The sequence below is a fragment of the Ascaphus truei genome, chromosome 5, assembly GCF_040206685.1.
Source record: "Ascaphus truei isolate aAscTru1 chromosome 5, aAscTru1.hap1, whole genome shotgun sequence".
In the NCBI taxonomy this organism is placed as follows: domain Eukaryota; kingdom Metazoa; phylum Chordata; class Amphibia; order Anura; family Ascaphidae; genus Ascaphus; species Ascaphus truei.
Window position 1 is genome coordinate 143,023,127 of NC_134487.1, and position 144,179 is coordinate 143,167,305.

Consider the following 144,179-nt stretch of genomic DNA (forward strand, 5'->3'; position numbering starts at 1 on the left):
GATCCTCTTTTGCTTATTTCAAATTACATGTAACACCTCTATCCCGCCCAGCAATTAGAGATATGGTGAAAATAAACTCTTACAGTCCCAGATCTTTCCTGACATGGTTTAGACCTGTTCTTCTAGAGTGTTAGCTCGGTGGATTACCTTTGATCTCAGGGTCTCCTCTTTTCATGGGTTCAGGCCAAGGCTGTAGTGGAGTGGAGGTGCAAAAATAGAAAACCGGTGCCAGGAACTTTTAAACTTCAGTCTTTATTCATCAGTAGAGAAGTTTAGCATCAGCTGTAGAGCAGGTCTTTCAGTGTGTGTATATATATATATATATATATATATATATATATATATATATATATATATATATATATATATATATATATATATATATATATATCTAGCAGCGGCAACAGGACAGATTTTCAGTGTAACAACACATCCCACATCTTCCTCTAGACAGGAGTTCCATGTAGGCAATGTAGAACTAGAACCTCGCGCCTTTCATTGCACGTGGGGTATGGATTCACCACCTCCCACGGGAGAGTAGCCTCTCTTGGTCACCTAGTTCAAGGACCCTACACTAAGGAAACTCATCCCTGCCTGGGAACTCAAGAAGAGGGAAGCCGTCTTTTAGGCCATAGGCTGCTTTATGTGCATTCCCTGGAGTCCATCTAGATCAGGCCTGCACAACTTGTCAAGTGAGAAGGGCCGAACTGCTCCAAGGAATACAGATTCGGGCCGCACGGGTAAAATCATCATTATCATCATCATCTCTCCCCCAGCACCTCATAGTCATCCTCATATCTCCAGCACCCCTCAATCTCCCCCTGCACCCCTCATCATCAATGTTTGTGACTCCCCATCTCTCACACTCCCATCTCTCCCCCTCACCCATACACAATACTCACCCTCCACATCACACAATACTCACCCTCCACATCACACACAATACTCACCCTCCACATCACACACAATACTCACCCTCCACATCACACACAATACTCACCCTCCACATCACACACAATACTCACCCTCCACATAACACACAATACCCCCCGCATACCGCACACATTCCACCCCCCCTGCACCTCACCCCCTTGCACCTCACCCCCTGCACCTCACATCACCCCCCTGCACCTCACTCCACTGCACCTCACATCACTCCCCTGCACCTCACCCCCCTGCACCTCACCTCACCCCCCTGCACCTCAAATCACCCCTCTGCACCTCACATCACCCCCCTGCACCTCACCCCCCGCACCTCACATCACTCCCCTGCACCTCACCCCCTTGCACCTCACATCACCCCTCCTGCACATCACCCCCCTGCAATTCACCCCCCCCTGCACATCTCCCCCCTCCGGCACATCACCCCTCCTGCACATCACCCCCCCCTGCACATCACCCCCCCTGCACATCACCCCCCTCCGGCACATCACCCCTCCTGCACATCACCCCTCCTGCACATCACCCCCCCCTGCACATCACCCCCCCTGCACATCACCCCCCTCCCTGCACCTCACATATCCCCCTGCACATCACATATCCCCCTGCACCTCCTCACCTCACATTACCACCTGCACCTCCCCTCACCCCCCTGCACCTCAGATCACGGCGGAGAGCAGGCAGGACTGCGCGCGCTCGCAAGCAGCGGGCACCGGAAGTGCCGCACTGCTAGAGCGTGCAGTCTTGAGAGCGTGCTGGGCTGGGCTTGGTTCGGGGGGGGGGGAGCGGGCTCGGCTCGGGGGGAGAGCGGGCTCGGCTCGGGGAGAGAGCGGACTCGGGGGAGGGAGAGCGGACTCGAGGGAGGCAGAGCGGACTCGGGAAGGGAGAGCGGACTCGGGGGAGGGAGGAGGGGGAAAGCCGCCGCGGGCCGCACAGTGAATGTGCGGACCGTGGGCCGCGTGTTGTGCAGGCCTGCTCTAGATGAATGGAATCTCCTGATACAGGGAACTCCTTTGGGGTCCCTCTCCCCCTGGAAGTGTATCTCTTAGACTCTGGACAGAACATAACTCTAAAAGGCTGGATCTCCACCTTTCATATTAAAAGGATTAATCAATAATCTCTCCCAGGATACTGGGTAGAGCTAACATAGCACATGTCAATCATAGACATGTGACCTCCCCAGCATCTTCCAAAGCATCACCAGACAGAACATGTGCCTGGAAGTGCAACATTGTAACTGAGTATGGAGACTGACTCATGTACAACCTTTTGCTAGCTGTTAACTCTGGCACTGCTAACAACTGCAAGCTGACATGGGGGACAGGGGTATAATTTAGAAAGGGTGCTAAATATAGGGCTCACATTCTCCTGGTTCCTGTCTATGTTCACCATCTAGCGCTGTCTCCTCTCATGGATAGTCCCTTACCTGGATGTGTTGTCCCCTCGCATACCCTCCCATGAACCCCTGTGAGAATATGTCCCTGAGTATGTTTTTGTCTGTCTTGTTACATTGCTGATCCGCGAATATCTCTGAACCAATATGGGGATTTTTCTCTTATCAATCAAGAGGCTAGTGTTATGTAAGCTGTGTATGACACAGTTGATAGACAAAATGAATTCTTGGTCTATTTAATTTTTATTTTGCTCATTGGGTTTATTTGATACCTCTTATTCATATATCATTAGACTCTTGTCTTTACCTAGTAAATGTCTTTACCGAGTAATACTTGTGTAACGGGTGTTCCCTCTGGCCTGACCCACCCAATCTCATATTGGCCCGTGTAGTCTAACCAGTCTCCCATTACAAGGCGTGTGTGGTGGTGCACCTGCAAGTAACAGGACTCTTGAGTCTCCCGCTTGATGTTATTAGGGGATGTCATCAGGACAGGTAGCTGAGGTAGTGGGTGCGAGTCCAACTTACTTCATGTGCAGCGCCTCCACCTCATCAGGATCTGTGCTTCCGCAGGGAGATGGTCCTGGTGAGGAACTCCTTCTTGGTGCCATCCACTGTTGAGTAATCTCACACTCACACAGTGGGGTTCTTTTTCTCAAGGACATCTTTATTGAATACAGGGATGTAGCAGACTGCCCCATGCAGCTGCCGGCTCTAGCCGCACATCTCTCCGTGATGTCCCTTTGCCAGGTACGCCCTCCCGTATTGAAGTGGGATTCCCTCTCTCCTAGGGAGATCACCACTGCGCCAGGTCCCTGGACACAGTATGGCGTAGACACACTTGATCTATCACTCTGCTCCCGCTAGTTACTGCACTAGGGTCACAAAAGTGGTTCTTCCTCTTTGTACCTTCTGGTTACTATTTCTCCACCAACAACAACACTAACTGTCAGTGTTGTGCCCTTTATACTCCAGGGGGCAGGCGCATCTCTGAGGTCACTATCCAGGGACTCAGAGCATACAGCCACTCCCTTCCTTACACAGGGCACCACACTAGGGTATGAGGGAAAACCTCCATAACTACTGCTGGCAGGCCTGTATTTACCAGGACTTACTGCCAACAGGGAAGATGTATGCAGTCATTATTATGCATGGCTACACTTGTATTTTTTCATATCATAATATTGGTTTTTTTAAAAGCTGTTGGTTTTACCTCATCCAGCATCTAGCCTTTGAGTCAGTTTGAATAGCACTTACATGCATTCTGTTGTACATACACATAGTTATACACTTTGTGCTATTTTAGGTAGCGTATCCCTCCTATATGTTCCTCATGGGATGATAGTAGTAACAATAGAGGATATTTTGAAAATAAATTATTGTAATATTCCTCATTAGGAAACCAAAAGTGTTTAAATATGTTAGTTGTATAGAGCAGGTGGAGGGCTGTGCTTTTAGTATAGGCCCTATACACACAGCCCTCCACCTGCTCTATACAACTAACATATATAAACACGTTTGGTTTCCTAATGAGGAATATTACAATAATTTATTTTCCAAAATATTCTCTATTGCTACTACTATCATCCCATGAGGAACATATAGGAGGGATACTATAGGGGTTTTGAATGATCATTGTATACATATTGTTCAGGTGAAAACTACAGCTTCAGACAGTGTGAGTGCGTTTAGCTTCTCTGACTGTAAGCTCCTCTGACTGTAAGCTCCTGTAAGGTACATTGTGATAGTCCTCGCATTTGTTAGAAGGGCTGCTGCAGAAGTTGTTTCATTTTGTTTATTATACAATATATATATATATATTACACGCTGTGATGCTGTGGCCAGGGATCGATTGGTCCGGTCTGCCACCATTCTTGATTCACATGAGAGGTCTGGTCTGTGTGATTTCTCTGCGTTCCACAGAGCATTCCATGCACAGGAAGTGCAGGAGAACTAATGAAAGTCTGATTGCGGAACTGAAAGTACTTGCAGGGACTATAGAAACCCAATGGGATGTGGACTATGATTAAGCTTGAAGAAGGGGCAGTGGGATAACAGTGTTTGTCTGCAGACTAATCCCCAATGGATTTCTGTATTTTTCTGTACATTAAAGAAGAAACCTAGTTGTTACCAAATGGAACATGCGAGTGTGTTTCTGTCTCTATTCTTTATCCTTTACGCTATTACGTTACTGAGTGCTGATCCAACCAGGTATTTGGTAAATTATTTAAGTTTTCAGGTGTTATAGTGTTTTGTGACGTTCGTTAAACCACTATGTCAGCGCTGGTTTTACCCTTGTCAGCAAGGAAACATGGCTCACATTTTTAACTTGCCTCCCCCCCCCCCCCATATATTATCTCACACCCTCGTAAAACAAAAGAATACATATTAAGTTATAGCCAATGTGTCATATTATACATGATGCATAGACCCTTTCCTGCAGACATATACGACATTTTAATCTTTTAAAGATTGTTTTCCGCCTTCCATAGTATGGAATTGACTGTCAAGAGCTACACCAAGGTAAATACATTCATATTCTAGCAGTGTTCCTCATATACAGCCAGTAGGCGGCGTTGGTATTTAAGGAATTGTGGCCACAATGCTAATCCGTTCCCAGTCTGTTGTACAGTATTTTGCTCTGTTGCAATTCCTATTCAACAGCAGGTGGTGCCAGTCGGTAGGTGGATGGAGAAGGAGCTCCAGCCCAACTGCAGGAACTGTGTGCTGCAATCTGTGCCCTGCTCCCCTTCAGTAGATATTGGTAGCCGCCGTCTGCAGGAGCACTGTCCGCTTCAGCACCACGAACAGCTCCAGTCTATCTCTCTTCAAATCGTCTGAACCCAGCCTGCCCATTGAGAAAAGGCACCTGACAGTGAGTACGTTGAAATACTTCTGTCCCTTCCCCTCAACAAATATACTGCTATTCAAGAGTCTCTCCCTTATTCAACACCGGTCGGGTGACTGGTAAATAATAATGTATGTTGTATGCACATATTTCAAAATGTAGGCTTGTGCTTTATAACATAATGTTTTACAGTAGTTGTATACTCCTTTTTATCCCTCACCTTCCATAGTGTCCTGCCCTTTTCCCCAAACAAAAGCGCAGCTACATTAGTAGGTATGTCATTCAAACAAATTGGCACTGGAATAAGAGGAAATAAACAAGGTAGACAACAGGCTGTCAACAAACTAATTAAATAGATATGTTTTTTGTTTTTATTATTGAATGGCTGAGTGAATGGGTCTGATGATCCTCCCTTTCCTTTTTTTTTTTTTTTTAACATGGGATATCTTGATCATTTTTGAGGTCTGGAAAGTGAGGAATAAGAATGGTGAAGCTGGGGAGTAATTTGAGTGACAAGACCAGCAAAGAACCTTCTGTTGAGGATGGGTTTCAGACGGTCCCTTTGATCACACCCTTGGATGTAAATCATCTGCAATTCCCTGCCCCCGAAAAGGTAAATGTATAGATGGATGTTATAAGAGTCAAGGTCTAGACAGTTTTTATTCCTCGCAAATTGATCCCAAATCCATCAATCTGTCATCTTTTCTTTGTGTCCTATGCATGAGACATTGATCCAGAGTCAATGGCATTGATGCATGTCTGTTGTATTCAAAACCACATGATGTTCTACAAACATACACAAAAGCAACATTGTGCATACCCAATGTATTTGCATTATTGTTTAAGAGACACACGAATTAGATGGGAATTAAGTTATTTACAGTATATGTTCTATGCAGGTGGGGCACTTGGCATGTGACTTGTGCTATTGTTTATGGCAATGAAAACAAACCTGGATATTTATTTTAAGTACATTGTTGGCATTAGGCTGTAGGCATTTAAGGCTAGTGCTCACAAACAAGAACAATATATGAACATTTACATTTTTTAAATATCATCCTTAAAAATAACTAAATACGACTTTTCATTGTAAAGTGAATTCTGTAGGTAGGCAATATTAAAATATGATAGCCCACCTACAGGTATGTATATGTGTGTATATATATATATATGTTGTATGTATATATGTATATATGTATATGTGTATATCACTAAACGACAAAGGTTTGATTTTAAAGGATAAAAACATAACAATTATGACTGGATACAGATGTTACACTTTTTTACTAGGTAAGCCTATAAGAAAATAAATAAAAAACAGCTGTCCTGGCAAAAATAATAAATGTTCTTTATATCATTCTCTCTATCCATAGGCCTTTGAGAAGAACAATCTATCAATTATTTATAATCCTGGGCAGTAGTATTTCCATTTTTTATGACCCATGTTTTCACCTAGACTTAGAAATGTTAACGGCTTGGTATACTGTACCTATTAAATAGAGTTTAGTCAGTCATATAATGTTGTTTTATTGTTAACATTCCTTCATGAATATTAAAGACATTGAAATAAGATGTTAAGCAAATAACATGCAGCTGAATTATAATATATTTGTATGTTCCCAAAATTGCATGAAATAATATAGCACCTTCAACAATTACACTATTTGTTTTTTTTTCTCAGTGTTATGGCGGGGTCTTGACAGAAAATTGTATGTGTTTTGAAATATGTTTTTTTTTTTTATAAAACGATGACATATTTTAAATAAGGGTTCAAAGAATTTGTAATTGACTATTTATCCATCTTAATTTGCTTGTACCTTTGGAAAATTGAAACAACCACTGGACATTTAAGTGGGTAATTGTTTGGAGTACTGTGTCTATTTGCATAAGAGGTTTTTGTTCTGTGAAAACTTCCTAAAGAAATACCACAACATTCATTGGTCATTTTCTTTAAATAGGTCCAACATTTTTGTGTGGCTGTTGCTATCATACATTTTTCTTTCTTTTACCATACAACTATTTTACTTCTTTTCCATCCAGTCAGCCATTTGCAGTAATGGCTGTTACTGAATCTGTTCTTGAAGCCGAAGACCTTATTTTAGAGCCAAGGTCTGTTAATTTTTAACTTTGCATCATTTAAGAGCTGGAATTGTGCCAGAATTCGCCGTACTTCCATGCACACAACCTCACTACAGTATATGAAAATAAATGATCAATATTAATGTCTAAAGCCATGAAGACACCATTTCCAATGTATAAAACATCAGTTAATCCCATGTGTTACGAGTATTGTTTACTTAAATACAAATTATTCCACACAGAAACATACAACTAAGGATCTAATTACCAGTAGAATACATGTTTGTGTTATTTAATTCCATTTATTTTTATCTATTTTTTCAAAGCCTTTTGGGCCATAATTACTAAGTAGTGCTACATCACAAGACACCTTCTGGTGCCAGAAGACACCTTCTGGCCAATTTACGTACTGTCATTATCTTCCCATTCTATTTGATATTATATTCCCATTGTATTCTCATCTTTTCTTTAAATCATAATTGATGTGTGATTCTTTGTTATGCTCTCATATTTTCTTCTCTTTCTTGCCAGTTAATTTATCCTCTGCTTTCATTGCCATTTTCTCTGTGAGTAATGAACAATGTAAAAGTAGAAAGCATGTGATTGTACTGAATTCTTTTGACTCAATGTAACTTTACCATTTAAGCTTTATTCTTGAAAAGTTTCCCAAATTAGATCAGATTTGATGTATGATGCATTTATAGCAAACTAAATCTGAAAACATAACATTAATTCAGGGGAAAATGACAAGCATAGATAATAGGAACACAAATAGAATTTGAGAGATATAGTGCTTCAGATACAAATAGGGATTCCTTTAATATGGTTTATAGAAGATTATGTCAAGCTGTGTAAACATGTCAAGGGTAGCAACCTTGCTTTGCACTGAGGAACAAAAGAGTACTTAACAGTAAATGTAATGTCCAGAACAATATTTACATCTGGGTCTGTATAAGAAAGACTTGCCAAAATACAGTAGCTCATCGCAAATCTTAGCATGGTCTATCTACATGCATACAGTATAGAAAGAAATCTAATTTACACAATCTGGAATTGGAATTGCATTGTATTTTTGGAATTTGAAATCAACACTAATATTGCACATCACCAGGGGGAATTAAGTTAGAAATACTGTTAGAAAACAAGGTTAACTGACCTGATATTGATAAGATTCTGATGACTTTTTCTGTGGAGTGGTGATCAGAGCTAATATGCTAAGATCACAGGTTATAATTGTACTGCTAATCTTTCAACTGCTAGAGCTCACGAAGCAACAATGAACTTGCATTTGCTCATACTATCCCCAGGTACACAAAATTCATGTGTGTAGCAATGGTGTTTAGGCCAAGCCTGACATTCAAATCTGCTAATCTCTAGCAATGCTAACCTTTGGAAAAACCCTCAAAATAATTTCAATGTTTCAGGTGGTTGTTAAAACAAGGACAGAGTACCAGTCAGATCAAAAGAACAAGGGGAAAATCAGGGTGCCAAAAATCGCTGAGTTTACTGTCAGCTTTACGGATGGCGTGACAGAAAGGTTAAAGGTAAGCGATAGATATTCTTGTCTTTGAGATCTGTTATTTCATCTGTTATATCAAATTGAGTGGTTGACATTTCTATATGCTACATCTCAACACCCTTTACAGAGTATGAAGATGGGATAACTGAAGTGTGTAGTTCTAGTTAGCAACATACATTGTACTTGACTTGAAATATAGTGAGGAAGCTCAGCTAAATAGTTGAGTAATAGTTTTACATATTTAAGCCATATTTAAGTGTGTTCTAATCGCAATTTGTGGTCTTAAAGAAATATAGGTGTATCATACATTATTAATTCTTGCATTGTCACATACATTTCCATCTATTTTAAATTTAAACGACAGTTACTTATCCTATATTTGTATTTATACTATTTTAATCCGGAGGAATGCAAGCATTGTTCAATGATGTCTCATAAGGAGGAAATTAAATTCCTTCCTGACTCCAAATATTGGCAATCAGATTTCTCCCTGGATCAACATCCTTCCTATGTGTATGTAACCCATATCCCCCCCCCCCAGACACAGATGCTATATCTAGGGTGTGTGAGGGCTGTTTACACGTGCTTGAGTGGTACATACCTGCTGGTAACAGGAGGGCCTGAGCTTCCCGCGATGATGTTGGGGACACAGGACCAGGCTTCTGGGGTAGTTGCCTCATTCTTTAGTGGTGGCGCAGCGCCTCCATCCTCTATACCTTCCCAGGGGTATGGGGTAGGACCCGTATAGAAGAAATGACCCTGGTCCCAGGGTGGACGCTCCAGAATCACACACAGTCTCTTTGGTAAAATCAGCAATGTCTCTTTATTGTCTCTAGCTCGCACACAGCAGCCTTGGCAGCACACAGCAGCAGCAGCACACAAGGCACTGCAAATGTGTACAGGCCTTCTCCTCTCCTCTCCTTTCCTCCAAGATGCATGCCGACAGGATGGTCTGTGAGGGGCCTCAATACCCCAATGCCCACCTTAGAGGGCATCCTCTGGGTGGGGATAGATCTTCCCCATCACCCCCTCATCAGGGTGAGGGGCATTGGTCCACCGGAGCTCTGCCCACTCTACAAATGTATAGGCCAGAGTTCTCTCTCTCTCTCCCCTGCTCCCAGGAGAGAGCTTGACCTACTCCTCTCCTCCAACTCCCAGGACAGACTCCAACTAGACCTCGAACTCTACTGTCACTCACAGGAACTAGCTCCTAAATAGAGTCAGCCCCACCTCTCATGATGTCAGCAGGACCTCCCCTCTGTCTCATGCCTGCAGCAGAGTCAGGGGCCTGCATCTATCACTCAAGGCAGGGCGTGAGGGGGGAAAACCCATGATTACTACTGGTGCCTGCCCTTAACAGGACTTACCACAGTAGGAGAAAGATATGTATAGCCCGTGCTGTTTACAGGGGGCTACACTCCACCTCTGGTGGAATCCAATGGTCCCCACTTGGACCTAACTTTAGCAGTACCATCCTGCGGTGAACAACCTGGGAAACAAAACACATATCATGCAGTTTGGTAGTCATAACATATGCTCCCATGAGGTAGTAATACAAAACCGGTTACTCCCAATGTGGAGAACCCTAATGGTAATGCTTCGGATCAGGTTTCCTTACTTTTCTGCAATTGTGATCCGTAATGGTCACAAAGGACTGCACCGACCCATGCTCTGGCCGATATATTATGCTGTGCATGTATATGCACCGTCCTATACTCCAGATCCGGATCAACTCACTGATCCTGTCCTCATTATGGTAACCGGCCTTACCAAACTTTGTTCGCAGATATTCTCGTACGGCTTCTCGGAGCCAACTATCTCTGCTCTCCTCTATTTCCCTCATTATGGGCTCAGGCACATAAGGGTATTCGTATCCATGGGACTGCCTATACCTAGCCACTATGGCTCTGTCGGCTCGGCTCAACTTAGTGAGCTTACGGTGACCCGCCCTGCTTGGCAGTACCCAAAACTCTGGTTCTTCAAGAGCAATCTCGTCATACAATATACTGGGGCCCTTGGGCTGAATGAGTTTCTGCTCTATCTCCTGGTACCTATGATCTATCTCGTCCTCCACCTCCTGGGGAGTAAAGGCACCTGCCACCCACCAATGATCAACTATGTTGTTCTTAATGAGAAGGAACCGCGTACGGTCCATACCTTCGTGGTACCCAGTGAACAGGGGTGCCCACCACTTGTCACGGTGCTCGTACTCTGTGGAATGGCTACTGTTCTCTACCTCTGACTCTGCTTGGGACGAGACACCGGACGTCCCCGCCTCTGTAGAGCGCGAGCAATCTCTCCTCCCTTTGGCGTTGAAATACCTTGTTGGTTTCATCTTGTGAACCACCGTATTGACAGACCCAGCCTCTGCTGGAGTGTGGGACCCTCAGGCTCTCCCTCTAGCTGTAGGAGAAAACGGCACAGGGTTAGGCACACGTATCACAATGGCATATGGTATTTCCCCATCAGACCCCTCATCGCTCAATTCCCAGTCCCGCCAATCTCTGGAATATTTGGGGTACTTGCTCAATTTATCCCCGCTAGGTCCCGGTGACAACACTCGTGACGGGGCAGGGGCAGTGGCCGGGGCGATGGAGCTAGGGGTTGGGGCAGGGGCAATGTTCAAGTCAGTGTCCAGCAAGCAGGTAATACTGCGACCAAGGGACGCTTTCTTGGGTGCTTTCTCCGCCATACTTCGCGCTTCTCTTGATGGGCCTCGGCTCTTCAGAGTGGCCATTGCAGTGGCCATGGCTACTCTCAGTGGGGAGAACAGCGTTCCCGGGCCTCTCTTCCCGTCGGGCCCGGAAGTGACGTCATCGCCGGTGCCCGCGGAATCTCCATCTGCTCCGTGGTCACGCACCGGAAGTACGTCGAGGACTGGACAGGGCGGTAGTGGAGCATCCGGTTCGCGGGCGGACAAGTAGGCCGCAAGCCTCTCCTCATCCTCCGCGGTTGCTGTCTTCACCTGGCGGGAGTAAGGGGGTGGTTGAGTCTCCTTACCGCTCCGCTGCTGTTTGGTGATCTTGGGGTCCTCCGGAGTCATCTCGGATGCCATCTCCGCCGCACTGGGAGTTACCACGGCCGTGGGACTTCTACGGGCCTCAGGCCGCACCAGCGCTCGCCGTCGGAAGGTGTCCGGACTCGTCTGCTCCTCTTTGTTACCGCTGGGGTGGTTTGCCGGTAGGCGCATCGCCATGATGGTACGCCAACCTCTTCCTCCGAGGATATCACTATCGGATCCTCCGCAAGGAGTCACCGGGTTCTTCTGCGATACAACCAGTGGGTATTGGTACGAAACGGGCCCGCTCCGGTACCTCCACTGCGGTCGCGCTCTTCTCCGCCGACGGTTCTCTCGGCTCCGTAGCTGGCTGGGCCTTGGTTCTTCCCGCATGGTTGAAACGGGGAACTAGGACAGCCTTGTCTTTCGTATCCGCCACCTCCGTTAGTGTTCCTGGAGAGGCACCCCGCGGGGTCTCGATCAGTGGCCATGGCTCATTAGGCCACAGGTAACACGTGCCACATTGAGGGCATCGTGCCTTAGTGCTTGGGACCGCTCCAGGTATCCCGCAGTGGGCGCACAGGCACCAGTGGTACTCGTGGCCCTCCACCTCCACTACAAGTAAGCCTCCTGGTAGCTGGTAGATCGTGGTGCTCATTTTGGACATTTTTAGCTCAGAGGTGGAACAGTTCAGTGTTTCAGCTCCTTGCTCCTCGAATGCCAGACAGAAGTGACGCTCTTCGCTCTCTCTTCCTGTCCCTCCCTTTGCTGGGGAGGACGCTTCTGATTGGCTCTCCTTGTGCCCCCTCCCTCTGGTGGAATACAGAGGCGAGGCCCTCCTTCTTTCAGTGTGACTTGGCCTGGTTTGTGGGCCAGTCACAGCACAGGTGGGTGGGCTTTCGGCTTTCGCGCTGCTCCGCTCCTCTTGCAGGGAATCTGGGTTTGGCGCAAAACCCCTGCACATTTCCCGCCACATTTCTCGTACAGTCTCTTTGCACGATTCACGTGCGCGCTCCAGGATTGGCGGGAATCACCATTTTAGGTCGGATGCTATCTGCTGGGCCGTGGATGGCGCACTTGTCGCCATTTTGGGTTCTTCTTTGCTCCGCGGAGCACATGTAGTGACGGCCACCATCTTCGATGAGCCCACCACATGTAAATGTGCACTACGCTCAGTGGCTACGGTGTAGCACGAACCTAGACACTGGCTGTACCCACTGACACTTTCTGATACTCTCTGCATGCTTCCTCTGTTGCCCACTAGTATGAGGTGGCATACCCCAGGCTAGGCAGAACTCCTTCCCTGTGCACTGTACTTGGTGACAGTTCCGGCAAGTGCTCTGTGGTACATTTTATGTGGATGCTAGCTAGTGTACCGGGCATCTCTTTAAGTACGGGCGTCCCTACTTTTGGCCACTCATAGTGCGGGCCCTGGGCCATGGTCCCTGGACATGTTAGCAGGCTAACCCCCCCAGTTGACTCACACTATCTGCCTCAAGGGACTAGGACAGCTATAGCTATGCACCCATCTTACGCCACCCTCTTAGGGCACCCAGGGCGTACTGTGCGGGACCGGAGGTCCACGCTCCCCTGACTACCCCCGGTATGGCATGCCCTACTTTCTTTAGCACTAGCCCGGAGAGTGCACATCACTCTTCCCACTCTGCTTCGCTGTAAGCCTGTCCTGCTCTGGATCTCAGCAGCTCGCCTCCAAATGTAACCCATATTCCCCCCCCTCCCCAGACACAGATGCTATATCTAGGGTGTGTGAGGGCTGGCTACATGTGCTTGAGTGGTGCGTACCTGCCGGTAACAGGAGGGCCTGAGCTTCCCGCGATGATGTTGGGGACACAGGACCAGGCTTCTGGGGTAGTTGCCTCATTCTTTAGTGGTGGTGCAGCGCCTCCATCCTCTATACCTTCCCAGGGATATGGGGTAGGACCCGTATAGAAGAAATGACCCTGGTCCCAGGGTGGATGCTCCTGAATCACACACAGTCTCTTTGGTAAAATCAGCAATGTCTCTTTATTGTCTCTAGCTTGCACACAGCAGCCTTGGCAGCACACAGCAGCAGCAGCACACAAGGCACTCCAAATGTGTACAGGCCTTCTCCTCTCCTCTCCTTTCCTCCAAGATGTACGCCGAAAGGATGGTCTGTGAGGGGCCTCAATACCCCAATGCCCACATCAGAGGGTATCCTCTGGGTGGGGACAGATCTTCCCCATCACCCCCTCATCAGGGTGAGGGGCATTGGTCCACCGGAGCTCTGCTCACTCTACAAATGTATAGGCCAGAGTTCTCTCTCTCTCTCCTGCTCCCAGGAGAGAGCTTGACCTACTCCTCTCCTCCAACTCCCAGGACAGACTCCAACTAGACCTCGAACTCTACTGTCACTCACAGGAACTGGCTCCTATATAGAGACAGCCCCACCTCTCATGATGTCAGCAGGACCTCCCCTCGGTCTCGTGCCTGCAGCTGAGTCAGGGGCCTGCATCTATCACTCAAGGCAGGGCGTGAGGGGGGAAAACCCATGATTACTACTGGCGCCTGCCCTTAACAGAACTTACCACAGTAGGAGAAAGATATGTATAGCCCATGCTGTTGACAGGGGGCTACATGTACTTATTTGGTATATCCCTATTTACCTTTCCTTTCTAAAAAGATGTCCAACCTATTGTATCTGCCATCACCGTCTCCATGGGTAATGTAACTGCCCTTACTGTAATAAACTCTTTCTTTTGTTGCTGGTGAGATCTCTTTTCCTACAAACTTAAGGGGTGACCCTGTGTCGTTTGTACTTGCCTTGGGATGAATAGTTCTTTTGAAAGCTCCTTCTGTTGCCCCTGAATATATTTGTATATAGTTATCATGTCCCCTCTTTGACACCTCTTTTTTAATGTAAACCAATCTAATTTAGCTAGCCTCTCCTCATCAGTTAAATTTTGAATCCCCTACATTAATTTGGTGGCTATTCTCTGAACTTTTTCTAGTTTAATAATGTATTTTTTATGAAGCGGTGCCCAAAACTGTACCCCATATTCAAGGTGTGGCTTTACTAATGTTTTATACAGTGACATAATTATGCTTATTTCCCTTCCAGCCATACCCCATTTAATGCAAGATAAGATATTATTTGCCTTTGTAGCTACTGTCTGACATTGGACACTATTGCTAAGCCTGCTGTCGACAAGCACTCCTAAATCCTTCTCCATCAAGGACTGACTTCCTTTTGCCCCATTTCATTTGTAAGTCGAGAGAAATGTCATCCTGCTCTGATTTTACTACCTTACACAATTTAGTATCAACAGCAACGATGACGATTTTGCTCTCAAAGCCAACCTCAATGTCATTAATTAACAGGTTAAAGTCTTGAGACACGTTAAAAGTTTGTGTACATTTATAACAAATACAAATATAACTTGTGAGCACATTCACGTCTCAGACAGGTCCACAAAACTGCCTTTCCCCATAATTACTCAGCATACAGTGCTTCCACTGCCACCAGGTATTCTGTGTAATGACATGCAAACGAAAACTTATGGTTTATCAGTTTTTACTTCTTACTAGCTGAGAGACCCGGCGTTGCCCGGGATGTAAATGCGTAATAGGTAGTATTATTTATAACTCGTGGAACAATAGGTGAGTATTTGTTGTAAAGGTTTCGGGGGGGGAGAAAGGGGAGCGGGGGGGGAGAAAGGGGAGCGGGGGGGGAGAAAGGGGAGCGGGGGGGGGAGAAAGGGGAGCGGGGGGGGGGGAGAAAGGGGAGCGGGGGGGGGGGAGAAAGGGGAGCGGGGGGGGGAGAAAGGTGAGCGGGGGGGGAAAAGGGGAGCGGGGGGGGAGAAAGGGGAGCGGGGGGGGGAGAAAGGGGAGGGGGGGTAGAAAGGGGAGCGGGGGTGGGGAGAATGAGGGGGAGAAAGGGGAGCGGGGGGGGGAGAAAGGGGAGCGGGGGGGGGGAGAAAGGGGAGCGGGGGGGGAGAAAGGGGAGCGGGGGGGAGAAAGGGGAGCGGGGGGGGAGAAAGGGGAGCGGGGGGGAGAAAGGGGAGCGGGGGGGGGAGAAAGGGGAGCGGGGGGGGAGAAAGGGGAGCGGGGGGGGGAGAAAGGGGAGCGGGGGGTGGAGAGCAGTGGGCATATGTATTGTCATAATTTATGTATGGGCATTTCCCCCCCCTCCTCCGTGCGTCCGTCCCCCTGCTGGTCCGGCTGGTGGCCCCCCCCGTTCCCCGTGACTCCCCCCCCCGTTCCCCGTGACTCCCCCCCCCGTTCCCTGTGACTCGCGCTCCCCCCCACCCCCGGCGCCCGCTCGATGTGGCGTCTGGCTGAGCGGCGGTAGGAAGCGCCCTGTGTGTGTGGGCCTGAGGCTGAGGCGGGACGCGCAGTGGGCCTGTGGCTGAGGCGGCATGCGCAGTGGGCCTGAGGCTGAGGCGGGACGCGCAGTGGGCCTGAGGCTGAGGCGGGACGCACAGTGACTTACCTGAGCGGGTGGTAGCGCCGGGGAGGTAAGGGAGCGGCTGGGGTAGGAGGGCCGCGCTTCCCGTCCGGAGCCAGTGCAGGACGGCGCACGTGAGGGGGGGGGAGGGGGGCGGACAGAGGGTGTGTGTGTGTGTGTATAGAGCTGCTGTGTTGTGTGTGTGTGTGTATAGAGCTGCTGTGTTGTGTGTGTGTGTATAGAGCTGCTGTGTTGTGTGTGTGTGTGTATAGAGCTGCTGTGTTGGGTGTGTGTGTGTGTGTGTGTGTGTGTATAGAGCTGCTGTGTTGTGTGTGTGTGTAGAGCTGCTGTGTTGTGTGTGTGTGTGTGTGTGTGTATATAGAGCTGCTGTGTTGTGTGTGTGTGTGTGTGTGTGTGTGTATAGAGCTGCTGTGTTGTGTGTGTGTGTGTGTGTGTGGGCCGTCACTCCGCCTCAGGCCAATGAGAGGTGTGCGGGGGCGGGCGACCCAAGGGACCAATGAGATTTCCCCTAGGGACACCGGACATCCAGGCAGGCAAACATACAGTGCTTTCACTAATATAGTATAAGATTCATTTTAATATGGATTACTATACCCTTATGCCTGCCGTATTACACAGCTTTTATAGCAAAGCCTGGCTTTAAGAATTTTACATTTATATGGAATGTTCATGTTAGCCCATTGGCGTCACAACTGGCATTAAATTTGTACATTTAGGTCTGAAATAGTTCTTTGTTTATGGGTTACATTTAACGTTGAAAAAGGCTTCAGAAATTCCAGAGTTGCAGTGATCAGGATAACTGTATACAGGATAGGAGTTTGAAAAGGGCTCCCTATGTTTGCCATTTTTGAAAACGACGTGTTTGTGCGTACAAGAGGCTTGGCTCCGTTTTAATTATCTAGTAATAAGATAGAGCAATCTGTTGCCATAACCGCATGAACCGAACAGTTTGTTGTCTCCCGGGTACTCGGGTTCGGCACATTGCGGATCGGGTAGACAGATTGTTGGGGGGGAGGACGGGGCTGGGATTGACCCGGCGGTCTTGGTACACGTTGGCACCAATGACAAAGTTATAGAAAGATGGAGGGTCCTAAAAAATGATTACAGGGATCTAGGCAAAAAGCTTTAGGCAAGGATCTCCAAGGTAGTATTTTCTGACATACTACCAGTGCCATGCGCTACCTCAGGGAGACAGTCAGAGATCAGGGAGGTTAATGCATGGCTAAGAAAGTGGTGCAGGAAGGTGGGTTTTGGGTTTTTAGAGCACTGGGACTCCTTTTCTGAGAGGTGCCATCTATATTCTTGGGACGGATTGCACCTCAATGAAGAGGGGTCTTCTGTGCTAGGGGGGGTGAATGCTAAAAAGGTTGGAGGAGATTTTAAATTAGGATGGTGGGGGGAGGGAAATGAAACAGATAATGAACTAAATGGAATAGATGAGGATACAAGGTGGTATGGCGGTAGAAAGGGGCAAGTGCGAGTTTGACAAGCAGTGAGACACCCATAGTAAATACAGATAATACTAGAAAACGTCTAAAGACTAAACCAAGTGGGCACAGAAAGGAAGGAGAAGATAAGATAATAGTACAGGCTGAAAAAAACTTAAATGCATGCTTGCTAATGCAAGAAGTCTGACAGATAAAATGGGGGAGCTTAAATTAATAGCTGCAAGGGAGCAGCATGATATCATAGGCATTACTGAAACATGGTGGGATGAAACTCATGACTGGACAGTTAATTTAGAGGGTTATTCCCTTTTTCGGAACGATCGAACAAATAGAAGGGGAGGTGGAGTATGTTTATATGTTAAACTGGATCTAAAACCTATCATAAGGGATGATGTCTATGAAGGGAATGATGAAAATGTAGAGACTTTGTGGATAGAAATTAGCAGTGGAGGTAAAAGTATAAAGAAAATGTTTGTGGGAATATGCTATAAACCACCAAATATCTGTGAGATTGAGGAAGCTAAAATACTTTTGCAAATGGAGAAGGCATCAAAACGGGGTCATGTTTGCATAATGGGGGATTTTAATTATCCAGACATAGACTGGGGCAATGAGATTAGCATTACAACAAAAGGAGACAGGTTTTTGGAGGTGCTTAAAGACATTTATATGACCCAAATTATTGAGGAACCAACCAGGAGAGGGGCAGTACTGGATTTAGTCATATCAAACAATGTAGAAGTAATAACAAATGTTCAAGTCCTGGAACATTTGGGTAACAGTGATCATAACATTGTCTCATTTGAAATAAATTATCAAAAAACAGATTACTTGGGTTCAACAAAGACCTTCAACTTTGGAAAGGCAGATTTTAATAAACTGAAGTCTAATCTACAAGTAATACACTGGGATGATGTTTTTGCATGGAAAAATGTAGAAGATAAATGGGCAGTCTTTAAAACATTGTTAGAAAAGCACACTTATCAGTGTATACCCGTGGGTAATAAGTATAAAAGAAATAAGTCAAAACCAATGTGGCTAAATAAACAGGTAGTTGAGGAAATGGACAAGAAGATGAAGACATTTAGATTCTTTAAGTCAGAAGGGACAGAGACATCGTATCAGAATTATAAGGAATGTAACAAAAATTGCAAAAGGGCAATCAAATTAGCAAAAATGGGTAATGAAAAAAGGATTGCAATAAAAAGTAAGGTCAACCCTAAAACGTTCTTTAAGTACCTTAATAACAAAAAAATGAGAAAATAAAATATAGGACCCTTTCAGTGTGAGATGGGTAGGCAGATTATTGGAGATAAGGAAAAAGCAGAGGTATTAAACAAATTATTTGGCTCTGTGTTTACCAGGGAAGAATCAAGTTCAATAGTAGTGCCGCAGGAGGAAGCCACAACCTCCATATTAATGAACAATTGGTTAACTGAGGAAGAAGTTCATAAGCGACTTGAAAAAATTAAAGTAAATAAGGCACCTGGCCCCGATGGCATACATCCAAGAGTTCTCAAGGAGTTAAGCTCAGTAATAGCCAAACCATTATATTTAATATTCAAGGACTCCATTTCCACAGGCTCAGTACCACAAGATTGGCGTAAAGCAGATGTGGTGCCTATATTTAAAAAGGGAGCTACATCACAACCGGGAAATTACAGACCTGTAAGCCTGACTTCAACAGTGGGGAAACTACTTGAAGGTTTAATACGGGATAATATTTAGGAATACCTAATGGAAAACAAAATTATTAGTAATAGTCAGCATGGATTTATAAAGGATAGATCATGCCAAACTAACCTTATTTGTTTCTTTGAGGAGGTAAGTAGGAATTTAGACCAGGGTAATGCAGTTGATGTGGTCTACTTAGATTTTGCAAAGGCTTTTGATACGGTTTCACACAAGAGGTTGGTATACAAAATAAAGAAAATTGGACTCAGTAATAATATGTGCACCTGGATTGAAAACTGGTTAAAGGACAGACAACAGAGGATTGTCATAAATGGAAAGAACATACATATGATGATTTCCAAAAAATACCAAATCACCTCATGGTATTAATATAGAGTGGAATCTCAGACATTTTTTGGTAGAATAAAATGGTTATTGTTATTTCCATATCTGTTATTACTACTTACGAACACACCTTCTCAAAGTGCCTCAATAAAATTAAAGGATTTATTTTGAATATGAACATGAAAAATTCTTAAGGATTTAAAAACCAAAAAGGGACCTTTTGCATATTTGGCATATTTTGCACATTTGGCATATTTTGCATATCTTGCATATATTGATTTATAATCTAGACTAATATGTCTGTTGTAATGGTTTATGAATAAAACTAATAACTAATCCTTTATGTATCTGAAAGTTAAATGGCATCTTCCATTCTACTCTCTACCTTCTATACTCAAGAAAAGTAAAAGATTATGTCAACATTTGTATATTATATGATATTTCTATGTATAATGTTTTTATGTTTAACCAATCTTTTCTCTCTATGGTATATATATTTTTTGGAAATCATCATATGTATGTTTATACTATATTATACTATGTTCTTTCTCCTAACAACAAGGACATAGTGGTTGATTGGATTCTGTAAGAGATATTATAATGAAACAAATAATGAATACACAAGTAATGGATAAAGGATATATTTCTTTTATTATATGAAATAAATGCATTTACTAACCAGTTTCTATGGAGATTTAGGTATGTCTGTTGACAGTTTTAATTAATATCATATATGATCAACAATGTGATTAATGATAATAGGAGATATTTTAATAATATAATAAAATGTGTGGTTTAGATCATATTATGTATACCAGGTTTTCTACCCAGCAACAAGTGATGACGTGGGGGCGTGCTTGCCCCTTGTGGCGTGTTCCCATTGGCTCTTGGGTCCTTATGTGGGAGTTCACTTTCCCCATGACTCACTGAGTCCCAATGCAGGAGGAGGTCTAGTCTGATGCCTGCCAGGGAGTTACCTATGGCGATGACGCGGCGAACGGAATCTTCCGTCTCCGCGCTCGCCATGGGATTAACTGGCAGACCACAGACAATGTAGTGCTCCCTCCATGAGCATTGCAGGCGCAGGGGAGGATGGGGATCCTGGTCTCCGGGTACATGACGCTACCAGGCTGGTGACGTCATCACGCATTGTGGGCGTGTCTACGTCATCACCTTTTGGCACGAAAACGGGGATTAAGATTTTTGTATATAAGGTAGTAATGTTTGTCACAGTACATGCTCCTTGATAAAGTGTTTTCTACACGAAACGCGTAGGAGGGTGTTCACCTCCATTTTTAAGATGGCTCAATAAAGAAGATTTTTATTCATACATTTGGGACCCATTCTTGGCTGTGCGCCAGCTTTTTTCCTGTTTGTCTTTGAAGATTTGTCTTATCTCATCCCACTTGGCTGCACGCCTATCAGGATTTTGAACTAAAGGGGCATCTGTGAGTATCATTTATTATTCTCTTCAATACTCATTGTGAGACCAGGATCCATCCGAACGAGGGTTTGACTGGGTTTCACAGCCCTTATCTTACCCTTCAGGGATCATTGGTCTATCTGGGGACTTTACTACAAGTATCAATCAGAATATCCCCCTGTCCTATCCTGTTTATTTGTATATCACATATACCATCATATTGAAAGGATCCAGCGTTGGAGCGCCTTTGTCACTTTTATCTTTGGATTCTTTACAGTAAGGGCAGTTAAAATGTGGAATTCATTACCCATGGAGACAGAGATGGCAGATACAATAGATTTGTTCAAAAAAGGTTGGACATCTTTTTAGATGGGAAAGATATACAGGGATATACCAAATAAGTATACATGGGAAGGGAAGGGATTAATCCGATTGCCAATTCTTGGAGTCAGGAAGGAATTTATTTTTCCCCTTATGAGATATCATTGGATGATATGACACTGGTTTTTTTTGTTTGCCTTCCTCTGGATCAATAAGTAAGTATAGATATAGGATAAAGTATCTGTTGTCTAAATTTAGCATAGGTTGAACTTGATGGACCTACGTCTTTTTTCAACCTCATCTACTATGTAACTATGTAGTGACCAAATGATCTTCATTTGTAAAGCTATTCCATGCCTTCAATAGTCTAGAGACACAGATAGTACCCAAGTGCTATAGTAGCTACAGCGAAATTGAGATGAGTGAGGTGCTCACTAGGTAGGACTAATATAGATACACAAGAACAGGAAACCTAAGATCGATATATAAACACTATATGAGTGCTCTCGATCATGCACTAGTGGATGTACAAAGACTATTATGTCTTTGTGAAGACACTAGTAGTTCCTCCACCTGTTCTCCTCAACAGTGGTAGGGGACTACAGGACCATATATAGGGTACTAGAGAGTAGTACATCCAGTTCCTGTCTCCCAGCCCGACCAAGGCTATCCTATATATTTCTATAGATCTTCACTAAGACATAGTAGTCTTTGCATATCCACTAGTGCATGATCGAGAGCACTCATATAGTGTTTATATATCAATCTTAGTCACTATACTATGTTGTTCTATTTTTAAAGCCCTTTATTTTATATTCATTTTGGACATTAAAATTATTTTAAATATCTCTTTTACCATTTTCAGTGACAGAGTGCTTGGAAACTAGGTTTCCTATTCTTGTGTATCTTCAATAATCTAACAAATTCCATCATGTGGTGCATGCCTGGTAGAGATGGGCGAATTCGCCCAGATCCGTTTCCTAGAACTTCGCTGATGTTACGCCCAAAATCTGCATCGCGGTATACAATCCACAAAATGGATTTGGGCAGTTTCAATCCGCGTGGATTCATCAAAAACCACCATTGGATACAACCCATGGATGGATTTGTAGAATCCTATCTGCGGATTCAGCAATCCATTGGCGGGTTCTCAAAAATCCAAAAGAACTGGCCGATCCACTGCAGATCCAAATTTGCTAAGAAAATTTGCCCATCTCTAATCCCTGCTCTTGTATGTCTGATCTTGGCAAAAGAACCCCAAATTAAAGAAATAAGGCCACATTGAATCATAGTATGAACATGTATTTTTAAGCACAATAGATAGATATCAATAAACTCCATAGGCTACAGAAACAAAGACTTGAAACTCTATTTAGGATTTCTAACTCAACAAATAGTGGGCAAGGCTTGTCACGTGGATGCAAGTCGCATGATAATGAGCTGCAGAAGATGAAGTAACACATCATGGTATTATTTCACAATAATGTTCCTTAAGCACCAACTTTTACCCTAATTATTTTTCTAACAAACATTTTTTTGAACACACAACCATCTGACTACAAGCTTGTAATGTTTTTTTTCTAGTGTTTGTTCTCTCTTTCTCTCTGTCACATTCTCCCTCCCCCACCTCTCAACTTGTTGATTAAAATAGGGAATATTTTTAGATACTGTTTCCTAGGAAGATAGAAAAGACTGATGTTTCTTATACTGGAAGTAATAGGAATGTGGGCTTCAATACCTGCATGATTAAGTTTGTCTTTTCTTATCTCTAGGGGAAAAACCCCCTGAATATTTAATATTTTGTTTTTTCTCTGATTATTTTGATGACACTGTGCTTTATTTTCAGTTGTTTCTTACTATGCAATAGCAGAGTTCTCTCAAACTAGGTCCCTACAATAGCTATCACAGTTCGTGATCATTTACATGAAATAGATAGGATTTTTTGCATACTCCCCTTTTTCGCCGGCAAAACATGTACAGGCATACCCCGCATTAACGTACGCAATGGGACCGGAGCATGTATGTAAAGCGAAAATGTACTTAAAGTGAAGCACTCCCTTTTCCCCACTTATCGATGCACGTACTGTACTGCAATCGTCACATACGCGTATAACTGATGTAAATAACGCATTTGTAACAGGCTCTATAGTCTCCCCGCTTGCGCACAGCTTCAGTACAGGTAGGGAGCTGGTATTGCTGTTCAGGACGTGATGACAGGCGCATGCGTGAGCTGCCGTTTGCCTATTGGGCGATATGTCCTTACTCGCGAGTGTACTTAAAGTGAGTGTCCTTAAAGCGGGGTATGCCTGTACTGTATATTTTGTGAAAATTGTGACATTTACAAAAAAAAAAAAATCTATCCTTTTCTCTCTTAACAGCCCTGACTCATTTTTGCAAATGTTGCTATTTTTACAAAAGTTTAATATGTGTATGTTTCGCAAACTTGTGCGGAAATCTTGCACATCTCTAATCCTGAAACGTCTGCCATTAACTCATTATAATTGTTAGATGATTTCCGTTGGCATCTTGCGGCATGTTAGACCCCATAGAATTTGAATGAAGGCAATGATTTGTGGTACAATAGGAAGACTCATCTAGTATGGGCAGCATGAAATACAATTACTGCACACAGGAAATTATTAACCAAACAGAACAAAAAATCACTAAATACAAAAATAGTACATTTAAACCAGGGGTAGCCAACTCCAGTCCTCAAGGGCCACCAACAGGTCTGATTTTCATGATATTCCTGCTTCAGTCTTCAGTCTTCAATCAAAGACATAGCCATCTGTGCTGAAGCAGGGATATCCTTAAAACCTGACAAGTTAGTGGCCCTTGAGGACTGGAGTTGGACACGCCTGATTTAAACCTAACCCACAGCTGTCATCATGGCAAAAGTTGACATATAATCAGTTGTGCACTGCGATTGTTTTTTTCTCCAACTCTGTGTCCACGCCTAAAAAATACCATTCGGAGCTTCACTTTCCCCCATCAATGTGAAAAATTATGATTTATGCTTTTTTTCCCTGTTGCCATAAATCATGTCTTTCTGTGTAATCGCATTTAATCTGGAATGGGAGTAGTATATGAAAGGCAGACAAGCTGGGTAATTCCTCTGCCTCACATTGGCTATTTAACCGCCTGTCAGCCTTTTATTCCATCAAATACTTTTCCCTACACATCCCTTATCAGTTTTTGCAATAATATACGAAGGGCGAGTCATTATTAATAACCGTGCTTGGATTCTGTGTTTGTGATGTTAACTTCCTCCGTCCCACGCACTGCTTCATAGTCTTGTTCTGTCTCCTACGGTGTTATCACAACTGCATGCTCCCACCTCTGTAGAGCAACACCTTCAATCTTATCCCATTACCCACCTTGGGATACTTTGTTTAACCCCATTACTGCCACGTGGGCTTGTAATTCATTGCAGAGTAGTAAGCAGGTTTTCATTCTTCCCATGGAAGTAAAATAAAAATTAAATGAAACATGGACATGTTTATTTTTTTTTTATATAGGAAGCTTCTCGTGACAAAGCTGCACTGCAAAGCAATTTATTTCTTACTTTAGCAGGTCTGTGGATGTTTTGTTTAGGTATTAAGTAGAGCAGCCTCTGTGTACTCTAGGGAAATTTGTACATTGCAACGTTCGCCAGATGGAGAATCTGATAAAGCTGCAACTTTCACAATCCTCTAACTGCTGGAGAGTGCTGGTACTGTACTTCACCCATTGAAGACCTCTCCAGTATTAAAGGGACTGCAGCTCATAACTGGTGCTATTCCATAGGACATCTTCCAGCTCTGCAAGATCTGCAATAGCACTGCTTAGTAAATAATGGCCTGAAAGAGGATCTGCCTGATGCTGGCTGTTCTCATAATTTGTAAAAACAGTCCCTAGCAAATTGAGGTGGCGCTTCCTTATAATGACTCTGATTTAAGGCGGCATAATTTACCCAAAATATCCTGTTGTTCCTAAAATTATATGGTTATGATTTTCACTGCTATTGTAAATTGCAATCCGGAGGGTGCCGATAGAAGCAGGTTTACTTTTTGCTCAGTAGAGCTGATTGAACAGAAAATACTACGGTGTATTTAGGGGTTTTTTTCACCATGAATTGTTTAGCAAACAGGAAATAATTTCACCTATTTGTGAACGTCTTTGCCTGAAAACTTGCATTTAGGTCACTCATTAGTAGAGATGTGCAAAAATTTTACGAGGTCATGAAACATGAAAAATGTTCCCTTTTTGAGTGGCGAAAAAAGCAGCAGCTTAGAGAGTTTGCAAAGGATTCGCCAAGTGATAAGTCCGTGTGCATTGCAATTTCATTTAATATGCTACTTTGCGAAATTCTCTAAAATCACTAGATGCACTTATTGTTGTGACTTTATATAGGGCTCACACACCATGTTTCACTCACTTTCTGGAGATCTTTCGCTGAAAGCTTGCTAGTTTGGCGACATTAGTAGCCCTTTGAGGCTTGGTGAAATGTTTCACAGGGCATTGAATTTGGGAAAATAATGCGAATGCATTCACACATCTCCATTCATTAGCACTGCTGTCAGTGTCTCTTTTACATTTCCACACTTAATAAATCCGAGTGTCACATATGAAGGATATTTCAAGCCTCAAAAGCTTCTAAGCAACACCTATGTATAATTTACATTTTGATTCATGATCTGCAAAATATACTTGCTTTAAATATGTACTCACAATTTATATCTAGAAACAAAAAGGTAGGATTTGTCTATATTTCCATAATCTTGTTATTTTAAAATATATCTGTTTCATTCAAAATGTTAACAAATATTGTAAAGCTTTTAATAGTATTTCCATGTGCTGAAGTGTGAAGATAATTGTGCGTTTATTAGTTTTTTTTAACATAACATTCTATTGTGATGTACAGTATGTATATATGTAGTGTTTCTGTGTGTGATTTAAGCCTTTTTTTAGGACTTTTAAGGAAAGGGAGTTAATAACAGAATGCTACTTAGTTTTTTTAAAGTGATTTGATTTCCTTTGTATTTCTGTTCTTTTGTATTTGCTTCTTCTACCATCCCTTTTAAAATTTGGTATATCAGACATTTTGAAGTTCTTTTGACTTTGAGTTTAAATATCATGATTTGAGATTTATATTACCCTTATTTATCATCTTTAATTATTGCAGACATGGTCCATTTCAATGTGTAACTTTGGATGTTCTTGAATTCAAAATGTATGTAAGCCCTGTCCCAGTGGCGAATTTCCCACTGAACCCGGGTCTAAGGTGTCAAAATTTGGGGTGGCAGAATTTGGGGGGGGGGGGGGGATGGCAGAATTTTGGGGGGGGGGGGGGGTGAGGGGCGGGCATGCGCGACTGGCAATTGCCAGCCGATTGTGCACATGTGCAGGTGGCAAGCGCTGATCTCACATGCGCGGCCAGCAAGCGCCAATTGCGCATGCGCGGCCATCAAGCACTGATCGCACATGTGCGGTTGGCAACATGACATCACACGGCGTCACGCTCCCATGGCAATGGGACGGCGTGGCGCTGGATGATGAGGGAGGCACCAGGTAAGTGCCTAAGTGCGACATTTTTTTTCAAATCCGCCACTGCCTGTCACAAAAGTATACACGCTGTGGACAGTGCAGGATCAGAGCACCTGTGCACACAGTAATGCAGCAGGACTACAATTCAATCACATGACAGGAGGGATTGTATTGTATGGAATGTTGGAGCAGGCTGTCAGTTTTGAAAGACACAGAGAGAGTTCAACTTCCATTTCCGAGAGAGAGACACACAGAGACACAGTTAAGAATAGTCTGAGAGACAGCTAGTGACAGTCTGAGACCAGATACAGATATAGGGAGTGCCAGACTGAGAGGAACACAGACAGACACCCCAGGTGGATGTGAAAGAGCTGCAGAAACATATCTCCTACACACAAAGAAAAGTGTGTTATAAGGAGAAAATCTCCCAGTAAAAAGAGCGATGAGATAACAGACATGGAGGAGGCCTTTCCTGCAACTATTTGGTATCCCTTTGTGTATTATACACACACATCACAAAATGTGTCACCCTTAACAGGCCTGTTAACAGGCAATGACACAGCATTTTCAAGAGCTACAACACAATGCTGGCAATAAAATTAGCCTAAGGCTAAGTCCCCGGTGGCGCTGAGCACGCTCATGTTTGGAGAGAGCTCCAAGCACGCACACGTGCGCGGAGGGGAGGGGGGGTCATTGCGAGTAGTTCAGCGCGCAGGTAAGTATAGATTTTTTTTTTACCTACGCTCCGATCGCGGCTGAGCGTGTGTGCACGCGCACGAGCGCCGCGGGGACTTACATATATCTATAAATGTAAGTCTCCTCCACAAGTGCCTCCCGCTCAACCCGATCAGCGCTAGCGGGGATCTAGCCTCAGGGACATTGCACCCTGGGAATAGTATCAAGGAAAATAGTGTAGCGTCCTAATTTATTTTTCATGGTTTTTTTTGTTATCTTTAAGAGTAAAGGCTACCCCCCAGGGGTCGTAAAGTACTGGTTTATAAATATACAAGTCTCGTTTATTTTTATACAAGGTGTCCAATTACGGTGTACTAAGAGAGGAAGGACTTTTCCCTTAGTACACAGCACATATAGGCTGTGGAAATAGAGGGATTACACGTAAAAAAGGGGAAGCATGGAAAGTTTAGACAAAAATGATGCAACTACAGTAGGTTTCCATTATATTGCCTGATAAATTAAATCTTTAATATCTTTTTACATTGTAATAGTTAATTTGTGAATATATAATAGCTAGTTCATAGATTTGTGTAACACAGTTGGGCTGCAAGGAATTGCTGACTGAAATGAAATTCCCAGTGTTTAAAACAAAGGAATGAAACCTTCCCCTTGAATTTGAACAGAGGAGAGAGAATATAGGGGCTTATGCACAAAGTTCCAATAGAAAAAATTGCCAGGGTTTTTGTATCGCCGTTTTTGACAGCGCTGCTATCACAGTATGCAGAAAGCCCCGAATACCAGTGATAGCAACATTTGCAAAAATGGCGAGTAGCCGGCGGCGTGAAGATCGCCCCTCTGAAAAGAACTCACCTGGCGAGTTCTATCTATTGCAGAGAGAGAGAGAGATGCCTCTCCCTGTGCAAATCTCGCCCAATTTTTTTGTTTTAAATTTACATTTTATTACTAGTGTACATGAGCAGGGGGTCTCCGCAGCAGAACCGTATTGATTTCAGGTCCGGGGACACCCTGCTTCCCGAGATACAGGCCCCGTTATGGGGTGTTGGGATCTCCTATGAATTTGATTCCCACGGTCACTTGACGCGGGCCATTTCAATGCATAGGAGATACCGGCACCCCATAACGGGGCCTGTGTCTCTCGAATCAGGGGGTCCCCGGACCTCAAATCAACAAGGTTCTGCTCCGGAGACCCCCTGCTACAATACACTAGTAATAAAACCATAATAAAAATGTAACACATTTGTTACCGTAGCGGCTATCTGCAATGGTAATGAAGCTCCTTTAATGTAATCTTTATTAATATACAGTGGCGACACAGTTTATCGCACTGCGGCCAGATCCGCAAGCCGGGAGATTTCCCGGCTTGCTAGTGGCCGCCCCTCGGCGTGCCGCGCGTCATAGACGCGCGGTCACGCTTCTTCGGGAGCGTGCGCCCCCTGCACGCGCGTCCAGGGCTCCCCGAGGGAGCCCTGGTGTCCCGCGATTGCGGGACGGCGGCAGGGGGTTCCGGGGGACCCGGCGGACCCGGCAGCGGTAGGGAGAGCGCCCCGATCGGAGGGCGCTCTTCCGCTGCTTCGGCGCGCGCCCGTCACTCTCGGGCGCGCGCCAGGCTACTGCTGCGGCCAAGAACGGGCAAATGCTCGAATAAACTCGGCCGCAGCAGTAAATAAAGTGTGCGGGAGCAGGGTGTCTCCTGAGCTGAAGCTCTTTGATTTCAGCCTCAGCGACCCCCTGCTTCCCGAGTTACAGGCCCTAGTATGGGGCATTGGGTGCCTGTACCGCCACCATTTTTAAATCATCCGCGTCACGAGACCGGGGGATTTAAATAATGAAGGCGATACCGGCACCCCATATCTGGCCTGTAACTCGGGAAGCAGGGGGTCCATGAGGCTGAAATCAATGCGGTTCAGCTCAGGAGACCCCTTGCTCCCACACACTATGAATAAAAATTACTTTAAAGCAGCTTCATTACCTTAGCGGATAGCCGCTAAGGCAACGAAGTGGTTAAGGCACAATAGCTGCTTTATTGAGGGCAGAGGGGTGAGTGAAACGGGTACTTGGCCCTTCATTCACTCCCTCTGCCCCCAATAAACATTACAATATGTACTAAACACCAATACACAATGCACCCCATTTGCCCCCACATAAAACCAGAATTCTATTTTTTATACACATGATTGATACCAGAGGCCGGCAGGTGTCCCCAGGTGATCCCTGTGGGTCTCCGAGCGCACCAACAGGGTCACTGGGTGATCCCCGATGATGTCTGGGGGTACTCAGGTGGTCCCCGCGGGTGACTATGGGCCTCCAGGTGGTCCTCACGGGTGTCCTGGCATCTCAAAGGGGTCCCTGGGTGGTTCTCGCGGTTGTCTGGGTGTCCTCGGGTGTTCCCCATGGGTGTCTGGGGACCTTGGATGATTCCCACAGGGGTCCTCGGGTGGTCCCCGTGGAACTCCGCTGGCCTGCGGTACAAATCCCTTAAGTGACGTCACATCCATTTGAACTAAGGTAACCTATCACATGGTACAGCAACAAATGGGATTTTCTTTAATCCCTTTGGCTCTAATACCATGTGATATGGCCATGGGGTTTGAAGGATTTGACTTACCTCCCTCCTTCACAAAAAAAAAAGAGGCGGGCACATGATACAGCGTCCAATCGGATTGGAGCTGTACCATCTGACTAAAAAATGTGACATCATAGGCCATATTTAAGGCCTCGACGCCTAATTTGAGCTCAAGAAGCCGACGAGTCAACATTGTGTTGTGGATTTACCATTGGGTTTTTGGATTAACAGATGAAGAAAGAAGATGAAGAAAAGAAATAAATAATTACAGATCAAGAAAGAAGGTGTTAGAAAATCAAAAAAAGAAGAATTTGGCTACCTGGTCCGGATCTTCAAGGTGGATGGCGTTGGATTGAGTTGGATGACGTCGCGGTTTTGAGATCTTCCTGATACCCCTGGATTTGGAGGTCCAACAGTTCTAAAAGTAAGTTAAATATTGAATGTATGTAAATTAATTTTTTTCAGGTCTTTGGATTGTATATTGTTTATTTTATGTTTTTCATTGCCCTTTAACTGATAATGTATTAATCTGTGCCCTAAGGGGACAGGTAACTACAGTATTAGCTAATGCATTTTTTGGCAAATGGTTGCTTTCTATTGAGTGTTACTTTTTCTATTTCCGTTTATTTTTTTGATTTAATTGTTTGTCATTTTGCTGGCTTGTTAATATTTTTGTATCCGATTGATTAACATTTTTAATTAATTATTTCTTGTGTTGGCTCCTGCTTTTAATTGATGTGTTGGATAGTGATTTTATTAATTAACTGATTTGTTGTCTACTGGTTAACATTAATTAATTTGTTTTTTTGGGGGGGGGTTAGTGCTTTTATTTATTTCATTGGTTGGCTAGTGCTTGTATTTCTTTCATTTGTTGACTAGTGTTTTTATTGATTGAATTGTGGTGTTAATGTGCTTGTGTATATGTTTGATTATTGTTAAATGTTGGCCTTCATGTATTTTTATTAGGGTGACCATTGAGTGCTATAGTGGCTTATCATGCCCATATTATATGAGTATGGGTACAGGGTGGGTATAGTGGTTCCAGGGTGGTGGTTAGGCCTCCTGGGTGGATAGTGGGGGAGGGTGGGTTAACCCCTTAATTAATATAGCGGTTATTAACCGCTAAGGTGATTAAGGGGTTAGGGGCCATTAGATTTTTTTTATTTCATGTATTCTTTCTGGCAACGCAGGATATGGCCCTGCAGTATGCTGATGAGGACACCCTTCAAAATGGCAGGGGTAAGTAGAAAGGTTTATATTTTAGCTTTATTTATGCTGCCTGGCTAATGTGTGTTTTAATGATGGGCAAATTAGCTATTAGCCATATCTGGATAATAGTTATTTTGCCCATTACTGTACTGTATGTGTTTGGTGTGTGTGTGTGGGGGGGGGGGGGGGAGGAAATAGGTGTTTTTATTGAAATGTATGCCAATTATTTATTTTTTTACAACAGGATTGGAACCGCAGGCCAGCGGGGACCCACAGGGACCACCCGAGGACCACCGGGCACCCACGGGGACCACCCGAGGACCCCTGTGGGGCCCCGGACACCCATGGTAACCACCTGAAGGCCCCCAGACACCCGTGGGAACCACCTGAGGGCCCCCAGACACCAGTGGGGATCACCCAGGAACCCCCAAACACCTGCGGGGAACACCTGGTGACCCCGTTGGGGCCCCCAGACACCCGTGAGGACCACCTGGAGGCCCACGGACACCCGCGAGGACCCCCCAGGGACACCCGCAGGCCTCTGGTATGAATCCTGTGTATAAAAATAAATAAATTATGGTTTTATATGGGGGCACAGCGGGTGGGTTGTGTATTGGTGATTATAACATATTGTAATGTTTATTGGGGGAAGAAGGGGTGAGTGGAGGGCCAAGTACCCCCTTCACTCACCCCCTCTGCCCACAATAAAGCTGCTGTTGTCCATTAACCCCTTCATTGCCATAGCGGTTAGCCGCTAGGGTAATGCAGTTGACTGTAAATGCATTTCTATTGCATGGGATTGATGACGGGGGTCTCCGGTGCAGATATTAATGGATATCAGCTCTGGAGGCTCCCGGCATCAATCCAATGCAGGAAAAATGCATTTTTATTTTCTGTCCCGTCTCGGCGCTTCTCGGCAGCTTCTCACCACCCTCTTGCCACGTGTCCTGGTGACACGATTTTGAGAGGAAATCTGAATTCTAGAGCCGCAATTAGCCCCGATAAGCTACTAGAATACCACGCGTTTGAAAAGCTGACGATAATTGGTGATAAGTGGCTAAACGCCGTGCGTTTGGCGATTTTTTGCCGAAAGGCTCTCTTATCACCGACATATCGGAGCTTACTGAATAGCAGTAGGCTTTTTTGGTGATAAGGTGGCGATAAGTGACTTTGCGGAGGTTGGTGCATAGGCCCCATAGTCTGTTAATTCTTACATGATTTGCTGTTTGCACGTACAGTGTTCCATTGAGTACTTTGGACTGACCCACCAAAATAAATGGATAAGTGTTCATTTTTAAATCTATGAAACTGCAGATATTCTTTGATTCAACATAATCTAAATTTGCTAATTTCTTAAAACATTTGCAGGAACATTTTCAAAGTGAAGTGTCACAGTGCCACACATTTCTATTAGCAACTACAGTATCTTAGTTTTACCTACAATATTATCAAGTGATATAATTCAAGGTTGTTTGGATTGTCTATAATTAATTTTTCTGCAGCAACCAAAAGGATAAGTATCTGAGAGTGAAATGGAAGATAAGATTTCAAAACAATGCAATTTTTGCTTGTAGCCTTCTTTTAAATGTCTCTATAAACACTGAAACTGACATAATGGAACCTGTTCAATAAACGGAGATACAGTACGTTTAAGCTAATGTATGTGATCCTGGTATAGGATGAAGGCCCATATTTCCTTTGTGATTCTATTCCTAAAGATACCTTGTGGCTCATTCTGAACATATGGTAGCTCAAACTCTTCTGGTGCCCGAAGTTGTCATATGACAGGGGTTTTCAAGTCAAGTCCTCAAGACCCCCCCAACACGTCAGGTTTTCAAGATATCCCTAGTCGCACAGGTGGCTCAATCAGTCCTTGCTTCTGTACAGGTAGCTCATTCAGTGGCTGATTGAACTACCGGTGCAGAAGCAGAGATAGCCTTAAAACCTGATCTCTTGAGGGTTCTTAAGGACTGGAGTTAAGAACACCTGTTTTATGGAATAGCATCGCTTAGTGTATATATAGCCCAATGTCTGTTACATTTATTCAATTTGTACCCCATTGTAGATGAATAAAATATGCGAAAAAAACATTGTAACTTTAGAAAACACATCTACATATAGGTTTTGTGTGCAAGGATAGAACAATCATAACTATAACTCAAATCCCAAAATTCAGGGAGGTCAGTACAGTATTTAAGGGGCAGCACTACCAAATTGAATTCATAATCAGGGAGAAAAGAACAGAATGCTAAATAGTTTGACAGTGATATGTTTAATAGCTGAACAATAGATGATTGATGAATATGTATGTAGCAGTGTTTCCCCCACCCTTTCCCCCAATCAGGTGTGTAGTGCTGGTACCTGCTGGCTTACAGGATACTGAGTTGTCCATCAGTGGTAGTGAGAACATCAGGACAGGATTCTGGGGTAGATGATGATTCTTTATCTCATTGGTGTCAGTGCCTCCATCTCTTTCAGGCTCCAGGGATGTGAAGGCATCCCTGCAGGAGAACTCGCACTACTCCCCCTGATAGATTGCACTCACGAGGCAGGAGTATATTTTAACAGGAACACTTTATTCTCTCTCTGCATAGAGGATACACTGGAACACTGCACACACTAGGCCTCCAGCCTCCGGATGGTCCCTGGACTCACACCCCCGGCCATGGGCACCAAGAGCGTTCCTTGCTCTTCCCTGACTCCCTATTAGAGTCAGAGGTATCAGTCCCACTCCCCAAGGGGAGGGGATAGAAGGTGGCCAAAGCCCTGCACATACTCTTCTATGATATGTCCCTCTCAAGGGAGAGACAGACTGGCTACATTTGTATGTGCAACCCCTTAAGTACCGAGGGGGAAGGTCCAAGGTCTGAACCCCTTATTGGGCAGAACACAGACCTTATCCCACCTCCTCTCCTGTCACTCAAGGGAGCTGCTGATGATGGGGAAAACCCTGGATTGGTCCTGACACTGCCTGCCCTGTTACTAGGGCCTGTGTGTCAGGGATGGCAGATTAGTAGCCAAACTAGGCATGTCTACATGTATGTATATCTTTATTTATATAGCGCCTTTAATGTACATAGCGCTTCACAGCAGTAATACATGTGATACTCATATAGATAACAAATAATTTAAATAACACATAATGGAAAGAAGTGCTTTCAGACATAAAAGTGACATTTAGGAAAAGGAGTCCCTGCCCCGTAGAGCTTACAATCTAATTGGTAAGTAGGAGGGATGTACAGAGACAGTAGGAAGGTGTTCTAATAGTTAATAGTTATATTGTTAATACTACTTGTACTGATGTGTTATTCCTCTAACTATTACATCCCCCAGTTTGGCTTTCTGCCTTACCTGGCTGTATATTTCATCCATCATGAAATAGACGAAGAAAAAAGAAAACACAAGACCCTCATAGTGTAGTATATAAAATAAATGGATTTATAAAAAGGTAAGATATGCACGTACAGAATAAAAATTTCAAATAGGCATGTAGGTATAGTAACCAATATGAATGAGACACTCCCACTACTGCTGCACAGGATCCACACAGACTGGATGGTTGTCTGTCCTCTATCACAGGCTCTGATCTAGCTCAAGGGGTGCCCCTGGTATTCACCTCCGCATCACCGTACCTCCAGGGTAATCGGACAGTCAGATTAGGTAGAGATCAGCTGCTGTAGAATCCATTGCCTCATAAGATATAATCACAGGGATCTGTGCGTCTCCATATATGATCGCCTTTCGCTCTTCCTGTGTACTCCTCTGTTAGAGGGAGGGAGAAGGAAGCCTAACACCGATAGGCTCAATCGTGGAATGAGGTCCGAAGTGTCACAGACTGCAGCTGATCGCTGCCACAGCCGCCGAGAAAACTACAGTAGGTCCTCGGCGTCTCAGCATCTAGGTCACAATAATAGGAGGCAGCAAAAAGTAGAAACGTCACTGCATATATATTATATACAAATCCAAGAAAATCCAGGGAAAACTTGTATGAGCATAGAATGCCTAATAATTATCAGGACAGTCCAAACAACAAAAAACTCCAACCCGTTTCGTGATGCCTTAAATCAGTCTTGTAATTGGCTGATTGGTTAAAAATACATTAAACACATTTGTGCATAATTAACATACAAAATGTATACCATTACATAAAAAACATAGTAATCACATGATACATTTATAAAAAAAAAACTATTATCTAAGGAGAGAGCTACCTAAATCATAAGTTAGAAATATACAGATACATTTCTGAAGTCCGAATCATCTGGAGAGAGAAGAGAACAGCAAAAAAAAAAAAAAACATTATAAATGTATTATATGATTACTATGTTTTTTATGTAATTGTATACATTTTGTATGTTAATTATGCACATGTGTTTTATGTATTTTTTGAATATTTTATTCTGTACGTGCATATCTTCCATTTTTTTATAAATCCATTTTTTTATATACTGTACTGAGGGTCTTGCACTTTCCTTTTTCTTTATCTCTCTAGTTGGCGTTGGCTTGACATCAGCCTATCCAGTATAGCAGCAGACCCTATATTCCTAAGAGAAGTTTTTTGCACAATTTTTTGCATTGTGGTGTTTCTATATTTCACAACCTCATACACACATTTGTATAACACACTGTTTATTTGTATACAATTTACATTTAATTAATTTATTTTGATATATATATATATATATATATATATATATATATTACTAATATTACACATAATCACTTTTCACGGGTCCTATATGACCATTGTTGTATATTTTATATTATATACACGAATTGTTGCGCTTGGACACATTCTATTCTTCATGAAATAGACAAGCTGGCTATATTGTCTGCCTGTAGTAGGTCATAAACATTTTCCTGCCTGCTCTGTAATACATTGCTACTTAATGCCTTTGAAGGGTACAAATGACCATAAGATCACATCTTGAGAGGGACAAAAAGAGGAGCCATGCCATTTATTCTGGTTTTCATCTGCTCTCATGGACACTTTCGCTTCATAATCTATATTTTTTAATACCCTAAGGAAACTAATTAGATAAATGTGCTCCCTTTATCATGAAAGCATGTGTTATACATTGCTATGCTTCATGCCTTTTCTTTTGTCCGTTCTTCAAACACAGCAGAATATAAAAATCCAGACTGTTCTCATACCTATTATAAAATGGTGGCTTTATTTTTCTCTGGCGACGTCCCTAATTATACAAGGGTATATATTTTTAATTTATAAGTTATTCCTAATTACTTTCTCCCCCCAGGGCATTTATAATTTATGCAGTGGCAGCTTATATGCACTTTCTTCAATGATTCCCATTGCTTTTCAGTGGTGAAAAAAGTTACCATAGCAACATGCAGATCACATGACATTTGAGACAATAGCAAATGTCTGACATTTAAAGCTACAATGTGAACGCAGTGCAGGTCTCTCTGGCGGCAAAAGGTTAAGCAAAGACTGTCACATCCAAACAGTGAGATACTGTGGATGGTTTGTCAGAACGGAAGAATTGCTTGACTAGCTTAAACATTTATATACTGTAGCATCAATGGTTTCCCTAACATAATAGATGTCTTTATTTTACATTTTCTATATGCCATGCACAAAACACGTAACATATAACTTCCTACAGTATGTCCAATGCTCTAAATGAGTGATATTTAGAGGATCTTGGAAAAAGCAATGACATCATAGTGTAATAATTCTGATCTTATAACATGAGACTCTGTTGATATCCATATGGCCCACAGACTCTAAAATGAGTGACACCAATTGAGTGAGACTTAACAGTCTTTTTGACATCCCCAAATGCTTAGCGGTCTATGCTTGCTGTAAACTAGGCAGGCAAGATGAGTTAAAAGGCCTTTAAATGTGTGTCGGCAACCTGTTTTTCTTTGTGATAGTCTACTCACCACTCGATAATATTGGTGTCCTTTCTACCACTCATTTTTGTAATTAAGCTCTCTTTTTCTCTGGCTTTTCTGTTTGAAGTAGGGAGTGGGATCTACTGTATATAGCCTATGCACAACATCTGCATATGGGACCATATCCATACATGCAATCAGGGTCGCCGACAGGGGGGACAGATGGGACAGGTGTCCTGGGCCCAGTGTTTGCGGGAGGCCCGGCCGGCCAGCGCGGCAAATTGGGCTCAATCTCTAACCAGACCCGGCTGCCGGTCCTCTCACGGCCGGGCCCCGGCTCTCCTTCAACTGCAGGCCTCTTCCTTCTCTGTCCCACGCCGAGCTTCCAACACCGGCACTTCGCCGGGCCTCTATGACGTCAGCACGCCACGGCAGCAGACGGAGGCTCGGCGTGCGAGAGTTGCAAGAACGTGCGACAGAGTGGAAGAGGCCTGCAGCTGAAGGAGACCCGGGGTCCGGCCGCGAGAGGATCGGCAGCCGGGCCTGGCCCTCAGGCCCAACGTGCAGTGCTGGCGCTGGGCCCCCCCACAGACACCGGGCCCGGCCTGACCATCAACAAAGTAAGTCTGTTTTTTAAGTATTAGGGGGGGAGTAGTTTTTATATTCATTCATTTTTTATATGTGTTGTTTTTTTAATGTATTGCTTTTTTTTATATATATTGTTTTTTTTAATATATATATATATATATATATATATATATATATATATATATATATATATGTATATATATATATGTATTGTGGTTTTACATGTATTTGGGGTGGTGTATATGTATTTTTTTTTTATATGTATTGGCTTTTTTATATATTTTTTTTATATGTATTGGGGGGGGGGGGTTATATGTATTTGGGTGGGTTTTATATGGATTGTTTTTTTTTAAATATTTTTTTTTTATATGTATGGGGGGTTTATATATATGCTTTTTTTATATGTATTTTTTTAGATATGTATTGGGGGGTTTCAAATGTATGGGGGGGGTTATATATATATGCTTTTTTAATATGTATTTTTTATATATTGTGACAAACGCCCCTCTTTTGTAGTGCTGACGTCTGTCTGGGTTCTTCCCGACACAGTCTTCTAGGGTTAATTATACAACAAACAGGATCATGCAAAGTATTATGCTGCTTAACTCAGGCTTCTGCCTGCTTTATTTTCATCCAAGTAAGGTACTGCAGCTTTAACATGTGAAGGTTAGAGGTACTCAGATACTTTCATTCAGCAGTTCACATATTTCAGTGTTACCATATTTCCCACACTGTTATTTCAAGAAATAAAACCAAAATCATATAAGCAAAATCCTATCCCTTTCAGGGATCTAACTACACATCAGAATCAGTCTCTCTAACAGCTGCTGGCCAACTAAACTGGTTCCCCAGCTTAAAACAATGCTCTCTCATTTAGGGTCACAAGATACAGTACAGTCTTTTAGCAACAGCAGTAACCATTTGTTTTGTCTTATCTGTTCGTGGAGTCCAGGCAAATCCTCTGGTACTGTGATACGTGGAGAGGCCGTCAACCTCGATACTGGATGCAGGAGAGTAGCGACACCCCCAGCCCCCAGGCTCTAAGGAGAGAGAGAGAAATGCAAAACCTCTCTGCTCTAAATACCTGTGCATGTGATTAGAAGAGCAGGTGAGGGAGAACTAGAGCCATGGTAATCTGTGGTCTGGATTTTCCATCCAGCTGCCTGAGTTAATGGGAAGCTGTGGAACGGATCATTTGTAACTATTCCTGCACTTTCTGCTCTAAAATGGGGCAGAAAGCTGCCTAACATCTTTGGACTATGTCACATATCCCCCTCCCCAGCTCACACCTACTGGGGTGAGCGGCCATGGACCTCACTGGGGTGAGCGTCCTACCTGAAATACTTGAGCTAACTCCTCAGTACAACATTAAGTATTCACATGACACGAATATGAACTTTTTCCACGGCAATTATGGACAATAGGTTTCGTCATAAGAGACTATACTTGGCAAACATATTTTTTTTTTTTTTTTTTTTTGCTCTCTATTAGGGAACTATTTTGAAAAATAAATGTCTAGCACACATTCTTACAACCCAGGATCTGCTAAATATATTCACAAAACCAGACAATTTCTATTACCTCCCTGGGTTTTTCTACTCTAGAATATGAACCTCATTATAAATTTATCAACCGCAAAAAACAAATTTTTTTTTTTTTTTTTTTTTTCCATATTGTAAGCAACCAATATGTTTTTTTTTCTTATACTACAGCCTTGTAATCTTAAGGGCCATCAACCCTGTATATTAATTTGTAGTTTAGCTACATTTTCAACACAGAGAACCAATATAACATTGTAATATTGACAAAATGCTTATTTGCATAGTTAAGTGTCCGTGACATAGTCCACACGTGTAATAAAAAAATAAATCGGTCAGTTCCCCCAAACATTTTTTTTTTTTTTTTTTTTTTTTACTTCCAGTCTATTGCATCCTTTGACTTTATTTCATAGCCCGCTGCAACCTGCAAATGACTGGACTGTTTCTTTAGCTTCTGATGAGACCCTTGGACCGGATTCTCCTTGGCTCCACAGTGTGGTCCAGATTGGTGAGATATGGAACTATTCAGGCGCCGTGTTAACCTTCGTTGTTTTTTCTTTTCAATCTTTGATTTCCCTTTTGTGGCCATTACCAGGCCTTTGGGTTTTGGAGACCTAGTTGCCTCTGTACAAACGTAGTCCATATTAACCACGTCATCAGGATCTGTCAACAAGTTTGTGTTTTCAGGAACTGCCACCCACTTGGCTAAAACATCTTCTGTGGTGTCCTGGGTGTGTCCACTAGTTTGATAATCTTCTGGACAACGTAAATGAAATTGAGGATCTGGATTTTTGAATCCCAGATCAGGGAGAATATTCTCAGGAGGGTGCCTATCTGTTTCTGGAATAACAGCAGCACAATCAAAGTCAATTCTTTCTCCTTCCTCTTTGTCATCAGTGAGGGCATTGAGTTTACGTTCCCTGGTCTCCTTTTGTGACCGTGTCTCTTTTAGCCTTGGAATCTCTTTCTCCAACTTCATCTTTATAGCAAATCGTAATATTGCAACAGCATTGAAGATACACGTATAGGAACGTACAGCTTGCTTGGTTAGGAGGTAGGATTGATAGCCCGACTGAACCACTTTAGCCGCTTCTCCCATGTCCGTCATCTGTTTCAGAGCGAGGTTTAACTCTGTTTCATTTTCTCTATTCTTGACCTGCAGCTGCAGGTGCTCCTTCTGGGTCTTGTCCAGCTCCAGCTGCAGCCGGGCCCCCTCATTTGCCGTGTGGTCCAGCTGCTTGCAGATATCGGCCATCTCGCTTTCATAGCGCAATGTCAGGCAGACCACCTGACGGACGGAGATCTCCTCTCTCTTGGCGCACTGTATCTCGCGCTCAGCCATCTGCTTCTGCAGCTCTTCAACCTGATCGTGCCAGACCTCCCTCAGGGTCTTCACCTCTATCTGGTGCTTGCTCTGGGTTTGCATCAGCGCCTCCATTTTTTGGAGCTCTGCAGTTTGTGTCGCCTGGATCGCCGCTGATTCTGTATTCTGCAGTGCTTCCTGCATTTCTAACTTTTCCTGGATCAATTGCTTCTCCACTTTTTCTGCTTGGTGAAGCTTCTCATCACCTTCACTGATCTGGTCAGTCAAGTCTGAATTTTTCTGTGTCAGACTTACATTCTCTCTTTTTACAGTCTCTAAATTACTCAGGGTATTCTCATAGGTTTCCTTCAATGTACACAGCTCTGTGCTGCGAGCGTAGACCTCATGGCGTGAGAGTTCCAGCTCTGCTTTAAGCGCGCTAGCCTCTTGCCGAGAAACCCCTAACTCTGTGATGAAGTTTTGCACATCTTTCTGGGACATCTCATAGCATAGTTTCCAGTCAGTTCTTGTTTTCTTTGATTTGCTTGGCTCTCTGCCTATGATGGTAGCAGTAGCCTTTGTCATCTCTAGGCGTGTCGTCATTCCTGGGACGATTGCGCCAGGCCCTATGGGCTGTTGCTCATCTCGGCGCCTTTCTGACGCATGTCCTGACAGTGCAGGTTCAAGTGGCTCGTTCACTTCCCCTGTGACTTGAGGAACAGTTTTCTTTCTTTTTGCTTTATTAGCTCCAGAGATATCAGTGGTACTGGGCACACACTCACTGTTATCAGCTTCCACATCTTGCTTGCACTCACAGGGCGTTGCTTGCTTTTGCAGCTGTTTGTCTTTGAAAATTTTGGGGCACACATCTTCCATGTGACCTACTTCACGACAGGCCCCGCATACTAAATTCATCTGTGGGTACGGCTCTCCTCCAGGGTCGTGATCATAGTATGGCCTGAAGGGACACTGTTTTGTATGGTTACGTACATTACACAACAAACATTTCACGTCGGCCATTTTAGAAACCCGGCAGGGACAATTTGCTAGCTGCAATTTCACTCACTTCAGCAACTTGCATACAGCACTTGCTAGCTGCAAATTCACTCACTTCAGCAAAAGGCATTAGCTTTACAAACAGCATTTGCTAGATGCAAATTTTTTTTTTTTCAGCAAAACATTTTGGTTTTCTGTTTGGGTTCAGGGTGCTATTGCATCCACACTTCGCACATTCTCTGTGTATGCTAGAAGCACAACTGATATACACAGTGGGACAGACTTCACTCATAGCATCTGTACTTTAGTTCAGCTCGGCGGCCATTTTAAATCCCCGCATTTATTTGCAAACCCACAGACTTTTTAGTGTCTGCCCGCATTCTCCACCATATGTGACAAACGCCCCTCTTTTGTAGTGCTGACGTCTGTCTGGGTTCTTCCCGACACAGTCTTCTAGGGTTAATTATACAACAAACAGGATCATGCAAAGTATTATGCTGCTTAACTCAGGCTTCTGCCTGCTTTATTTTCATCCAAGTAAGGTACTGCAGCTTTAACATGTGAAGGTTAGAGGTACTCAGATACTTTCATTCAGCAGTTCACATATTTCAGTGTTACCATATTTCCCACACTGTTATTTCAAGAAATAAAACCAAAATCATATAAGCAAAATCCTATCCCTTTCAGGGATCTAACTACACATCAGAATCAGTCTCTCTAACAGCTGCTGGCCAACTAAACTGGTTCCCCAGCTTAAAACAATGCTCTCTCATTTAGGGTCACAAGATACAGTACAGTCTTTTAGCAACAGCAGTAACCATTTGTTTTGTCTTATCTGTTCGTGGAGTCCAGGCAAATCCTCTGGTACTGTGATACGTGGAGAGGCCGTCAACCTCGATACTGGATGCAGGAGAGTAGCGACACCCCCAGCCCCCAGGCTCTAAGGAGAGAGAGAGAAATGCAAAACCTCTCTGCTCTAAATACCTGTGCATGTGATTAGAAGAGCAGGTGAGGGAGAACTAGAGCCATGGTAATCTGTGGTCTGGATTTTCCATCCAGCTGCCTGAGTTAATGGGAAGCTGTGGAACGGATCATTTGTAACTATTCCTGCACTTTCTGCTCTAAAATGGGGCAGAAAGCTGCCTAACATCTTTGGACTATGTCACATATCCCCCTCCCCAGCTCACACCTACTGGGGTGAGCGGCCATGGACCTCACTGGGGTGAGCGTCCTACCTGAAATACTTGAGCTAACTCCTCAGTACAACATTAAGTATTCACATGACACGAATATGAACTTTTTCCACGGCAATTATGGACAATAGGTTTCGTCATAAGAGACTATACTTGGCAAACATATTTTTTTTTTTTTTTTTTTTTGCTCTCTATTAGGGAACTATTTTGAAAAATAAATGTCTAGCACACATTCTTACAACCCAGGATCTGCTAAATATATTCACAAAACCAGACAATTTCTATTACCTCCCTGGGTTTTTCTACTCTAGAATATGAACCTCATTATAAATTTATCAACCGCAAAAAACAAATTTTTTTTTTTTTTTTTTTTTTCCATATTGTAAGCAACCAATATTTTTTTTTTTCTTATACTACAGCCTTGTAATCTTAAGGGCCATCAACCCTGTATATTAATTTGTAGTTTAGCTACATTTTCAACACAGAGAACCAATATAACATTGTAATATTGACAAAATGCTTATTTGCATAGTTAAGTGTCCGTGACATAGTCCACACGTGTAATAAAAAAATAAATCGGTCAGTTCCCCCAAACATTTATTTTTTTTTTTTTTTTTTTTTTACTTCCAGTCTATTGCATCCTTTGACTTTATTTCATAGCCCGCTGCAACCTGCAAATGACTGGACTGTTTCTTTAGCTTCTGATGAGACCCTTGGACCGGATTCTCCTTGGCTCCACAGTGTGGTCCAGATTGGTGAGATATGGAACTATTCAGGCGCCGTGTTAACCTTCGTTGTTTTTTCTTTTCAATCTTTGATTTCCCTTTTGTGGCCATTACCAGGCCTTTGGGTTTTGGAGACCTAGTTGCCTCTGTACAAACGTAGTCCATATTAACCACGTCATCAGGATCTGTCAACAAGTTTGTGTTTTCAGGAACTGCCACCCACTTGGCTAAAACATCTTCTGTGGTGTCCTGGGTGTGTCCACTAGTTTGATAATCTTCTGGACAACGTAAATGAAATTGAGGATCTGGATTTTTGAATCCCAGATCAGGGAGAATATTCTCAGGAGGGTGCCTATCTGTTTCTGGAATAACAGCAGCACAATCAAAGTCAATTCTTTCTCCTTCCTCTTTGTCATCAGTGAGGGCATTGAGTTTACGTTCCCTGGTCTCCTTTTGTGACCGTGTCTCTTTTAGCCTTGGAATCTCTTTCTCCAACTTCATCTTTATAGCAAATCGTAATATTGCAACAGCATTGAAGATACGCGTATAGGAACGTACAGCTTGCTTGGTTAGGAGGTAGGATTGATAGCCCGACTGAACCACTTTAGCCGCTTCTCCCATGTCCGTCATCTGTTTCAGAGCGAGGTTTAACTCTGTTTCATTTTCTCTATTCTTGACCTGCAGCTGCAGGTGCTCCTTCTGGGTCTTGTCCAGCTCCAGCTGCAGCCGGGCCCCCTCATTTGCCGTGTGGTCCAGCTGCTTGCAGATATCGGCCATCTCGCTTTCATAGCGCAATGTCAGGCAGACCACCTGACGGACGGAGATCTCCTCTCTCTTGGCGCACTGTATCTCGCGCTCAGCCATCTGCTTCTGCAGCTCTTCAACCTGATCGTGCCAGACCTCCCTCAGGGTCTTCACCTCTATCTGGTGCTTGCTCTGGGTTTGCATCAGCGCCTCCATTTTTTGGAGCTCTGCAGTTTGTGTCGCCTGGATCGCCGCTGATTCTGTATTCTGCAGTGCTTCCTGCATTTCTAACTTTTCCTGGATCAATTGCTTCTCCACTTTTTCTGCTTGGTGAAGCTTCTCATCACCTTCACTGATCTGGTCAGTCAAGTCTGAATTTTTCTGTGTCAGACTTACATTCTCTCTTTTTACAGTCTCTAAATTACTCAGGGTATTCTCATAGGTTTCCTTCAATGTACACAGCTCTGTGCTGCGAGCGTAGACCTCATGGCGTGAGAGTTCCAGCTCTGCTTTAAGCGCGCTAGCCTCTTGCCGAGAAACCCCTAACTCTGTGATGAAGTTTTGCACATCTTTCTGGGACATCTCATAGCATAGTTTCCAGTCAGTTCTTGTTTTCTTTGATTTGCTTGGCTCTCTGCCTATGATGGTAGCAGTAGCCTTTGTCATCTCTAGGCGTGTCGTCATTCCTGGGACGATTGCGCCAGGCCCTATGGGCTGTTGCTCATCTCGGCGCCTTTCTGACGCATGTCCTGACAGTGCAGGTTCAAGTGGCTCGTTCACTTCCCCTGTGACTTGAGGAACAGTTTTCTTTCTTTTTGCTTTATTAGCTCCAGAGATATCAGTGGTACTGGGCACACACTCACTGTTATCAGCTTCCACATCTTGCTTGCACTCACAGGGCGTTGCTTGCTTTTGCAGCTGTTTGTCTTTGAAAATTTTGAGGCACACATCTTCCATGTGACCTACTTCACGACAGGCCCCGCATACTAAATTCATCTGTGGGTACGGCTCTCCTCCAGGGTCGTGATCATAGTATGGCCTGAAGGGACACTGTTTTGTATGGTTACGTACATTACACAACAAACATTTCACGTCGGCCATTTTAGAAACCCGGCAGGGACAATTTGCTAGCTGCAATTTCACTCACTTCAGCAACTTGCATACAGCACTTGCTAGCTGCAAATTCACTCACTTCAGCAAAAGGCATTAGCTTTACAAACAGCATTTGCTAGATGCAAATTTTTTTTTTTTCAGCAAAACATTTTGGTTTTCTGTTTGGGTTCAGGGTGCTATTGCATCCACACTTCGCACATTCTCTGTGTATGCTAGAAGCACAACTGATATACACAGTGGGACAGACTTCACTCATAGCATCTGTACTTTAGTTCAGCTCGGCGGCCATTTTAAATCCCCGCATTTATTTGCAAACCCACAGACTTTTTAGTGTCTGCCCGCATTCTCCACCATATGTGACAAACGCCCCTCTTTTGTAGTGCTGACGTCTGTCTGGGTTCTTCCCGACACAGTCTTCTAGGGTTAATTATACAACAAACAGGATCATGCAAAGTATTATGCTGCTTACCTCAGGCTTCTGCCTGCTTTATTTTCATCCAAGTAAGGTACTGCAGCTTTAACATGTGAAGGTTAGAGGTACTCAGATACTTTCATTCAGCAGTTCACATTTTTCAGTGTTACCATATTTCCCACACTGTTATTTCAAGAAATAAAACCAAAATCATATAAGCAAAATCCTATCCCTTTCAGGGATCTAACTACACATCAGAATCAGTCTCTCTAACAGCTGCTGGCCAACTAAACTGGTTCCCCAGCTTAAAACAATGCTCTCTCATTTAGGGTCACAAGATACAGTACAGTCTTTTAGCAACAGCAGTAACCATTTGTTTTGTCTTATCTGTTCGTGGAGTCCAGGCAAATCCTCTGGTACTGTGATACGTGGAGAGGCCGTCAACCTCGATACTGGATGCAGGAGAGTAGCGACACCCCCAGCCCCCAGGCTCTAAGGAGAGAGAGAGAAATGCAAAACCTCTCTGCTCTAAATACCTGTGCATGTGATTAGAAGAGCAGGTGAGGGAGAACTAGAGCCATGGTAATCTGTGGTCTGGATTTTCCATCCAGCTGCCTGAGTTAATGGGAAGCTGTGGAACGGATCATTTGTAACTATTCCTGCACTTTCTGCTCTAAAATGGGGCAGAAAGCTGCCTAACATCTTTGGACTATGTCACAATATGTATTGGGGTGATATGTATTGGAGGTTTCAAATGTATTGGGGAGGCATTTTTTTGTATGTATTTGGGGGTGGGAATTTTTTTTCATTGGGGGTGGGATTTTTTAGTATATATTTTGTGGGGGGAATTGTGTGGGGGGGGAGGAAATGAGCGTGAGGAGAGGAATTGAGTGAGAGTGGGGTAATTGACGCGGGGGGGAGTGTGAGAGGAGAGAGGGGGTGAGTGGGAGGGAGTAAGAGGGAGTAAAAGTGAGGGAAGAGAAATACATGTGAGGCGGGAGGCAGGGATTGAGTGAGACAGGGGTAATTGATGAAGGGAGGGAGAGTAAGAGGTGAGACAGGGTGAGAAATAAATGGGGAGAGAGGGAAATAGAGGGAGCTTGCGAGATGTAAAATGGGGCTGGCAACACTGCCGACGGTGAGGGGGGGGATGGGGCCTTAGGACTGTAGTCCTGGGCCCCGGGAAATCTGTCAGCGGCCCTGCATGCAATTTATATCCAATATGGTTCTTTACCACACATTCAAGTAGAGTGTAGGTAGCCTCATTGGCGTGTCTGATGATGGGAGGGATAGCTTGTACTTCTGTCCCGGTCCCAGTCAGTTAAGGGGCCTGGCCCCATGCTGGCTCATCTATTCTCTGCAGGGGGACCCCTGAGATGCAGGAAGCAGGCTGAGAGAAATTCCTTACTCTGCTGAGCCTCCGTCAGTGGACGGGGCCACAGTCAGTGCTCAAGGATAGCAGCATGAGGCTGAGAAAGGTTAGGGGGAAAGGCTAAATCAGGGGCAGAAAGGCAGGTATGTAAGGGAAGAAGACATATAGAACGGAAGAGAGAAAAAGAGATACATAAGAGGGAAAAGAAAGACATGAGGGAAAAAAGAGAGAAAGACATAAAGGGGAAGAAAAAGAGATGCTGGGGAGAAGATACATCTGATTGTTAAAGAGGAGGAAGACATGAAGAGGAAAATAAGAAAAAATATATGTATATATATGTATATATATATATATATATATATATATATATATATATATATATATATATATATATATGTTTATATATATATATGTATATATATATATATATACAATAAAGAATATCACTTGTGATATATATATATAGATAGCAATTGGAAATATTACTGTGTGCTCATTTGCATGTCTTAGATAGGTCTGCAACCCTGCCTTTCACCATTATCCCCAGCATACAGTGCTTCCACTGCAGCAAGGGATTCTGGGAAATTACATGCAAATGAACACAAAGTGCCACCTTTCGCTTCAAATCCATTTTGACATGGATCCCTATAAGCTTATGCTTGCTGCATTGCACAGCTTTTCAGCACAGCTTGGGTTAAGATGCATAGACAGTAAACCTAACCACAGACAGCTGTTCCGACCTTTTGGGTCTCATCAGTGGGAGGCTGGTTTATAGGTTTATATGGTTTTACGGTTATATGCTTTACGATGGAGGTTTTTTTGTCACTTTTTTTACCCACCATAACTTAAGTAATGTGTGATATATATATATATATATATATATATATATATATATATATATACAGTGTTCGACAAACCTATACATTTGCTCGCCCCGGGCGAGTGGATTAAACATTGTGGCGAGCTCCTATTGGCCCAAGCAGCACACAAGTGGTACTAGGTGGCGAGTAGATTTTTTTGTTCGGCGAGTAGATTTTTTGGTGATTTGTCGACCACTGTATATATATATATATATATATAAAAGTATACATTACCACATAGCAGCAAAAAGGGAGACAGCACTCAGGTGAATGAAAATAAATGTATTAAATACAGCACATAACTCCAACGTTTCGATCCCACAGGGGGATCTTCCTCAGGGTTGTGCACATATACATATATATATACACATATGTATGTATTTATGTATGTATGTATGTATGTATGGATATATATATATATATATATAGATATATATATATCTATATATATATATATATATATATATACACACATGAAGAGCTATCAGTACCGTGTTAGCCGAGCTTCAATAATCAAAAAATAAATAGATGATACCGTTCTGTGGTTAACGAAATGCTTTTATTTGTGCGAGCTTTCGAGATACACTGATCTCTTCTTCCGGCGATGTTACAATGAATGAAGCAAAGGGTATACTTAAAAACAGTGTCTCTTGGAATGTTATCTGTGCTTGTCCTTCCCCCGGTGTGGATGAGATTTATGGCTAGAGGTGTTAAATGGTTCCTGAAAGTAAAGGATGTAAGAGTGTGTGTGTATCTGTGTGAATATAAATGAATGGAGAACCCACAGTGTATACAGTGCTTTACAAAAGGGGTGTGTGGAGTGGGAGTTAATATAAATGGCGTGGGTAGGTGTAGACATGTGATAGGTAGTGGCATAACTCAGAAAGATTAAGGAACCATCTGATCAGCATCTGTTACAGCAACAGGAGAAAGACAAAAGAGATGATAGACTGCATCCTGGAGACAGGAGAAATACACACAGACACATGGAGAGGACTCCAAACATTCCATGAAAAACTCTTGAAGGGTCTAATTAGCAATAAGGAAAATAAACTGCACAGACTGAGGCTAAGAATGAGATACTCTGCAGCAGCCAGCACAACATCTAATAACACAAACATTGACAGTCACCAAGAACAGGACTGCACTGTTAACCTTTCAGACTAAACACCTAATCAAGCAGAGTCCTCAGTATTATCAAAGGGTCTCACATTCTGCCCTACCAAGCCTATGGACAAGATTGAGCTGTGCAGTGACCTGGAAGAATTCTTCAGAAGGCTGCGTCTTACGGAGTTCTTCCACAACAAACACAACCAAGATTATGCCAACACTGCAGAAGGAGAGCCGCTGCACATGAGCAGGGAGAAGCAAAAATCCAACTGGATCCCACAAACTGGGCACAACCCCACAATGGACCGGTACATTGAAAGCTTCAGACACAGTGCCAAAACCACCATCCTGGACAAAGTAAGGAAACAAACATATAATCTGACACTGATGGAGAGGAGAGCCATAGAATCGCTAAAGGCCAACCACAACATAATCAAACCTGTGGACAATGGAGGAGCAGTGGTCATAATGAACACCACAGACTACCTGCGGGAAGCACACAGGCAGCTCTCTGATTCAAAGTATTACACCCAACTGCAGGAGGATCCAACTAAAAAATACATGAGAGAACTCAACAGGATCATTAAAACACTCCCGATCCGCACAAGAGAACAAATTCTGGACCTGATACCAGCTAACCCAAAACCTGGCACATTCTACATGCTCCCTAAAATTCACAAAGAGGGTAACCCAGGTCGCCCTATTATCTCTGGATCTGGCACACTTACCGAGTATATTTCTGGCTGGGTGGAGGGCATTCTAAAACCAATTGTCAGGAACACACCCAGCTATATCCAGGATACCACCGACCTGCTAAACAAACTGAATGCCATTGGCCCCCTCCCAACAGGAACACTACTAGCAACCATGGATGTAGAGTCACTTTATACAAACATCCCCCACGAGGATGGGTTTTCAGCCTGCAGATACTTTCTGGGACCGCAGGAGCCACTCACAGAGACAGTGACTAAATGCATCGAATTTATTCTGACCCATAACTACTTCATATTTGGAAATGACACATACCTCCAGACAACCGGGACCACTATGGGTACTCGGATGGCGCCACAGTATGCCAATCTGTTCTGCGCAAAACTGGAAAGTGACTTTCTTTCCACCTGTCACTTGAAACCCCTTACATACCTTCGCTACATCGATTACATCCTCCTGGTTTGGACCTCTGGCGAACAGGAGCTCCTACAGTTCTATGACAACTTCAATACGTTCCACCCGACCATCAACCTCAAACTCATCCATTCCCCGGATGAAGTACATTTCCTAGACACCACCATTACTATAAATAACAACCAACTACAGACTTCTGTATAATGCAAACCTACAGACAGAGCCAGCTATTTCAGGGACAACAGCTTCCACCCGACACATACCAAACATGCAACCATCTACAGTCAAGCCATACGCTACAACCGGATATGCTCCGACACAGCAGACAGAGACCAGCGGATTAAAGCCTTGAGATCAGATTTTATAAACCGTGGATATAACCACAGAATTGTAGACCAGCAAATTCACAAAGCCACCAGAATACAAAGAAGTGATCTCCTTGAATACAAACAGAAGGAGACAAGCGACAGGGTACCTTTGGTGGTCACATATAACCCACACCTAGGAGCCCTACGCAAGATCGCCAGGGAACTACAACCCATCCTCCAGGAAGATACAAGACTGCAACAGGCCTTCCCTGAAGCACCCTTATTATCATACAGACAACCTCATAATCTCAAGAATATTATGGTGAGGTGTAAAGTATTCAGCAGTACAACTGAATGCGGGACGAAACCATGCCAGGACCCAAGATGCAAAACCTGCACAATGCTCTACACAGCGGACACAATACAAATACCACACAGGAATCGGGAATACAAAATCAGAGGAAGGTTCACCTGTTCCTCCAGCAATGTCGTGTACCTCATCATGTGCATGAAGTGCCCAGGAGGCTGCTACTACATAGATGAGACGGGGCAGGGGCTAAACAAGAGAATGAACCTGCATCGCCACAGCATCACACGCGGAACAAGAGACAGTCCTGTCGGCGAACATTTCTCTGACTCTGGCCATAAGATGAACGATCTGAGGATTGCCATACTCAAAGGTAATCTTAAAACACCGAAAGAGAGACGGTTGCATGAATACAAATTTATGCAACTGTTCGGGATACTTAACGGTGGCCTAAACAGAGATTGAAATTTTATGAGTCATTACTGACACAAGTGAACTCTCTTCCCATGAGCGCTAAAGGCCATATCTGTACATACTGTGCTATATGTATGCACACACAGCTGTCTCTTACACATACTAATACTCCTTGTTTTTCCATCTCTATACACCAATAGGGACCACATAGTATCTACACACACTTTTAGTTATGCTACAATCTCTCACATTTCCACACCTACCCACACCATTTATATTAACTCCCACTCCACACACACATTTTGTAAAGCACTGTATACACTGTGGGCTCTCCATTCATTTATATTCACACAGATACACACACACACTCTTACATCACTAACTTTCAGGAACCATTTAACACCTCTAGCCATAAATCTCATCCACACCGGGGGAAGGACAAGCACAGATAACATTCCAAGAGACACTGTTTTTAAGTATACCCTTTTGCTTGCTTCATTCATTGTAACATCGCCGGAAGAAGAGATCAGTGTATCTCGAAAGCTCGCACAAATAAAAGCATTTCGTTAGCCACAGAACGGTATCATCTATTTATTTTTTGATTATTGAAGCTCGGCTAACACGGTACTGATACCTCTACATGTATATATATATATATATATATATATATATATATATACACACACATATACTGTATACATACATACACACACACACGTATGTATTTTTTTTCTAGACAGAAAGCTTTTCACAATAAACAATTTATACCGTAGATTGTAAGCTCTACGGGGCAGGGACCTGTGCCTGCAAAATGTCTCTGTAAAGCGCTGCATATAATTAGCAGCGCTATACAAGAACATGCTATTATTATTATTATTATAAGTCAAACCTGAGAAAAAAAAAATACAAACTGAAACTGCAGGATTCAATGCCGACAGACAGATATTATAAAAGCTCTACTATCTGGCATTTGTTTTATTCATTGTATTGCAGAGAACAGCACGGCTGACTGATAAATAAGTAAAACTACGCTACATTAAGGGAACATTTGCATGCAGTGTTCACAAATATTCCAAGTAGAACAACAGCAGTTACCTGATGATAATATGTATGAGAGACAGGGAGGGGGAGAACTGACTGGAAGAATCAGGCTTTTAAAGATCTGGCCAGCTACTGACAGATTGCTTTAGGGAAGCAGGTGCTGCTTCTAACAGCCACAGTAAGATGGAAAGAGAAACTCAAATCTCTGGTCTGCTATCTAAGACGTATCCTGAAGAATGACATATTTGTCCTGTTATGTAATACAACTGAATGATGGCTGCTAAATATCTCCAATTAGGCACTATCCTCTTGGATACGGCATAGCTTTGTTAGTGCACTGCTTAAAAGGACACCGTCTCCACGCCAGCAATGAAATGTACATATAGTACGTAGACATATTTAACAAAGACAGGACACACAAAATATATCAAATATTACTACCTTGCTATTAGTATTTTTTTTAAAGAAAATAAATAGGTTTGGTCATATTAACTCTGAGAATGGGATTTGAGGACACATCATTTGAACACGTCACTCTCTGTGCCTAATCTATTAAAATTAAGTTAAGAACGAGTGTTTACTCATCTGCATTGTTATTCACTCCATTGGTATGTTATAGCACAAAAAAAACACAAAACTTTATAATTAAAAGAATAACCTTCTAGGTGACTTTCTTGAGGCATTGGGAAGTCAATAAAAACCTGGGCATCGTTTTCAGCTGTCATCTTTATTTTGTTTCAAGTTGGCAGATGAAAGCAGCTGAGAAGGATGAATTGATTCTATGCAATTAACTGGTGATGCTTGATTGTTTCCGTGAAACTGTCTCTGGGTGCAGGGAGATTGTTTTCAGAGCCACTGTGTGATTTTCATGCGGCATGCAGGACAAATGTGATAAAGAGGTATTTGAGAACAAAGGAGCATGAAACAAGACCAAAAATGGTGCTGATTTCCAGCTGGGACCTGTGAAATGTACCACATTGATTACATTACCTAGCTCTTGTTTTGCTGTGAGTCCCAGTGGGAATTTATACAAGTCCTTAAAATGAATCCTTGTTGATATGTATGCAGCCTTTATTTGTATCTAGATGTTGTCCTGAAATAGTTTGCTTGAGTGTCTCTGTGTGATAACATTCTACTTTTTCAATTGTTTGCTTTTTAATATGTATTTAAGCAGTTTCCCTTCAGGATGCAGCTTGTGACATCACACCTACTTTTATATGGGGTTATTTAGCAAAGTGTTATAGACTTTTATTGACTCTAACAGCCATATAAGGAACTGGTCTCATATAGCGGACCAAAAGTGTACAGCAATTGACATCCTTAGAAAGATTCAAGCACCCTGTCATGATCAGGCCATGAAAATATTCAGTATTTTAATAAACTGGTGCACAGTTAATTTGAGTTGCCAGTTACCTCTTAAAAATACAAGGAATTGTTTTATGCTGGTCAATGCCTGGCCTGGTTGTCTGTGTTGGTCTAGGAGTGAGGTTACCGGAGGCCAACATCTGGGTAAGGAAATTGGGGAGTCACAACTCGTTTCTGATGGTAGAAATAAACACAGAACTTTTTAATATAGCTTGAAAGAAATTTTTCCGACTTTTGGAAATACCAGAAGGTTTTGTGCCAGGAAGATATTCCACTTGACTGTGAGAATTTACTAAACACGAAATAGCATGGGTCTGATAACAATTCGCAAGAATTAAAAATACTTCTTTGAAACATTTGCGATCAGACAAATTAAATAATGCTAAACAGTTTATGATTACGAGGATGCAATGCAATGGAGAGATATCCATTTGTCTTTCATACATAGAATGAATCCCCTCAAAAATAATCTCTTTACATGCGGCACATCCCCCACCCCCTCCCCCCCAAACAATAAATTGTGTTACAATATTCTAGGAATTAAGGGTATTTCCTATATTCAAGCACCTTTTAATTCAAAAGAAAGTGCTGTTTGTTCCCTCTCAAGCCATAAAAGTGTCACTAGAGATTGATGAAGGGGGGTTAAGGACATGCCCAGTAGATGGGCTAATGCTGTTTGAATGCAAGGGAAGTTGGATATTTGGGAATATGAATTTGAAATTTAACATAGAGGGTTTGCTTGTCTATTGCACACGTAGATTTCCATATTTCTGACTTCAAACCCTCTTTAAAGGAATATGATAAATTTTATGCTGTACCATAAATGAAATAATCTATTTGACTGCGTATATTGTACCGTATGTATTTGTAATGACCTTTTTCTCTAACCTAAGCACTAAGTACTATTTTCTACAGTAAATCTAAAATATTAAAAGTATTGTCTTTGGGCTTTAATTGAACTTTGCACGTTTTGAAGAGAGCGATTAAAATTTGAGACACATTTTGCTACAATAAATTTGTGTGTGTTAATTACATATTTTACTTCGTAAACGTGGACCAAGGACCCAAGCGATGATATTTTTCTGTATTCTTGGTGGTGTTGGCAGCGTTAAAATGATATTTGTGATGGATTGAGGAGGGATATTACTCATTTGAAGGACACTGCGGGAGTGAAAAGTGAGTCAGCTGGATAGCTGTGTGTATTAACCCTTGTCACATATACCAGTCACGTGCTCACAGGTGTGCCATTCGTGGCACATCCTTATATCTTTATATAGGAGTTTCATGTGCTATGAAAAAACTCATGTTTTCCTTTTCTTTCGGGTCCTCGGAAATCATGCATATTATATATTTATGTTAATCTGTTTGTAAATTATGATGTCCTCATTTCCCCTAAACAACAAAAAAGAAAATAATTTACCAGTAGATCTGAGGACTGACTGACACACAGTCTCATTCCAACCAGTATTGTCACAAAGATAAAGAACAAAACTCTCCAAAACATTTAAGAATGGGAGGATTAAATAGGTAAAAACATATTTAAAGAAGTGTCCATATTCTTTTTTTTTTATGCTGCTGTCCCACATACAGTAGTTGTTCTTTAAACAGCTTTTGTTTTGCAGTGTAATTGCCTTCCGTACAAAAAGGTTAATATCCATGTAAAAGGGCCTTAACCCCTGTCTAAAGGGGCTTCAATAGGAAGCCTGTATTGGTCTGAGGAATCCAGCAGGGAGCTGGTTAATTGCAGCTATAGACAATTAACCAGTCTCCACCTGGCTAATCAGACAGGTAGAAAAGCCTCCTGCTAGAACTGCATTGAGATCTCTTTAGCACAGGGTACTGTGTTGAAAGAAAGAGACATTGTCATGAGCACAAGACTGTGCTGCTAGCAAGACACCAGGATCTCAACCTCTATTCCAGGACACAGCGGACCCTGGAACCTGCCAGAGGCTGGCCCCTCAACAGACACCAACTCAGACCCAGAGATTCACATAAAAGGCTCCCTGATTACAGGTACCTCTTTGGACTTTGGGTTTATAGGTTGGAAAGAGGCTTATCCTCCTAGCCCTGCAGATAGGAACTGGGAAAGTGAGTTAGCCCGTACAATGTTAGGTGTAGGATATTAATTTATTTTGTGTTTCCTGTATTGTTTAAAGTTACGAGCTGAATAAAAGCCATGGTTTCATTTCCCCAAATCTGTCTCCCTGGTTTTACCTCTGCACATGTCTCTTAAAATCCCCTTGCAGTACAAATGTCACTTATTTGCTTTACTTGCATCTTGAGTCAGTTTCTATAGTTCCTATAGCACTTGCCACTGTCATCTGTCAACTTTGGTCCTACCTGGGACTGTCTCTTTTTAATTAATGGATAAAAGCTTGCAATAATAAAAAAATGCTAACTAACCCACTAAGCTCCATTAAGTCAAGGTTGATATGTATAACATCACATACCAGTGACGGTAATTTAGCATAGAGTTAATAACCGTCACGTTACTGTAGCGTAATGTTGCATTAGCATGCAATAACATGATGTTAATTGTGTCTTAGCCTAACTCCAATCTGGGCACCGAAATAGGTGTTTAACTAAAGTTGGAAAGGAGAGGTAAATAATGTTGGACAAAAACTATGGTAGTTAAATTACTACTGTGAAGCGCTATGTACATTAATGGCGCTATATAAATAAAGACATACAATACAATACCCTAATTGTGGTGTTACAGCAATTCAGATCCTGTAAAAGTCTTATCTCAGCATCTACATGTGAGTAACGCCAGGTTTAGGTATGACCAAACTAACATAAAGTTAAGTCCCTGCATTAACCTTAAAGCGGCAATCCAAGCAACCATTTTCCCCTCCCCTTAATGTTTTTTTACATTGAATTGAAGCAAGGGGTCTCCTGAGCTGAATCCATTAATTTAAGCTCTGGGGACCCCCTGCTTCCCGAGATACTTGCCTCCATAGGGGATACCGGTCTCCATCTCGCTGGGTTCATGTAATAGCGGATATTCAAAACGCCCGCGTCCTGCGGGCCAATAAGAAGCCAGGACGTCACCCTGTATGGCTCCCTATTGGCCCACGTGATGTTTGAACTTTAAACTTTGCCTGCAGCCCCTTCAGAGGTAAATATATCGGGATGCAGGGGGTCTCCGGAGCTGAAATGAATGGGGTTTAACGTCATGTTAAAGGAGAAATTCAAGCGTTTTATTTATTTATTTTACATAGGATTATAGCTTCTGGAGCTCCCCGAGATACAGATCTCCAAAGGGGGTGCCAGTACCGTGGCAAAGATTAAATCTCCCGCGTCACATGGACCAATAAGGAAGCCAAACTTGATTACTTCATGGCTTGCTATTGGCTATAGGGCACGGGGGCTTTGAAACTCCGCCATTACGTGAACCCTGCTAGCCGGCGGCTAGCAGCACCCCATACAGAGGTCAGGATCTCTGGAAACCGGGGGGCGCTGGAGCTGAAATTAATGCAGTTGAGCTCCGGAGACCCTCTGCTTAATCCTATGTTTAAAAAAAGAATTCACCAAAAAAATCGCATGATTGGATGGCTTATTTAAGTTACTTAACAGTGCTTGGTAGATCTGGCCCTGAATGAGATCTTAAATCTCGCCAGCATTTACAGCTTATTTAAAATGCTAAAGCTGTTCATGATTGTTTTGTATGTCTCTTTCACACTGCTGATAAGACTGCAAGGCCCATGCTATAATCAATCATTGTATAAAGTATGTCGCTTTCCTAAACCTGTTCATTTCTACAGCATGTTAGTATTTTTCCCCAAGACTGCTCTATTTCTTATGTATTTATCTTAGATTGACATGTCATAGGTAGGTTCTGTCACCTAGATGTCAAAATAAGTGTCATTTATGTTGACTTGAGTGTTTGCCTACAACAAGGCAGCTCCATTTACAAATATACATTTAACATGCAAGGAAGTGAATGCAGTCCGTCTTGCACTGTAACAACTTATCTGGTGTTATTGGTTGCTTCATAATGTAATATTTCTTTATTAGCTGTTCAAATCTAGATCTGAAAGCTTGAATTAGCAAGGCACTTGACTGAATATGTCAATACAAAGCTAAATTCTACATTGCTCAACCTCTGTAATATGCTAATCCGGATTGTGTACACACAAGTAATTGAAAGAAACGTTGGAATTGCTATTATTTTCTTAGCTAGGTTTAAATCTGTAACCAGTCCCTCACAAAATCAATATGTATTCAATTTACTTTTCAACCCCAGACCTTACACCTGCTGTATAGACCAAAGTTTCTGAATGTCTCTTTGCTATATCATCCTGGATGGACCTCTGCCGACTTAAACTTAACGTGTAAAAAATGGAGCTCCTCATATTTCCTCCCAAACCTGGCCCTACTACCTGCTTCCACATTACTGATGGAAGTACTATCATACACCTAGTAGCACAAGCACGCCGCCTAGGGGTCACACTCGACTCGTCTCTCACATTGTCCTCTCACATTCAAAGGTAACTAAAACTTGTAGTTTTTTCCTTCGCAATATTACAAAGATACGCATTTTCCTCTGTTGCTTGACTGGTAAACTCTGAAACAGGCCCTCATTCTCTCCTGTCTCGATTACTGCAACCTCCTGCTGTCCGGCCTTCCTGCCTCTCACAGGTCTCCCCTACAATCTATCCTAAACGCGGCTGCCAGAATCACTCTACTCCTTTCTAAATCTGTCTCAGCGTCTCTTCTGCTGAAATCACTCTCCTGGCTTCTTATTAAATACCATATCATACACTCAATTTTTCTCCTCACTTTTAAAGCTTACACTCTTCTGCCCCTCTTTACATCTCAGCCCTAATTTCTCGCTATATTCCATCCCGACTCTTGTGTTCTGCTCAAGGATGTCTCCCCTCTACCCCTTTTTGTATGTTAAGCCCCATCCCACCTTTCTCACTGGCTCCCCCACACCTCCGGGATGCCCTTCCCCTTAAAATCCGACTAGCACCCTCTCTATCCACCTTTAAACACACCTGCTTAACAAAGCATATGAGTAGCTCCGTGGCTGATACTTTACACCTTATACATAAACCTTGGCCCTCTGCAGACGCACTTACCAGAGCACCTTCCTACTGTCTCTGTACATTCTTCCTACCTATCAATCAGATTGTAAGCTCTTCAGAGCAGGGAGTCCTTTTCCTAAATGTTACTTTTATGTCTGAAGCACTTTTCCCATTATGTGTTATTTGTATTAATTGTTAGTTATATGATTGTCACGTGTATTACTGCTGTGAAGCACTATGTACATTAATGGCACTATATAAATAAAGACATAAATACATACATACATGTTGCTGATAGGTCCGCACTGACTTCTTGGTCTCTTATAAGTCCATGTCTCTCCTGTAGCTTATCGCTCCTCCCGTTCAATGGGTTCAAGGCTAAAACTAAAGATAAAAAGAAAAAGCGCACAGAGAGACTGTAAATAAAAAAAATGTGATACTGTTTTAATCATAATTATGGTATTCTCTCTACTGAATTCTTTAGTGTTATACCAGCACTACTATTGACAGTTTATCAGGCTACAGGCCGTCATGCCACACACCCACATAAACCTGTGTGCGTGTGCGTGTGCAGAAAAAAGGCATAGATAGTACCATGCCACACTGTAAATATCATATAGTACCTTCCACTAGGTGAACCAACAATCAATAAATGGCAACCAAAAGATGAATTGCATTAAAAACCTTGTAAAACACCTGTAAATAACACAACTACAGAAACTTACTCACAAAAGTGGTATAACAAACTGAATAAAAACTGGACATTACAAAATACTCTGCATTGCGTAACCTGCATGAAGAAAAACATATCTGTAGACAAACATAGAAATAGTATGACATAATCATCACAGTAGAACCCTTTCTAGTTAACTTGTCCGACATGGAACATGTCTAATCTGAGCTTAGGTAACCATCCAAATTCGTACAAAATAAAGGGAGGACTCATTGGGTGGCAGGTACCCAGTGGCGTCTGTTACAGTCAATGTATAGTGTATCTAAGGCTGCGGTCCCAGTAACAGCCTGTGCGCACGGCGCGGCGTGCACTGTGCGTGTAAGCACCGCCCCTCAATGGGGCTGGGCCCAGTACGCACCGTCACGCAGAAGGGGCAGCCGCGCCGTGCTGCAAGGTTTTTCCCAACTCAATCAAATTGAGTTTAAACATTGCGACGGAGGCGTGGCCACGCCCCTACCGGCGGTTCACCCAATGAGGGCGAACCAGCCGCGTGACGTAATGGCCACGCCCCGCTAATCCCCGACCACGCCCCCTCCCGTCGCAAGCTCCCCTCTCCCTGTCAGACTGCGGTTAGCGCTGTGCACGTGCCAGCACTTGACACTCACCCTGGATGCTGCACACCTTACTTTGGCTACTGGAATATTCTGGCCCGGGCTCCACCTGAAGAAATATAAATAACACTATATTAGTGAGATCATACTCCTTATTCAGGCCCCCTGGCTGTAAAGTGTCCAATTCCCGAATCCAGAAGGCCTCCCTTTTCCTCAGTTGATGCAACCTATTTCCACCTCTCCGAGGTTTAGGTACCACCTCAATGATTTGGAAGCATAGCTGACTTACGCTATACCCAGCCTGTAGGAAATGTGCAGACATGGGTTGGTCCAGCACTTTGCATCGAATCAAGGACTTGTGCTGACTGATTCGCTCTTTGGCTTTATGTATAGTCTCCCCAACGTATGCCAACCCGCATGGACACTTTAATAGATACACCAAGAATTCCAAATTGCACGTAGCATAATCTTTGATCCAATATTTCTTACCTGTATGTGGGTGAGTAAATGTAGGACCTTTCTGGACATTTCCACACTGTGCACATGATAGGCAGGGAAAGGTCCCACAAATAGTTGCCCCTTTAAAGCGTGACCCTGTAGGTTTCCAAGAACCCAGATCTGCCTTCACAAAGACATATCTTAGTGTAGGAGCTTTCTATAGGCCATGAGCGGTGGAGCTGTGAGTATCTGGCCTAATAATGGGTAAGAATCGATAAGATTCCAGTGTTTCCTGAGTAACCGGCTTATCCTTGTACTTGCTGTACTAAATGTACTTACAAATGAAATCCTTTTGATTTTGGCTTTAGTTTGTTTAGGTGTAAGTAAGGTCTCCCTATTAAGGCAAGCAACTTTTCCAGTTCCCCACTAAGTTCTATCATGGGATATCCCCGTGCTTTGAACTTATTTGTCACCTGTAACAAGCTTTCTTCAAGCCTGTGTGGTTCACTTACACTTCTTTTTACCCTGTAAAGTTGGCTCCTTGGAAGAGAGTGAATAGTACTCATGGGATGAAAGCTACTATGGTGTAATAATGTGTTACGATCTGTACCGTTGGTGAAAAGGTCAATCTGAATCTTGTCCTTTAGCTTATACACTTTAGTGTCCAAAAAACAAACCTTCTGTTTATCGTGATGCAGAGTGAATGTAATTGTTGGCAAGGACATGTTTAAATCATCAAGGAATAGCAATAAATCACTAGGAGTACCTGACCAGACCATGAATATATCATCTGTATATCTCAGCCAAGTTGTCGCAAATACTTTATAGAGAGGATGTAGACAAACTGCTCTTCAAAAAAGTTCATGAAAATGTTCATGTAAGTCAGGGCCACATTTGATCCCATAGCTGTTCCTCTAGTCTGGTTGTAAAAATCATCTTCAAACATAAAGTAATTGTCATAGAAAACCACTTTTAGTAGTACCAATAGCAAATCCTGTTCTGGATGTGTCAAAATACCTTGCTGGGTTAAATAGAATGCAATAGCCCACACACCCTCTACATGCGTTATGGAAGTGTAGAGGCTACTGACATCCAGTGTCACCAGCAATGTATCTTGTGTGATGGTATTTATCTGTCTAAGTCTCATGAGGAACATGAACGTACTTACACGGCCATGTGTAAGTAAATGGCAGATAAAGGATTTCTTTAATTCTCCTTCTGCTCAATGCCCGTCTATGTTCCAATCCTTCCGCTTCCACTAAGGGGTTATTTCTCCCAACGGATCCCCGTCAAGTTCCCCAAGGGTTCAATCCATATAATAATACATGAGGCTTGTATTAGAAAAATGTATAGCATTTAATACATAATAAACAAGTACACTCACACTTAAAAATGAATCGTAGACTGCGTCTGTATCCGCTGCGTGGTAGGAGAAACTCAGCTACTATGTCCGGACTGCAACTCAGCTCCCCCTGGAACGCAAGTGGAACTCACAGCTACGGTGGCCTCCGTCTGCCAAAATGGTTCCCGAATAAGAGCAACGCGTTTTGCCGTACCAACGGCTTCCGCAGGCTCTTTGTCAAAATGAAAGAAAAAAGAACCAAAAGATGCACTCTGGAATACAAAGGTAGTAATCAGTTGTGAAACAATTATGTATTATTCAAGAAGAAATTTAATAAAAAATAGATTCAAAAACATCTTAAAAGCAACACATCTCCTATAACTACCCAATAATATTACATCCCTTCTAAACAGAACAGTGGAGAGCCTGTCCCTGATGGGATACTCTGATCCAAAAACAGTCTCCCACAAAGTGTAAAGTTGTGGGAGAAAGGCAATATATGAGCACAGTACAAATACAGTGTAAATCACCAGATACCGGGCCAAATAAAAGACAGCTCAGGCAAATAATTCGAAAAGTAGGAAATAAATGCAAAGACACTGTTATGCGCGGCTCATAATAAATGACAGAAGGTGACTACCAATAAAGAGACATACCGCTGAAATGAGCTGCAGATACTTATTCTGTCCATGCTTTCACACAGCACGGGATGTCATCTGGGTCAGCTGATTACGTGACCAGATTCTCCGCAGAATCAGATGCAGAATAATTGGAGCACCAGGTGTACAGTATGAAAAGCTGCTCTGATGATCATTTTGCAGGTCGCTTCTTTTGGGGGCTCCCGCTGTGTGAAAGCGCAGCCAGAATAAGTATACAATAAATGTATATTTTAATAGCATTTTGTGACTGTTCTAGAGCTTAAGTCATATATATTTTCTATGTACAGAGTGCAATCCATTTAGATATTTTGTGTCTTGGGAGGAGACTTATAGTTTCCCATTTCTTTCGTAGATCTGAAACTTAACAGTGAAAAATCACAATAGCAAATACCACATAGTATTGAATATATATTGATTTTGTGAGGGACTGGTTACAGAGTTAAAGCTAGCTAAGAAATAAATAACAATTCCAAAGTTAGTCAAAAGCATAAACCATATTTTTAAAGAAAATCATAATGCCAAAACAGTCCATCTATAAAAAAAAAAAATTGTTGTACATTAATCTTTCTCCAGAATATAAAAAGTTAAACAAGAAAGTATGCAATAAAAATAAAAAAGAGAACACAAAGACAGTTGCTAAAAATAATAATAATGTTTCTTGGTCTAGCTAAGTGGAGCTGTAAGATATGGGTGTCTGGGTAAAGAAAGACATCTTACTGCAGAGTCTCTGTGAAACAAACATTACGTTATCCTAGTTTCTATAAAGGTGTTATCCATAATCTTCTGTAGGGAAGAATGATTCTACTGTTATCCCTAAGCTTATGTCTCTAGTGCTCCTTCTTTTAACCATGAAGGAAAACAGCTTTTGTGTTGGGATATTTCACTTATTTAAAGCCCACTTATTAGCTAGCTATGTCCTTGTACAGTACTTGATGTCTATGAGTGTGTCAAATCGTTTAGTTTAAAGCTTACTCCAGATTTTGTTGCCTGCAGAGATTTAATAAGAATTTTTTTTTTATTTGTGTGTGCATTTTCCAAGACATTGATTTATTGAAGATTAAAACATATGGCCAGGGATACTAGAAGGTCTATGAAGAGGGTTGGTATCAGAGCGGAGAGGGAGGTTTGACATGCATTACATAGGCAAGGAAAAACTGAAGAGAATTATGGAGATTTATAAGCAACTTTGGGAGGAGCTGTTCCTGTCTCAAACATCACAGATGTTAGTCTGCCAAATGTTACTTTACATTAGGCCTCATATTAATTTCTATCCACAAACAGTAGGGGCAGGAAAAACAATACACAATATATGAATGAATTTAAGTTGTGACTTATTGTAAAATTTTATTACTTCTCCGAATGGGGCCGAAGTGATTAATGTATACCCTTTTTTGTATTATTATTATTACTGAGTACCATAATGCAACATTACAAATAACACAGTAAACTCCATCACAACACTCTAATTTGATCCTTGACAGATTATCAACAATCAAATCAATCACATTTCTTTTCAAACTTGACTGATTAGAATTCCAAACATACAGTAAGTGTGTTTCAGAGACTTGCCAGCACCCTCACTATCCCTTATTTTAATTATTTAGTAAGAGTGTTCTAAAACCTTCATTAAAACTTATAGACACACAATAGGGAAGAATATATTTCCAAAAATGTAATATGAGGAGCAGCAAATTAGGAACACTTTTGATTATAAAGTGAAATGGTTAAATCAGGAAATCTAAAGATGAAACAGGTGCTTGTAATGAGCGACATAAACGATGCTATCAAGTTCTCAATGAAGGAAGAACGAGCAGCTCTGCATTGAAGGGAAATCAATGAATATTAAAATACAGTATTAAAAAGGGTAAAAATGTATTGGCTCTTTATTTAATACGTGTCATTGCAATGGATAGAAGGGGCGTTATGTATGGATTAATGAGAGATCACAAAATGCTTTGATGATAGATGAGACCCAAAGAATATGTCTCCATTCAGACAGTGATTCAAGGCCGGGTCAAACAAGGTGCAGTGAAGTGTGAAATAATCACTTCTTAGATTAAAACTCACAGCACAGTGATAGAGAGAATCTTTTTTGCTTCAATGTTGAAATGGGGAGCTGTACAGTATGTCATTTTTAGTACCATAGTTATATAGTGATACGATTGTGCCATTCAAGAGGCTTTGTGGTATACAGGATAAGCTGTATTTATTGAGAATAAAATATATTTTCTGAAATGTGTGGATTTTTGACAAATTTCTCAAACAGTTTAACAAAACAATTTTTTTAGTTCTTCACTGTACCCAGTAAGTGGTGGTTAAATCACTATACAATGCATATATAACAGGGTTCTCCCCCCCCCCTCCCGGCTCCCCGGTTCCTGCTCTTACCTCGTAGATTTGGATACACATGTATATCCTGTCAGGTGCGTCAGAATAGGTAAAATAACCGTTGCATAGTGTAAGTATAGGTCTTCCTAAACCATATATGTCAGATAGCAACTGGCCCAGCTCTGGGCACCAATGGTTGCTGTGTAACTCACGGTTTGAAGAGGGTGAATAGCCTGGTGTGAAGTCCTCAGTGGCAATGATGAAACGTAGCACCGCCAACCCTTTCGTGACTGCAGCGTCACGTGGGGCGGTCAAGTGACCGGCGGTGATCTCCTCCGGTGTTGGCGAGGTGGGGAAATGCCCGATACTGCGCCTCAGCTCAGCTGCTGCATGAATGTGGCACCGCTACTCCCGGCGTGATTGCGGCATCGCGCACGGCTGTCACCTGACCAGCGGTGGTCTCTTCCGTGTGCAAGTGTTATCCGGCGTGCATAGCAGCAGTAGAAGGCAGGAAAAATCTTCCAGCAACAGCAGGGAAGGTAGCGCTGCACCGCCGTAGACAAACAGGGTATAGACGTGGGTGGTGACTACAAAAAGAATTTATTAAACAGAAATGTGTAGCTGGTGGATCCTCTGACGCGTTTCACTCAGGCCTTCGTCTTTGACGAAGGCTTGAGGGCTGAAACGCGTCAGAGGATCCACCAGCTACACATGTCTGTTTAATAAATTCTTTTTGTAGTCACCACCCACGTCTATACCCTGTTTGTCTACGGCGGTGCAGCGCTACCTTCCCTGCTGTTGCTGGAAGATTTTTCCTGCTCTTACCTCCGCTGCTGTGGGGGAACATGCAGAGTGCGTGGCAGGCGAGCGCATCACTGGAGACTACCGGCGGCTCCCTTCGCAGGGCACCGCCATTTGAATATGTCCGCGCATGCGCAGTACAGTAGTGCATGCACAGAGAGTAGCTGCAGGCGGCCAGCATACAAGACAATCCGCATAGGAAACTACAGCCCCCAGAAGGCTATGGGGCAAGGCACCACATGATCCACGGCAGCCAATAGGGTGCGCAGAATCTCCTGCAGGGAGATTGATACATTGCGCGCGCTAGGAAGCACGCCAGTCGGAGCTGGGATAAGGAAGGGGTAGGTTGTGTGTGCAGGTGTCTGTGGCACCTGCACTAGGCCAGATACCCCCTGTTATGCCCCAGCTAGGCCCCCGACTCCCCTCAGCTTTGAGTTGCTGCAGGGACAGACCCATAGATAGGGACACTGCCCCTGTAGCATGTGAGGGATACAGCCAGGACACGACTGCACCCTGGCCTACGTGATCTGGGACCATATCATTCAGCTGTTGCTGCAGAGACTATTGAAGGTGGTACATTCCACGCGGGACCCACCCAATGCGGAGGCTTGCGGGTAACATTAACGGATCCTTGGATCCCATCTTGCGACTTCAGCGTGCCCGGGTGTGGAACCACCCGGCAGGTACCTCACCTCATCAAGTGCACCAACAATACACGGGCTAGTGGGGCAGCGCTGTCTCACACACTTAGGTGGGTGTTTGACTCTATGGACACCAGGGTGTTTGGCCACCATGGGGCACCTCAGTACATTGGGGTTAACCCTACTAGGGTGTGGACACGGTGTTGGAGAGGCACGTGAGGGGTTACGGCCCTGTGAGGCCTGGGTGTTCTGTAGTGTTGTTATTGTTCTATGTGTCTAGTAAACCTGTTATATTATACGTGTGTTTTTATTATATTTTCCTGCATGGTGTTATCAAACTCAGTTGGATCCCACGCAGGTGGAGGCGCTGTTGACAGACATATCAGGTACACCCCAGGCTCCCAGTAGCAGAGGCTCAGACCTCCTGTGAGCCCCAGGTAAAACCGCACATACACACTAGCCACTATATCTCCTAGAGGGTGGGGGAAAGTGTGCTACACATACATACAGTGTCAGATTTCCCATTAGGCCCAGGTCTAAGGCGGCCGAATTTGGGGGTGGCAAAAATGGCCGCATCCATTAGCATTTGCCGCACTCGCTGGCTAACCGGACCTTATGAGAAAGCACTTACTTACCTTGCCCGCCACCCTGCTTCTGCTTCACAACAGTCACTCGCTCTGCACACCTCTAACAGGTGATCGTGCAGCTTTTATTTGAATAAAATATTATTGAAGAAGGGGGTTTCCAGAGCTGAACCACATTAATGTGCGCCTGTGTCCCCCTGCTTTCTGAGTTAGAGGCCCTCGGAATGGGGTGCCGGTATCTCCACAAAGTTTACATGCCCCGGTCACGGGACGCTGGAGAATTAAGCATGCAGGGAGATACAGGCATAAGTACGGGGTGCCAATATCTTGGGAAGCAGTGGGTCCCAGAGGCTGAAATGAATGTGGTTCAGCTCCGGAGACCCTATGCTTCAATAATATGCTATTAAAATAAATTAAAAGCCGCACAATCACCTGTTAGAGGTGTGCAGGGAGAGTGACTTATTCTGTCTACTCTCACTGCGTGTTTCAGTGGGAGTCCTATTCAGAAGCAGGGACCACCACTGTGTAAATCGGGATGGGCCATTAGTCTGGTCGCAGGTATTCCGCGAGCACGCGGATGCCAGGACCATTCCATTGGGGAGTCCGTTCTGACTATGCGACCAACAATTGCGCTACATCTGTACCATGTTCTAGTCAATCATATTTTGGGGGGGTCAAGAAGATTCCAGTTTTGCTTCAATACGATGTCGTTAAAATAAAAGCATCTTCATTACTTTAGCAGCTACTGTAGCCGCTAAGGTAATGAAGGGGTTAAACCAAAGTACCTGGTTTGTTGAAGGTAGAGGTGGTACATTTGCATTTGATAAGGACATGGGTTAATTAACGGTGTAACACCTCTTGAACCTGTAACACATCTCACTGTCTTGTTTAAAATAACCAAGATGTTGATGATGTGTGATTAGAAAATCATGCAACGCTTCAGTCCTTTGTAGTGCAAAGCATCAGTGACCTTAACAAAATGAATTAAAAAATTGGACATCTACAAACATGTTTAAATTACTATTATTATAATTTAGAAGATGCTAACATGACAGATGGAACAATACAATAGACGTGTGAAAGACTAAACGTTAATAATAAAATGAATATACACTGATACAATGGGTTCAGATAGCCCTTCCCAATGCAGTTTACAATCTAAAAAAAAAGAAAGGAATATAACACTGTACACAAGGTACTGTATAGTGACAAAAACAGCTTGCAGTGGCACAAAAGGCAACAGGCCATGAAAATAGCAGCTGGGAAAAATGTCCTTAGCATCAGATGATAAGCGGTATTGTAGCGTTTGGGGGATGAAGAGTGAGGATATCAGTATAATAGCTCATAGACTTCTTTAAAAAAAGTGACGTTTTAGGGCACAGTTAAATGTGTAAAGGGTGGGGGGCACATAATGCTAGGAAGGAAATTCCACAGGTAAAGCCCTGTTTAGATGCAAGAGTGGGAGGAGGTGAGGAAGAAATTCTACGTATAAGGTAGAGGGCATGTGGGGTATTTAGAGATAAGGTTTGAGATGTACTGTATGGGGGTACAAAATTATGGAGAGAAATAAAATCTTGAATTTGATCTTGAATTACATAGGAAGCTACTGTAGGTGGTGTATGAGATACATGCTCTCTTTTGGTTGATTTTGTTTTATGTGGCATGTCAACCTCTTCCACGGTTGACTGACGAGGTAAACGAATACACCATTATAATGTCAAGCTAATGGGACCACACAAAAAACCAACACATTCATTTATTTATTTATTTATAATTTTTTTTACCAGGAAGTAATACATTGAGAGTTACCTCTTGTTTTCAAGTATGTCCTGGGCACAGAGTAAAACAAATAATACATGGTTACAAGTACAGTTACATAAATGAACAAGGTATACATTATATACAAGACATTGCGTGCACAGTTAAAGAAAATATATATTATGAGCGTATGAAACAGTTACAGACCAGATTAAAGTGTGAGACAGCCTTAGATTTGAAAGAACTTAAGCTGGTGGTGGATATGAGAGTCTCTACTAGGTTGTTCCAGTTTTGGGGTGCACGGAAGGAGAAGGAGGAACGTCCGGATACTTTGTTGAGCCTTGGGACCATGATAGATTTGTAATAATGATAACCTTTGTTTTGTTTGCAATTAAATTGGTAGGCTTTATTTTTTTCAAAAGCTAAGTGGGACAGGTTTTTCCATATTAAATGATATCACCTTCAGAAATTGTGTACGCGCTGAGCTGGCAGGTGTGTAAATACGTTGATGACATACTAGCTGCAGGAAACGAATGTATAACATTTATTGATAATGTGTGAAGATAAAAGTATTTGTAAATTGTTTGAACATATCTGAAAACTAAAACCCGAGTATTATTTCTTCATTGTCTCGACCGTACACATACTGTATATTGTTCCTTGCCCCGCTCTCATTGGGTAGAATTTAATATAAAATGTATCCCGGAGTATCATATATTGCGTTTTATTCCAGAATAACTGGAATTGATTTATTTATCTGGCTGATACTATACATTTCATAGGCACTGACTTTGACCTCTTGCAGACGCACCTCCTCCTGTCTCTTTAAATTCTCCCCACTTACCACTTAGATTGTAAGCTCTTTGGGCATGGAATCTGTTTCCTATTGTTTTGTTTGAAGTTCTTATTCCCATTGTGTTATAATATGATGTCATGTGTATTGTAAAGCACTATGTACATGGATGGCGTTATATAAATAAATATATACATAAGTAGATACATAATAAGCACTGATCAGTGTCTCTTTTTTTCTTGGTCTCAGTTTTTGGGTTTAAATTCTTTAAATTATTTCTGTCCTATTTTATGTGATCTGCTCTATTTTTTAAAATGTGCCTTCATTTGCTGGTATACGCAAGCTGTTGATCATGTTTAATGGTATTTAATGATCCCTCCACTACTACTAGGAAGTGGTCATTATTATGTATCCTATAAATTACATGGAATTTATAACTAATATTTTTTAACCTTTTATTTTGAAAACATATTATTGTAGCAGTGAGAAGGTATTGGTAATAGAAGAAGCGCACAGGAGACTTTTTTGAGTTAAATTCACTTCTGCTGAATTAAGGCATCAGAGCAGATATATACATATAGTAACGTTTCAAGACTATCAAGTCCTTTCTTCAGACCATACACAGGAGAAAAGACTTAATAGTCTTAAAATGTTACTATATGTATACTATATTTATATACCTGCTCTGTTGCCTTAATACAGCAGAAGTTAATTTAACTCAACCAAAGTCTCCTGTGTGCTTCCTCTATTACCAATACCTTCTCATGTCCACGTGGTTCCAGGTTTGAGATGCCAAGATCAACAGAGGGTGAGAACCAAGGAAGAAAATATTGTTAACCTTTTCTTTAAAACAACTGTGCGCCATTTTTTCCCCCCCCACTTTTTCTTTTATATTATTGTAGCAGGGGGTCTCCGGAGCTGAACCACTTTGATTTCAGGTCCGGGGACCCCCTGCTTCCAGAGTTACAGGCCCTGTTTTTAACACCCAGTGCATTAGAAAAATGAGAGCAACCAGAGGTAATCAAACTTCTCCTAAGTCTCAGCTTACCATGTTTCCCGACTAACTTAAAAAAAATTAAACATATGTATATAGTATGTGTCAGATTTGGGTTAAAAAAACGCATCAATAACCAAGATGTAACCCCTTAAAATTGTCAGCGTCCGAATGAGGAAACCTCCCAGACCATTTACTTGAACTTTATGAAATGTGTCTTATGAAGTAGCAGTGTTTAATAAATATGGCCCCTAATCTTAAAACATTTAACTGCATCATCAACAAATTGTTTAGTTGGTGCATCACATGCACCAAGTTCTACACAAGATCCGGTTCTTATGAACTGAATTTCTTTCCAGTCTCAGAGTAGTACTAACGCTGATATATTATACTGTAGGTCGCTCCTGTTGTTGGGAAATAGATGATACCTTCTAGAAAGTATTGATGTGCTCAAAATGATGAATGTGAATCTCTTTAATAAATGGAAGGATACAGCAAACGTACAATTACCTACAAGCTGCAGGGAGAGATCTGCTCATACAGTATATGCTTTTTTGTATTGCCATCAAAAGCAAAAGGCTCAGCTTGAATTAATATTTAGTGTACTCTTTTTTTTTAAGGAAAAGAGAATTAATGTATTAAAAAACAGGTAGCTTTTGCAATAACAAAAACAGTATGATCACAGAATATGTGTTCACTGGTTTTGGTGGGTTAGAAATTATACCGTATCACATGATTCTTTCAATAAAATTACATTAGTTTACATCAATGTATCATGGCACTTGACTACTTTTTGCCACATGTACATACACGTGTAATTTGGGGGGGGGGGGGAAGTCAGCAGTAACAATTAGAATGGAGTAACATGACATGTTATAATGCGATGTATCATATTCTGCATCACTGTTTATCACTTTTCATAGTGGCCAAAAACGCCACCAGATTTCAGGTGGTGTAAGGTTCCCTAGGTAAAATCTGCATCGTAGGTAAGAAACTTTCTTTTCAATGCTATATACTAACGTGAGTGGCTGATCGCACTCACATAGACCCCTATGTTTTGTATTCCCTCTTTGTTAAGATCAATATTACGTCTTCTAACAACCATTTGATTTTAAGCCTAACATAACATGTCAACTTCACAAGTGTTTCCATCTTCCAAGAAGCTCTTTGATATGTATGGCTGCTTTCCTTCAAAAACTGTGAAACCCAATTGGAAAATATTTTAGAACATTAAGGCCCTGATCCACAGTGGTTAAATATGACGGTAAGCTAAGTTTAACATTGTGTTATGCCTTAATGGAGGGGTGCGCAAACTGGGGGTTGCTAGATTCTCTATGGGGTGCGCGGGGGGTTACAGAGACCCGAAGGCTTTTCAATTAAATGCCAGGGGAGTGGCGAAGGCCTCTGTAAACTTCACTTGCCTTGGCGCAGGGCAAAACGATTGCGCACCCATGCCTTAATGTGTATCGTCAAAACTGAGTAACATTATGTTCATGTTTTTGGTTGGTCATGTTTTTAGATTAAAACTGCAGTTCTTGCTTGCCCCCACCGTTCACACCCTTGTGAGCCACCTCCTCTTTTTTCCCCTCTCCACGTGTTTTTTCTCTTTCTCCCCCATCCCCCAACCTCCTTCTTCCACCCATCTCTCTGCTATTACTTAATTACCCCCCTTTCATTCAATCCTGCTCCCTCAATATTCCCCACAATAATTACCCCCACTCCCACACACATAAAATACAACACACACAAAATGCAACACACACACACACAATGAACCACACACACACATAAAAGGAAACACATGCACTCACATAAAATGCAACACACAGACACACATAAAATGCAACACACACATAAAATTCAACACACCCTTGTACCGGACATCACCTCCCCCCTTCTAACTCACCCCCACCTTGTACCTCACACCACCCCTTGTACCTCACACTCCCCCTTGTACCTCACCTCACACCCCTCTTCTACCTCCCACAAGCCCCACTTGTACCTCACCTCTCAGTACACCCCCTCCTTGTACCTCACATCACCTCCTCAGCTGCACATCGTGCACATGCCTTCTGTGCAGTGCTTACAAGCCGCCGAACTTCCGGCACGAGGGCAGGGCCTGCACAGGAGGCCCCAAAAACAGCAGAGAGAGGCGCCTGCTGCAGCAGGGGAGGAAATCTGGGACCCAGTAACCAGACACGGAATGGCGCCGGGAAAGCTGGGAAGCGGCGCCGGGAAAGCTGGGGAGTGGCGCTGGGGAGCGCGCAGGGACAGCCGGGGCCTGGCAAGAGGTCAGGTCCAACTGTCAGCGCTGGCCGGCCGGGTCCCTGCAGCCTCCGGGCCCGGGACAACTACCCTGGCTCCCCCCCCCCCCTGCGAGAGTCTCAACTTTACTCAGTACATATTTGATTTAACAACCAGAGAAAACAGAATTCAGAAGTAATAGGATGGGTACAATAGGTTTTTTAAATTACATTGTGTAGACTACGTATATACAATACATAATGGTAATTTGTGTACATTGGTTTGGGAGGTTAGAGAGTTTTTTTTAATGAACTACCTGTTTTCCTCTTTTGTTATTTTCAATTGATAATTCAGAAGTTAGGCACCACCTTACAGGGGTTTAACCTCCTGTGTGTTTTTGTCTGCATTGGATCTTTTCCATAGTTGAATGTTGTACTACAATATCATGCTTTTGTCTCTGGTTTCACTTAATGTAACAGGGAAAGCATCGAAGAGCTTCCATTTAAAGAAAACCTTGAGCATTTGCCAATTATGGGGGAATAACACCCTGCTTTCAACATTCTACTTGTGGCCGTAAATCTGCTGAGCCGATACAGTTGTGCCTGATATGACATTAAGCTACAATGCTACAATGCTGCCTTATACCCCTCCAACAACTGAACACAGCTAAAAACAGTATCTAGGGACACATTTCAGACACTGCATGGTTGATAATATGTTCTTGATTTTAAATGCCAAATGGTATGAGAAAATGTAAATGAAGAAGAAATTGCTTCCATTTGGATAGGACACACTTGGAGGAGCCTATGCTGTAGTTAAGGATACCGCTTGAATCTGCCACTCACAGCCACAACGAACGTGCACATAATTCAATCTAATTACTATATGCACAGATTGAAGGAGAAGACGTGAGGGAAAGACAAATAACCGGCGGATTATTTTGTATATCATCAATATCAATTGTTCTCCCCCTTTTTAGTTTGTGGTTGATAAGTTTATCAGTAACTAGCTGATATACCTGGCGTTGCCTGGGATTGAATTTTCCCGCTCCCCCTCTTTCTCCGCTCCCCCCTCTCTCCCCGCTCACCCCCTATCTTCACTCCCCCCTCTCTCTCCTTCTCTCTCCTTCTCTCTCTCCCCATTCCCCTCTCTCTCCCCTTCTCCTCTCTCCCTCCCTTCCTCTTTCTCCCCCCCTCTCTGTTTCTGCCCCTTTACTGCTTGGTTCCACCCCCTTCATAGGTCCCCCCCCCCCCATTCATAGCTCCGTTCCCTCCCCTCATTCATAGCTCCGTTCCCCCCGTTCACAGCTCCGTTCCCCCCCTTCACAGGTTCTGTCCCCCCCCTTCACAACTGCGCTCCCCCCTTCACATCTCCGTTCCCCCCTTTCCATTTCACAGCTCTGTTCAATAAGAAACTGGTCCGAAATTGAAACGGAACACAATACTCCTACATTTTACATATACAATGATTGTGTAGCCTCCTTTCCCTATGACTAAGGGAAACTACGCGTGCTGCTATACCTGTTGCTTGCAGGAGGCCTAAGCCTCCGCCACTGGGAGCCTGGGGTGTGCTCTTTCTCCTATAGTGCAGCCTCCAGTTCTGAAGGATCCCAGCGTTGGCGGGAAAACCCCTCACAATAACTAATCACAGTAAAGAGTAATACACACACAGGTATATAACAACTGTTTACTGACACACACATATACAATAACAATATAATCGTACCCCACAGTATGGCACAACAATAACGTGGGTGAGTACAATACTTATGGTGCTGTGGTACCAATATCTCTGGTGTCCTTCCCAGTGTCAGTCCAACCCAATGTCGGAGGTATCCCTGTGAACCGTTGGTGCACTTTATACCTGTCTGGGCACTTCTGTACCCAGGTGCAGCTGGTGAATTAGAGGATAAGTTTGGTCCCACGATCTGAGGCCTACAACAATCCCCTCTCTCCTTATGAGTCCTGATACGCTGTGTGAGTCCAGCTGGAGTGTCTCACCTAATGACCTTATTCCTTGTGACCTGGTCGCAGGGCAACGCGTGGCTGTCCGTTCACTGGTGTACCAGCACTAGCTAAATGGGAAGCGTCCCTATCTGGGGCCTTCCCTGCAACACTGCACTGTAGTGACTCAGGACCTAACTGGGGCCTAAGGGGAGTAATCCTAGGCCTAGTCCAGGGAAGCACTTCTCCCTGGACACTACCTGCTTTGTTGCCTTCTCCCTCTGGACTGCCTCTGGTCCGTTTGCACGCCAAAGCTATCCCCTGCCTCCCCGAGCCCTATTACCCATGTGGCATCCTACTGCAAAGGATCATGGGACTGGTAGTCCCGTGCGGCATCTTGCGGAGCCACCTAAAATGGCTTCCGCACTACTAACTATCGGCGCATGCGCACCATATCCTACTGTGCATGTGCAATCCTAAAATGGCCACTCCCACCTCCCACATCCGTCGTGGAGCTCCGGCGACTCCGATCGCCCCTACAGCTTCCCTCCCTGTACTGGAGGTAAGAGGGGACTCGGCTACAATTGTAAGATCTGTTTTTCTTTGTTTTATTGCTGAAATAATCCAGTCAATCATTTTCCTATGTGGGACCTTTCAGATGAGACCTTAAGATGACAAAGTTAAGAAATAGTGAGCTATATGTTAACAGAGAGAAGTATGGCGTCAGAGTTTATGGTGTAATGCTGCTTTTTAAATTTGGGCATTGTTTCATAGTCTACCCTAGAGCATTATAAATAAAGCAGTTGCATACATGCAGTTACATTTACACACATTGTTAATGACCCTTCAGTAGTTAAATATCTGCCACCCTACTAATATACAGACTACATAAAGACCTAATTACTTAAACTGATTTTTAGCATTCATACCTACATGCTGATGCAAGCTTTTTAGTTTAATAGCCTAATCACTATGCTTGTCCCTAATTTATCTTGGACATTATAAATGCAATCTTACCTTTAATCGTTTATACGAATGTGTTGTGAACACAAGCAATCTTAATTATTATGCTGTGGAGTGAATCAGTTTTAATGTAACAGAAATCGCTCTGTGCATTGTGAGTGGTCAATTAGTGTGAACATTACATTACAAAGTACCTAAAACAATATTGACAATAATAATACTTAAATTATAAATTTGTGTACAGTAGATGTCAAGGACTGAAACAATTAGTAATATAGTTTCTCTACACCGTGTTCATGAAAAAATGGTCCCTTTCATTTTTCATCATATTTAATACAGTATGTTTCTCACTCAATCCCCTTGCAAATGTGCACAATTGTAGGTCTGTTATTTAGATTAACTAGATATGTTATGTACGACACCCCTGACGAAGAGGCACACGCCTTGAAGCGCGTAGGGTGGATCTGGTTGGTCAGGACACTGTGTGGGAGTATCAGAGGCAGGCTCTGGAAGAAGGAGAACTCGAGGAGACGCTGATCGAGTAACATCATTCCCCCTGCTCTTCCTGATCTGCTCTGAGGCCAGTGACGTCATTACGTGGGAACGTAGTGACGCATTAACACAGCGACGCGGCGCCCCATGTGGTGCGGAAGCTGTCTGCACTTGGAGGAACCTACACCGGCAGGGAAGACCTGATGGACATGTCAGTGGAAGTGGACAGGAGTACACAGATGCTACTTATGCTGAGATACCCCAAGAGTGTTCAGATTCAGTGCTCTAATTGCACTGACATTTTGTAAGTGCAACTTTTTATTTTCTTGACAAATAAAACTAACATAGTACACTATGAGGTGTGCGTTTTTTTCTTGTATTTCTTTATTCTAGTACCCTTGTGGAACGTTGCGTTTGGAAAAGCAGCACCTTCTGAACAGAATTGGACTTTCTAACTCCATGGTTTTTATATACTTTTATATGTTTATATGATTTCATTTTTATTTGCATTTTGGTATATTATATATATTGTTCCTATGTCATTGGTTTGAGCGCCCCCTAGCTGAGGCTTGATTATATATATATATATTTTTTTCTATATGGTTTTATTTAATTACTATTAGATCATTCTTAGATCAGCATTTATTTTCTTCATATGTTATGTAGTGTCAAACTTTTTTAGCTGAGGGCCAGATTAATAAAAAAAAGTACCACATACTAACTATAGTATAAAAATGGAATTCGCATTGCCTGTATGCATGCACACATGCACATACGCATCCCTCTCCCCCATCTCCCCATCCTCTATCTCTCTCCTCCCTCTCCCCATCCTCTCTCTCCCTATCCTCTCTCCCTTCTTGCTCTCCCACATCCTTTCTCTCTTCTCCCTCTCCCCAACCTCTCTCTCCTCTCTGTCTCCTCCCTGTCCCCATAATATCTCCAATCTCTCCAACATACTCTCTCCTCTCGCCACTCTCTCCACACTCTCCGCCATCCTCTCTATCTCCTTCCTTTCCCCCATCCTCTCTCTTTTTCCTCTCCTCCCTCTACCCCATCCTCTCTTTCCTCCCTCTCCCCTATCTTCTCTTCTCCCCTCCCTCTCCCCCATCCTTTCTCCTTCCTATCCCCATCCTCTCTCTCCTCCCTCCCCCATCCACTCTCTCTCCAACCCACTCCTCCCTCTTCCCCATACTTTCTCTTCTCTTTGTCCCCATCCTCTCTCCTCCCATCCTCTCTCCTCTCTCTCCCTGATGCTTTTTCTCTCCTCCCTCTCCCTTATCTGTGCTCTCCTCCCTCTTCCCATCATCTCTCTCTCATCCCTCTCCCCCATCCTCTCTCTCCTCCATATCCCCATCCTATCTCTTTACACCATCTCTCCTCCATCCTCTCTCCTCCCTCTCCCCAATCCTCTCTCTATCTCTCTTTCTCCTCCCCTCCTCAATCCTCTCTCCTCCCTCTCACTCAACCTCTCTCCTCCCTCTCACCCATCCTTTCTCTTCTCCCTGTGCCCATCCTCTCTCTTCCCTCTCCCCCAATCATTTCTCTTCCCGCTCCCCCATCATTCCTCTTCCCTTCCCTTCATCCTCTCTTCTCCCTCTCACCATCCTCTCTCTCATCCTTCTCCCCATCCTCTCTCTCATCCCTCTCCCCCACCCCCTCGCTCTCTCTCTTCCTTCTCCCCCTTCCTCTCTCATCTCCATCTCCTCATCCTCTCTCGCTCTCCTCACTCTCCCCCATTCTCTCTCTCCTCCCTCCCCCTGTCCTCTTTCTCTCCCCCTCTCCCCTTCTCTCTATATCCTCCCTCTCCTCCATCCTTTCTCTTTCCTCCCTCTGTCTCCCATTCTCACTCTCTCATACCCTTCGTCCATCTCCCCTTTCCTCTCCCACCTCCCTCTCCCCATCCTCTCTCTCCCCGACCTTCCTCTCTCCTCCCTCTACCCATCTAAATATACCACATATACATGCACATAATGAATGTAACACACATATGCATTATTAATACACACACACACACACACACACACACACAAATAAACACACATACACACTTACCAGCAAACTGAAAGGAGATGGGAGATCTAGTGATGAGCTATGTTGAGCTCTGCAGCACCATCTGCTGCCTGGAAGCTGCAGTGTTGATACAGCCAGGCAGCCCTGCTCTACTCCTCCCGGCCCAAACCAGGACATTTTGAGAATGGTCCGGTGGCTTGATTAAACCAGGTGTTGGACCGTGTTTGGACATCTATGATGTAGACAATAAACTCATGTTAACTAACTTTGTCATTGTATTATGTCAACAAGTAGCAGATACACTGTAGTAGGTTCATGTTCATTAAACGAGAAATAGGAGTTTTTTCTTTGTAGCTTTTAAATGTCTTAAATTGTTGTAATCTAATCTGAAACACGAAGACCATTATAAAGTTTGAGTTCAAAATGTATGTTGAAAATGTGTGTTCAAAATGTCCTTCTGCTGAAACGCCTGCCCAAAGACAAGAATGCCACTGTCTGATTGCATAATCTATAACGCCCTAATCCAGCTGCTCCCACTCCTGAACAATATAAATGTGTTTTTTTCAGTCATCCTAGCAACCATCCTTTATCAGGAAACATTTGCACTTTATGAGGTCATCATGCCGTCCCTAATTCCAAAGAATATTTATTATATTAAAAAATAACTAGCTGTATCCGGCGTAACATACACCAATCTAGCAAATCTTAATGTTATTAATTAAACATTACTCTTTGTTTCACCTCTCCTTATAATGACTTGTTGCCTCTTGTCCCCTCTTCCCCACCAAACTCTCACCTCCATCCTACACTATCCTCTCCCCTCTTTTTGCAATTCCTGTGTTGCTGTATCGGCTCCTGCACACTACACCCACTCTTCTCCTACTCTCTTATCTGTCTCCTCATCTCCTTGCTATCTGTTTCTTCCTCATACTCACCTTGCTGTCTCTCCTCCCCTCTCTTTGCACTCCCTCCTGCCCTATGTACACACTGCTCTTCATTCCCTCCTCCTCGTCACCCATCTGTCTCCTCTCCTTGCTGTGTCTCTCTCTGACTTCTCTCCTCCTTGCTGTTTATCCTCTCCTCCTGCTGTCTCCATCTCTGTCTCCTCCTCTCCTTGCTGTTTCTCTACACGTTGAACTTATACTGTATCATTAAAATATGTTTTTGATTCTACCTGTAGCCAGGTCCCCCCCCCTCTGAGGTTGTGTCCCCTTGCTATGTTACCTCCGTTCGGTCAGGAGAGTTGTGTCCGGTTTTTGGGGCGTGCGGATGCGCGTGCACGCGTGTCGGGAGCTCAGAGGGAGGGGGCGTAGAGCGGGAGGTTGCCGGTGTGTGTGTAGAGGGCGATCGTGTCGCCGTGGGCTCGGATGATTGCAGAGGAAGCCGCCATCTGAGGGAAGCTTGCGCATGCGCAAAGGAGCGGCGGTGGCCAGTCTAGGTCGCGCATGCGCAGTGGGAAGCGCGCGAATGCTAGCCAATCAGGGAAGGCTCTGGGAAAGGACTACAAGTCCCAGGAGCCTTAGGAGTATCCCACCTGACGCCAGGGAGCGAATAGGAGCTGGAGAAGTGCTGCAGGGAGGATAAGGAAGTGTGTCACAGGAGGTAGCGTGGCAGAGTGTGACAGAGAGAGGTAGGGGACAGAGGTTCCGTGTAGAGGGCAAGTAAGCCTCTACACTAGGCCAGCATACATCCCCCTAGGCGCACGATAGGCCCTGAATCAACTCTAGCATGTGGCTGCCATAGGGACAGGCCCTAGCATAGGGAACGGACACCTGTAGTACCTAGATATATTAGAGACACAGCAGACGCTGAACTCCTTGAAGAGAGGTTTGGGATCAGGCCTCACTGAAGAGACTGCAGAGACATTGCCTTGGTGGGATCACCTTGACGATGTCGGTGCGGGAGAGAGGATCGGCGGATCCTTTGTGAAGCCTCATCAGACCGGGTGTTGCAGTGCCCGGCAGGTAAATGTCAACAAGTGCACCAATTTACCGGTCTATACCCAGGCACTGATCACGCCTATAAGGATGGGTTCTTTGGGGACACTGTGGGACTAGTGGCCAAGGGACTTAACATACTGTTGAACTCTTGGGGACTCTGTGTGAGGTACACAGTACTCTGGACACGGTGTGGGACACGGTGGTGGGTAGCATTTCAGGGGAGTAAGCCCTGCGAGGTGTGTGGTATTTGTGTATATGTATCTTACTCATAAGGTAGAGTAATCCTTTGATCTCTATAAATTGCACTACAGTAAACATTGCATTATTTTATACTGTGTGGGTGTTATTATTGTGTCCTGTGAGGGGCTGCTTCCGCTCTGCTGGGATCCCTCACAGGTGGAGGCGCTGCACCAGAGTAAGTATACACCCCAGGCTCTCTGTGGCAGAGGCTCAGGCTCCTGGAGCCAACAGGTATAAGAGCAGCACTGGTAGATTCCTGTGTTCTGGGGGGAAACAGGGCTACATACCCAAATAACATTCATAGATAGATGAGCTTTTTTAAATTGGGTTTTTAAGTAATTAAATATTGAAGTATAATATTGCATATGTTACAGGGTTAATAGATTAATAAAAGGACTTAAAAGGAATAAAGATGATTAGGTAGGTGCATGTCTATAACAGTGTAGCCACACTACAGAGTAATACAGGAAACAATAACAAGATTGAAGGTAGCACTCATCAATATAACTCCCTGTTTAGCAATCTTTACACAGAGTAAGCAGGACATTCAAATGTTGCGTAATTCTTATGCCATTTATTCCGTGGAACATGCAACAATTACATTTCTGGCTCACCTTTCGCCAGGTATGTGAGATCCTTTGTACTGTACATCAGTGCATTCACTTCAGATTATTGCTATATAGCAAACATAAAGCAAGAGATGATAATTAGAAATCTTGGCTAAACCACATAAAGAAGCAATCCCAGCGGGCGATTTTGAAGGGAGTTCCGTCAACTGGCACGACTTCCTATTTGCTCATGTGACTTGCAAAATATACCGGCACACCCTTTGGAGTTAGTATCTCTGGAAGGAGGGGATCCTTGGGTATGAAAATAATGGGGTTCAGCTCCGGAGACCCACTGCTTCAATCCTATGTTAAATTTTTTTTAAATATTCGCAAAAAAAACACACTTTGGATTTCTTCTTTAAATGGATCATCATTGTTTTAAAGTGGGAATATCTATTTGCACCGGATGTGGCCTATTTACCTGCATTGATTATGTCATTTTAGTGTTCCAGCTGCGATCACAGTGGCTGATACCCAAAAAGGATATATTTTAACACGGGAGTCTGGATAATGATTTTTAATCTTACTTGGCAAAGGGTACAGATATGCTTTTACATATTGTTAATACACATGTACTGTAATTATATCTGAAAAATGGCCAATTAAAGAGGCAGTTATAGCTTTACTATATATATGTATGTAGCTGAATCCCCACTATCCTGAAGCCAGGGTCACGTGTGATGTATGAATAGCTCCAGTTAGCTTTAACTCAGCCCTCTTTCCAAAGCACAGCAAGTCCTGCTATGTTTTCTTCACTTTATTGGAAAGGTGTCAAAATATATACAGGCACTTGTGGATGTTATGTAGTTGTGAGTTTGTAGTTAAGGGCAGGTTTTAGGATTGCACATGCACAGTAGGATATGGTGCGCATGCGCCGATAGTTAGTAGTGCGGAAGCCATTTTAGGTGGCTCCGCAAGATGCCGCATGGGACTACCAGTCCCACGATCCTTTGCAGTAGGATGCCACATAGGTCTAGACAGCCAATAGGGTTCGAGGAGGCAGGGGATGGCTTTGGCGCGCAAACGGACTGGAGACAGACCCGAGGGAGAAGGCAACAAAGCAGGTAGTGTCCAGGGTACATGTGTACAAGGTTGGGGGGTAAAGATACCGGTTGTCACCCCATTTTACCTGCAGACCGCGCCTGGTCTGCGAGTATGAATGCATGTTGTCCCCATTATATTTTCCTTTTAAAATATTGTATTTCCCATCCGCATTGTTTAGTGTAACAGTTGTATTCCCGAGCCCAGGTTAGAGTAAAAAAAGATGTATTTTTAAATTGTGTATTCATCTTTATACAGACAGTCCTGGTAATTCGATAAGCAGCCAGGATGCCTGCATACAGATGGCGGATCAAAGGGTAGGATGATAGTCGAGAGGTGTCAGATCGTTTGGTGAGCGGGGAAGGGCAGTGTACCAGGTCTGGAGAACAAAGACTCTCCGCAGGGGAGACTCTTTGTTCTCCCAGACTTGGTGGAGCCTACCCAGCGGGAGGTATGGGGCTGGCAAGGGGAAGCCGTTGCTCGTAGGCACAGTTCCTATTGACCAGTTCAAATTTCCCGCTTGCTGACTTTTTGAGCTTCCTCGACATGCCCCCTCCTCTGACATATTCAGCAAGACGAGCCAGAGCTCGGATTGGCTGTTGCAGTTATGATCTGTTCTCTGATTGGTCGCCAGCCGCTTCCCCATGTCTAACATAGGACAGCGAGGTCTATGTAAGGGGAATGCCCAATCAGAGAACCAGACGATCTTGAGACTTGGTCCTGTGAAGCGCTGGTGGGCTTTACAAAAGTGTTTTTCTCCGAATAGCAAAGCACTCGGCAAGGAGTTGCAGGAGAAGCCTAGTTTAGCTGAGGACAAGTTCTCAGATCACGACCAAGTTCTAACTTTCATCGAAGACACAGTCAGCGGGGAAATCCAGGTATCTCTTCCGAAAAGAGTACTGTGGTGTTCCTGGACGTGGAGCGGACAGGGTAAGCCTTTTGAAGCAGGCACCCTGCCCCTAGTGAGGCTAGAGACTCACCCCAGACCCCTAGTTATGTGTGTATTATCTGTATTTTGTGTTTCATTGTGTGTCAGCTGGTTTTACCAGAATAAACCCCATTGTATTCCACTACCTTGTCCTGCCTAGTGAATCGATCCCGGAAGGTGAAAAAGTGTGAAAGTACTTGTCCCCCGTGACAGATACAGTGCCCAAAAAGCTGTTAAGCTTACCCATGACAGGAAGAAAGAAGGGGGTAACTATTATGAGCAGTCTCCAAAGGGTGGACATCAGTTAACAGAAATTATATATTGTCAGAAGCCATTAGATAGTTGCGTAAACAATTAAAACTGTAGTCTGTAAAGAGGCTTGTAAAACATGTTCACCAAAGCCTAAGATCAAACCTTAATTGAATCCACATTTAGCATTTGCCATTTAGATCCTTGTCTGAATTGAGAGGGGCATTATTACTATCCTACTGTACACTAAAGATATGCAATCTGGATTTATCAAGGTTGATGTATGTTCCCATTTTGCTTTCATGCACTATAATGGGGAGAAACATAACTTGGGCTGCACAATTGCAGTCCTTAACACTGTATGTTTGCTAATACTGTATAATTCACTGTGTTTGATCCCAGGGATTGTCTTTTTGTACAGTTAGGTAACTAGGCAAAGTAGACCTGATTTTTTTTTCCAATCTTTTTTTATTGTATTTTTTGAGACAAACACATCTTTACAATGCAAGGGGAACTTCAAATTAAAGGCGGTACATATTATACCAAATATTTTCAGACAGTATTAAGATCCATAGTTATGGTTATGGATCCATGTTGTTCGGGTTGTTTCTTAGCTGTGAGCTGCTGATCCGTAGTCTCAGGTGCGAAGTCAAAGTGGATAGATAAGATAGAGAAAGGGTAGAGTTGGGAGGAGGGGGGTAAGGGAGAGAAGGGTGAGGGTGGGGATGGGGGGGGGGGGAACTTAGTAGAGTAATTGGCTCTGGACTTACTCTCCCCATGCCTACTTATCTTTGGAGCCAAGGCTCCCATGTTCGGTAGAACTGATCCGTGGTTTGGTTTAGTTGGGCAGTCAGCCTTTGTTTGTTTTTTTGTTTAGAATTTTTACCATATTTTGGAAAAAATCAAAATAAGCAAGAAAATGTGACAATAGCATAATAATGCATTCTTAAAAATAAGTATAAAATCATAAAAACAATTAGGAAACTAAAATAATACAACTGAAAAATGTAAAATGAAAATGAAACACAAGAGCGCACCAAGGGTCAAGATTTAATAAAAACAAATAAATAATAACAGTAAAAACTTACATATGGGGGTAAGTATATCCAGTAGAACAGTGCAGGGGAAACAGTCCTGGTGGTGGCCTGGGCACAGGGAAATGGTGCTGAGGCTTACGAGGTAGACCCGCGCGCTGGGGCTGCCTGGCTCGGCACCATGTTGTTCTTCCTTCCGGGTTGCGGCTTCTCGCAGGACCCGTGGATGGTTGCCCGCCTCATACGCCGGTTCACAGAATTTTTTTTTTTCCGGTTTCTTGCCTGATGAAGCACAACACCGTGTGAAACGCGTTGCGAAAGCCCTACAGTGCAATTGGAGATTAGCCGACTGGTGTACTAAGCCTCAGTAGTCCCATCAACATCCAGAGACTGTCCGTGAACCGGAAAAAATTTTTTTCTGTGAACCGGCGTATGAGGCGGGCAACCATCCACGGGTCCTGCGAGAAGCCGCAACCCGGAAGGAAGAACAACGTGGTGCCGAGCCAGGCAGCCCCAGCGCGCGGGTCTACCTCGTAAGCCTCAGCACCATTTCCCTGTGCCCAGGCCACCACCAGGACTGTTTCCCCTGCACTGTTCTACTGGATATACTTACCCCCATATGTAAGTTTTTACTGTTATTATTTATTTGTTTTTATTAAATCTTGACCCTTGGTGCGCTCTTGTGTTTCATTTTCTGCTGCTGCCCGGCGGTTGGAGCCATCCTGCGACGGGACCTGTGGAGGAGGGGTGCCTTCACACCACATCAGCTGCAAAAGGGAAGAGTTGGTCTATTCCAAGATCGTGTTAGGAAGCAAGAGCGCGGTTTGACTTTATCTTCTATGAAAAATGTAAAATACTAAACAAAAGACATGTCAAGAAACACCTAAAGATGGGCACTTGGTCTGATTTTAAATTTTATATCATTTTGGAGTTTTAGTTCTAAAAATCTTAAGGCTGTGTAATGTGATTTTGGCTGTGTAATGTGATTTTACACACCCCGTTTTTCCCATCTCTATGTATTATTATAAAATGACCAACGTCCTCACTTTGCTTTTTCATTTCAACTATTATTATTTTAAAGCACCAATCCGTCCTACTCATTTTTTTCACTGAAATATTTAAAATTTTAATTGTCAATAATCTGCTTCCGATTTGGGAATTCAAAATGGCAGTCACATCGATCCACAAGCCAATAGGAAGCCACAACGTCTTTAGGGGTTGACGACATGTTGTTAACAGAGCGGCAAGTACTGTGTGTAAGCTCCAGAGGACCTTGCGGTTTAGATTCTATACAAAAAATTAATAGAGGGATTGCTGCTTTCATGTTATCACCAGCAATGCTTCTGTTTCTCCAAACATTTACTAATATGTTCTGCTGGAAGCTGAAAGTATGAGGTACTGTAGGCAAAAGATATTTTTGTCTCAATCAAACATTTAACTTCCAACAAATGGTTATATACTGATAAAATAAAAGGCTAGAATAAGGACAAAACATTATATCATGCAAATAGGGTAGTAACACATATTATACTTCACATACTGTATCTCTGATACTACACATACTGATTGTAGGAACTGAGCTGTTATGTGTCAATGTGGTGGTTTTGTTATTTTAATGTCACGTAAAGCATTAGTTCAAACTATTTACCATGGACTGCAATGGTTTTGTTTATGCGTTGGTGAGAGCGTGGGAAGGTAGGGTGAGAGCTTCAAGTGCAAAAGTATTAAAAGCAAAAAAGTCCATTATACTGGAAGTAATTAAGGAGCCAGAATACAGGGCATCACATGGCAGTTTAATCATTATGCTGGAATTAGTTCATGGCATGAGGCAAACACAAGATGGTTTTCTACCTCAGTCAAACATTTAACAGATCATTAATGGTGACCATTGGTATTTTTGATGAAAAAACTAGATTTAATTAAAAAGCATGTTTTTTATTTTGTATAGATACCCTGCCATAATAATAACTCTTTATAAAGACACTCTGAGTTAACTATCATGGTTGTTATTGTATTACCTGTAACTGTGTGTACATCAATGGAAATCTATTCCATCCTCTTGCATCTAGTCACTTAAATCAATTGTAAGTGAGATAAACAAGGTGCATGTACAGTATCAGTTTGAAGCAAAACTGAGGCATTTTCACCAGACTCCTATGTACCAAAGCATTTTGATCTGATTTTCCCTCGTCTGCCTTAGGGCTGTTCTATACAGCGGCCGCGCGTTCCTATGCGAACGCGCGTGCATGTGCCGCATGCTTTTCATGTATTTAGAGCCGGGAGCTGCAGGTTAGTGTATATGTGTGTGGATGTGTGTATGTGTGTGTATGTGTGAGTATATGTGCGTGCATGGGTTGTGTGAGTGAAAGTAAGTCCTAGATTGAATTTTTAAAGAAAAAAAAAAAGTTTAATAAATATTTTTTTTTGTTTTACAATCCTTCACACACACACACACACACACACACACACACACACACACACACACACACACACACACACACACACACACACACACACACACACACACACACACACACACACACACACACACACACACACACACACACACACACACACACATCCATAGAAACACACACACACACACATATCCATAGAAACACACATCCATGCATACCTACACACACACACACACACACACACACACACACACACACACACACACACACACACACACACACACACACACACACACACACACACACACACACACACACACACACACACACACATCCATAGAAACACACATCCATGCATACCTACATACACACACACACACATATACATACATTTGAGCGCAGGTAGCGGCGCGAAAAGATGAATTTCTTCATCTTCGCCGCTGTCTGTCGGCTCCCCTCTCCCTGCCGTGCGCGCGCAGCCCTTCTATAGAAAGGCTGACTGACGTCAGCCAACTGAAATTCCGGCGCGCGCCCGGTGTAGCACGCGCACGGCACTATAGAACGTGCCTTAGATTGCACCTTGAGGAGTGTTAGTAAGTGTAGATGTGGCTGATTTATATGGTGCACATATTACAATGAGATGTACAGTATCACATTCTGTGTCACTTTGCACTATTCTTTTTGCTTTTAATTCTCCCCCCTCAAATCTGTCATATGTGAAGTGGTATAAGAATAAAATGCTGCACCAGATGAAAGAAACTGAGCAAAATGGAGCAGTGCATCTAACTACATTTTTCTCTGCTTTAATACATAGACCCATAAGTATTTTGATACATTGACATTATAGATACATGCTAAAAATAAAGCAGGTAGAATCAATTTGACAGCAAAATTAACTTGTTTGGTGGTTTAATAAATAAACTCCTCCTACTATATATCATTATTTAACGACTCTTGGTGTAAGCAGCATTGCCTTTTTTTGACTTCACTTAAAATGTTGGTTTAAAAGCCATACTGTTGTCATTAGGAGCTCAATAAAGTACAACTGGTATGTACTTTATTGATTAGAAACGGTTGTAAATCCAGTGCCAGCCCAAACTGTACATTGCAGGAGATAATTAGTGACAAAAATGCACTGGCCTTCAAAGTGGAAAAACTACATTTCACCATAACCTTGTGATTTTTTTATGTGCCTATTAGGCTTCTATTCAATATGCTTTGAAGTAATTTTCCACTTGTTCAGGAAGATTCAAGCCCCTTACAAATGATTGGAGCTTACATTTTCCCGAATGAGGGCAAGACAACATCATAACAGGGACATTTATTTCATGTGCTTCAGGTATCAACAATTAAACTTGGTGCTAGGGATTACTTACTGCCTGGTGCTATGCCAGTGGCAGAAGACACCTTAAGCTCCATTGTAGTAAATGGGCCCTAAGGTGTCTTCCATCACAGAAGGTGTCTTATGCCACAACGGTGCGCAAACTGGGGGGTGCAAGATTAACTGCTGGTGGTGCGTGTTTTACAGAGGCACTGCGCGCTTCCCGAATGCACTTAAATTAAGTGCCGGGGAAGCAGTGAGGGCCTCGGTAAACCTTACTTACCGTGGTTCAGCCGGCATCTGGAGACGTATCGCCATGGCAACGCGGCATCAAATGAAGCCGCGGGGTCATGTGATGTCGCGTTGCTGTGGCAACGTGACGTCATGACGCCCAGACACCGGGAACCAAGGTAAGGAAGAGGAATGGAGGGGGGCACTCGGAGAGGACAGCCGGCAGGGAGGCACAGGGGAAAAAGATTGCGCTCCCCTCTCTTATGGCATAGCACAGTTTAGTACACATGGCCTTTAGTGCATTAAAAAATAAATAAACATATTATTAACACTACTAACAGCCAGTATTCTACTTGGTAACATAGTTGCTTAGGGGTTCCAATTTTGCATAATAATATGGTTTGATAGTTTTAATCAAAACAACTTTTTAAATCCAAATACACAAAATATTTGGCTGCATACTTTCTATTCAAATGATGCTGTTATTTTTCTCAAAAACAACCAGGCCTTAAATACCAACAAAGCTGTCAAATCTGAGCATGATGTCGTTTATAAATCGAAAGTTACAAGCCTTCAAAAACAGGTTTAAAAAGAAATGGTTGCTTGACCGAAAACAATTTCAGCACAACCACGCTGACACAAGGCTGACATAACCTTTTGCTACCATAAGTCTTTCAAAAAATTATGAGCTTCTTGTCGTGTGTACCTTACTTTGCTTCTTGTTTAGGTAACTGAGATATAAGGTCATTTTATGGAACATGTAAGGAAATGGGAAAAATTTGGACTGTTATACTGATGAATAGGACCCTTTCATCATGTTGTAAATGACATTTAACTAATTTCCTATTCCTCTTAAATAAAACAAAATGGTGAAATATTTCTTCATTTCTTCCATTGGGGAATGATGCTTCAATTGTCCATCCTAATCCATGAACTCACCTATGCGCAGACCAGCAATATTTCCTGCATCCTTTGTAGCCATGCTATAAAATGGTCTGCAGTTGTCTCCCCTGCTGGCAATAAACCTGGTAAGTTACAGGGATGCCAGCAGTAATCATGGAAGTTTGCCCTCACACCCTGGTGAGGTGCTCTATGTATGGATGGGAGTGGCTGCATACTCTGAGTCCATTATTAGTGACATCAGAGCTGTGACAGTTCCTGAAGTATATAAGGCACAGCACTGCCCAAAGTTAGTGTCGTTGCTGAGTTGTTGGAGTGCGTTGGGAATGAAAGGATCCACTAGTGCAGTAACTAGTGGTCCATTTCTACATCAGACTGGATAAGAGCCACACTGTGTTCAGGGACCTGGCACAGGGGTGATCTCCCTACGGGGAGAGGGGATCCCACTCCATTGGGAGGGCGTACCTGTCAAAGGGACAGCAAATCAATATGTGAGGCTGAGACAGCTGGCTGTGAAGGGCAGCTTGCCCATACGAGATCAATAAAGATGCCCTGTTCAAAGATACCCCCACTGTGTGAGTGTGAGGTTACTCTCCAGTGGAAGGCACCACCAAGAAGGAGTTCCTCATCAGGACCCTCTCCCTGCGGACGCATAGATCCTGATGAGGTGGAGGCGCTGCACGTGATATAGGTAGGACTCGCACACACTACCTCAGCTACCTGTTTGGGTTGACAATCCCCGAATACCATCATGCGGGAGACTCAGGAGTCCTGTTGCCTACAGGTGCACCACCAGACACAACCATGTAATGGGGACTGGTTAGACCACATGGGCCCATATGAGATTGGGTGGGTCAGGCTAGAGGGAATACCCGTTACACCTACAACAATTACTGCTGCGGCCAAGTTTATTCGAGCATTTGCCCGTTCTTGGCCGCAGCAGTATCCTGGCGCGCGCCGGAGGGTGACGGGCGCGCGCCGAAGCAGCGGAAGAGCGCCCTCCGATCGGGGCGCTCTCCCTACCGCTGCCGGGTCCGCCGGGTCCCCCGGAACCCCCTGCCGCCGTCCCGCGATCGCGGGACACCAGGGCCCCCTCAGGGGGCGCTGGCACCCGATGATGCGTGACCGCGCATCGGTGATGCGCGGCACGCTGAGGGAGTGCGGCTCGCAAGCCGGGACATTTCCCGGCTTGCGGAATGAGCCGCACTCGGATAAACTGTGTCGGCAGTGTAGATTGTTTTGTATGTTTTACCATAAGAAACTGAAGGTTAATTATGTTGAACAATTTTAAGTGATTTTGGAACACCAGTAATATCAGAAGAAGGAATGTAGGAAAAAAACCTCTGTTTTGTTTAGTATCAGCTATTAGTTTCCCATAATAACAATTCATTTATTACATACACATGTGTGTACTATACTGTTGTCCAAAATACTGTAGGTGCACTCACGATACCAGGTAACACATCTGGGACTATGAGAAAGGTCATGAGTAGCAAGATGATATATATATAAAGCAGAAAATAGCCGTGTTAGTCCAGTTGCGATAGTGCAGAATAAATGAGTTCTTCAGTATTAGGTGATACCTTTTTTATTGGACTAACAATTTATGTCATAGGACAAGCTTTCGAGAGTTCTCCTCTCTTCTTCAGGTCAAGCAATACTGATATACAAAGGATTCAATGGCTAAAACAGCGTAGAGAGAGGAAGAAAAATAAAATAAAAAAACAAACAGATATTTACTGTAGATAAGGTAGGGTGTTAAGTGTTTGAAGCCAGGGGACAGTGTCAAAGAAAGGTGGGGAGGGGAAGGGATGCTGGGGGGGGGGGGGGGGAGAGAAAGTTTGGATAAGAACTGAGGCAAGCAGGATAATTACAAACAATTTTGATAGGGTGTGAGAAAACCCATGTCCGCATTAAGTCCTTTGGTTTTGGTGTCAAAGAGTCTTATCATTCTGAGTTCAAATGTTTTCCGTTCTTGGGTGCTTTTAAACATTCCATTGAGGATTTTGATTTTTAAATCATTTATGGAATGATCTGGTTGTGAGAAGTGATGTCCCACAGGTGAGCAGTATCTTCCTTCTTCGTGATGGAGTTTAGAGTGTCTGTGCATATTCATTCTTCCTTGTAGTTTTTGGCTGGTTTCCCCAATGTAGCAACCTTGGTCACATTTGTTGCACTGAATCATATACACTATATTCGTGGATGTGCAGCTGTATGATCCTTTAACGTTGAATGTTCTATGGTTGTGACTGGCTGTGGGATCTTGGCAAATGTGTTTGCAGAGTTTGCAGCGTTTGATGCTGCACGGTTTTGTGCCATTATCCATGTCTTTAAAATCGTTGTGACTAATTAGCTTGCTGGCCTTAATCTTCTTGTGGCCCTATTATGGATGACCGACAGATGCCTTGAGCAGAGGCGCGGGACATTTACATGGTGATATGACCTCTGATTTACTCTCAGCATACCCATGACTGTCTTCCGTTTTTTACGGTTTTGCTATCAGCATATCCCCTACATGTGTGGGAGGTGTCCTCTGGTCTAGGCTTCCCCTTGCCTAATTCCACCAATCCTGGTTTACTCAGCATTTTCTCATCCAACAGCATTATTTAGTTATCTATGTGGGATTCATGCTACATGTGTGTGGATTGATGTTTCTCTTATCCCTGTGTGTGGCCCTGTCTGCCCTCATTTGTTTATTATTTTTCATCTTATAATATTTTCTTTGCTTTGTACAAATTTCATTTTTTGTTGGACATTTCTTTTTTATTTAAGAATGTCTTCATATTAGGTTTTCTTTGCTGGCACATATACATTTATATTATAACATATGTTTTCCAGCTGATGTTTGAAATACCTGCTACCCTTAATGGTTAGTTTTGGGGACCGGCGGGTCATCAAATTCAGTGGGATCCTCTGATTCCCTCTGTCTTTGCTTAGATAATCCCCCTCTGCCCCCTTTTTCTTTGTCATCTGGGCATCCATTTTAGAGGTTCTGTACATTTAGCATTTGTTTGGGATTTGAGTTTCCACTGTGTCTTCCCCGTCTGGTATTGTTTTTATATGTATGTCTTTTTTACTGTGTTTCATGTGTTTTTCTGGTCCATGATTAATAAACCCTTTTGTACTAATATTCATACTTTTTCGTGTTCAGAGTGCTTTATCTGGGATTTCTGTCTTTTTTGTGTGTTCATATATTCTTTCCCATAGCACCGCCATTTGCCCGTATTTTGGAGTATTTGTGGTTAATGATCAGTATTTGTGTCCTTAGGTTTTTGATGTGGTTATATTTGTGGTTTTATATATATATATATATATATATATATATATATATATATATATATATATATATATATATAAAATCAAAAAATAAATAGATGATACCGTTCTGTGGCTAACGAAATGCTTTTATTTGTGCGAGCTTTCAGGATACACTGATCTCTTCTTCCGGCGATGTTACAATGAATGAAGCAAAAGGTATACTTAAAAACAGTGTCTCTTGGAATGTTATCTGTGCTGTTCCTTCCTAGACAGCGATATCATCTGGAAGGAACAGCACAGATAACATTCCAAGAGACACTGTTTTTAAGTATACCTTTTGCTTCATTCATTGTAACATCGCCGGAAGAAGAGATCAGTGTATCTCGAAAGCTCGCACAAATAAAAGCATTTCGTTAGCCACAGAACGGTATCATCTATTTATTTTTTGATTATTGAAGCTCGGCTAACACGGTACTGATACCTCTACATATATATATATATATATATATATATATATATATATATATATATATATATATATATATATATATATATATATATATATATATATATATATATGTGTGTAACGGGTTTTCTGGACTGGCCTGACCCACCCAATCTCATATTGGCCCCTGTGGTCTAACCAGTCCCCATTACAGTGTAGTGTCTGGTGGTGCACCCGCATGATGTTGTGTGGGGATTGCCAACCCAGACAGGCAGCTGAGGTAGTGTGCTGAGTCCTACCTATATCCAGTGCAGCGCCTCCACCTCATCAGGAGCCCTTCTGTCGCTTGGGGATGGTCCTGGTGAGGAACTCCTCCGTGGTGCCCCTCTCGGTGTAATGACTCCACACTTACACACAAGAGTATCTTTAATCAGGAACATCTTTATTGATGGTTATGGCCTAACTGCCCGTCACAGTGATCTTCTAGCCACACATAATTATTCAGCTGCTTCCCTATGAAAGGTATGTCTCTGTCTTTGATTTGGGGATTCCCTATCCCCGCAGGGATGTCTTTCCTGTGCCAGGTCCCTGGTCACAGTCTCATCACTTTGCAGTGTCTAACTACACCAACTACTTTTACTCCTTGCATAACATTGCAGAACCGAACCCCCAACAGCTTAGCAACAACTAACTTTTGCTCAGTGCTGTGCCTTATGTATCCTCTGGGGGCTGACACAACTCTGACAGCACTAATTATGGATTCAGAGCATGTGACCACTCCCATCCATACATAGGGCACCTCACCAGGGTGTGAGGGCAAACCTCCATAATTACTGCTGGCATGCCCATAACTTACCAGGCCTTAATGTCAGCAGAAGAGATGACTGCAGCCATTTTACAGCATGGCTACATATGTATATACACTGGCGACACACTTTATTCGAGCTCGGCTAGTCCCACGAATTCGGGTATACCCGGGTGTATTGAGGTTTGTGACTGTTTTCTGCCCGAGTGCATTGAGTTATTTTCCAGGCAGGGATTGAAGCATTTTATTCCCGTTGGCTGCAATACTGCACAGTACATATATATATACTGCATTACAATTCATGAATTTATGCCATCTGGGAGACACGCGAAGCATTGCAGCCTATTAAATCCTAATCATTATCATTTAACAGATCAGCCGCCCGTCAGCCAGGCATGAACCCAGGCTGGGAAGGCAAATGCAACGGGGCTTGTCAGAGGTGAGGAGCGGCGCATTCCAGGTATCTGCCAGGTACATACCAGGTATGTGCTCGAATAAAGTGTGTCGGTATATATATATACATACACTGTAGAGGTGGTCCCGCTTGCTGATGATAAATTAATCAAGGGCATGTGATTAGCAGCACCTGTCTGCAACTTAGCATCTTAATTCCTATGGGAGCAGTAAGGGTGTACTTAGTTTTTCACACATGGCTTCTCCATTTTGGCTTTATTTTTGTTAAATAAATCATGACACAGTGTAATATGTCATGTGTTGTTGTTCATCTGAGGTTGTATTTATCTAATTTTAAGACCTGCTAAGGAATAGATGATTGTTATTATGTCCTGATATGTAAAACCATAGAATTCAAAGAGGGTGTACTTTCTTTTTCACACAACTGTATATATAAGGGACAAATACCCCCTTCACCCACCCATGCAACCCAAAATAAACATTAAAAACACAATAACACTAATACCCACCTCCTCTTCCCCCAAATGATTGATACCAGAGGCTGTGGGTGTCCGGGGGCCCTCGGGTTGTCCCTGCGCGTGTCTGTGGGGCTCTCAGGTGGTCCCTGCGGGAGCCTAGGGGCCCTCAGGATGTCCCCTCGGATGTCTGGGGGCCCTCAGGTGGTCCCTGTGGCTGTCTGGGGGTCCTCAGATGATCCCCATGGGTGTCTGGGAGTCTTCAGGTGGTCTCTGTGAGTGTTCTGGGGGTCCTAAGGTGGTCCCCGGGGGTGTCTATAGCCCCTCAGGTTGTCCCCATGGGTGTCTGGGGGCCTTGGGTGGTACCCATGGGTGTCTGGGGCCCTCGGGTGGTCCCCATGGGTCCTCAGGTGGTCCCTGCGGGTGTCTGGGGTCTTCAGGTGATCCCTGCGGATGTCTGGGGGCCCTTGGGTGGTGTCCAGGGTCCCTGTTGGCCTGCGATACCAATCCTGTGGGGGAAAAAAGTGTGGAATACATTGAAATAAATACACCCCCTTCCCTCCCCCCCAACACATACAGTACAGTAATGGGCAAAATTACTATTATCCACATATGGATAATAGGTCATTTGCCCATTATAAAATCAAACATTAGCCAGTCAGCACAAATGAAATAAATAAAATGTTCAACTTACCCCTGTCATCATGAAGGGCGACCTTGTCAGTATACTGTAGGTCCATGTCCTCCAAAGCCAGCAAGAGTACCTGAAAAAATACAGTCTAATGGCCCCTAACCCCTTAATCACCATAGCGGTTAATAACCACTATAGTAATTAAGGGGTTAACCCCCATCCCTCGCTACCCACCCGGGAGGCCTAACCACCCACCCTGGACCCACTATACACACTATACCCACTCTGTACCCATTGATTGTCACAGTAGTATATTATACCCATATAATATGGGCATGATAAGCCACTATAGCAGTCAATGGTCAACCTAACACAAATAATTAAGGCCAAAAATACACAATAATCAAAGAAATACACAAGCACCTAAACACCCCAACAATAAAAGAAATAAATAGCCTAATAGTACACACCACAAATAATTATCTATCACCAAAATACTAAAATTCTTACAATTATGTATTCCAAAACAATACAATTAAATAAACACTTATCCAAGCAAAATATGAAACAAATAAAACCACTAGCTAAACAATCCATTAAATAAATAAAACCACTAGCCAACAAAATAAATAATTAATTTAAACCACTAGCCAACAAAACAATTAATTAAAAACGCTAACCGATCCTGAAATGTACTAAAAACAAGCCATCCAAATTCCAAACAATTGAATCCAAACAATAAAAACAAATAGAAAAAATTACAATCACCTTAGGACCCCCAGACACCCGATCTCTGGCGAGATTTGCGCAGGGAGAGGCGGCTCTCTCTGTGCAGCTCTCTCTGCAGCTAAAACAAATCACCGAATTTGGCCTTTTCAGAGAGGCGATCATCACGTCGCCGTCTACTCGCCTGTTTTGTGAAATTTTCTATCACAGGTAATCGAGGCTTTCTGAATACCGTGATAACAACTCTCAAAAAACTGGCGAATTAAATGGCCCAGTGATTTCTTTTTTATGAAGGCTTATGGAATAGGCCCCCTTTGTCTTCTTAATGCATTTAAAATGTAGCCAGAATCAAATGATTTTCCATAATTTATTCATCCTGAGTGGTAGATTGTATTAATAATTTCAGAAAATCACTTCTTGGATATGGTCCACGTGGATGTGGTCCACAATGTTGCATCTTCTGCGGAATTCTGCTTGTTCTCCAGACTTGGCAAGTCCAGGGTCTGTTCCAGCTGATTAGTGAGTTTTTTGATGTTGTCAAAATCTTGTACTGAGAGTGTTTGGAAGTGAACCGATTGGCCTGTAGTTCTTGCGGTCTTCTTTGTCTCCTGCCTTATGGATGAGGATAATTAGGGCATTTTCTTACATCTTCAGTTATAGGCATGCGCTGTATATTCCATTTTGGTTCATGTGTCTTGGTGTTGTTTAATTTCTTGTAATTTCCTCAGTAAATGCTTTGTCTCATCTGATATTTTTCTTATGCTGTTTTTTTGGTAGCTATTCCTCTAATTTTTTTCTGCATTTAAACTACAATCTTCATACTGTAAGTTCTTCATAATTCTTTTTAAGGTATCCCCTTGTATCCATTCGTTGATCTCTTCTTGTGTCCAAAGGTTAAGGACTGTACAGTCTCTAATCACATGTTGCCTTTTTAGCTTGGATATTGTCAATTTAATTCTTGATTGTATGTACTGTATGTATGTCTTTATATAGCGCCATTAGCGCTTCACAGTAGTAATACACACGACAATCATATAAATAAGAAATAATATAAATAACACATAATGGGAAGAAGTGCTTCAGACATAAAAGTAACATTTAGGAAAAGGAGTCCCTGCTCCGAAGAGCTTACAATCGAATTGGTAGGTAGGTAGGTAGGAAGAACATACAGAGACAGTAGGAGGGCATTCTGGTAAGTGCATCTGCAAGGGGCCAAACTTGATGTATCAGGTGTATAGTATTAGCCACAGAGCTACGCATATGCTTCGTTAAGCAAGTGTGTTTTAAGGTGGGTCTTAAAGGTGGATTGAGAGGGTGCTAATCGGGTATTGAAAAGAAGGGCATTCCAGAGGTGTGGGGCAGTCAGTGAGAAAGGTTTAAGGTGGGAGAGGGCTTTAGATACAAAGGGGGTAGGGAGAAAACATCCTTGAGCTGACGCAAGAGTCAGGATGGTGCATAGCGAGACATTAGGGCTGAGATGTAAGGAGGGGCAGAAGATTGTAAAGCTTTAAAAGTGAGGAAGAGAATTGAGTGCGAGATGCGGAATTTGATAGGAAGCCAGGAGAGTGATTTCAGCAGGGGAGACTCTGAGAGAGATTTAGGAAAGAGTAGAGTGATTCTATCAGCAGCGTTTAGGATAGATTGTAGGTATTGTATTGTATGTCTTTATTTATATAGCGCCATTAATGTACATAGCGCTTCACAGTAGTAATACATGTGGTAATCGAATAAATAACAGATAATATAAATAACAGATCATGGGAATAAGTGCTTTAGATATAAACATAACATTAAGGAAGAGGAGTCCCTTCCCCGAGGAGCTTACAATCTAACTGGTAGGTAGGGAGAACGTACAGAGACAGTAGGAGGGAGTTCTGATAATTGCGTCTGCAGGGGGCCAAGCTTTATGTATCAACTGTTCAGAATGTTCACAGTGCTATTCGTATGCTTCTTGAAGCAAGTGTGTCTTAAGGTGGGTCTTAAAGGTGTATAGAGAGGGCTTTAGATAAAAAGGGGGTAGAAAGAAGACATCCTTGAGCAGAACGCAAGAGTTGGGATGGTGCATAGCGAGAAATTAGGGCTGAGATGTAAGGAGGGGCAGAAGAGTGTAAAGCTTTAAAAGTGAGGAGAAGAATGGAGTGTGAGATGCGGGATTTGATTGGAAGCCAGGAGAGGGATTTCAGGAGGGGAGATGCTGAGACAGATCTAGGAAAGTGTAGAGTGATTCTGGCAGCAGCATTTAGGATAGATTGTAGGGGAGACAGGTGAGAGGCAGGAAGGCCGGACAGCAGGAGGTTACAGTAATCAAGACGGGAGAGTATGAGGGCCTGAGTCAGAGTTTTAGCAGTCGAGCAACAGAGGAAAGGGCGTATCTTAGTTATATTGCGGAGGAAAAAGCGACAAGTTTTAGAAATGTTTTGAATGTGAGGGGCGAATGTGAGAGAGGAGTCGAGTGTGACCCCTAGGCAGCGTGCTTGGGATACTGGGTGAATGATCGTAGTTCCAACAGTAATGTGGAAGGAGGTAGTAGGGCCAGGTTTGGGAGGAAGTATGAGGAGCTCTGTTTTAGCCATGTTGAGTTTAAGGCAACGGAGGGCCATCCAGGATGATATAGCAGAGAGACATTCAGAAACTTTGGTCTGTATAGCAGGTGTAAGGTCGGGTGTTGAAAAGTATATTTGTGTGTCGTCAGCATAGAGGTGATATTTAAACCCAAAAGATGTTATTAGGTTTGTTTGTAGGTGAGAGGCAGGAAGGCCGGACAGCAGGAGGTTTCAGTAATCAAGACGGGAGATTCCACTGGGTCTAGTCGATGTCCATTTTCTATTTGGTTTCTACTTAAAGAATACATTAATGATAAAAGTTTTCACATTCTTGAATTCTATTAATTTGTATCTATGTTCATTCCTGTTGCTGTAACCATGCTTACCAAATGCTTCACTTTGCACTGGAATCTCCCAGAATGATATCAAGGTGCCAATTTCCTTTTGTTGTTAAATTGGTTGATTTCATAGTAGAGGTTTTCCATATATTCTGTGTGATTTGATGTTGGAGCATACACTTGAATAATTTGAAGTTTGTATATCTGTCATCTAAACGATCAGCCTTTCTTATTCCTCTATGTTGTTTCTCCATTTCTTGTTAAGGATGAAGCATACACTGATTCTTCCTTTTTCTGTACCACTAAAATAATGTGTGTCCCTTTTGAGGTCTTCATCTTATCTTCTAATGTAATATTTATATAATTTTTGTGTATACGTTTAGTTTTGTCCCAAATAATGTGAGACCATCTGTTGTGAACGTGCCTTATCTGTACTGTTTAACATGGATTCATTTAATATCCAAGAACATTTTCGAGAGCTATAATGAATAATACATGGACATGGAAGGAATCACATATTTTCAAAGCTTGGGGGAGGAGGGGTAGTGTCATAAGTAAACTCTCAATGGAAGGACATGTAACAAATGCACTCTTTTTAAGAGGAGAAGGGCTAAAAACACAAAACCCTTGAAAAGCTTTTTATTCCTTTGAAAACCTTTGAGGTGCGCTGTGTAATTGAATTCACGATGAAAATGGATTATCAAAAGGCCATGCAAACAAAAATGTTATGTTAGGCTCCAAGAAGATATCAAGGACCACTCAGATCCTAATAATGCTTAGTGTCCCTACAGTATGCCTCAGCACTGCAAAATGAATCAGTCAATTCACTTATGTTGACTGCAATCCATTTAGTACCAGAGGGTCCCTGTTTTCTATTCCTGGGCTGGAACATCAACTTGAAACCAACATCTTTCCCAGTCAAATATATTTTTTTATAATTGCATTTGCCATGATGCAGTACAGACCTTTTTTGAAATGAAGATGATCATCTCTAGAGTTTTATGTCTCTCTTTCTGCCAGCACAGTTATAGCTGTATTGTTTTCTTTCCTTTCTAGGTTACAATCCTCATAAGCCTGGCCCTGGCGTTTCTCGCATGCATAGTCTTTCTTGTGGTGTACAAAGCCTTCACATATGACCACAGCTGCCCAGATGGATTTGTGTACAAGGTACAGTATGTGCCAGATGCTTCACTTTGTCACCCTGCACATGTTTAGGTAAAATTAAACCTGATGGATGGGACTTGACTGTACCATTCTTAACTTTATTTAGTGCTGGGAAAATAAAAGTTGGTACAGTGCATTGTACTTGACTTTATCAGCCTCTTTGTTGTAAGAGGTTAGCACAGTACAGTATACTGTGTTCCCACAATTCAATATAGTAAGCACCATTGTAGTTGATCTATTTATTGTTGTCTGGATTAAAGGATTAAACTTCTCAACATGTTTAGGAAGAAAGAGAAAATAATCGTTGGACAGAGTCCACTGAGAATGCTGCAAGTTCATTAGTTTAAAGCTCGAATATTATGTACTACATATCAAGTAACATATTCATGACCAGAAACTATGCTAAGAAAGTATTGTACTTCATGTTAACTGGATCTAATATTAGGAAATGGACCTCTAGATTATTGTTAGAAAACTGGTGATTATGGCACGTCATGGTGGTTTGATTGATTATGAGGCTGTTTGTTTTTTATATTTTGAATTAACCAGGAAGAAAACAGAAACATCTTGAATAGAAGATTAGAATGTTTCTGAATATTATCTAAAGCTACGTTTCTTAAAATAAACAAAATATTTATTTTGTATTTGTCATTACATGTAGACATTGTAAGCAAGTGCAAATAATGTTCTCTGTAGTGGAATGAAAACCTGGCGATGTATTCATTGAAGTGATATAGGACTATATTTACTAAGCAGTGCTATTCCATAAGACCTTTTCCAGCACTGGAAGACACCTTATGGCCCATTCAGATCGATAAGCTATAAGGTATCTTTTGACGCTGGACTATGCTTTAGGTAATAGTACCTCTTAGTAAATATGCACCTTGATTTGATCATCTCTATTCACTTGATAATGGCGTTCTCACTTTGCATTTCCTTGTTCTCATGCTTTCTGCCATCTGCTCCCTCTTCACAGCATAAGCGATGCATACCATCTTCTTTGGATGCTTACTACTCAGCGCAGGATTCCAACTCACGGGGAAGGTTCTACACTGTAATCAGCCACTACAGCATGGCCAAACAAACAAGCTCACGATCTGTGTCCCCCTGGCTCTCCTCAGGATCCACTAATCATGAAGCCAAGGCGAGTAAAACTGAAGGCCACTGAGATGTCATGCAAACAAGGGACATCCCTATTTCCAGTGCCCGGGGCGTGGCTCAGATGAGGTGCCGTGTTGAAGATGGAAAGCTAAAAAAAAACTTGCGGGATTTGTTAAAAAAACAAACAACTAATCTTTCTTTTTGTGCATTGTTATTGTTAATTTGTAACCAAGTCACAACCATGTAAAAAGGCATGTTTGATGTTAATTGTTAACTTGCAATGTTAAAATCAGCAGAAAAACTAAATAAATCCTTATTTAGTTTTTTTTTCAGTCATGGACAAATTCAACAACATGGATGTTGCTATTTACATAAGGTGCAGACAGATCCAGGTGAATAATGTTTGGCTTTGTACAAATTTACAGTAGTATTAATCATCATTCTTTGTGAATTAGCACAGCTGTAATGCATTGGGGACTGAAAAAGACTTCACTCATTAGAGCATTAAATTGATTTTTAATAGGCCAAAGAGTCACTAAAAGGCATTAAAATACAGTAGTATTTCATTGGAGACCTACAGTAGGCCAAAAAATTGCGGTGAACATACAAAGCAGAAATGCATGCTTAATATGTTGAGGGAAAAATAAAATCTCCAAATCCATACATGGATTCACAGCGTATGTGGAAACTTTGGAAGTTACATAATCTAGATTATTTTAGTTTTGCTTCAATGAGCATCGCTCCAAAAGGCTGATATGCTGTATTACAGTTGTGAAAATAAAGTGACTTTGTGGCACGGCATTAGCCTGCTTTGGGTGTATATTTGTGCTAAGATAATAGTGCAAAGCAATAGTTAAGGTGGTACATTTAAGATGTTTATGAGGAAGGGTTTGAAGTGGGACTTTATGGATCCATGCCAAGCGCACTTAGCATACAAAAAAGCAGGATGGCGGTATTTGGATCTGCACTAAAGTCAAAGGCCCGGGATCAAAATAGTTTAGGAATCATAGCATGCTATAGAGAAGCTTGCTTACTTAGTACAGTACCCACCTTGTGGTTTCTGGCATATTTTAGCATGATAGATAATTAATTTTGATAAATTATGTAATTGAAGTAGTCCTAATTTAACGTGCATTGAAGCACTGGTTAATAGTTATTCTTAGGCAACATTGATGTCCTTTTAAAATTACTTCTTGGACAACTCCCAAGGTCTACTATGTATGCTGTGTTAAAAAAGAGCCCACTTTTAATATACTGGTTGTATCTAAATACACCATACACAAGCCTGGACATCCATTTGCTTTTGTGTAACTTTCACCATGTGTCCCCACAAACCATGACTTTATGCAATAAATTGATATCTAATTGCAGTTCTCACCAACAACTCAAAGATGATAATATTAGGTATATTGAGTTACATACCTTTTGATATTGTTGGCTGACACTTCATGCATTAAGTTAAATGAAATTGAGGGAATATGACAGATACATTTCTTTGCTACCTTTAGTGAAAGCAAGAAGTGATGTTTTATTCGTGAATGTTGAATGACAATGTAAGAGCCTGTAACACAATGCTCTCCAATGCTTTGCTATTTAATCTATTTACATTTCTTGTTCGTAAGAAATGTAGAAAGTTTTCCCAAATGTGCTGTTCTGCCATGTGTATCCTCATAAACCTCAGCTGCTGGTATAATGTGTACTGCAACTTAAATATAGTGCCAAATTCAATTCTGGGTTCCTCCCTCCACTACGTCTCACCTGTAAATCCATTGTCACTGGAAATGTGCAAAATAATCCACCCACTCAGCTGTTTATAATTTTGTGGTGTATTTCTCGTTGGTAGCTAGCAGAGACTGGAGTATTCTTGGTGTAATTCTTGCACTTTTCTGACAGGAGAAAAATAAAACTGGATGTGTCTGAACAGCAGGTATGTTGTCTGATTATTTTGTGAGTTGAATTAAATGGTAGGAAACAGAGAATATGGTATTAAAATGAACTTGTAATTCAACATGAATTCCCATTTGTTGCTGTTACAAATATAATTCCCATAAGAGGATATCATGGCTTATGCAGTCAATTCTGATCCATAAAAGTATTTATGAATGGGTGATGTGGAAAAATGGATTTGAGACAAAAGGTGACACTGTGTGTTCATTTGCATGTCATTTCTCAGAATCCCTTGCTGCAGTGGAAGGTGATAATGGCGAAAAGCAGGGTTGTACACCTGTCTAAGACATGTGAATGCACTCACAAATTATATTTTTTTTATATAAACACCCCCCAAATACATATAAACCCCCTCCACCCCTAAATACCTAACCCCACACCCCCAAATAGATATTTTACCACAAACCCAAAATTCATAAATCCCTCACCACTCCCCCGAGTCGTCCTATTATTTCCAGCATTAATTCACTTACATCTAATTTATCACAGTATTTAGATTTTTATTTACAGCCACTAAGCTTGGAACTTCCATCACATCTTAAGGATACAATGGCAGTGTTGCAAACATTGCAAAATGTGAATTGGAAAACAGGCCATCGGATGGCTACTGTGGATGTTCTAGTGCTCTATACAAGCATCCCTCATGCGGAAGGCTGTCTGGCAATCAAACACTTTTTGGAATCAAACAATCGATTACCATCTAAACAGATTGAATTCTTACTAACATCTATTGAGTTATCTTAAAACACAATTACTTTTTGTTTGATTGGAATTATTTTTTACAAATCGTGGGAACAGCCATGGGTACAAAGTTTGCCCCATCATTCGCAAACTTTTACATGGGATGGTGGGAGCTTTTAACAGTGGATAGAGTACCTCCACCGCAGTTCATTCTGTGAAGGAGGTACATAGATGATATTTTAATCATCTGGGATGGCGATGAAGCATCTTTGACCAGTTTTATATCAAAGCTAAATGACAACTCATTCAACCTTAAAATTAGTGGTGAAAATAGTGAAAAGTCTGTACGTTTTTTGGATCTTGAGATTTTTGGATCTTGAGCATGATTCCATTTGTACTAAAACCTTCTTTAAGGATACTAATGTGAACTCCTATTAGTTGCCATAATAAGCAATGGCTCAATAATATTCTATTCAATCAGTTTGCAAGATTCAAAAGGAACTATACACATGAAGAACATTGCCAAACCCAAGCATCTTTTCTAAGAGATAGATTTCTTCGAAAGGATTACAATGGACAACAAATTGATCAGTCCATGGATAAAGTCCTCAGAAAGGAGCGTCAAACTCTATTGCAATATACTCATAAGTCACAGGGAAAAGTGGCTAATACTTATGCGGCCAGTTTACTGTCTAATGATACTGTCCCAAGGAGTGAAACAATACACTCAGAACATGACTCCTTAGAAGAAAGAACAGCTTTCCAATGTTTGTAACCCAATATGACGCTCATCATGCGATTTGAAAAGCAATAAATAAACATTGGAATATTTTGGCTATAGACCCCATTCTGGGAGCAACACTGGATAAGAAACCTAAGGTTATCTACAGTATAAACAGGCTCAAAATTTGAAGGGTATCTTGGCTCCAAGTCAATTGAGACAACAAACCCAGGAACCAAAATCAGTAAAAATGTATTTTGGTATTAAAGGTAATTATAGGTGTAGTAGGTGAAAAACATGTTATCATATGCTTTCTGAAAAATATGCCACATCATTTGTGACCAATTAAAGGTATGAAATAAAGAGATTTATAAACGGCCTCACTACACATGTAGTGAATCTTGTCCAGTGTGAATGCGTGTTCCAATATATATGTAAAACCAAAAGACAGCTTAAAATCAGTATATTGGAACACCTCGGAAATATTAGGAATATCCCAAAATGTATTGAAAAAAATCAGCCACTTACACATCTGTTAAAACACTTTCAGCATACCCATAATTGTGATTCCAACAAATTGAAATTTATGGGTATTGAAACCGTAGCAGCAAGTAAAAGTTTGGGAGATAGGGACCTTCAATTAATGAGAAGGGAACAGTTCTGGATTTTTACGTTTAAATTGAAACATCCTGGGGGTTTGAATGATTACATCAAACTAACCCCATTTCTCAGGGAGTAGGATTCCATCAGCGAACAGTCCATGCAGTATGTTGGTATTCTGTGTCATATTGTCACAATACAGCACTCTTCGTTGTGAGCTGTTTTATTATATTCATATACTGAATTTGGCTCATACTATAATGTTTAAGTATATGTTCATGTATTTTACGTAAGATGGTACTGTATATCAGTCTAACTAGCTTTTATTATATATTTTTTTTAATTATGTATTCAAATTATTTACAGTATATATTACATTTAATTCATTTTTAAATATATTATCTAGGATGTATTATGTACTGTATGTGTATGTATTTTGAACACTGATGCTCATCACTGACAGCTATTCAGAGCTCACTGAGTCACTTTATTATATTTATACACAAATATCTAGCTGATCACTTAGTACATTTAATTATTATTACTACAGTATTTGTACTTGAAAAGATGAATCAGACCGCTTTCCCTAGGGATAGTCCTAGTATAGTGTAGAAGACAAAATAGCAGGTGCAAGGGGGCATATAATATAGAACACAGACTTGACCCAAGCAGAGTGAAAAGATTCCCCACATAATTGCACTCAATGCTAAAATAATTTATTTCAGACAACAATTGCCCGTCAGTTAAATTTTTCGTTGGTCAGTCTTACGAAAGTCTTTAAATCTAAGTATCATACAACTTGTTACACAGCTAGTGTCAAACATATTACATCTGGCAAAATATATTACTTATCATTTCTCTGTGTTGCAGCACATGATCATTATTGAAGTATACCATGAATATATAGTCTGACATTTATTTAGAGTAACTATATGTACAGACATAATAATTGAAAATATTTGACTATCAGTGTAGAGGATTATCTGTATCTATCATACCTAAGATACATTTACTTTAAATAACACCAACACTCCACTTCCAGGAATTTGTATGGTATACTTTTAATCTTTACTGTGATTATGTTCTGATGTAAATACAATTTTATTATTTTTGTTCTAATATTACTGATCCCTAATGGTAATTAGACTGACCAACGAAAAATGTAGCTGACAGATAATTGTTGTCTGAAATAAATTATTTTAGCATTGAGTACAATTATGTGGGGAATCTTTTGACCCTGCTTTGGTCAAGTCTGTGTTTCTACTATTTGTACTTATTAGTATTATCTCAATTAAACACACACACACACACACACACACACACACACACTCAGTATCACTCATTTCAAACACGTATTTATATTGAACTATTCACTATCACCCAACACTAAGGGTCACATTTTTTTTTATTATATGCACTGCAAGGATAGGTGCTCAAAGGCACTGTGCCTTGTAATTTGTGCTGACAGCTGTGTGCATTGGGAGTTACCCTATGATCTAATTGTATTGGTCGCTCTGCACAATTTAAATTCACCGACAGCCCCCATACGTGACTCCTGACGAAGTACGTTGTACGAAACGTGTAGAGGTCACGAGGGGCTGTTGTGTGAACTCTCATTGGTGAGGAGACTGACCGGAGGGAGGAAGGAGCTGTCTGCAGATGGAAGAACGGGTCCGGACCTGATCATCATCTGCTCCCACTGCTGAGTCTCCTGATTCTCCGGTCAACTTACTCTTACACTTCTAACCAGTTGTAAGTTTACCAATACAACAATAATAAAACAAAATGAATACAGTTTTATCACTGTACATTATTCAGTCCCATTGTGGGACAGTTCATATTTTATCCATAAATATACTGTTTCTCATACGCACCCTCTCTGCTCTGTTTTTGCGCGATATATAAAACACCCCCCAAATACATATATAAAAAAACTCCCCAAATACATATAAATCCCCTCCATACCCAAGTACCTAAAAAAAGACACCCCCCAAACAGATATAAAAAAAACCTACAAATACATATTACCCTCGCCCCACCCACCAAATACATATAAAAAAGCCCACAACTAAATGCATATAACCCCTCCACCCTTAAATATATAAAAAACACCCCCAAATACACATAAAAAAACCCCACCCCCAAATACATATAAAACAAATCCCCCTCATCCCCCAAATATATATATTAAAAAAACACCCCCAAATACATACAAAAAAAAACCCACGCTCCCAAATACATACAAAATACAGCTGGTGGCTACGGGGGTCTGGCTGCCGGTCCTCTAGTTGCCGCTGGGCCCCCGGCACTCCCCAGCTGAAGACCTCCTGAACTAACTGTCCCACGCCGAGCTTCTGATGCCACTGGGCCTCCCTCTCATGCCGGTGCGCGCCAGTAGCTGAGTCCAGCTTGCTTCCGGCACGCACCGACGTTAGAGAGTCGGGTGCACGCCAGCATCAGAAGCTCTGTGTGGGACAGTCAGTGAGGAAGGCCTGCAGCTGGGAAGAGCTGGGGGCCCATCGGCAACTAGGGGACTAGCAGACGAGCCCCCTGCAGCCACGGGGCCTTCGACACATCCTGGCTCTCCTCCCCCTGTTGGCGGCCCTGTAAGTAAGAAAGCAATGTCTAAAAAATACTTTAAGCTAAGTCCATATTATGATGTTGCCTTGCTTACCACTAGTATATTTTTTTAATTTTGAAAATAAAAACAAATAAAATAGTTATTGATATTTTACATTTCTTATTAATTTGACTTTGCTGAATTCTATACTGTAGCAATCCACAGTGGCCAATTAATTCTGTTTTCAAAGCTTAGTATCCCAGAATGACATGAACATGCCTAAGTTTTTCAAAGACAGTTGAATCAGTAATTATAAATGGTACCCAAAGAAAAACATATTTTGAGTCAAGCGGCTTGGAGTATTTAGATTTTTATTTAGCATCATTTTTTATTGCAGCAGTGTCATTTGATCCTTATGTGATACAGAGAGTGGTTAAATTAGAAACAAGAAGCATTACATGTAGGTTAATGCAGACCTAATACAAAAGTAATCACTTTTGTTGACGCCACAGCATAAAGGTAAGTGACAGCCGTAGTTTTCCCCGGGATCTCTGCTTGTGGTCCGTTACTTCTGAATAAGAGCACCTACAGTGAGGAATCCCTGCTCCCGGGGGAAGCTGCTTAGATTTTACACTTTCTAAACTGGCATTAGATCAATGATGGCCAACTCTAGTCCTCAAGAGCTAGCAACAGGTCAGGTTTTCAGGATATCCTTGCTTCAGCATAGGTGATGCAGCCAAAGACTGCAACTGATTGAGTCACCTATGCTGACGCAGGCATATCCTGAAAACATAACCTGCTGGTACTCTTGAGGACTGGAGTTGGCTACTCCTGCATTAGATCATAGGATCTTAGAGCATTAGTTAATATAGTCTTGTAGTCTTTAGAGTGCTACAATAACATAAATAATAAATAACCCGGTTTTAGGTACTGGGGTAAAAATCTTATTCAGAACCAATTCTATACAATTGGATTCTAAATCTAATTGATTTCCTGTGACTATCCCAAAGAGCTGTGGATTATGAGTGAATATATCGTCGGCCCACGAGCTAAAAATTGTTTGCTAATGTTGCTATCCTACACGTTGTGATTTAAATGAGTTATCTGTCAAAACCATGATTTCTCTTAAATAAAAAAAATATATATATTGGCTGCAGTAAACCTGACGTCAACGTCTTCTATTATGTTAATACTGTGACAGCACTGCTTTCCATTTAGCTATGATTTATATGTCACTGCTAATGCAGTCTTCCCTAGACAGTTGGCGTAATCACTAGCACTAGTAAGTAAGAAAGAAAAACAACCTAATTACTTACATCCTGTGCACTTTGCAATATGTAATTGGACATGCTACTGATTGAGAGAGGAAAAATCATATTATAGCCGAGTTGCATTTAAATGACTCTTTATTACATGCCATGGCTAGGTGATCAACATAGGTTGTGGAATAAAGTAATTTAATTCTAGTTAACAGTTCTGGATTGATAGTTTTTACATTTGACATCCTAGATGCAGGTTTCATATTCAGTGCTAGATATACAATACAGTACATACAACACTATCCAGTTATTAATATCATTTCAGTGAGAATTAGGGGTTGCAATCTGAATCTGAAAATGAGATTATATCTATACTGCCTACCAATGATATACAGTGCTTAGTCCAAATAAAGTACATTTGACAGGTCAGCATTGAAGACCCCTCCTGACTTGAAGGGGTTCAGATGGGTAGATCAGTAGTACAAGATATCACCATAGCACATGACCGTCCCAAGACTTTTTAATTATGCATGTCAAATTCAATGGGAACAGCAAGCTTCTTTACACATTCTTTTCAGCCAAACTGGGTACTGAAACTACCTGTGCTGCTGTCACCTGTTCGGCTAACAAGAGGCCTTAGCCTCCACCACTGGGAGCCTGGGGTATACCTATTACCGTGATGCAGCGCCTCCACCGGCGAGGGATCCCAGCGTAGTGGGAGGAGTCCCTCACCGGAACCAATATACACAATAATTACACACCTTTATATAAAACAGTATTTACTGAACACACCTTATTCAAGCACCATCAACACAACATAGCGAGCAGACTATCACCCCACAATAACACCTCCCAGGTGGAAACCCCAGAGTACTGGAGTGCCTAGGCACTTAACCCCTAAGTGTCCACAAGCAAGTCCCTCCCCAAAGAGTGTGTGTGGGATAGTGCGCTTCCCTGTGTGTTGGGGCCCGTTGGTGCATTTGTTAATACCTCCCTGGTCTCAGTCCAGACCAGGACAAACAACGGAACTCCGTAGATCAACGGTGTGGTTCCGCGCCACAATCTGCTGCTCCTCTCCTGAGTGGATCCTTGGAGTGTACCCCTGGAAATAGTCTCTATCAAGGAGTCTGGGTAGGCTCCTCTGCAACATGCCGCACTTCTCTTCAGGCAATGTCCTATAGCATATCTCACACTATTACTACAGTGAAAGGGTCCCTTTCTGATGCCTTTCCCTACAGCACTCACTGCACACAGTATCTACTGGGAGTCAGGGGATCTAACTGGGACCTTGGGGGCATCTGGCCTAGCCCAAGAGAGCACTGCTCCCTGGAGACTACTTGCACCCTCTCTGTCCGGATCCTGACTGCCCCTTCCTGTCCCAGAATGCAATACTCTTTCCCTTTCCAGGGGAATCAGCCATCTCATTGGCTCCCTGGCGTCAGGTGGTACTCAGCCCCTAAGCACTATGGGGCTTGTAGTCCCCGCGGGACCTTTACTGCGTTGGGGCCGTGTGCGCATACTGTCCTCTGCACATGCGCGATCTTCTGGGAGAGCGCTCGCAACAAACAATGGTGGCACCCTGCAAAGGGAGCCACCGGCGAGCCTGTGGCCCTGCCTGCAATACCCCCTACAGCAGCGGAGGTAAGGAGGGTGAAACCGGGTGACCGGGGAACTGGAGGGACACCTGGCTACATACAGTATGCATAGGAGAGCTGACTTACTTTCCACACTACTAAACAGTGATGGCCATATCAAAGTTCAATGCTCTTCTCAGGTTCTCAGGAATTCCCCGGTGGCAGTAATCATGAGTTATTACATAGAACAATAAAATCAGAAATATAAAGTGTAATACTATTTATTATACTTAAAACAAAAGGGAAGTTACACTCAAAATATAAAGATTTCTGTATATGATAATAATATAATATAAGTTATTAGCTTAATGCCTCTGAAAGAGGTGGTACTGGAGGTTCAACAAGCTCATTAGAGATCTTGCAGTTCTTTAAGAAGTAATATTGTCAACCAAAACCCCAGAGTGGTGCTTCCTCACACCCTGGTTCGGACTCTGACATCTGTCCGGATAAAATATTTATTTATTTATTTATAAAATATTTTATCAGGAAGTAATACATTGAGAGTTACCTCTCGTTTTCAAGTATGTCCTGGGCACAGAGTAAAACAAATAATACATGGTTACAAGTACAGTTACATAAATGAACAGGGTATACATTATATACAAGACATTGCATGCACAGTTAAAGAAAATATATATTATGAGCGTATGAAACAGTTACAGACCAGGTTAAAATGTGAGACAGCCTTAGATTTGAAAGAACTTAAACTGGTGGTGGATGTGAGAGTCTCTGGTAGGTTGTTCCAGTTTTGGGGTGCACGGAAGGAGAAGGAGGAACGTCCGGATACTTTGTTGAGCCTTGGGACCATGAATAGTCTTTTGGAGTCTGATCTCAGGTGATAAGTGCTGCATCACTGCTAACTCGTTCCAATTTCAACACAATTCTAACAAAAATGAAGGCTGTGATTCACAACGAGATGCCTTCACAGAGCTGAGAGGGGAAATATCAGACCTGTGTGAGAGAACAAATTTACTCGAGGTAAAAACACAGACCTCTCCCACTTCCAAAATGAAACTTTCAATTTGATTCAAACCTTCTGTAAACAGATCTTGAATCTTCAGAGCTCCTACGAGGACATCGAAAACAAGAGCCACAGGAATAATACATAATTAAACATACAGTATAAGAAGAATACTTTAGTGTGTGGGCCCAATTGCCCATGGAGATTATGTTTTAAAACTGCTAACCCATATTCTCCCTAATATTGCTGAGGATTGTTGGTTCATGGATAGAGTACCCCAAGTCCTAGTCCCATCCGACGCAGACTCAGGATGTACAGTAATTACTGTATAAGATCACACTGTTTCCATGGAAAGGAACAAGTAATGGAGTTTTCTACAAAATGAACACTGGAATCTCATTGAGATCTTACAGGTCTTTCTATTACCTTGGTTAAGAGAAGATAATTTAAGCCTTTAACAGTTCTCATATGCTTTGGTCACTTGGGGAACTTTTTGTTTCTTGTTCCACCTATATTGTCTCCCTTTTACCTTGTTAAAAGGGAAAAAGGCAAAAAGAGAGAACTTAGTTTGGTAAGTTTATTATTACAGTATGTGCCCTGTGAAACCTTTTGCAGACGTTCCCTATTGGTTGTGGCTTTGTGTCATGAGAGAGAGGGTTTGGCCCGGTATTAAAGGGGTTACACCCCATTTGGCCACCCCGTGCTCTCACTTGGGAAGCAAGGGGTTAACTGGACTGTGGTCCAGTAATGGGTTTTTACCTTGCTTCAGAATCCAACTGTTTATTCCCCTGTAAAAATGTATTGTCTCATCCCAGTGTTTGCACCAACACATACACTGGGGTTGATGCGGGAGGGAAGGGGTTAATGTTAACTCAGTGATTATAGCCCTTTGTTCCATTTTCCCGCCTTTTCAGGCTCCAGTTTGCAGCCTCCCATAGGTCGCCATTGAGGCTCCATGCATTCCAATGGCAGATTTCGCAGTTTTGGACCTGTTTTCCAGCGACGACCAGCAGGTGGCGTCCGAAAGGAAGAGCGGCGGTTTCCCATTGTAAGTCAATGGGGCCATTGACTTTAATGGGGATTCTTCGACGTCGACTTCCAGGAACAGGTTGGCAGCCATCCAAACCGCAAAACCGCAGAAGCGGACACAATGTCTTTGAAAAGAGCTTTATCACTGAGTTCAAGGTCAAAGACAATTGGTGTGGGAATCTTAGGTTCTAGGTCACCCAGAAATAAAATTATTTTTGCCCCTAGCCCCTAGGAGCCCCCACACACGAACCCCATCGGTCCGGGAATGAGGGACCCCCGTAAAGGATCGCGCTCAGGAAGAGGGTCCCGCCATTGACTTTAATGGCGGAGCGGAGGTCCCATTGAATCCAATGGCGGCGCTCGCCCATGCATTGTCTATGGTGGCGCCGGCCATTGATTCCAATGGGGAAAAGCCGCGTGGTGTTAAAATGGCTAAGTCCGAAATGGTAAAAAGTGTAAGCCCATATCTCCGGTTCTGGAAGGACCAGAGGGCTGGGAGTTGGGTCGCATGCAGCCACGGTTCCGGCTTGAATGCATGTCCATTTCCAGCCCTCTCCGAATAACCAGACGGAGTGTGGGCAAATGTAAAGATTTTTGGTTTTTCCATAGACTTCAATGGCGGAGTTTCCCCATTGAAAGTCTATGGCGGCGGAACCCATTGAATTCAACGGCGGAGTCGCTCCATCCACCTTGGACAAAGGACATCCTGGGCCAAGCTAGACTTGAAGGTGCCAGGTTAGTGGGAGGGGGACTGAGGAAATAAGCCCCCTGTTTAGAATATTACCCACTCAGTGGGCGGGTGTTAAGGTGCCCCTCAGGTGAGATGGCAAGGAGTGATTGCGTGCAGGTAATTGTTCTCCAATAGCCTACACTCAATAGTAAGGTATAGACTGGAGATTGCATATAAACCAGTGTCCAGCCTATCCTCTGTTTCTTTGTGTCATTTCGAAATTGCTGCATGAATTGCTAATCAATATTCCTGATTATTTCATCATTCCAACCCTAAGTAAGTGCATAATTTGTCTGTTATTTGTATATCTTGTGTGTTCACCTTTTTCAAGGAATAAATTATATTTATCATACTGTATCTAAAGTCGTGTTCAGTTCAAGCCAGGTATTTTGGTGTATAATATAGGCCTCTCACAAGTTCCCGTGACAGGCATGTATTAAACTGGTGGCAGCAGCAGGACTGAACTGAACCTGTATTACAGTTTACTGCGGGACTCTGTAATACAGTGGGAACTCGGGTGAATTGCGAGTTCCTAAGGCTAAAGATATTGGACACACAGTGTACAACATACTGCTGCGACACACTTTATTCGAGCAAATACCCAGTATGTACCTGGCAGATACCTGGAATGCGCCGCTCCTCACCTCAGACAAGCCCTGTTGCGTTTGCCTTCCCAGCCATGGTTCATGCCTGGCTGACGGGCGGCTGATCTGTTAAATGATAATGATTAGGATTTAATAGGCTGCAATGCTTCGCGTGTCTACCAGATGGCATAAATTCATGAATTGTAATGCAGTATATATATATATATATATATATATATACTGTGCAGTATTGCAGCCAGCGGGAATAAAATGCTTCAATCCCTGCCTGGAAAATAACGCAATGCACTCGGGCAGAAAACAGTCACAAACCTCAATACACCCGAGTATACCCGAATTCGTGGGACTAGCCGTGCTCGAATAAAGGGTGTCGCCAGTGTATAACGCAAGATATGGCACCACCTCACTGTTCCCCTACTTGTGAGAAGCATTGCCTTCAGAACCAAAGTGCTGGCCATCCGTGTGACTGGAGCCGGGCACCGAGACCGAAGGAGTGCATCAAGTCGGAGCGGGAACCTACAGCCATTAAAGCTGAAAGAGATGCGGCGATCGGTGAGCATGAAGCCCGGCAGGCTGAGCAAAGTTCCACAGCTGCAGCCGCTGTAACCACCAAACCGCCCGGAGAGCAGGGAATGGACCCAGCTCCGGGACGGCAGAGACTTGTGGAGGGAGCGGGTGATCGCGGAGACCCCGAGAGTTTTACAGCCGGAGAGGTAACGGCCGTTGCGGCGGCCAGTCCATTTTCCCTGGAAGAGCTTTCACTGTTGTCTGCATGGGGAGGGATGTGGTCCCAGGCGGAGCGGAATGAGCTCCAGAAGCTGGCGATGTCCCGACCCACTTACCCCCTCCCTGAGCCCGGCGCTCAATCAACTCCGCTCTGGACTCAGCAGCCTCTTGCGGGGGGTAGTCCACCGGCGGCGGAGAAGCTCCAGAATGAGCCCGGCGCTCGAGCAACTTCGCCTTGGGCTCAGCAGCCTCTTGCGGGGGGTAGTCTAATGGCGGTGGAGGAGCTCCGGCAGAAGCGGCGGTGTTACCACTGCAACAAAGCGGGCCACATCAAAGCCCAATGCCCGGACCGTGCGTGGTCGGGCGAAGAAGCCCCTCAGGGCCAGCGCTCACGAGCTGCGGAAAAGATGACCCATTTATCGGCATCCTCCGATGGCTCCCACCCAGCCAGGGTGACAACCTTTCGCGGGACATCCCCTGGGGAACCTGGCCGGGCTGCATCAGCAACAGCGGCGGAGAGCGGCGGCCATCCATCTGATCCCGGCAGAGACCAGCGGAACGGCGGCCAGAGCACATCTTTTCCGGTCATCAGCAGTGGAGCTCGGCAAGCGGTCGGCTTGCTACAGCAAGGTGCTGAGGTACCCCTGGCCCGACCTGATATGGTCCGGCCAATGGAAGTGCTCCCAGGACGCGGGATGCAGACGGCGGTGGTGGCGGAGGAGAAGCCGCCATTCCGGCATAATGCCGGACTCAATTTTATTTGGGGGGAGGGTTGGGGTGTGCGGGAGGTGGGTGATTTACATTGTTTGGCGGAGTCGATGATCCCCAGCGATGACCGGACCCCCATGATCTACGCCGGTGACCCTGTCCCAAAGCCGGGTGCTGTTGCGGCAGCCACCCGGGGATCGCCTGTGGCAGCGGCGGAAGAGCCGCGATTCCGGCAAAGTGCCGGAGCCCTTTCTGAGTGGGGGGAGGGACAGGGGTTGCAGGAGGGGGTTGTTTTACCAGGTTTGACTGGAGTCGTGTTTCTCCACAAGGACCTGGGACCCATGTCCTGCACCGTTTTCCCTGTGCCAAACCTGGGAGCTGTTGTGGCAGTTGCCCGTTGCTTCCCGGCCAAGATGATGCCGGCGGCGGCCACTCCAGTCCCCCTGCAATCGGGACCAACGAAGGCGGCGGTCTCTGTGGGGACCAGCGAGGTAAGCAAAACCCAGTCGCAGACTGACCCTGACTTATTTTTTCCAACGACTGTACCCTGTTATTCCCCTGTAGGAGTGACCGGTGGGTGGCAGGAGATAGGGGCACCAGGGAAGCTGAAGGAAGGGCAGCTTGTAGGGCAGCTAGGCTTTCCCATTGCCTTGGTGGAGCATCAAGGGGACTCTCAGTTAAGAGCCCCACCGTTGCAGCCTTGCTATGGGCTGGAGGTACCCAAGGTTGTGGCACAGTTAGACACTCCAGGGGTACCTACCAGCCAGGAGCTAAGGTGGGTGCATCTGCACCAGCAACCCTGAGCTCACCTCCGGTAATGGGGGCACAGCTTCAGGGAGAGGGGCTAGCCCCGTTAGCACCCAGCTCTAGGGTAGGATTGCCTGGGAGAGGGTTGGGTGGGCCAGTGGGAACCGGGGAGGGGAGGCAGCAAGTGAGCCAGCCAGATTTCCCCATTACCTGGCAGAGCCTCAGGGGGTCTCTCGGTTTAGAGCCCCACTGTTGTCACCTGGCTATGGGCTGGAGGTATCAGGGGCAATGGCACAGTTAGCCCACCCCCAGATTACCTGCCAGCCAAGAGCTAAGGCAGGTGCTGCTGCACCAGTGCCCCATGGCTCTTCTCTGGTAATGGGGAGGCAGTGTCAGGGAGATGGCCTCACTCAGGTGTCCTTAGGATCCAGGTTAGGATTAGCTAGGGAGAAGCGGAGTGAGGGAAGGCTGCAGGTAGGTAGCCAGCACCAGGTTTCAGTAGGAGAAGATAGGCTAGTGGTAGCCGGGGATGGAAAGCAGCAGGTAGGGCAGCTAGAGTTCCCCATTACCCTGGCAGAGCCTCAGGGAGTCTCTCAGATCAGTAACCCCCTGTTGCAGCCTGGCTATGGGAAGTGGCAGGTTTGTGCCACCCCAGGGATACCTGACACCTAAGAGCTAAGGCGGTTGCCTCTGAAGAGATGCCCCAGAGCTCATCCCTGGTAAGGGGGAGGCAAGGTCAGGGAGGTCGGTGCACTCAGGTAGTTCCAGTGTCTGGGTTAGGATTGCCTAGGGGGGAGCGGAGTGCAGGCGGGCTGCAGGGAGGTAAGCAGCCGGAGTCATCAGCAGGGGCTGAGGTGCTGGGCCTAGGGGAGGCTAGGCAGAGAGACACTGTGGAGCAGGGGGAGATAGGAGGTCAGTGGGGTGTCAAGGCAGTTGGCAGAAGCTAGGGATGGGCTAGGTAGGCAGGAGGTCCCTTGTTTTGACTGGCCAGGAGTGACCCCCCCGACAGATTCCCTAGAGTTCCCAGAGGTAGGGCTGTGGGTAGGTAGGCAGCCAGGAGCAGTAGCCAGGGCCAGGGGGATACCGCAGAGGATTCTGTCCCCAGGGCAGCCAAGGGTAGCTGCAGGGAGGAAGGGCAGCACAGTGGAGGGGAGAGGAGTGATGCTGGCCCTAGCAGCAGTGGTTGTAGCAGGTGCTTGTTTCCTGGCCTTCAGTTTTGAGAGGACAGGGGCAAAGCACCTGGGTACCAGGAACCCCAGTAAAGGATACTGGGGGATTGCCATGTCCCAGGAGGCACAGGAGAGGGTAGGAGTCAGCACCCCAGGTGGTTTCTGGAATCCAGAAGTGATGCCACTCGGAGTGGGGACTGCCCTAGAGCCAGGGAGGAGAGGCAAGGGTATCACGCAGCAGCTACAGGTGGGCACAGGGCCAGGGCAGGTAGGGTCCCTACAGGATAGTGACATACACTGGGGTTGATGCGGGAGGAAAGGGGTTAATGTTAATTCAGTGATTATAGCCCTTTGTTCCCTTTTCCCGCCTTTTCAGGCTCCAGTTTGCAGCCTTCCATAGGTTGCCATTGAGGCTCCATGCATTCCAATGGTAGATTTGGCGGTTTTGGACCTGTTTTTCAGCAACGACCAGCAGGTAGCGTCCGAGAGGAGGAGCGGCGGTTTCCCATTGTAAGTCAATGGGGCCATTGACTTCAAAGGGGATTCCTCGACGTCGACTTCCAGGAACAGGTTGGCAGCCATCCAAACTGCAAAACCGCAAAAGCGGACACAATGTCTTTGAAAAGAGCTTTATCACTGAGTTCAAGGTCAACGACAATTGGCGTGGGAATCTTAGGTTCTAGGTCACCCAGAAATAAAATTATTTTTGCCCCTAGCCCCTAGGAGCCCCCACACACAACCCCCATTGGGTCCGGGAATGAGGGACCCCCGTAAAGGGCCACGCTCATGAAGAGGGTCCCGCCATTGACTTTAATGGCGGAGCGGAGGTTTCATTGAATCCAATGGGGAAAAGCCGCGTGGCGTTAAAACGGCTAAGTCCGAAATGGTAAAAAGTGTAAGCCCATATCTTCGGTTCTGGAAGGACCAGAGGGCTGGGAGTTGGGTCGCATGCAGCCATGGTCCCGGCTTGAATGCATGTCCATTTCCAGCCCTCTCCGAACAACCAGACGGAGTGTGGGCAAATGTAAAGATTTTTGGTTTTTCCATAGACTTCAATGGCGGAGTTTCCCCATTGAAAGTCTATGGCGGCGGAACCCATTGACTTCAACGGCGGAGTCGCTTCATTGAACGCCTATGGCGACGGAGCCCGTTGATTTCAATGGGGAAGGAGTGAAAGGCAGAGATTCATTTTTAAAGGGAAGAATCGTGTATTTAAAAAGTGTTTTAACCTGCATTTGGGTATCTCCGGTTCTGGGGGTCACAGAGGGCTGAAACGTGGCCACAATGGAGAGTCACTTCCGTCCAGAAGAATTGGCAAGTATTAGCCCACTGGGCCCAACAGAACCGATTATGTTGATATGTGAAGATATTAAACTATGAATGGTATTTTAGGTCTGGGGTAAAAACTCAGAGCCTATCTGGTATGGTAATGTCCAGGATAGCAGACCAAATGGTCTACCATAAACTCTTGATCAAAAGACTCCCCCACCCTGCTGTGTATATGAGCACAATGGAAGGCAAGACATGGGTTCTTGATACTAAGTGTTGTAATTCACACCTTGGACAAAGGACATCCTGGGCCAAGCTTGACTTGAAGGCGCCAGGTTAGTGGGAGGGGGACTGAGGAAATAAGCCCCCTGTTTAGAATATTACCCACCCAGTGGGCGGGTGTTAAGGTGCCCCTCAGGTGAGATGGCAAGGAGAGATTTGGTGCAGATAATTGTTCTCCAATAGCCTACACTCAATAGTAAGGTATAGACTGGAGATTGCATATAAACCAGTGTCCAGCCTATACTCTGTTTCTTTGTGTCATTTCGAGATTGCTGCATGAATTGCTAATCAAGATTCCTGATTATTTCACCATACCAACCCTAAGTAAGTGCATATTTTGTCTGTTATTTGTATATCTTGTGTGCACCTTTTTCAAGGAATAAATTATATTTATCATATCTAAAGTCATGTTCAGTTCAACCCAGGTATTTTGGTGTATAATATAGGCCTCTCACAAGTTCCCGTGACATTATGGCTCTCATCCAATCTTTGCTCTGATGTTTTACCCTATTTCTAGGACATCAGTACCGGCGTTTGTCCTCCTTCTGGTCATGGTTGTTTTTTTTTGCTTTGTTGAATCTTCTTGATTCTTAATCTTTTTGTTTTTGTTTCCCATTTTTTGCCCTTCCTTTTTTAATTCTTAGGATTACCCCATAGGTGATTTTTTTCTTTTGAGTGGGGACACTGGTATGATATGGTATGGTATGATGTGGTATGATATGGTATGGTACTGTATGATAGGATTTTTTTTTTTTGACACAGCTTTTTTTATATTTTGTCAGACACTTTTTTTTCTGACTCACCGGGCCCGGGATGCCAACATCGCTTTTGTTGGCGCCCCTGTCCATTTGTCCATATAGTAGTGTGTGTAGGGGGCCTTATATTGCCAAGAAATAAGAACTTGGTATAGTGTTGAGATAAGTCCCCATTGATAGCTTATTTTTCTACATAATTGTTCAAATACAGTGCATTCTGGGAAAGACCCGCACGGGGACAATTGTCTAAAATAGTGGGAGACCTGTAATAATCTGAATAACCCAGCTCCCGTGAAAGAGTACCTCTGTCAGAAATCCTGAACATTTAATATTATGCCGTTTTGAAGCATGTGTACCACGTCTCTGACCTCCCTTAACTTCCATTCATCATACATACTAGAAAACCACTCTGGTCCAAAATCAGGGTTATCTAAAATAGGGGTAGATCTCGGAGGGGTTGAAGATAATTGGTAGTTTTTAACCTTAAGCCAAATTTTAAAAGAAAATGTTATTACTGTCGAATTGAAAAGATCCGGTTTGGAACTCTTAATTGACTTATTATTCCACATAAGGGCCGGGAGTGCTACAGAGCATTAAATATATTCTCCAGATCTACCCACCGATATTGATTTTCTTGAGAGTGCCAAAAAACTGTGGGTGGCTAGATAATATTTACTTACATCAGGACCGCCAGACCTGCTCTTTTTCCTTAGGTGCGAACATGACTGATCTCGGTACTCTTGGTCGTTTATTACCCCATATAAACTGCATAATTTTATTCTGCAGATCCCTCAAATATTTTATCGGAATAGCAACCGGTATAATGTCTGGAAACAGTAGGGCAGCTTCGGGAGGATATTCATCTTAACTGATATAATACGGCCTATCCAGGAAATTTGGTGACCATTCCAGAGTAGAAGATCCCATTTTAGTCTAGTGAAAAGCTCTGGGTAATTATATTTATAAAGAGAATGATAGTTTTTTGTAAGGAAAATTCCAAGGTATTATAATTTTACATTGTTCCAGTGATAATTGAAATTGAATTTGATTAATTTTACTTCAATATCTGATAGAGTTAAATTTAGAGCCTCTGTCTTGGCTGAATTAATTTTATAACCTAAGCACAAACCAAACCTAGAGAGCTCATCTTGTACGTTGGGAAGAGACGTCAGAGAGCTGGAGATTGTCAAAATAATATCGTCAGCAAATAGAGATAATTTATCATTTTCCTCGCCGATCTTGATACCTTAAATATTACAGTTTTCCCTGATTTTGATTTCAAGCGGCTCGATTGTCAGAACAAAAAGTAGAGGGGAGAGTGGCCAACCCTGCCTGCCTGGATCTTAATTTGATTTAGATCCCCCCCTGACATTTTCAGGGTGGCTGTAGAAGTGTGATATAAGGCTTGGACCCCTTTTAAAAATGGTCTGGAGAAGCCAAACCACAGCATACAGTAGTTCTATCTAAAAAATCCCACTTAATTCTATCGAACGCCTTTTCGGCGTCTAAGCTCAATAGCATCGTTTTGGGTTTAGAGAACTGAAACATAATCAATTATATTAATAATTTTACGTGTGTTGTCTGAGGCTTGACGCTTACTTATAAAACCTACCTGGTCATTGTGGATTAGACGGGTAAAATTAGGTTTAATCTATTCTCCAGAATTTTACTATATATTTTTAGATCTGTATTGAGAATTGAGATTGGCCTATAGCTTGCGCAACTCATTGGGTCTTTTCCTTCCTTAGGCATTACAACTAAATTTGCTTTTGACATTTGCGAGGGGATCTGGGAACCCAATAGAAAACAATTAAACATGTCCAAAAGAAATAGTGCTAAAATTTCCCAATATTTTGTATAATATAAATTTGAAAAAACATCCGGGCCTGGGGCTTTTGAGGCGTTCAGATCTTTAATAGCCTCTTTTAATTCTGTAATATTTATTTTAGCATTAAGATCTGCTGATTCTTCCGTAGATAACTTTGGGAGTTCGCATGCCTGTAGATAGCTATCTATTTGTTCGATGCATGTTTTATTAAATTTGGTGTCTGATGAGTCAAGATTATACAAATTATTATAATATTTAGAGAATTTCTCAGCAATTTGAAAAGGGTTGTATGTGATTTCTCCGTTACCCCTTCTTATTGCTGGGAAAAAAAAAAAAACAAGGTACAAGTTTTAGCTTTAAATTGGAAGCATAGTGGGGACAATGTTCGGCTTTGGCGGTATATTTTTCTAAAATGGGATCTTTCTCCAATATTTATTTATTTATAAAATGTTTTATCAGGAAGTTATACGTTGAGAGTCACCTCTTTTTCAAGTATGTCCTGGGCACAGAGTTAAGATGACAATTCATGTTTCCATTAAATTAACAAGGTTATACATTATATTTAAAGACATTGCATGAATGATAATATATGTTATAGGCATATGCAACAGTTACAAACCACATAAAAATGTGACAGCTTTTATTTTTAAAGAACTTAGACTAGTGAAAGCTTTGAGAGTCTCAGGTACATTTTTTCCGTTGTGAGGTGCACGGTTAGAGAAGGAAGAGCGACCAGATTCTTTGTTGTATGTTGGAACCATGAATATCTTTTGGAGTCAGATCTCAGATGATAAGTGCTGCATGTGGTAGGGGTGAAGAGCTTTGTCAGATAGGCGGGCAGCTTCCCCAAAGTATTTGAATGCAAGACCGGAAAGATTAACTTTGTCCCTAGACTCAAGTGATGGTCAATCTAGTTATTTCAACTTTTCACAGTGATGTGTGTTTCTAGTTATATTGGAGAACAAAGTGGCATATTCAGTTGTAGAGGGTGTCTAATTTGCCAAGGTGAGTTTGGGGTTCTGTACCATATACTATGCCCCTAAAGTCTACAATTGGCATTAGCATCTGCTGTGTGATACACTTTCTGACCAGCTGTCTTAGGGAGGATTTGTTCCTATAAAGTACACCTAGTTTATCATACTGTAGATTTTGGGGTCAGGTATCAAGTTGATTCTGTACCAAGAGCAATTGGTAAGATCATCCAGAAACTGTTGTGGGTTAACGTTTCTAAAGGTTTTAGTAAGTAGAACTTCTGATTTTTTTTACACGGTACACTATTGCATGGTCACTGAAAATGTCAGGTAGGATACCAGAGGATTGGATTCTGTTGTGACTAGAGGATAAAATCCAGTCTAGAATGGAATGGTTGTGATATTTTAGGTTTGTCCATGTGAGTTTGGCGATTAGTTGGGTTAGGTTTAGTGACGCGAGTTGTGTCTGAATTTTGTTGTTTTTATGGTCAAACCAATTGAAGTTAAAGTCCACAAGAGCTCACAGATCACATTTTCCATTCAGAGAGGAAAATTAGCAAAGAAACTGAGTGATATCTGTCAGGAATTGTATTGGGGCATTAGGGGAGGAGTAGATACCAGCAATAAGAAAGGGCTTGGAGGCAAATTTTGCCAACTCGGATTTCAAAAGAAGATGGGTTGGGGGGCAATTTAGCAACATAAATTGTAAGGTGTCTTCAAAATTAAGTAACACACCTCCTCCTCTCTTTGACTTATCTTTCCTAGAAATGGAGTATCTCTGAATGGTGAAAGTTGCATCGACATTTTTAGGAGTTATCCATGTTTCTGTGAGAATGATGGCTTTGGGTTTATGCATAAGGCACCATGCCCCTAGTTCATTCAGTTTGTGCAACAGGCTACAGATATTTATATGGGCAACAGATAGCCCTTTTTGGGATTTGAAAGGGACATTCTCAGGTGTACAGTTTGGGACAGAGTTGAAAAGGGAGGGCTATTGAAAAGTTGAGTTCTATATCCCCTGCTAAACAGAGTAACAGTATAAATAAAAATTTGATTAATTGCTTGCATGCTGTAATATTGTGGTGTTTGCCATTAGAATGAGTGGTGGTTGGCGTACTGGTTTTCAGAGTTCGCCAACAAGATTCAGTAGATATTCCAATGCTTTTGAATAGTCCAGGGTATATGATAATATTGGGTGTGGGCCATGAGGGGAGAGTTTGTATTGAATAGAGAGAGTAACATGTCCATGATGCCCCAGTAAACAACATTCAAAGGTAAGTAGAAATCACAAATGTAGGTAACTTTGCAGGAAGCTGTGTTAAATCCAGTTACTGTGCGGCTTGAGCAGACAGCAGGTGTGTGCTGTTTGCCTGCCACTGAGAGTGTGCTGCCTTTGGCAGTGCAAGGGTCTGTTCAGGGATTGTGGAGGGATTTGGGGGATCGGAGAGAAAGTTGTGCGCAGGGAAGTGTTGGGAGAGACTGAAGTAAATAAAATATGTGGGGAGTTAATTGTGCAGGCTAACAAGCCTGGGGAAATTGTATGGTCAGATGAGCTCATCGTTTGCCTTGTGTAGAAGAATTTGCAGAATAATCCAATTACTGTACCAGTCCCCATCTAGTCCAACTACAGTCTAACTCCATATTAATTTAAAGATTCTCACTTTAAGATGTACACTCTTAAGATGCCAGGCTAAACCCTGCCATGCTTCCCTTGACTGCTTTGATATTTATACATCTAAAAACGTCACATGATCTCCCCCCAATAAATCTGCCTGTTACAAGCTGGACACAATAGATAACACAATTAACAACCAAGCTTCCTAACCCTAACATACCAGAGATCAACAAATACAGTCAGGGTTATTCTTGTATACAGGGGTTACAGATGATTAAATGGGTTAAACATACTAGATATCAACAAATACAGTCGGGTGATTCTTTTATACAGGGGATATCAGATGAGTCAATGGGTTAAACATACATGTGGGTGAAGAGACAATGCAATTTGTTCCATGTCACATCAGCTGAAGTTATCGTATAGTCTTGCATGAGGAGCAATACATGTGTATATATAACTATAGTCTAACTGCAAATTCACTTAAAGATTCTCACTTTAAGATGCACACTCTTAAGATGCTATGCTAAACCCAAATGTCCAAATATTTATATAATATCTTCATTTCAGGTCCTTGTTTATTAAATTTTGTACTGAATGGTGTAAATTCACTAAAATCATTCATATATTCCTTATTGGTTTTGTCCTTATACTGTATGTAATAGGTTTTCTAAATTGCTAGCCATATCTACTTTTTTGAACCATATTTTCTTTCAATAAATGTGTACTTTAATTGTCTGATGAAGCGAGCACTCCGAAACAATGAAACGCGTGGGGTGGAACCGGAAGCGAAGCAAGTGACTGCCTTCAAGTGGAGATTAGACCGATGTCAGGACAAAGTGACATTGACATTGCTGGAGGGGCATGGTCTCGGAATGATACTGTACTGTAGTTGCACAGCGAGAAGATGCCGAGCAGCATCTCCCCCCTGTTGAACCTACTGGTGCCACCTCGTCCTCTTTTAGAAATATTAAGTTATCAAGTACCTTTATGTTGTAATTACAGCTTTTTCTTTTAAGTTTAATACACTGTATTACACTATATAGTTTGTATTTTATTGTTATATGTACCAACTCACAATGACCACTGCTAATAATTCCTGAGAACCTGAGAAGAACAATATGCTAACTTTCTGGCACTTCCATACTGTATATCCTGTTTATTATGTAACAATTTTGTTATTTTAATTTCTATTTTTTTTCTTGTTTTGTTATTTGGACTTTGAAAGTTTGTAGAGGAAATCATGCTCTAAGGCAGATTTCCTCCACTATAAATTCATACTTTCCTCCTATAACACTGCCCTTTTCCTTGCCAAGCAAACCAACTTTTCTTCTCATACTAATTACAGTATGTCCTCTTACCCTCACGGCCTATTTTACACCTTTAACGCCCTAATCTTCCCAACTGCACCTGCACCCTCTTCTGCCCTCATTGCCCAAGACCTTCCACCTACTTCACAGATAAAATTGAGTTTATCAGACATGACATCTCTGCATCACCTGCCTCACTTTGCACACCTAAATCCACCCTCAGATCATTTCCACCTGTGACTGAGGATGATGTCTCTGTATTCTTCTCATCATTTCATCCTACAACATGCCCCTTGATCCTATTCCCTCACATCTCCTCACATCTCGCACACTATTCCCCATCACAATGCACCTTTTTAACCTCTCTCTCATACACTGGCGACACACTTTATTCGAGCACGGCTAGTCCCGCGAATTCGGGTATACTCGGGTGTATTCAGGTTTCTGATAGTTTTCTGCCAGAGTGCATTGCGTTCTTTTCCGGCAGGGATTTAAGCTTTTTATTCCGGCTTGCTGAAATACTGCAATGCCGTGAAAATACACATGGTGGCGCTTGCGAGCTGTTCTCTGTGAAGCCGTCCCCTATAATGAATTGTAATGCAGTATATATACTGTATATATATATATACTGTATAACAACAACCCCTATAAGCCCTAACATACAGTACTGTACACATACAGTACTGTATACTGTATGCATATACATAAATGATACTACTGTATGGGCGGCGGGGGCGTGATGTGTTTGCAGCAGAGAGAGATCCGCTGCTCTCTCTCTGCGCAAACATCGGCACAATAAAAATTATTTGAAATACATTTTTATTGATAGTGTAGATGTGCAGGGGGTCTCCGGAGCTGAATCGCGTTGGTTTTAGGTCTGGGGTCCCCATGCCCCCCGAGATACAGGCCCCTTTACAGACCCTCTGCACATGTACAGTATCAATAAAATATAATATATAATTATATAATATAAAATATAAAATAAATAAATAAATAAATAAATATAAAATATAAAATTATATAATATAAAATATAAAATATAATAGAGGGATACCGGCACCCCCTAAAGGGGCCTGTATCTCGGGGGGCACGGGGTCCCCAGACCTAAAACCAACGCGATTCAGCTCCAGAGACCCCCTGCACATCTACACTACCAATAAAAATGTATTTCAAATGTATTTATTGTCATTTATTTATTTATATTTATTTATTTATTTTTTGGCGGCTGCTGTGTGTGTGTATTTTTTTATTGTGGGTAGCGGGAGGGTGGGTGAATGGGGTATTAGCCCCAACGATGGTTGGGAAGGGCTTGCGGGGGGGGGGTAGCGGGAGAGCTTAACCCCTTCATGACCGTAGCGGTATTAACTGCTACGGTCGTGAAGGGGTTAAGTGCACCCGCAACCCCCCCCCCTCCCGCAAGTCCTAAACTCACACCAAGGGCCAAATACCCCCCTCACCCATCCCCACTACACACAATAAAGCGGGCACGGTGGGTTAACCCCTTCATTGCCTTAGCGGCTATTCGCTATGGTAATGACGCAGCATTTTCCGTATTTTTAATAATATTGATCAGGAGCAGGGGGTGGGGGGGTCCCTGAGCATTAATTTCTGGCTCAGGGAACCCCCTGCTCACTGTACAATATTATTAAAATACACAAATGATGCTTCTTTACCATAGCGCATAGACGCTAAGGTAAAGAACGAGTGTTTATTTATACTGTATATTGTATGTGTTTTATTGATACTGTACATGTGCAGAGGGTCTCCAGAGCAGAAGCGCACAGGTTTCAGGTCTGGGGATCCCGTGCCCCCCGAGATACAGGCCCCTTTAGGGGGTGCCGGTATCCCTCTGCTCTGCTTGATTTACAGGCCGCGATCACGTGATCGGGAACTTTAAACGCAGAGGGATACCGGCACCCCCTAAAGGGGCCTGTATCTCGGGGGGCACGGGGTCCCCAGACCTAAAACCAATGCGATTCAGCTCCAGAGACCCCCTGCACATCTACACTATCAATAAAAATGTATTTCAAATGTATTTATTGTCATTTATTTATTTATATTTATTTATTTATTTTTTGGCGGCTGCTGTGTGTGTGTGTATTTTTTTATTGTGGGTAGCGGGAGGGTGGGTGAATGGGGTATTAGCCCCAACGATGGTTGGGGAGGGCTTGCAGGGGGGGGGGTAGCGGGAGGGCTTAACCCCTTCATGACCGTAGCGGTATTAACTGCTACGGTCGTGAAGGGGTTAAGTGCACCCGCAACCCCCCCCCCCTCCCGCAAGTCCTAAACTCACACCAAGGGCCAAATACCCCCCTCACCCATCCCCACTACACACAATAAAGCGGGCACGGTGGGTTAACCCCTTCATTGCCTTAGCGGCTATCCGCTATGGTAATGACGCAGCATTTTCCGTATTTTTAATAATATTGATCAGGAGCAGGGGGGGGGGGTCCCTGAGCATTAATTTCTGGCTCAGGGAACCCCCTGCTCACTGTACAATATTATTAAATCTCTCTCTCTGCTGCAAACACATCTCGCCCCCAGTATGTGCAGTAATTTACTGAACATGTACTGTAGAATAAATGCATAGTTTTATTTATTCGGGTTTATTACACAGTATACTGTTCGGCTGGAAAACATCAGCATACTGTACAGCACAATATTACTGTATCCATCGAAATCCCCCCATTAGCCGTTTTCTTTTCTGAGGAAAAACAAAATGAAAAGTTTTAATGTACAGTAATGGTCAGCCCCCTAAAGAAGTACCCAGCCTGCCCCACCAAAATAATACGGCAACAATACAGTACTCACCATACTGTATTACTGAATTTCCCATTCAGCTTGCGCCGGCGGGCCACTGCCAGTCCAGCTTTCATCATCACCCACGTCGATAGTTTGCAGAGGGACTAGCCCACCTGTAGTCAGCGGGAAATCGCTTAGGTACATGCAAGCTTCATCAAAACTGGCTGCGAAATCCATCTCAGGGTTGTCACCGACGGCGGGACCATCATGATAAGCTGGTGCTGGTGCTGGTTCTGGTTCTGGCGCATTGCTTGGCAGGGACTGTCGCTTCTTATTTGGTTTTAACACGACCCTTCCCCTTTTGCCGCCTCCATTATCATAGATACGGGAAAAACCCTGTGACACACACCAATACCCTCCAACAAATTGGGGCTCAATACGGTGAAAACAGGGGTCACTACATAACCTTTTCCTTATTGCCCGCTTCCACAAATGAGGAGTTGGCGAAAATCTGTAAAAGTCATAGTTTTCGATAAAATACTGATAAATTTGAACAACTGTTGCCATCTTATCCTCTGTTGCATTAATAGCGGCCCATATCAAATAAGCATAACTTCTGTCAGGTTTTTGGAACACGGGCTGCATTTGAACACTCATGTCTCTGTAGAATAGTGTAAGCGAAAATGGTCTTTGTCTTTATTTAATACAGTATGTAAAGCCTAAATTGATACATTTTTTGCAACGTCTTCCTTCAGTCTCAAGGACAAGTTACAATAGCATACTGTACTGGGATAAAGTATCTTTTTTTAAACGAAACAACTTGCAAAGCCCACACATTACTTAAGTCATGAGTTTATGCCATCTGGTGGACAAATGAAACATTGCAGCCTAGTAAATCCTTCTCATTATCATTTAACAGATCAGGCCCCCGTCAGCCAGGCATGAACCGTGGCTGGGAAGGCAAACGCAACGAAGCATGCAAGAGGTGAGCAGCGGCGGATTCCAGGTATCTGCCAGGTACAAACCGGGCATTTGCTCGAATAAAGTGTGTCGGTGCAGTACCTCGCACTTTCCCATATTCCTTTAAACATGCACTCATCACACCAATTTTAAAAATGCCCTCTCTTGACTGAGCCTCTCTCTAACTACTGCCCTATCTCTCTTCTCCCCTTTGCCTCCTAGTTACTTGAGTGCCTAGTATACAACCGCTTGACTCACTTTCTTTCCTCTAACTCCCTGCTTGACTCTTTACAATCTGGTTTCCATCCTCTACACTCCACCGAGACAGCACTAACAAAAGTGGACAATGGCCTACTCACAGCTAAGTCTAAGGGTAATTTCTCCATACTAATTTTCCTGATCTTTCTGCTGCTTTCAATATTATTGATCACCCCTTCTCCGGACCACTCTCCACTCCATTGGCCTCAATGGTGCAGCCCCTCTCCTGGTTCAAGTCCTACTTATCCAATCGCTCCTTCATTGTTTCCTTCTCTGGTGTCTTCTCTTCACTCTTTTTTTTTGTCGGGGTACAACAAAGCTCTGTCCTGACCCTCTACTCTTGTCACTTTATACCTCTTCTCTAGGTGAACTAACACAATCTTTTGGCTTTCATCTCTATGCTGATGATGACACCCAAATCTACCTCTCCTTCCCTGACCTCTCACCTTCTCTCTTGTCCATGTCAACAACTGTCTCTCCTCAATCTTTTCCTAGAAGTCCCACCGTTACCTGAATCTTAACGTCCAAAACAGAACTAATAATTGTATCCTCTTCTATTGACACCCCTATAACAAATTTCTCTCTCAATATCAATGATACCACAATCACATAAACACACCAAACCCACTGTATAGGGGTCACCTTTGTCTTTGCCCTCTCCTTCATTTCTCACATTTAAGCCCTCACAAAGTCCTGCTGTCTCTACCTCAGAAATATTGCTAGGGTATGCCCTCTCTTTCATTTAATCAGAGTGAAGATTGTTAAAAATTGGTCGCTCAGATTTATAGTGATTCTGATGCTCAAAGGAATTGCCCAATGTTGAATTCAAATTTGAAGATAACATTTGCCCATTTCTACTTATCAGTACGAGTTGTGCTCAGAATGGTCTTTTGAAACCTAGGAATCCACCATCTGCAAGGTCTAAAGTCCACAATCAAACAGAGTGTGCTAACACATTGCTACAGTACAAACATGAGCATGACCTTTGGTAGAGCTATTCCTGAGTCACAGACACTGAATTTAGAGCCAAACACAAATATTATATTATATGTACATCTTTTACTTTGCACTTTTATATCAAGAGTTCACATCCATACTTTTGCGCTGCAGATATTTTGTGAACGTATCAGTGAGTGTGTGACCAGAACTTGCCAATTGTGTGAGCGATCTAAGCACAAAAAAAGAGAATTTAGGTCGAAAATATTTGAAGTTAATGCAGCAAGAAGTTTTTGGCCTGAATGGTCTGATGGGAAAAGCCTAAAAGAGGTCCCCACCTTTAAGGAAAGTTAAATTAATTGAGGAAAAGAGGGTAGATATTGCAGTCAGTCAAATAGCTGTTGGTTAAGGATCCTGATTCCTGAATAATAATGAAGTTATGGAAGGGACCTAAAGCCATCCCTACAATTCAGGCTTTTAGTCATGTTATTATGTGACCTTTTCCCTATTCATTGCGTTCAACAGCCAGGTTCTTTTACATTCGTCATGTTGTTTTCCTTAGAGGCACCCTGCCAGATTCCCTAAAGTGCTATATGACTTGAATGACAGTTACTACAGGATCTAGGTGCAATAACCCTAATACACCTTCAGGAATATCCCCTATAGATTATTTAAATGCTCACGGTTTTTTTTCCTACTGTATTTCTTTTGTTTATTATTTGAAAGCTGAAATTGCCCCCAGCTGTTTGAAAATCTTGGATGCCTTGTTCGACTTACTGTGCATTTTTCTTGTTTTCTTGGCTTTAACAAGCTGCTGGCATTTGGGACATGGGGAGCTGAAAAAAGCTAATTTATTAAAGGCTCAGAAACAGTAATTCAGACTACTGGTTCTTCTTCTCACTTATCCTTTGCTGCCAAAGGCAAGTGTTGGCTGAATGTCAGCATTGCCAGATGTTATTGTTTGATTTTTTCAGGCTAATTATATTCATATTGCAGAATAAACCCTTTGGTGTTAACAGAGCCCGTGCACTACCGTTCATGACAACATGGCTTCACCTCAAGGATACTATGGGGCCTATGCAGTAAGTTGTGAGATGTGTCTGTCGCCAGCGCAATTAGATCTTTTTTTGCCGGGTATTTGCCGCTAAATGCTGTAAATGGCGATTGTGAGTAAATTGGTGCGTTCCACATGTTGCGCGTACACGGCGCAGCGCTTCGCGTTCATGCAGCAAGTGGCAGATGACGTAATGTATCGGTATGCTCTCCACTGCAATATGGGGTTAAGAATAATATAATTATTTTTAATCACACATCAAAAGTTTGACCTAAAATAATTTACCTGTAGTTGTGATCAATAGCCACTTATGCGCAGAAAGTTACCTTAAAGTAGATTGGAATTTCCATGCAAAGTGCCCAATCAGTACAAACACTTTAGTTAATCCCTGTGCAGAACCACTAAACAACACATGTAAGAAGTTCAGAATGACATGTAATACAAGTCAAGCTGCGCTGGCAACAGCAACACTAGAATGCCACAGCAATTTCACTAGCAGCTGAAATGTTCGGCTCTCGGCTGGTTGTTGGTGCCTTCTTGGATTGGCGCAGCTTTTTGGCGCTTTTCTCGCTAAGAGCACCGCCGAGATCTTACTCGTCATCTACTGCATTCAGAGTAGTGCTTAATATGGCGAAATAGCCATTCTCGCCACCCGCACGGCGCTTTATTTCCGGCAACAATAGCATGTGCCGTGTTTCAGTTATCTCACACACATACCGCCATCAACTGCATACCATATGGCAATCTCGCAAAAAAAAAAAATGGCTAATCCAGCCTTCTCGCCACTTACTGCATAGACCCCTATGTGTGAATTCTGGAATAATAACACAGGCTCAATGACATGAGGCTACAGGGCCAACATGAGATGAATGCAGTTTCTGTAGCATGCTTATTCTTAAAAACATACCTTTGTTCTGTAGTCAGTGTTTTCTAGGATCACACACGTGCTGTGAGGCATTGTACAGTACTTCATTAAGAAGAGTAATTGCAACTGTAAAATGGGTGCTAGGGAATCATTTATCAGTAGCCTGTTAAAAGAAATATGAGGCATGTTGCACCATTACTTACTTACTTACTTACTTACTTAATTAATTAATTAATTAATCTATTGCTAATGTTTACTAAAGTGTGCCAAGACTTCTCACTTTTCAGTCCCATTCCAGTGACTATGAGTTAAGGAGTGTTATTGCTCATAGCTGTTTAATGAATATCAGCATAATGTTTTTTTCTGTATTTGCTTTCTTATGTGATTCAACTGTGTCTCAAATAAAACTCATGTTAGAAAAAGAAAGTGACACAGTTTTGCTTTGAAAATCATTGTAGTTTTGCTTACCTGTAGTTCAGTCTGAGTTACTTTATTTTGACATAGATTAACAGTCAGAATGTTGCTCAAATAAGCTTCTACTTAACTTTGAAGAAAACTGTAAAGAGGACAAATATCATTCAAGGGGCAATTTCACTTGCATAAAATGTCCATGTATTTGGCTTTCTTAAAAAAATAAGTAGGTATTAAAGGCAAAATGTCACTGCTTTAAAACCTCTGAGAAACAGTTGTATTTTGAATCAGAGATACCTGCAACCCTCTATCTTATCAATGACTTTTTGCCCTTCATCCATTGTGTGGCTAATAATGGGATCATCATTAGAGATAGGCAAATGTGTCCAAATTCAATCTGCAAATGATTAGCAGAGTTTTATGCAAAATTCAATTCGCAGACGAACATTTGAATGTGTAAATGTAAAATTAGAGCAAATGTGTGCAATCCCATAAGTGGCTCCCATTCGCATATTGGATTAGACATGAAATTCGATTTGCACACTTTAATTCAACCTGTCAATGAATTCGCACACTTTAATTCGACCTGACATTCAATTAGTCCAGAAGTTCCAGACCCCCGATATATGGCTTTTGCAGAGGAGGGCGAGGGATATACCTGTACACAAAAAAGAGTACACCTGTGGTACCTGGGATATAAGCTTATAGGATATGAAAAGTATATTTAAATGACTCCTATTAGCATATATCCAGGTATCTTGTGTGAGCCTTTTTGGGCACTTATCTCTTCACGTGTTGTTTGAAGGTGGGTTTCTTCCTCTCCCCCCTCTCTCCCTCCATTTCTCCCTCCCTTCCTTTCCTCCCCACCCTCCCCTCCCCTCCCTCCATCCCTTCCCTCCATCCCTTCCCCTCCCACTTTTTGCTTCCCCTTTCCTCTCATTCCCTCCCCCTCTCTCTCTTTCCCTCCCCCTCTTCTTTCACAAATTGAATGTTAGAGCGAATGTGCGAACAGTGGTGGCCGGCGGTATTGCATACATTCCAACAAAGGTACTAAAGGTCAATGGCGATTTTTGAAGTTGAATGTTGGGGAATAATTTGCCCATCATCATTATATTCTAAGGAGAACCAAGAGACAGTGTAAAATGCTTAACACATTTGCTATGGAAGAGAAAGTCCAATAAAGTCTTACCACAATACAGATTACATTAAGACAGTGCAGTTTATCTGACTACAAATGAACATTAAAAGTCTAAACAATTATTTACAATACTTTTTTGTGTCATCTTTGATTAAGCATGACCCACAACCCCTTGTCATTAGTTTACTTTTGTCGTACTTGAAGTTACCTCTTTAAATGTGTGTAAATCATAATTGACTGTAAAAGCACAATTTGAGTTCCCACTTTATGTAGCTGTATGTACTTGGCAGTATGTATGTATGTACTTTCACAGTTATGTACTTAGCATTTTTTTTATAGACAAAATACAGCAACAAAATATGGCATAGGAGAAAGCAAAATTGAGGAAAAGCAAAAACAAAAGTAAAGAGGGCTTCAGTTTTAAATGAGCCCCTTGGGTTGCAGGCAATTCATTTACTGCCAAATTCAAATACGTATGCAATTATTCCTCCTCCCTCATTCATCGCTGCAGCTATTAATACAAAGGTTAAAGTGGACTAAATTAGCAGCATGATTGGAATACAAAATTATGTATTCACTGTCTGAGTCAACCACTATTAACATGTTGATTTGTATCTAACTTTTGTAGAATGGAGTGTGAAATGTATTATGTACTTGCAACTCTTAGCACAAGATAATCTTCCCACGCACTGCTTGGAGGCTCACAAAACAAAATACTTGCCTTCACGAATATGGCACAGATCTGCAGATACTCCAGATCATTTTTATTTAGCAGTGTTTGTATCAAAGGGCATACATTTTATATATATTTTTAATTTCTTTTCTAACAAAGAGGATGACATGCATAAGGGTAACTTGTCCAGCAGCATCAAGAATGTCAAATACCGAATACAGTACTTGGACAGAATGTTCAAAATATTTCAATAGACTCTTCTGTGCTGCTTAGACTAATGTAATGTACAGTAGCAATTGGAGTATCATTTGTGACTCGTTTCCTATTCGGATCACCCATTGATCAGCACAGGATTTCTTTTTATTGATAACTCAAGTTTGATTTCCTGTACTACAGTATTTTGCAAAACAGATTGGCAAAATGTTGTTTAATTATGGGTTTTATCTTAATCCTGTTGGCTATATAGTATTAGTTTAATTCGTGAATTACACACATTTCATGAAGAATTCCTTGAAAATCACTTGGCCTTCAGAAATCAGAAATGTGTAGGTAAAAGACCTCAATGTGTTATTAGCCATGCTACTGTAATATTTCCTGTGAAAATAATGAAATGGACAAGCCCCATTGCACATTCAGTAGATTAACTTTGCCTTTGCATTTCTTGACATACGACACCCACTAAGAATACTGAAAACATGTTATGTGAGTCCTAAGCAAAAAAGAAACATAAAAAGGAGGAATAATGACTAGGATATTGCCACATTACTCAGAGATTTTCTAAGCACCAGGAACAGCTCACGAAATGCATATAAAAAAATCTGAGTTTGTGGATTGTAAATAGGATTCCTTATGTAAGCTCTTTACCTCGAGGGCTACATTAAGGTGCCTTTTTTTACAGTGGCGCTCAGTGTCTCTATTTACTTTCTTAGTGTGCTGGCATCCGAGCTGGCTGGGTGTGTATGGCAAGAGGTAGTAAGAAAGGTGCTAGTAACTTTATTGGTACAAACAAGGGCTTTATTCATATCCTTAAGTACTGTACCTGTATGCTCCACACATGAAGACATCTCTTCAAAAAATAAGAACTGGCAAATAATACAGTTGCACTTGGTATTCGTACCAGATAGCTCTCACCACTATCGTAGGGAGGTTCTGGACTTGGTAACGTTTAACAATTGATCTGCATGTTATTTGCTTCCTTCACACCAGGACCCATGGTAGATATTATTCGGAATACATATCCTGTGATCTGAGTAGTACCTTCCTTATCCTAAGGCATCAAAAGGGTCTCACATCACATTTAGAACTGATTAGTATGGTAAAATCCCGCAGTGCTCTGGAACCTTTTATTTAAAAGGATTCCCCCGGAGTAACATGTATCCTCCTCGGACCACTGCTTTGGGCTATAACTAGAAGGGGCTCTGTAGGTGACGAGTGCACAGGTTTGACCAGGGAGATATATACAGTATTGGGGAAAATAAACTTTGGCTTTTATTTAGCTCGTAGCTTCAAATAATACAGCTTTAAGGCAGTATACAAATAAATAAATTAAACAGGCATGTCCCTTTGTAAGGGGTTGCTTACACTTCCCAGTCCTACTGGCAGGTTGGGGAGGCTAGGCCACATACCATCCTCTGACACCACAGAAGTACCTGGTATCAGGGTGCTCTTTCCCACAGTCCAGGGTTTGTTTGGTGTTCCAGGGGTGATTCCTCTGACAGGTTTCAGGGCCCGCTGCATCCTGAAATAGAGGGTATGGCTCATTGGGATCTCTCGCTGGCAGCACACATTTCCTTAGTGCTAGAGAGATCCAAAGACAAAAGAAACAGCGCAAAAAACCTCATAGTGTAGTATATATAAAATTATAATGTGATAAAACAGGTGAGTATTGCACGTACATCAGTTTAAAAATTACTAGCAGTACATGTTGTGGACATGTTACCAGTCAGCAACAGATGGTGGGTAACGATCACCGGATAACTTCCCTTCTCCTCTCACGTCTCACTTGATATGCTTGTAGTACCGCTCAAGACGCCGTGATACAGGGCAGCAGCCCCTCAGCATGAATACAGCAACCCGATGGAGTACAGCTGTCCCACGACGTGTTCACTGTGGCAGTTTGCGGGGAAGCAAGCTCTCGGTCACTGGCTTTCAGGCGTATGTCTGCACGTGTGGCGTCCGCTTACAGCGCGCATCGGATGACGTAATCAAGCGGCGCCAATCACTCAGCAGTCTCAGCCGGCCACGGGAGCGTAGGGTGTAACGGAGATGGAGCTGGATAACAAAATAAGGTAAAATCACACTACAGGTAGTGTCAGAATGCGCCCTCTTATCCAACGCGTTTCGTACTTCAAAGGTACTTCGTCAGGGCTCCCTGACTCCATCCGGCTCCATCTCCGTTACACCCTACGGAGCGTGGCCGGCTGAGATTTTTTGAACATTTCAATATTGAACATTGAATAAAGTGAAATCATAGAATTGCTTGAGTTACTGTGCTTACAAAAGCAGGAACTTCACAAGTGATGTATTCTGGAATGATTTGTGTTTGCTTCACAGAAGGGCAACTTACTTGAAACAAAGTTTTCTAGAATTTACAGATATGGAAAGACTGACATGAAACTGTCCTATTTCTGTGAGAGGTGTAAAAGGCTATAAATTAATATGTATTTCATACCCTAATTATTACGAAAATGCAGTTAAATCCCAGTATATGCCAGCTTTAAATAGGAAACAAGAATGTAGAAGGAAAGGAAAATGAACCCTGTGTATCCGATGCTACAAAGTCACATGTATGGCTATTTTGCTGAAGCCTCCAATCCATATATAGACCCAAATGTTAAGAATCCCACTACAAGTATGCAATAATCAAAGTCATGAAGGAGGGTAGCGTGTATAGACTAACCCCTGGGTGGGGGTTACCATAAAGGATGATGGATAGAGACAGAAGGTGAAGCATCCACAGACACGTCACCCATGAACTCAATGAAGCCCACAAACTGCTGCCCTTACCCGACCCGGTGTCTACGCTACCCGTCCAGCCGGTCCGAGCTCACGATAGTTGAGAAGGTACCGTCTCTTGTGTTAATGAAAAGCTGTTGATCCGGCTATGTCCCAGCATGCCGAGCGCTCCGGCGCGTCCACAGATTCAAAGGGGTGGTGCCAGCACTCGCGCTGGGAAGGGAATGTATCCCCCTTGTAGTTGTAGTAGGAAACCTGCATGCTCCAGCCAATGTAGATAGAAGTAGGAATGAGATGATAGGCGGTCACTGCAAAATGGAACTCGGCCAAACTTGAAGTAATAAAATCAGCTTTATATATAAACATTTTTATTTTTAACATTATTATTATTATTTTTTGTATATATATGTGATATTATTGTGATTTTAATTTTCTCTTTGTTACACACAGGCTACCTTATTTAAACTAGTTTGACTCAGTCCCTTGCTCTCAGTTAATTTCATTGATTGATAGCTGCTGGGCTCTGTTTCATTCTGCCCAATTGGGATGAGCCACTACCTACTTAGGTCGTTTGAGTGTTCAGAGTTTTTTACTCTTTGATAAAGTCCCATGTCAGGATGAAACGCGTCAGAGTTTCTCTCTCTGTGATTTGTCTTAATAAAGCTGATTTTATTACTTCAAGTTTGGCTGAGTTCCATTTTGCAGTGACCGCCTATCATCTCATTCCTACTTAAATAGGAAACATATTGCATGTCTCGCATTTTGTTATTAAATTTCTTTTTTCATTCTGCAGCACAATACATTGACTGATTCTTGGTGCTGGGCGCCTGAAATCTAGCTGGACCATATTCTGAATCAGCTTTGAACGACTGACGAAGAGAAGCTGCCGATATAGTTGGATATGATTTCCTCTCTAACAAGAGACTCAGGCAACTTGCTATGAAGAACTTATACCCCCCACAGAGTGCAATTAGATAAACATACCATACACAATAACCATGAACCAAAGTAATTTAATAGTGAACAAAGTAAAAATAGGGATAATAATGCTCAAAAAAACTCTGGTAAGGACTTGTTTCCAAAGTCCAAACAAGCAACTCTCCACAAAATCCAGAAGGAACAAGTATCTCCGAGAAATAGAAAGAAAAAAACAATATAGTGTACACTGTGTATATACAGCTGCAGTGGCCGTTATTTGAAGACTTCACGCGGTGTATACATCGGTATACCCATGTCATGGTGCGTGATTTTTTCCAACTGTACTGCCTTAGACATGTGTTGACTCGGGCTCCTATCGGGTGCAGAAAATTGCATTTTAGCAATGTCTGCAATACCGTCGAGAAACTCAAGTGGACAATCGCGAGTTGTTGTCTTAAAAATCTAATAGCACTTCAACCTGTCTTTTATTGCCGTACAGTTCAGCAAGTGTGTGTGTAATTGTAATTTGAAAATGAACGTTACGAGTTCATACTGTATAGTGTACATGGGAAAGAAGTCCTTTCTGAGGCTCCTTATCCATACACAGATGAAAAATATGAGGACACATATACAGGATAATAAAGGGAAAAGAAGTAATAGAAAAATACAACGTCGCTTCTTCTTCCGAATGTAAACTATTTTTTCCGCTCATGCGTGTACAGTATGTCTTATTGGAACCTTGATGAAACGCATATGTGTGTCATCACATTTCTATATGTATTATTTATTATTTATTAATCAATACTTTTGCCAGGCTTGCTCTTCTTTTCATACTGTTTTTATTTTATGTGCATGCGTGTACTGTACATATGTCTCATTGGAACCTTGTTGAAACGCATATGCGTGTCATCACATTTAGGCGCATGCATGTATGTCTCATTGGAAAACCTTGTTGAAACGCATATGCGTGTCATCACATTTAGGTGCATGCGTGTATGTCTCATTGGAACCTTGTTGAAACGCATATGCGTGTCATCACATTTAGGCGCATGCGTGTATGTCTCATTGGAACCTTGTTGAAACGCATATGTGTGTATGGGAATTTTCAAGTTGGGGGAAAACATTTTTAAAAAATATTCTACCTTTTTTTTCTCGACATGGCCTTACTGAAGGAGTGATTTTAACCAACCAACCATTATGTGAACCGTCTTTTTGATAAGTTAACAATTTTTGCCATTCTTACAATCACTTCCTTTGTATGTACTGTAATTGTTCCGTAATGTATACTGACTGTACAGTGTATTACTGTAATTTGTCTTTGGGATTGTGGGTGTATCAATGATTCTGATTAATTAAATGAAGAAACAATTTTATTTGTACAGGATAATCATGGAAAAATGAATAATACAAAAATACAGTAGGTTGCCTCTTCTTACAAATGTACAATCTTGACTTTATCTTCTTCGTAATGGCTGCATTGCATTCTGTAGTTTTTTTGTCATTTTTTCCCCAAAGATTTCTTTGAACATAATCCTGCATACACACTCTCCCTTGCAAAGCAACTTGAAAATGCAAGTAGTAGCTCACCCCCCCCACACACACTCTCACAAAGCCTTAAGTCAAAGGTATTTTCAAATTCTTATCGACACCCCCCCCAAGAGCCATTCATGAAAATCTGTGAGGCTTTGTTTACAGTAACTGTGTCACAGAGTCTTCTTGAGGTCGTTCTCACACACGCATGCGCAGGTGTGATAAGCCTTTCTTGGAGAGGATTTGGCGAGAGAATGACTCCTCCACACACATTCAAAGTGAATTTCAAGTTTAAAAAAAAGGATATATACATTTTTGAAGGACTGATTTAAATAAACCATTATGTGAACAAACAAACCAATGTGAATTGAAATGCTTATCCACACCCCCCCAAAGCAATTCATTATGTTGGAGAGGCTTTGTTACAGACTATGCAGACACACACATTCAAAGTGAATTTCAAGTAAAAAAAAAGAAAGGAGACATCCCTTTTTGAAGGACTGATTGTTTCTTTTTTTTATTTGTTTTCCCCCAACTTGAAAATTCACATACACGCATGCGCCTAAATGTGATGACACGTATATGCATTTCAACAAGGTTCCAGTGAGACATACATGCATGCACATAAAATAAAAACAGTTTGAAAGGAAGAATAAGCCTAGCTAAAGTTGAAAGTATTGAATAATAAATAATAAAGATAGAATAAAAGATCTACATTTTTGTTTTTGGGGTTTCTTAGAATTTAATTAAACATGCAAGTGTATTGTAATGATACTGCAAAATGCAGAAAATGTAAAAAAAGTATTGAATATGAAAACAGCAGCATACTGTCTAAAGTTTTCTATAAATCTCACAATTATTCTATCCTAATCAATGAAAATTGCACTGGAACTAAATTATTGCCTACTTGGATTTTTAAATCAGATTCACAATGCGCAAGCAACGTTTAAAAAAATGATATTAAAGGTCCATCTTTTCTTTCCATCCTTCCCTCCTTTTGCCTTTTTCCACTTGATGTCAAAGTTTCTTTTCTGGGGGAAAAAAAATGATGCTATTATTTCTGTTATTGCACATGCGTCAAGTTGTTGCAGCAGTTCAAGCAATATCCTACAGTACATGTGTGTCTGTACAATGACAACAAACTTCTAAAAGGCTCTGGCTCTTGAGCCCCGCCCTCTCCCTAGATGTCCACCAATTGTATCTACAATCATATTGCATGACTACATTTGCAATAATTGTGCAAGAATTGAATTGAATTAATTAACCGTGCACAAAGTGATTGATTACAGGAGAACAGACTGATCTGCAGCTTACTGTAACTAATCACTTGTCTGTGTGCATAATGCACATAAGGTATATTACAGTATTATTTTTAAAAAAATAATATTTTTTTTAAATATGGCAGCTTGAACTGCAGCTTTAAACTTAATACTGTACTGTATAGTGTAATACAGTATACTTTAGTAATTTATATTTATCTTCCTTATAGACTTTGCCAAATGGGTGATGATGAGCCACTGTCACTCCTGTATTCTTCATTATAGTTGACAGGTGACAGCTGGCCTGCTACACCTGTAGTTGACAACTGATGAAGCTGGAAATCTTTTTGGTACATGCAAGCTTGCTGGTACCTGTACGTGAAATCAAGCTCAGGCTGGCAATTTGCAGGTTTTCTGGAGGAGACAGGTAGCAAGGATTGCCGTTCACCAGGTTTTCACTGATGGTTGGACCGTTATTGTAAGCCGGTGCTGGTGCTGTTGCCTGCGCTGGCACATTGCTGGATTGGGATTGACGGATTTTATATGGATTAAACCCGACCTTTCTTCTTTTGAAATTGCGATGATCAAACATACTGTGAAATTCTGGGGCCACACCCCAATACCCGCTTGAATCTCCGGTAGGAAAGGCAATGCGAAAAAAACACTGATCACTACTTAAGGTTTTTCTTATCACATGCTTCCACCCACAATCGTCAGGTGAAAACTTGTAAAAATCAAAGATCGAAATGAAAAAAATCATATATTTCTGCACCAGTCGCGATGTTATCTGCTGCCGCATTAATTGCAGAACATGCTGAACATTAAAAATGCATAACTACAGTCAGGTTTTTTATACGTCTGTATTTCAGCAATTGTGCATGGATACTGTAGGAATGTGGAAAAAACCACACAGCTTTGAGTTGTAAAAGTTTTTATTAACGTAATCAAGGTCAAATCACAATGGACCACTGTGGTAGACTTGTTTTTTACAGTATCTGGTTTTAAACACCTGCAAATTGACACAGTAGCACAGACAGAACTGTACACATTACAATTCATTAATTTCTGCCACCTGGCGGATATGCGAAGAATTGCACCCAAAGAAATCCGTTAAATTAAACAGATCAACCGCGAGTGCCTGGCGGCGTGAATGCAGTGTGAATGGTGGCATGAATGCAGAGTTAATACCGCATGGAATACAGCAGAACACACAAAAACGGCTCCGTGATTTATTCGAATAACGGCCGCTGCAGCTGTAAGATAGTATTGATCCAATCTTGGCTCTTAAGTCAGCCCACTTACAAAATAGCAGTTGGTAAAGCGCTGTTTCTAAATGTGGCAATGAGAGTGGTCTTCTCCGTATATATGAGGTGGCTCTCTTACCGGCCCTCCTGATGCTGAAATCCAGGATTTGTTGGTGTACTTAAATTGGAGAGGACGGGGGAGGGTGGGAGAGACTCTGCATCTGAACTCTTTCTAAACTCCAAAGAAATTTTACTTTTAATTTGCTGTTTTCTTTCCTTTGAGGCTATCAAATTGGTTGTTGTGTCATCCTCAAACCTGTGGGTCAAAATACATTTTTCCATTAATTCTACCAGCAAATCAAAAAAGTATGTTTCTTGGGAACTGGGATGTTCCTGGAGCTAAGAATAGCTCTGTTCAGCTCCAGAGGCCCTCCAGGTTCTGATTCAGAACAAGACAAATGCATAAAGTCAAAAGAAAAGGAAGGGTTCGAGGTCACAGGAGAGAGAGAGAGAGAGAGAGAGAGAGAGAGAGAGAGAGAGAGAGAGAGAGAGAGAGAGAGAGGGGAAGGGTTCGAGGTCACAGGAGAGAGAGAGAGAGAGAGAGGAAGGGTTCGAGGTCACAGGAGAGAGAGAGAGAGAGAGAGGAAGGGTTCGAGGTCACAGGAGAGAGAGAGAGAGAGAGAGAGAGAGAGAGAGAGGAAGGGTTCGAGGTCACAGGAGAGAGAGAGAGAGAGAGAGAGAGAGAGAGAGAGAGAGAGAGGAAGGGTTCGAGGTCACAGGAGAGAGAGAGAGAGAGAGAGAGAGAGAGGAAGGGTTCGAGGTCACAGGAGAGAGAGAGAGAGAGAGAGAGAGAGAGAGAGAGGAAGGGTTCGAGGTCACAGGAGAGAGAGAGAGAGAGAGAGAGAGAGAGAGAGAGACAAAAAGACAAAAAGATGCTTCCGGAAGAAGCCTTACAGCGAAACAGCTGTTGGAGTATCCATACCTTGCACTTGTCTGTGGCCTGCTGTTATGTGTTGACTCATTTGGACTCCTTACTACCGAAGCTGCCTTGCTCTGCCTGTGTGGCTGCTGCATACCTTACCTTGGTAGTGGAATGCCGGGGGCTTGTGTTGCCTCATGTTTACTTTCGTTTTAGACTTCCCCTCTCCTTTGGATGTCTTGTGCAGCATTATAGCAAGTATTTGGACAGCATCATGTCTCACAGAACCTTTTGGCTACTATATTTTCTGTCTGCCTTAGCTTACACTAGTCACATCTAGCTGTGGCATTAGGGAGTCATTTTTATATGTTTTTCTCCCTTGCATTATCTGCTGATTTACTTTTTTACACCTCACATACATAGAGGATTTAATCTGTGCATCTCCTGGATATTCCTTCATTGTTTTTTCCTGGTTTATTGTGTTTGCCAGGGTATTGCTGACATCATCAGACTGTACAGCATTCAGGGCATTATATTACAGTATTATTTAATTCTGTTTTGTTCATTGGTTATATCTGGGCTATGTTTAGATTTTGGTAATATTTTGGTCATTTGCATTTATCATTCATGATCGGCCGATCATTACTGCATATCTAGGGGAATTTTCTTTCCCTTGGATTTGCATTATTATACCTGTGTGTATCTGTAATATTTCTTGTTTGGTCAGCAGTTCTCATTTTTGTATGTGTTTAGGTATGTTTTAACCCTTGTGTTTTTTGTGTTGGAGGCTTTTATATATAATATATATATTTTGGCTTTTTTGTTGTTAAATAAATCATGACACGGTGTAGTATGTCAAATGTTGTTCATCTGAGGTTGTATTTACCTAATTTTAAGACCTGCATATATATATATATACAGTGTTCGACAAACCTATACATTTGCTCGCCTTCTTCAGGTACAACTACTTCCCTTCACACGACCTAAACAGAAAAAAAAAGAAGAAAAAGCGCTCAATCCTAGTGTAATATTGTTGATAAAAATGTAATGGTCTTGAACATAAACAATTTAAAACTCACTAACATCTGATATTTTAGTGCATATTATGAGAATACTCATGCCCCAACATGAACCAGGAAGCTGCTCCACTTGTCCTCCTCTGCTCAAATGGTCACAAGGTCACCTCCTCACGAGTCCTCACGAGTCCTCCCAATAGGTGTTGTCTCCTAGAGAGTCCTCTGGCAACCCAAAGCAGGCATGCAGCGTTTTGGTCAGGCGAACTCCCAATTCTCATGGTAGAATATACACTCCTTCTCCGG

The 144,179-nt window shown here is 42.6% G+C and overlaps 1 protein-coding gene across 2 annotated transcripts; it reads left to right on the forward strand.

Annotated features, from left to right (window-relative positions):
- Positions 1 to 4,345: 4,345 nt before the first annotated feature.
- Positions 4,346 to 102,815, forward strand: NSG2 (neuronal vesicle trafficking associated 2). 2 transcript variants are annotated; one of them, XM_075601013.1, is made up of 6 exons: positions 4,346 to 4,543; positions 4,997 to 5,211; positions 5,643 to 5,793; positions 8,684 to 8,803; positions 99,686 to 99,796; positions 100,770 to 102,815. In XM_075601013.1, the coding sequence occupies exons 3-6, from the start codon at positions 5,665 to 5,667 to the stop codon at positions 100,959 to 100,961; spliced, it is 552 nt and encodes a 183-aa protein (XP_075457128.1). In that variant the 5' UTR covers positions 4,346 to 4,543; positions 4,997 to 5,211; positions 5,643 to 5,664; the 3' UTR covers positions 100,962 to 102,815. The 2 variants fall into 2 exon arrangements, with proteins under 2 accessions (XP_075457128.1, XP_075457127.1); XM_075601012.1 differs by having other exon boundaries at positions 4,352 to 4,543; positions 4,997 to 5,207.
- Positions 102,816 to 144,179: the final 41,364 nt, after the last annotated feature.

Excerpts from the sequence above, each read along its gene's own strand:
- NSG2 (XM_075601013.1), top strand. The coding sequence starts at position 5,665 with ATGGTGAAGCTGGGGAGTAATTTGAGTGACAAGACCAGCAAAGAACCT. Across the intron at positions 5,794-8,683 it reads AATTCCCTGCCCCCGAAAAG|GTGGTTGTTAAAACAAGGAC; the intron begins GTAAATGTATAG and ends TCAATGTTTCAG. Across the intron at positions 8,804-99,685 it reads GCGTGACAGAAAGGTTAAAG|GTTACAATCCTCATAAGCCT; the intron begins GTAAGCGATAGA and ends TTTCCTTTCTAG.